The sequence below is a fragment of the Labrus mixtus genome, chromosome 15, assembly GCF_963584025.1.
Source record: "Labrus mixtus chromosome 15, fLabMix1.1, whole genome shotgun sequence".
Lineage (NCBI taxonomy): Eukaryota > Metazoa > Chordata > Actinopteri > Labriformes > Labridae > Labrus > Labrus mixtus.
The window spans coordinates 12,037,768-12,149,363 of NC_083626.1; the positions used below are offsets into that span (position 1 = coordinate 12,037,768).

Here is a 111,596-nt window from a genome sequence, read left to right on the forward strand (position 1 = left end):
CCATCACCATTAACACTGAGCAAGAATGAAAAGTGTTGTGCCTTTCACCAGCCCAGAGTAAAAACATTCTGTCACTTGAAGTATAGTTCAAGCAGGTGAAGAAATGACTGCCACCTTTAACAAAACATTCACATTTGTAAATAAGGCCCTTTAAAGGGCAGGCTTACATCCAGAAGAAAACGTTTTCTAACTTGTAATGTATGGATATCTTTAAGTCTGTTTTCTTCTATGATTGAAACGTACAGAGAAAAAAACAAGCAAGATTGTCAATCACTTGTGATTATTTAAATGTACATATCTTACAATGTTTTGACATTCAAAGGAAACTAGAAATAAGAATAATATGTGTGCATTTATTTACAGAGGTTGTTGTTGAATATATTATTGTTTCATGATAGTGATATTGCAAACCATAAGTGTACAGTGCTGTGGTGAAATAAATTCAAGACCTCAAATTGAACTTATTCAGGGACAGTAAAACATGCATTGCTTCTGACTGAGAGTCAGCTCCGCACAGCGGACTAAGAATTTCATTTGTATGTTTTACTCACCGGCACTGTGTCATCAGAGGATTGAATTGAAATTGATGAGCTTCCTTCTCATGTAAACTCCTGCATAAAGATCGACTTGAGTTGACTAACACTTTTAGTATGACTGTAAATTTGAGATTTTAATTTCCATATACACTTTGGCATGAAGGTTAAGCCTTTGGAAACATGCAGTGGTAAGGCCCTTTATATACTGGTGCTTACTTTGCAGCACAATTGCTACAAAACATGAATGTGCAATATATTGTGAACATGATCTCCAAAGAAATGATCTCAAACTCTGGGTGTAAATTAGAAAAAAATCCCTCACAACAATCCAAATCTTAATATTCTACTTCAGAGTTGATTAGAGACTATTTATGAGGTATGAATCTTGTTTATATAGTCTTGTCAACATATGATGTGAATTTGAGGCTTTGGGGATTTGCAAATACACACTAACAATAAAGCCGTCCATCATCATGTATGGACCATAGCTAAAGCTCAGGTTGTCCATGCCAAGCTCTGTTCCCACAAGGTTCTCACTTAATTGTAAGGCTATAGAGAAGAAGCTTACATTCCAATTACCACTTGAACCAGCAGTGAACACTGTGTCCTGAACCTTGACATTACCCTCTATATAGAGGGAGACACAACACCAAAGCTTGAAGACCTCACATCTTCACCCTTCATAAGGCCATTGTGCTGTGCTGACCTGTAATCTTGACCTCAAGTTGTGTATTTCTTTAGCTTGAAGTACTTCACTGCTGAGAAGTAAGCTCTATAGATTCATATTGATGTTTCAGTCTCAGTATGTATTAATAGAAGTAGCTCTATCATAACGGGTGAAACAGCATTTTGCCCAAATTGAACACTCTGTATTCCACTGTTGGGCCTGACAACTCATCGCAATTTATTTCTATCAATATGTACAGCTCTAATCTAGTTCACATTGACCTCTGCCCTATGTATTTGATCTACAGAGAGACGTTGCAAAAAAAACCACAGAGGAGGGAGTGAAGAGAATCTAGTTGCCATAGTAATAGATGTATGTTTTATAGGTGGCAGGTCTTTCCTGCTGTGGTATAACAATGCCCCCTAGTGACATCTTAAGTGGCCTTGCACACCAGGTAGGCAGCAGCACTATCCAGAAATAGTTTTTCACAGACATCCTCTAGCAAGCTCAGAAACTGTGAAGGGATTACACCATACATTATATAGTTTTGAGCAACAGAAAATAATAGGTGCACCTATGCTGTATGTTTATTTCCTTATCAATCTCATGCAGTACGGACATTGCCTTAGTTTTCAAGGTGCATTTGAGCTTGAGACAAACTGTCTGCAAGCTGCACTACAACCGATTCTCTAAGCATTTCATACTATATTGAATGTGGAATATCTGAGAGGATTTTTTTAGTTGCTACGTTAGGCAAGAAATATTCTTCTGATGTCTCTACTGCAGGGACTGCTGCTGACAGGGAATATTTTATTTATTGGAGTTAAACACCAGAGGGAGCTTCTGAGTAAGTTCGCCTTTCCACTGTGCTGTCTGTGTAGTTAATTCAGTAATCTAGGCAGAGTGTTTTTGCATAATATATTGATTTAGTGACCTTGCAGTTAAGGGAAATAGTGCATTGTTCATACAAAAAATACATTCACCCTGATCTTGCAATGTTGCAAGTGGCGGCCAATTTTTTTAGTTGAAAAGAACTGAACGTTGATGAACAATTTGTTTGCTAAGTGATGTTTCAACCTGAATGTAAAACATCAAATTTTGAAATCTTGACCAAAATGTTACCTTAACAAATGCGGACTGATCATTCTACCAGAAGGAGAATGAGGCTGAATTCAAATCAGAAACGACAAAGGGAAAAAACTAAAAAAAGAGCAATACTACTAGACCACTTTTCGTATTTGAAAAGGATAAAGGGCGCATTTTCGTTGATACAAAAGTGGACAAAGTGAGTGTGAGGTTTGATTGATGTGGGTGCCTGCTGTTTGAATGCACTTTTTTTTGGATATATGTGAAGCCCTCTGAATAGTGCCTGTGATTGAAGTGAGTTATTAATACAAAAGAGTCTTGTCCAGGCTCTAGATTACAAAAATCTGTGAAGAATGCAAAATAAATGTACCTGGTAAAAATTGTTAGGATGGAATTAGAATTCTATGGTTCGCACCTCGTGAGGTTTCTAAAGCCACGTAGGGACCATTTCAAAGGAATTCTGCACTGCTATCTACTTTTGACAGTCTGTCATTTTGCCATTGCAAGGCTATCATCAGACTGTGAATATTAGCGGCACTTCAAGGATTATCCATAATAAAAAGGTGAACTACTACTTACTGTATGAAATCATCCAGTTATGAGCTGCTTTGTATTGAGGCTCAGCATGTGGGCATATTGACCTGAAGATGTCAGATCTTTCTCTGTATCCATTGGCAAAAGAATGTGTGGGGTTTTTTGTGTGTATTCTTTTTTCTTTTTTTTTGCATCTGATTTGACCAGCCTTTCTTTACAGTGTCAAAAGAGTGGCACAGTGGAAGAAAAGGTTTTGGAAAGAAAGGAGGCGAAGCTGTGCTGAGCAATGCTCTCTTGAGGGAAGAGTGCTGCAAAGAACACATAGCATGATTCACATAGTGGAGGAGAATGCTTACACTGCATGCATGTTATACCAACTGATCGTTTTGAATAGAATATACTGGGAACATGCAAAATTTCAGTTGTACTAGCAATCGATTATCTCAAAATTGTTGCCCAACATAGTAACATGATTGTTGCTAAATAGATATGGACTGGCAATAAATGTTGAACGATAAGCGCGTTCAAAGCCAGCTGCCTTCATTTATTGACTAAAGACAGGGGTGGGGGGGCAGTGTGTCTGAGAATGTGTGTGATATCAGCATTGCAGTGGAATAAGAGATGTTACATCATCACTACTTAGCAGTGTTAAAGGCAGCTCGCTAGACTATTGGTGCCCGAGGGAAATATTTAAATTGAAATGTTAAATGACTTTAATACACGTGCACACTGGGAATATGTGACTAAGGGCTGCATTTATGCGTTGTTGTGCTCTCCTTTGGGCATCCTGTAAATGTGAGGGTACAAACGTGCATTTTTGTGTTGTACTTTCCCCACTATACTGTACTGAGAAAATACATTTTTGTTAACCTTCCATGTAAGTACGGACAGTTTGTCATAAAATAAGAGTAAGGTCTTTTACCTGCTCTTTTGTTAGGAGATACCATTTGTTATGAATGGGCGCTACACAAATAAAGATTTGTAGATTTAGTAATGCCAAATAATATACCTCTGTCATCGCATACGTATATGTAGTCTACTAGTTTTGTAATGCTTATCAGTAAAGTTTAGTATTTTTATGTCACTTCATACTCTCGTAAAAAAAACATAAATTTATCAGCATCTAAAAATATCAACATTGAAAAAAATTGGGGGGAGATGATCCAAAGACTTCATTTTTGATCAACCACTTCAAACCATCCAACATATAATCAGAGGACGCCACAACCAAAATCCTATTGAATAACTCTTATGGCTCAAATAATAAGCATACATTAATAAAATATTTGCATATTGAGTTTTGTTTGTTGTTTAAGAATTCATTTTGTAAGCCCAGATGTTTAATAAAACAGTATTATCTGTAAAATTGTTAAAAAGTTATATACGCTGTTTTCACACAATAACTTCTGGAACTATCAAGAGATTTCAGGCAGACAGCCCCTGAAATCTTCCTGAGTAGGTTGTTCCCACATGCTCTTCACAGCAGGAGGCTGTCCCTGTCAGATTGGTGGGTGGAGGGCCCGGGGGTGAGGACATGACATAAAAAGAACAACGTAGAAATGGTGAACGGAGAACGGAGTCCGACACTTTTAGTGCTCCTGAAAAAAACACCTGAAGAACTCCTGAAGTTCTCAGGGTGAGCTGCATGTGTGACACAAACAGCTGGATTTTTGACATGGAGTATATGAGGAATTTCTCCTGCCAGCTCCCTAGTATTTTTCTGTAGAGGGTCCGAGGCAGCTGATGCGAGAACACAACAGGATATAATCAGGAGAATTCACCTTGAGCACATAGGAGGGGGTGATGATGTTTATTCCCTTTGATCGGTGCACAACCATAGAATGTATGCTCGCGACTACAATCTCCATCAATGGAACGGAGGCGAGCATACTGGCAAACAAAGTTTCATTGCGTGTATGGAAATTGTACTGATATAATGCCTGTCGTGAGATATTGACGTCATCATCCCATTACACTCGCTCCAAGTGATTTTTCTTGAATACTCTCTGCAGCATTCCCATATCAGCTCATTCTGACTTCAGGCAGAACAATTGACTTCGGGGGCTAGCAGGAAGAATTACAGATAAAGTTGGAATGAAAAAAATGGCTGTTTTTGTTCACATATGCAGCTCTTTCCAAATATTTCAGGAATTTTTCAGGAGTTTGTTCATGTGTGAAAACACCAATAGTGAAATTATTATTATTATTTTTTTTTTTTTTTTGTTTTTACAAACAGAAGTGGTCTTATCTTGGGCCCTGAATAAGCTAGGTCAAGCCCTGAAAACACTTGTGATATAGACTTTCTATTTCATGTACACTTATAAGTCAGCATGCTGACCATTAAGGGATCCTTAATGTTAATCAAGCTGTTTGAATAATTCATGTGTTTGATATCCTGAATGCTACACGAGGGAAAGGCTGTGGGAAACAGATGTGTTCACCCTTAACCAGCTAATGATCTTCCATGAAAATTTGAGACCCAAGCAGATCTACTGCTGTTCACGGGGGCCATAATGAGAAAACATTGCCTTTACACACTATTTCTGCATCATTTGTCACCAACAAATGTGCAAGTTAACACTTTGGAAGTGCAGAGTCGCTTGTTACCAGCTGTTGATGTCAATTGTCTGTGTGCATTTTCTTGAGTGTGCTGATGGGTCCTTTATGTGTTCTGCATGTTGTGTTAATGTTGGAGTCTAATTAAAACTAAAGTGCATCTGTAAATCTATATTTAAAACAGTTTTTACACAAGCTAATATTTTTGTAGTTTTTAATATATTCCAAGTGTGAGGGATCATCGGGTCATTCATTGACAAGAAAAGACTGAAAACATTCATTAGGAGGAGACTATTGAAAATCCATACAGTGGTCTGCACCTTGGACCTTGATATATCCAGAGCCCCATCACCTAAAATAGATCTTTTCATTGAACACTTGAGAACAATGTGTAAAAACAAATGCCAGAAGCAACCAGGCTGAACATCCATGATGTGCATTTATGTGCAGAAGCCCTCTCTGGAGAGAGAAAGTAAGGGAGAGAACACCACTAGGGTGACATCTCTGTTGTTTGTTCCATTATACTGCAGGGTTCACTCACGTATAAGCCTCTAATACTCTCAAAATGAAAGCAAACACAACTCCCAACTGCCTCGTTTTCTCATGAAGGAGGCAAACATTTCATTTAAGGAGGCACACTACAGGGTCAGGCATCACCTGTTGGGCTGTACAAGTTGGCTGATGCTGTGGAATTTTTCAAACCCTTTTATTCTGCCTGTAATCGATTATTTGAAGGGGTCCTTGTAATATGGTTACAAGGACCCCTTTTTCAAGATAAATAACTGTTGGCCGACAGCAAGTTGTTTGATTGATTTATTCTTATACCCAAGTAAATAATATTATTGGAAACTGCATTGTGATAAATATGCATATAGGCCTACATATTTGTACCGTTTATTTCTTATGAGAAATAAAGTGCAGCAAATACTGAATCTTTCTTCTGCATTTACATCTGGTCTCCAGGAAGAGAACATACCACCCAAAGTCCATTGAGTGTAGATACATGCCGGTTCTTATAAGAGAAAATTCATGTGCATCAGGCTGACCTTGTAGGGAATGTAGCTTTATTGATCACAGATGTCGGACAAGTTAATACCAGAACCTGAACTCTGAAAACAACATACAATACTCACATGTACAGTTTACACACACACACACACACACACACACACACACACACACGCACACACACACACACACACACACACACACACACACACACACACACACACAATCAAAATAAATAAAATTGAAGGCTAAAATATTTAGAAGTAATGAATATTAAGCTAAAAGGACCTTTGTATTGTTCCCCAACAATTGTTTTATAGTTAAAATATTTATTGATAGAAAAATTAAAATAGAAACAGCTACACAGCCTAAACATTCAGGATGTCTAGGTGAGTATATGCGGGACATTACAGTAAGAATTGTTATAAAGCGCATTAGTGAAATCTGCAAATTTCCCTCATTTTGTGAAATATAGTAGCTGTGAATATTAGCACAGGACAGACTCCCTGTATGAAAATTCATGACACATGGCAAGTTGTTCCATTTAAAAAATCTCCTCTCCCCCATCTTTCACCACACTTAACACCTCCCCTCCCCCTGTCCTGACTGAAACGAATGCATTAAAATAATTTTAACTATTTTAACACTTTATGTGTAGCCATTGGCTGAATTCATAAACAACTGAGCGGCACAGGAAATGTCTGCTCAGATTGGCATGAGGACGTGGGCAGTAATGTGTGTGCTGCCACCTGCTCCTGCTTTTTTTTTTTTCTTCTTTTTTTTTTTGCAATGTTTTCTGCTCAGCAATGCAAGGCTGTAGGCAGCAAGGCTAATACTCTGTGTGAGTTTGGATTTAGGGTCTCTTTACCGTGGCTGTAAAGGCATCCGCTCTAGATGACGTCAGTGCAATTTTTTAATCTTGTCAAAACTTCAAGGTTGGCCTTGAGGAAGTGATACAGGCTGTCAGCACAGTACTGTAAGATACTCTATCAGGTTGACTCCTGGTATCAGGTGAGGCCAGTTTATTTGCCATCAAGTGCAAGGCGGTTGTTATTACAGACCACAAACACTGCTTAGGAGCCCTTGAGTAAGTCACTAAACCCCAAATTACTGCAAGGTCTAGTACTGCTGCTGAGATTAAGATACATTCAAGCCTTGTGGTGCCCCTTAAAGTTCCCTTATGTTGACTTTAAAACTCATTGTAAAAACTGTGACTATAAGATCTCTGACACAAATTGACTCACTTGTGTGGAGCTGCTTTTCTGTTGTCATGTTGCTGGTACATTGGTCACAAAAACAGAGTAATTATCAAACCAAGCAAAGGGAACTTCTTAATAATCCTTTGCCACATTCAGGAAAACCCCTTCATGGAAAATTAAACACTTGTAACAAGTAGACCCTCATAAACACTGACAATAAAACGCTTAACCTGGCATTTGCTAAATAACACTACAGACTAAAGCCTCTGAATTGGTTCATCGAGTTGAATCTAACAGTCTGTAGCCAAACTGACCATTATGAGCTCCACAAAACATGTCTTTATGTCCCCAAATGTGTCTAAAAAGGAAGGGAAATATCATCTAGAGGCGCTACCGTGGCATTTTATAGCGATCAATACTGTATATAATCATTGTTACAATTAATTACTTGAGTAACCTTGATATAATTAATGGAGCTGTGGCAAAATAATCAGTAGTAGCCTCTGCTGCACAGCAAGGTATTGTAAATGGGAGTTAATTATGATCCAGATTATGACCATGTTTTCAATAAACCATAGTGCTTCCTTCAACAAAGGCTACTGTAGGAGCCCCACAGCATCACTCTGCATGAGCTTGTATGAAAGAGCTGATAATGAATAGTCAGACTTCCACTCACACCAACATCTGTCGCTGAAAAAAGCTTTAATTCACTGAATACTGTCCGGATATTGTACTACCCATGCTTTCATAAGATAATTCTTAATGGCATAAATGCAGTTTGACTAACGACGTATGTCAGGTCTTCGCTCGTACAGGTTATGTGTAATACATGTCTCAAAAGATCTGCTACAAGCAGCTCCTTTTCTGTAATTCCAAGTGTCCTTGGCTTAGTTACTGAACTCTTCATTGCTTGTTAATGCACTGAATGCTATGTTTTGGAAAGCACATATGTATTGGAAAACACAAGCAGAACATTTACCCTTTATATGCATGCATGCGAGGATTGTTACATTTTTTAAATAAAATACAGCCTAAACATGACATTCCATCGACATAAACAGACCCGTTTCCCTGCTGATATTTCCCTGACTCACTCCATGTCAGACCTCACAAGCAGCTTTCTGCTTTCTGCTTTCTGCTTTCGCCAAGTGAAATTTTTATTGACCTACAGGAGGATTTATCTCAAAGTGGATCTATCCCTTCATTAGCCCCTAGCAAGGCCTCCCTATCAGCAGCAAGAGAGAGTAAATTCTTGATCCTCTAAAGTAATGGACCTCCACAGCCATAGAACTGCAGTATGCAATAAAAGGTATGCTGGCCCATTAGTCTTCTATGCGAGTCTGTTGAAAACAGTCTGGCTAATGAACTAAGGATACCAGAAATGTTTCTGGGGTAAGAAACATGGGAAACTGACTTAGTATAATAAGAGAGACAGAAAGAGAGAGCATCATTAAGAGCATCTGGTGTGATATATATAAGTGAACTGCAGACTATTGACAAGCTAGTAGGTGAGAGATGTTTTTTTATGTTCAGATGTATTATACAACGGTGCAAAGGGCTATGAAAAAAAGGAAGATTTATGGTTGTGTAAAAAATTATTACAATGAAATTGAAAGTGATGTCATATATATTTAAAGCAGTAGCTGTTCCTTTTTTATGAAATAGTAAAGAGGCTTTGTAGCGTTTTCTCCTTTACGGACAAATTGACAAATTACACTCCATTTAAAAAGAGGCAAATTTCCTCAAATGTCTACCTTTGTTTGTGTGTCAGTGTGTGTGTTCTTTTTTTATATAAAAGCCTCCACTTCCCATTCTTGAAACGCACATAATCCCCCCCCCCCCCCCCCCCCCCCACACACACACACACACACACAGCCTGCAGAGTTCTGTCAGGTGTGCAGTCAGGAGTTGAGCAATACAGTGTGCTCAAGAAACATCATAATTAACATCTTAAATCCCGTTTGAAGAGCATGCATTTTAGATTTCCTTCGCCACTTTCGGGGGAATTGCTGTGTTTCACTCTCTGTTAACGACCTGCAGAGTGAGCAAATTAAGCGGCGATGTTTTCCTCTGCAAAACTGGGTTAAACATGGGGGTCGCTGCATTGTGCGATAAGCGCAGATCTTGCAACCATTTGCACTTTCCTTTGTGCTCTCCCAAAATTACACAAGCTGGTAATACAGGAGAATTTACGTTGAGTCGTCTGAATGGTTGAGAAATAAGACCTAATGACTTTTGCAGCTTAACACACAAGTTCAAGGCACAATGCTCACTGTCATCATACACACACACACACACACGTATCCCTCGTGCGCGCACACATGCACAGAGTCCCACACACACACAGTAATGCAGACACACTCACAGACAGACAGTAAAGGAAGTAATACCTTCAGGGGTTTGCTATTAAGATGGGTAATCCGTTGGCCCTGAGAGGAGCGGGATAAAATATTCCTGGAGGAAGCTTTTCACAACAAGCTCCTAGGATCAAGTGCATGAATAAATTACAGGCATAATTAAAGGAAATGTCAAATGGCTGCTGTATGGAGCATTATTAATGATGCCCCGGCCATGTTAAAGGAACCTAAGCCTGAAATGAGGATGATCAATGTAGGTTTAATGGGGTTACTAGTAGACCGAGGGACTACGGGACCTACCATAATGCAGTTAGGCTTCACTGAGGCACAGCACAGATATTGAGCTGCTGGTGATGTACACAAGGGTAACGTGACTGTAGTAGTAAAGAAAAGGAATTCAGTGTTTGTGTCTGAGAGAGAGAAAAAACAAAGAGCGCGAGCAACGGAGGCTAATGAAGGCTAGTTGAGTGAGAGTGTGAACGAGGGAAAAAGAGGGGGAAAGAGTGTTGGAAGAGAAGGCAGTTACTTTCCAGTCTTGTCATGGGAGATTCATCTTTTCAACATGAACCAAAGCTGTCAGCCGATGCTTATCAAAAAACAGTGAAGCGTCAGCCTTTTCAACTACAGCCAATTTCTTTCCGTTGGAGAATCCAGTTTTGAATTATAGTCAAGTCAAGTGAAGTAAATTTTCCCTTATATAGCCCATCACAAATTTGTCTCTCAGGGATTTACAGTCTGTACATCATACAACGCCCTTTGTTTATCCTCAGACCCTCAGTTCAGAAAAATGGAGGAAAAACAATCTTGCCAAAGAGAAAAAAAGATAAACCTCAAAAAGAACAAGAGAGGAAGGATCCTTCTTGTAGGCTGGACTGATGTGTGATGACAGACAAGCCGGTGTATATAAGTAGAAAGCTGTTTTAGGATAACGTAAATAATGTAAATCATTTACTTAACTGTAACATGAATACTAATTTCAGCTAAAACATCCTGTTCCTGTAGCCTAATGTCAGGTAATGACAGTAATAATCCATTGTCTTTGCAGTTATTATAGTTTGTTTTTAAAATAAAAAACACTGCAGTGAAGCTGTTCTATTCAATACTGGAATCTGAAACGAAAGCAGCCAAATTAAATTGAACCCTCATTAAGCTTAATTATAAAGCCCAGTATTTTTGCCTAATGTGACATTTCCAGTAAATACAAAATGAATAAAAAAAACAACAACTGGAATGTCACTTATATCAGAATCATCAACAGCACTCATTTTGAATGTGTGCATTTTAACCACAAGTACCTGCTCCATTAGCTTCCCACAAAGAAATCCCCCCAAAAATCTGAGCAGTCAGCTACAAAGAAAAACAGGTTCTGTTGTCCCCGCAACACTTCAGTCTCCTTTCAATCAGAAGCTAGTTTGATTGATGTCATTCAGCCCCCATGCATGCCCCACTTGCACACAAAGCAGCAACACTCACCCATGTTGGAGTAATTTTAACACCCCACTCTGCAGCTCTGTGTTTTCAGCCACTTGTGAGGCTCATTATAGCCTATTTTGGTTTTCTGGTACATATGCACTTCAGTCACTGTGGGCTCTCAGTGACCCCACATAACCAGCAGCTGCTACTATATAAACTCACTCTGATTTTAAGCTGTCTGCTTAGAAATGACAGCTTAAATAAATGAGTTGAGGAAAGTATGACCTCAGAAGTAAGACTTAGGGACCTTTAACATAACAAAAGAAAGCTAACCCAAATGATTATGGAAATTGTTTTACTTTTCATACTTAAAAAAAATTAGTTAAATCAAATGACAAGCGCATGTGGAGTTGGAACTTTTTGAAATACTATGTCTAATCACTTCCTGCTAACACTAGTTAACGACTGTATGCCGCTTTCTGCACAGTCCCAAGAAGTTAGCAAGTCAGGGGGACGCTGACAGGTAAGATGTAAGTTACCTGTTCATGAATTTCATATGGGCCAAGTGAAGATTAACAAGTTTCCAGAAATATGATGCCAAAAAAATTGCGGTGTTACTCTTCAACAGGTCAAAATGTGTGCTATGTCCTTTTTTGAGAAGCACTTGGTTGCCCTCCTTTTAGCCCGGATGTGTGTTTCTATAGCTAGAATGAGTTTTTCTTCCATAGAGTTTCTTTTTTCTGTCTTTCTAAAGAAAAACACTATTTTAACCAAAATAAAATCAGTACTGAATGCAACAGTATTTAAAAATGTGGACTGGCACCCAGTGAGATTTAGCTTTAGTGGGTTCAAAGGTTAATTCATTAAGTGTGTTTATTTAGCTTTTAATGTTTTTAATTAATATGAACTACCAAATTAGTCAAAAAAAAAGTTAGGGAAAGTAAGACAGTATCGGTTTACCCATAATAAATTCAGCTCTGCTGACGCTTCTAACCATTGTCATTTGATTTGGTTCAATAATGCTGAATCCTGATTGGTGCATCATGCATGGAAGAATGAGATGTCACCTTTTTTCTCCTCTGCCCCAGCCTCTTTAAATTCACACTCTTCACCATTGCAACTCACACCGTATCACACCACCATTGCTACAGAAATAATTAACAATTAGTTTAAATCCAAGATTAAACTGATTTAAACTGCTTATACCGTCATATCTGATTCCTGTAAAGCTCATCCAGCTTCCACCTAGTCTGACTTAATTGAAATTTCCTTTCTGAGACCTATTGATTTCCATCGGTTCCATGTGCAATAGCTTTGTCAAATTTCCTGCTGATATTTCAATTCATCCATGCCATGGGAACCCTGCCAAATTAACAGGACTTCTTGGTCTAATTAAGGAACCCTGGATGCCTAATACAACTCTACTGCAGTAACTTTTGTCTGGAAAATAGCCTCTAGTGGTCAAATATTGCTTATTGCAGCTTTAATATTCTGTGTCTATGAATGAATATGTTCAAGCCAAGGATACATTTGGAGGGTTGCATGAAATTCAACACTATTTTCCTATGATACTGTATCAGTTTTTGTCATTTTTTTGTCAAGATTTTGGTAACACTTCTAGATATAAGTACTGCTACAACCAAGTCTCTGAAGATAATGTAATGTATTTTATTACAAACTGCATAGGGCATTTGGTGCTGGTGTTTGTGAATTGGACATTATTTGCAATGTGGCTCATTTGCCTATAAAGGGGAAACAACAGCTCAGAAACGCCAGATTTTAATAGTGTAATTACTGCAATACTGAGACGCTATGCGCAATTTTGAGTGTTCTTAAAGGAGGAGTCAGTAGCATTTTTACGTTGCAGTTTAGCAGCTAAACTCAACTATTGAACTGCAGCCCTCCTTCTGGGCTCATCGCTCCCAAAAGTGCACACTCACTGCAGGACACTACATCCCACTACGTGTACGTTTAGCCTACTGCTTGTACCTTCATTGCAAGCTACCACACGCTAGCAACATTGTTGTTTGGCATCTGTCTGTCCAACAGATAGCAGGCCAACTCGAGTCAGCGAGTGAAAGCCAACACGATTTTCACTCTCATTTTGGAACAAGCTTTATCCACTTGGCGTTTCACCTCACTATGATTAGATTTTCTCTTCTTTGCCGCTACGTCCACTTCCGTCATATTCACCTGTTTGAAATTGCATCCAATCACTGAGCTGTTTGCGACTCCTAAACTCACCTGTCATTGGCTCTGGGAAACACACCAGCTCCCAGAAACGTCCCGAGTCAACCAAAACTAACCAAAGTATCAAAATCCAGTCAGAGGACAGGCTCTCTGCAGACACAGTCACCACTACACATAAGTGATGATTGAGTGGCATAACTTTTTATAAGTCTAAATGTTATTTTTTGAGGAAAAAGCTTTAATCCCTTGAATGTGCTTTTCATCTCATTTGCATCAGTTTTTTAGCGACAAAAGCATCGCAGTCCTTTTGTTTATAATTGATTCATTATTGCCAGCAAAATGCCAGCATCATGCGCCACTCTTTAAGTGACACTTACACACAAGCTGACTCGTCTATCACACTGTCAATCACCCTAACTATCGGTCCCAATGGGAGAAACGAGTTTATCGCTTTGTTATTGAATACTCTTTGGGCACTGTTTAAGTGCTCCAGGCACCATGAGGATTTTTAAAGTGTGTTTGTATTCCCATTCCACTTATGAGATATGAGCATACAGATATTTTACTATAAATATGTTTTTGGAGAAATAACATGTATTTACACAATTCACTTAGCAGACACTTTTCTGTGTATACATGTAGCCTACAATACATCCATATTTTAGACTAGAAGAACTTTGAGCGACTGATGAATTAAAAAAAAAAAAAAAAAAACTGAAATTTAAACCTAAACAACAGAATGGTGTGTTTAAGGTTCCATTCTATTCTATTGTGACATCAGAGTGATGGAACACTCATCTGTCACAGTGGACAGAGTTTTCTTAAGACTTCAGCCTCATCCTTTTTGTCATTTCAACTCTGCTTGCTGGCTTGATAACCTCAAAAACAATCTGAAAGCATTTAGTCTTGAAAAAAAGAAAGAAAGTTATTTAACGAAAGTGAAAACTTGACCAAAACATCGACATCGCTGTTGCTTTGAACTTCTGGTAAGTTGGATACATTCTCCAAACCCATCTGTTCACACACACACAAAAAAAAAAGTTTTCATGAAAATATTGTTGAAATGTAGATATAAAACCACATTATCTCTCTCTATTTATTACACTTGTTTGTAGGAATGATATTGTATGATACAGATACAAAATATGAATATGTTTTGCAGACACTTCCAGAAATGGGTTGTAACTTATCTCTCATTAGTTTATTTTCAAGCTTATTCATAAACAAGTTTCCATTAGTATTTCAAGCCTGCTAACAATTAAATATTGTGTTTTTACACATACAGTATAATACAGTGTTTCACACATATAATACAGTCATCTTTGAGGTGCTAGTGATGAGCAGGATTTAAATGTTAATAAGCCCAATCAGGAAAAAATCCAATTTGTCCATTAATATAAGGGCCATTGCACTTTTATTTTCCTCTATTTTTAAGATTCTCATTTTTTTTTTTTATTCTTTATTGTAGTTTTTGGACAGCAGACAATATGACATAGCAGACAGGAAATTAAGGGTAGAGGGAAGAGTTTGGTTCCTTTTTTAATCATGTTTACATTAAATATTAACTCTTTTAAGAAATAGAGCTAAGAGTAAGTCATTTATTTTTTATTTTCAGCTTCAGGTCAACGTTTAGGTCAAATGTATTATAGTTCTTTAAATATCAATACCATCAGGCCCTGAGATGTGAGATATGACTTTGGATGTCTAAATTCTTTCTTTTCTGTCTCTCGTCTCAGGTGTGAGAAATCATTCGCAGATATAATACAGCACCATGGCTGGTAACAGCTTCTTCAAGGTAGTTGCAGGAGTCCAGCTCTCCTCCGCCTCCTCAATCTATGAGGTGCAGGCTCTCCTTGGGAGTGGCTCCTTTGGAGAAGTCGCCCAATGCATTAAACTAGACACTGGTGAAACAGTGGCTTTAAAAATCATCAAGAGGGGCAACTGCATCGCCGATGCAAAAGATGAGGTGCAACTCAAATTCCATGAATCCTTCATTTGTTTTACTTCACATTGAATTCACCCCAAATCTCTCTCTAACATATTATATATTTAACAGATGGTGACTCTTCAAAAAATGAAAGCCCTCGGCTCTGACGATTTCAACATTGTCAGATGGAATGAGTCCTTCACTTTCCATGGACGTTTTTGTCTGGATTTTGAAAAACTTGATATAAGTCTCTGGGAATACTTGCAAAAGACTCCCTTTCAGTCTTTTGGTTTGGTCAATATCCGCCCTATCATCCAACAGGTTTGTTTATCTAGAAGGAAAATTGAGAATTGACATTTTGGGGGTTAAGGGAAGTGCTTAAGGGTGCACTTACACTATGTAAATCTGCAGAGTAATATAAATAGTAACATTAGAAACATGGATATCACTTAAGAGTATAGAGGCAGTTCACATCTATTTTATGTTCTTTCAAGTTGAGGCTTAATTTGCACTTTTACTTAATTCAAAACTATCTCAGGAAAAAAGCTTGGATGATGATTTCATACTTTGTAGTCACTGATTTCAGAGCACTATAACACTGGTAGATGCATATAGGCGATTACTTACCTTTAATCGCTCATCACGTCAAAGAAAACCACAACAAGTGAAACACACTAAAGCACACGAGAAAAAAATAATTAAGGATATTTTTAATGGATTTGCTGTTTTTTTTGCTTAAATTTCTAATCACTTAAGATAATTTTGATCTTTTATTAATATATTTGTCCAGTATATTTTGTATTCTAAAGGCTTATTTTCTATACATGTCATATTTCTTGTTACGCTCTAATTGGCATAAATGTTCCTTTTTCTAACTCTGTAAAGCTCTTTGAATTGATGTGTGAATGATGCTTTATAAATAAACTTGCCTTGCCTTGCCTATTCTGCTGTACTTCTTACAATTATTTATTTTTTTAAATGTTTGTTTAAGTTGTGAATTATAAACTTTTATTCTCTTTTTTTGCAAGAACATCCATCTTTTTACATGTGCTTTTATTTATAATTTTTTTCTTTGAATGATTTTAACTTTTATTTGTGACTTCAGCTTGCTACAGCGTTGGCGTTTTTGAAGAGGGCAGGGATTGTGCACGCAGATCTCAAGCCTGAAAACATAATGATGGTTGACCATGTACGGAAGCCCCTAAGAGTCAAGGTCATCGACTTCGGCCTGGCATGTGACAATCCTGCTCATTGGACAGGTGCAGAAGTTCAGACTCTGTTGTACAGGTAAGTGACTTATCTGTTTGTGGGACAGCTTCGTCCGATGTCTAATCAATAAAAACTCTGCAAACTGGCTTCTCAAGTTTTCAGTCAGGCTAAAAACTTATATAAGAACAGGCAAAAATAAGTGTACACAGTAAACAATAGTTCAATGTTTTTTTCTGTTTCCCTCACTTGTCTCAGATCTCCAGAGATCCTGCTGGGAGCTCCTTTCAACCAGGCGATTGATGTTTGGTCTTTGGGCTGCATTGCTGCTGAACTGTTAATGGGCATCCCATTGTTCCCTGGGGACAATGAATATGATATGGTCAGTGTTACTTGGTAACAATGTTCCACTTAAAACATACACACAAACTAGAATGTGTTTTTTTTACTTTGTAAAGTCCCCACATTGGGTGACGGTAACAAAAGATAGGCCATATGACTGCATTATCACTTGTTTTTAGCCTTTTCCTTCTTATAAAAAGTGTCACCTTCACTCTTTTTTTAAGATAAAAACTTTATTCTTGAACTAGAAGTGAAATGTTACACATTTTGCCTTAAGAAAATGGACTATATAACTACCCTGCCCTGGAGTGATTCTCAAAAGAAACTCTGAAAAAAATCTAATGAAGTGTAACATGAAGTTGTGTTGTGTCCACAGATGAGACTTATCACAGACACAATTGGAAAGCCTTCAGATCACATGCTGAACAGTGGAGCATACACAAAAGAGTTTTTCTCTGCAAGATTCACTGAAGAAGGATACCAAACCTGGAGATTTACGGTAACATTTTGATTCACATATTCCCAGCACAAAGTTGTGTTTATATCTGTCAACATATTTTGTGTTTTTGTGCATTTGGAATTCACTCAAAAAGGAATATTTTCTCTCTACAGTCAGCGTTTGAGGCAAACAGATTTCCTTTCACTGGCCCAATAAACAACCTGAGTGATTTGTTGGAGGTAGGATGACTCTTTTGGAAAACATGTTTTTATACCCCAAACATTAAGACTTGTGACAAAATGTAAAATCAAAAGCTAAACCTTTAATTATCTGATTTATTTATTTTTTTAATCCAGTACAAGGTGTCTCCAGATCTCTCAGGAGAAGATTCAAGAGCTGATGAGAGAGACCGGGCAAGCTTTGTAGACTTGCTGACAAAGACTCTAATGATAGAAGCTGCGGAAAGGATAACACCAAGTGAAATTCTTCAGCATTCTTTTATATCTATGAGCCACCTTAGCCAATTCAGCAACAGCTCCCAGTACGTGTAGATTTAGTGTCTTTGTTAATTTTCTCTCATTTATATAAAAATTGTGTTAGTTGATGTTTGACTGGGGGATTTGTTATGTTTCAGTGTAAAGTCCAGCATGGAGCTGATGCAAAATTGTCAGGATGTGAGCTATGGTGAAGGGGAGGGTGTGGATCAGGAGATTGAGAAAATCTCCGACAGCCCTGACATCCCTGCCAGCGCGGACTACCTATGTTTTTCTGATGAGGGTCACTATGCTGGGTGGGGTGACGGCAGGGAGCCGCAGAGCAGCATCACAAGCGAAGAAAATAGCCCATCAAAAAAGAGAGAAAGGGATAGTAATTGTTCAGAGTCCAGCAACAGGTGAGTGTATGAAATACTTTATGTCATCTATATGAGAAAAAGTAGTTGACTTTTTTGCAACAAGCTGGCAGTGCCTGTTGTTAGTAGCTTCGTTTTGGAACATTTTCTTTGATCAAACTGTGACTATGGACCTACATGAGTCCTTAAGTTGCCATTCTGTTGTCATTTTTAAGTTAAAAATGCACAAAAATATCAGATTTGTAAAAGCATAATGCCAATATGTAGTTTGATAGATGGAGACAGAAATTATAAATAAATGATATTAAGACATGTTATGTTATGTCAACGCCCCAGTTTGGCCACCCCAGCCAAAAAGTAGGCTCCTTGCTAACCACAAGCCCTAAACACATAAATCATTTCATGTAAGTGTTGGCTAGTAGAACATGTCCACAAATGATCATTCTTTCTATTTCAAATTCATCAGATTCAGACGATATTTCCAAAGAAGCACAGACTCCCCTGCTTTGAAAAGGACAAAGAAATGCCTGGGCCCCGTGCTAGCTGAGACAAGTGAGCGAGAAAGCCCACCAGAGGTGATGCTGCAGAAAAGAAAGAGGGATGAAGCTGATGAATGCTTGACCTCAGATTGCATCTCCCCGGCAAAGAAAGCGAGGAGTGTCAATCTCAACCAAGAGCTGATGGACAGTGTCAACAGTAAGTTCACCTATATATGGCAACACAAACACACCCTATGGCTCACCTTGTGGTCGGTCATTTCATGTCTGATTGTTTTGTTCTTTCAAATGTTACAGTGTTTAGTAATGACAAAAAATAACTGACCAATTCCCAGATTTTGTCATCCATATGTAAATATTTTTTATACATGGGATCAGATTTTTGAGATTCTGCTTGGTGTACAATAAAAACTTTCTTTTTAATAGAATTTTTCAGCAGCACAGAGGTAGCCTGTCCAACCGTGACTCTGGTCAATCATCCTACGAAGAGGAAAAGGAATGATGACTCTTCAGACTCTGAAGAAGACAGAACCTCTCAAGTAAAGATGAGGAGAGCGAGTTTGGATGAGAACCTGCAGACTGATAATTAGTTTAAACTAGTTGTGTTGTAACTGCAGTGAAAGCTGGTTGTCTGTACACCATTGTGTCTTTGTTCATGTTTTTCTTTGTGCAAGCTGCTCCAAACCAATTGTCCCAAGAGGGATAATAAAGTTTGAATTGAGGATGCAATGAAAAGTGTGATCAGTAAACTTCTTTTGTGATTTAGTGCATTCAAAATAAAAATGGATTGTTTTAGAGATAGGTTGGAAGATTTTTTTATTTGCTGTGCAATAAGATGTGTAAGATGGGCGAGTGCAAAAGCTCAAAATATAATTTTACTGCTTTCCAAAAAGATAAGGCAATTGTTGTGGATCAAGAATATATATTTAAAAATATATAAATATGGGGTTAGGGGTCTCAGTGTGCCTTTATTGCCTTGAGCCCCTCAGGTGTAGGATCTCCACTGCTGTTGTGGCTCACAGTTTGGTTGCAACATTGCTGTCTGCCGCAGGGGGGCGCGGTTCCCCGCCAGGTGCGCTTTCCTCCCTCCCGCACCTTCCCATCTCAGCGCTGCTGCTGCTGCTGCTGCTGCTGGCTCTGGTTGCTCCGTCGCCTCCTAGCCGTCGTACAGCCCTCCTCCTCCTCCTCTTCTTCTTCTTCTTCTTCTTCTTCTTCGTTTTTCTTCGCAGGAGGAGCTGACTTAATGCGCATAATAAATCATCTCTGCATGATTCCGTCTCAACCCCAATTTGAGCCTCGCGCGCGTTGGATAAGAGAGCGTAAACATAGGCGATAGTCGAGCCTCTTTAACTGGGGTGGGTTTCAAATGTGATTCAGCGCAGCAAACAACGTGGGTGTTGTGTGTGTGTGTGTGTGTGTGTGTGTGAGTGAGTGTGTGTGTGTGTGTGTGTATGTGTTTTTTTTTTTTTTTTTGGTGGGGAGTGGAGTAAAGGGAAGAGCAGCGATATGAGACGCGTGTGTTTATGCCTCCTGCGCTCCCCGTTATCTCTCACCGACCGGCTCATTTTTTCACCTGTATGAACGACCTTGCGATTGTGACCGAAATTTTCCTAACAAGGTTTCCATGGAGGATCGATCTGTCGCTTTTTCCGCGAGGGCTGAATTTGGTTGCTGCCGGTCGCAAGATATCTCAAGATAAGAGGTAAGACAATCAAATAATGATGAGACAAATATTCAGCGATTGAGCGCGTGCACAAATACAGAAATCTACATTTTACACGCAGTGTTTAAAAAACAATACATATATTTTTCACTTGTGCCACCCTCACATGTCGGCCTGTCTTGCTACTATTCCGAATTGGCAGTTCTAAGTACAATGAATTTGATAATTTTTTTCTGTGTAAGGCTGGAGCAACGTGACGTGCCCTCCCAACTGCAGCCAATTCCTACACACCGAGTAGTCTCATTCTGGAGGGGTATGCACTCAGACACAGGCACACTTGATATATATTTTTTTTTTTAATGAAGGCTTGTTATGTAGCTCTTTATTTGTCAAACTGCTGCAGACCTGCTGTTACATTACTCACATGGTGGTGTTATAGCCTCTAAAAGCTCCTGCGGTTCCTACCTGGTGTGATGCACAACACCGCAACCTGGATTCACTTCACCTCACCCTCTAAAATGTGTTGCTACATGCACACACCAACACGTTTTACAGGGCCAAATCAGCCTTGGGTGCAGATTAAAACAAATATAGATATATTCAAGTGTTCCTAATGACCCTACATCAAAGGTATCAGACTGTAAAAAACACTTTCCACAATCCTTGAGAAGTCTAGTGTCAATAATGGCTTCATGGCCACTGAGATACAGTTGGTGTAAAAGGTGCACACACACATATACACACACACCTTTTCTATCCTGCAACATTCACCAAGTAATTGCATACTGCTATGCCACGATGTCAGCTGGAATATCTGTGATGAATGCAGCTCAGGCCTTCAAAGTAAGTACACTCCCACTCTGCCAGCTGGGCTATTTGTTCAACCAGCGTGTTACTTGGATGCAGGCAGGGTGTGATGGAGGTGGAAGATACCATGATTGTTATATATATATATATATTTTTTTTTTTTGTTGGGGTTGTCAGTGAAGCTAGTGGTGTGTTGTTACAGGCAGGGACCCTCTTTGATTGAGAATGATTCACCCTGTAAAGCTTCCTCACCGTCTTTTATCACCGTCGTGGTAAGCACCGTTATCCATGGGAACGTGTGTGATGTGTGTGTCTGTGCATGTGGGTGGATACCTACGTGCTTGTGTGCAAGTGTGAGTGCATACGTGTGAATAACTGAGTGATCTGCTCTCTGTAATACCACTGACACATTTGTGTAATTCACTATTTTTCATTTGTAAATTATTTATTAAATGTGCCCACAAAAAAGTGCCACATTGCATCAGCTGTTACAAATTCCCATCCCTGACACGAAAAAAAAAAAAAAACCATTACAAATGCAAACCATAACATGCAAAGTCGACAGTAGTGTAATACCCTCTGTACCTTCCAAAACACCAATCCTCAGTCCTGAGGTGCCAGCAGTTTGCATCACTTGGGGCCTATCACTGAGGTATGGCATGCAGGACGCTTCCAGAGAGGAAGCATACCAATCCAATTTTGTCGACTTTGGGAAAAGAAAAAAGGACCTAGCAAACATGAAAGGCAGAAAAGAACATTCCTGGCAGAGACCCCACATGTGTGATTTGACATCCAGGCAGCTGACAAACAATTAGACCCTCAATAAGTAGCGCTCTGAACCTGGCTCGCCCAGGGATTAGGCCACAAATGAGCTGCTCGTCGTGGCTTATGTCTTCTAAATGGAAAGTGTGTGTTTGTGTGTGTGTGTGTGTTTGTGTGTGTGTGTGTGTGTGTGTGTGTGTGTGTGTGTGTGTGTGTGTGTGTGTGTGTGTGTGTGTGTGTGTGTGTGGAGGCAGGGTATTATATGTGTTGTACACAGTGTGAAAGTGAGTTTTGGTGTGTAGGTGTGTGTGGGTTGTGTGACATTTAGCAGATTTGTGTTATTATCTGTGTCTGCCCTTACTATATCTTAAACACCTCTTGAAGAAATCTGTGTTTTGAGGGGGTTTGGCTGTTTGCAGATCTGCTTATTTTATGCATGCAGGTTCACACTGATCCACACAATTCTGCATACGCTCTAAACACTTGTATATGTGTCAGTGTGTGTGTGTGTGTGTGTGTGTGTGTGTGTGTGTGTGTGTGTGTGTGTGTCAGTGTGTGTGTGTGTCAGTGTGTGTGTGTGTGTGTGTGTGTGTGTGTGTGTGTGTGTTCGTGTGCGAGACTGCTCGCTTGACTGTTGTGTTATTGCTGGTTCTCTGTTGTGTGTATGTTTGACATTTCATAATTTCATCATTACTCGCTCGGTATCCTCCTGCACGAAGTGGGTGCATCGCAATTTGCAACACATGCTAGGAGCAGACAGACACTTGCCCTTGATTATGGACCTGGGTGAAATGGCTGCCTCATCAGGCTGTCTTGATTCACCCCAGCATGTGGGGAGACACATGCTGCTGTGGGTGAATCTAATTGATTGGATGGCACCCAATTCCCAGGTCCAAGTCTTCTTCAGGCAGCCAGAGTGAATCCGTCCAAGTGAAGGATGAGCTTAGGCGTTAGTTGCTCCCTTAATAGATTGGCATGGGCTGCCTCCCATATGCCTCTGGTATCACCCTCAGACATCTCCGGGTGCAAGTTGGCCAAACAATAGGGCACAAAGTGACACTGTCTGGATCCTCTGATTAGATTTGTGATAATGGACGGAAGGAACTAGACTCCCCATTTCACTTAGTTGTAATCATACTTCCACTACTAGTTTTGTATGACTTCCTGTTAAATGATTAAAAGGCTTAATGTGGAAAGCTGGAAAAAGCAATGTTTTGAGTGTGCTGAGTTAGGTGTTTGACAACAAAAGTCTCTCTCCAATAGGTCAAGACCCCCTCTCTTGGAGAACACCAGTGCCATTTTAAAGCTTATTGGATGAAACTCTCATTTGCCCTTGGCTGCCAAAGATGACGTTGCCATGGAAACAGCTTCTACTGTTATCAATCATCGACTGTCTGGCAGGTAAACCACCTTTTTTTTATATGAGTAATGATTCTTTCGCATTTGGACATTTACAGTTGCGGGGATGATGGCTGAAGAGAAGAAAATCCTGTCAGTGTCAGCGATGATAGGATGGCTCTGGTTTAAAGAAACACTCCTCAGTATTGACTTCCATTCGCATCACAGAAACAATACTCTCAATCTTCCTCTTCACTGCTCTGTCATTATAGCCTGATGGAGAAACATTGGCTTTTGTTTTCTTGTTGTGGACACAATTGTTCTGGTCAATTAGTAGAAAATCAACACAAATGCAGAGCAAAGACTGTTACTTCTTTTACATTAAGAAAATGTACTTGTACATTTTGACCATCCTAGGAATTATGCAAACAAAGAACTTAGAGCAAGGATAACACCTTTGAAGTCACCGTGAAACAGGACAGTACCTCACTGCCGTGGCGTGACATATTTCCAACTGATGCGGGATAGAACTTATCACAAGAAAGAAGAAGCTGGCACATAATGTTTGGATGGATTTGATTGGATTTCTAGCTTCGAGAAAGCTTTTTAATTGGTCCAAAAACGAGTAAACGCCCCAGAGTGCAGGATGAGTCATCAGATATTTGAAACGTTTTAACTGAAGATGTGCTTATTTCAATGTATGAAAAAAAAAAAACTCAGATAACGCTTTCCTGAAATATATATGGCAGATAATGGCAGATTAATGAACATTTAGCTAGGCCCTTCCCTGACTTAACATAGCCGAACATGACTGGTCAGACTTTGCCTTTCATCGACTTATCCTTGAATGTTTTGCAGTTGTTTTTTTGCGCTCATTAATGCATACTCTCGTTTGAGTTTCACCACATTGTTTAACTATTTGTCTTCTCGACATGGAAAAACAATTTATTCTATGATAGGACTTGACACTGACAACCACAACAGCAGCCACAATCTATGAATCTGTCAGACCACCGACAAAGAAACAACATCTATTCACTTACCATTTGAAGATATATTGTATTTTCAATATATCATATTGAAGATACAATACAATATGTCATGTCTCCTGATCATGAAAGGGTCCCCATGATTTAAATACAGTGAAAGATTTAATCCAAACACATGACATCCAGAGGCATTTACCTCTGCTGTTTGTCTGTCTGTTGACGTCTCATAACAGCCAATGAGAGGCTTTGTTGAAAAGAGGTGCCTCCCCCTGTTTTGACGGTCAATTTCACAAGACAGTGCGGCTGACTGACATTTCTTGGAATGAAATTCTCAAAACATGGATAGTGTGCTTCTATCAATACTTCGGGGTGATTTCTTCATGCACACACTAAGGAGATTGGATTCAAAGCTATTTTCAGAACTGCATTCAGTAAGGTGGAATAAGGTGATATTAATACCAGGATAGGCTATGAGCCATGAATTATTTGGAGAAAATGAAGATGATACTTGTGCTCAACTGTGAGACTGGCAGTCGCCTGTGGTTCTGCTTAACGAATCATTGAATATTTGACTATGGGGTCACCCATTTTTCATATCATTGGGACTCAAAACTTTGCCAAAAATGTAAACTTAAACATCATATAACGATCAACAGTTTACCAATTATTCATTAAGAATTCTTGTGTTTTATAAAAATGCTCCTGTTGGTAACTGCTGCAATTTGAACTCTCACTGTGCCAGGATCGGCTTTCTGGCATAGTTGTACATTCTCAGCTGTCCATTTTCTCCACTTTATTCTTGCAGATGGATCAGCACTTCTCATCACCTCCACATAATATGAAACATATTGAGTCCCTCCTCATGCTTAGTAATGTCCCACCTCCCATTTTTGAAAGAGCCCTCCCCATTAGACCCAAATATCCCATTTCCTCCAGAAGAATGTGGAATTATGGAGGCCAGACTCTCTATCAAAAAATGGCACTTTTTTTCCCTCCGTTTCTACACTCAGGCTGTTACTGTTTTTCTCTGACAGATTGCCTGGACAGTGGATCGTATCATGGTCCAAGATGGAGAATGGAGCCAGGTGACTTGTTTATTCCCGTCGACTCTATAGAAGAGGAAGCTACTTTGACTTGTGATGCTAAGGGAATACCCCCACCTCAGTACAGGTAAGAGCACATTGAAAAGAGAGATGCATGAAAGATGTGTCTGAAAATGGATGATTAAAGCTTATCATGATTTTATGTAGTCTGGTAATTAGCAGTTATTGCAATTTATTCCTTTTTTGGTTTGTTTTACTTTCTTTTCCAAAGGGCCCATATTCAGCATATCTCCATAAACGTACCTTACTATTATCCCCTGTAAGCATTTTCTGAGATGTCATGAGGGTCATAAGTTAGCTATCTTTAATGTAAAGGGCAATGATCAGTGCAAGACATAACTTTTAGGGCCTGGGGACATTAAACCATTCTTTTTAGCTAGCATTGAAGCTTCCCATTATATAAAGCCTATATTAGACAATTACACCTTATTATATAAATAAGGTGTTACAAGGAATACAGAACAAGGAGGTGCTTGTTCTCTTTTTGATATCCTCTGAATTCAATTATAATGCAAACAAACACTCACATCACATGGCTTTTTTTTCATGCCAGGATTGAACAGCAAACTAACCTGCGTCTAGTCTTACCAGATATTACCTCGGTCCAACACACGGGCACAGTTAATCAAAAATGTAACTCTGTTAACCGTTAATCCTTTTATAAAGACCCATACCTCTATATCAATTCATCTGTTGATTCCGTTAATATTTAACTGAAGTTAAAATGAACGCTAATCATCAAAAACAACATCAACTTTTTGCTATGTCAATAGATTTGAGTTTTTAAGAGGCCTTTATGACTTAGAAAACTCTCCCCTGACTTGTATGCATGTTTTCAGAATATCACTGTTATTTAAACAACTGCTGTTCTGTGTATATCACTCACGCAACGTCACCAGAAAGCGCTTCTTGTGACTTCGACCATATAATCAAGGCTTTTCCAAGCTCCAGGCGTCCCGACCCTACCTGGAATCGCCTGGAATTCAAATAGGGTCGCCTGAAATTTGTATTTATTGAACAATAAAAAATATATTGTATATTAAAATATATATTCATATATGAATTATATATAGAACACAGCCTACTGTGTGTCATATCCAATGCCAAAACAAGAAACTTGAAGAGTCTCTGTCTGTATGTCATCCATTGTGGAGAAGTGTTATCCCCGCCTTTCTTCCTCTGTCCCCAAAAAATGACATGAAAAAGCCTATATGAGGTCTAAAATGGATGTTCACTTGCAACACAGTACAAAAACTAATACATATTTAAAAACAAATTAATTTGAAAGGCTGTGTGTGTTTTGGATGTCTGGGGTCGCCAAAGTTTTGTGAAGTCAAAGATGGGTCACTACCTAGAAAAGGATGGGGTTCACTAACGGAAATCCTTTCAAGATCCAAACATCATAGCAGCCACAATCTACACATCTGTCAGACCACTGACAAACAAGCAAGTCGTTCTGATTCATTTTTCTTACCATCTGTCTACTGTTCTCTTCCGGTCATAACATTCCAACAAAAACGTCTCTGCTGCATATACAGGGCTCCTCAAACAATCATATCCAGTGAAAGATTTATTCCAAACACTTCACATCCATAAAGATCCACCGATTGATTTGAAATATCAGCCACTGTTCATCTGTTTTCTACTTACTCGTGACCTCTGAACTTTTGAGTGACATCTCATTTGACTAATCAGCACCTTCCGTTCTCTGTTCCTAGGCTACTTTAACCAATAAGAGCCTGAGTAGAAACGGGACTTTCTCTCCCCTCTGTGGCTGCATTACACATTAACAGACGTGTCAATTAATAAAGAGGATAACAACAGGGTCAGTGGTCTAGTCTCTACGCAGAGTCTGGAACAAGTGAGGTCCTGTAAACTGACTCAAAATGGTGAAAGTGAATACAAATAACGAAAATGACGTTAATGGAAACCAACTTTAACGGAAGTTTAGTGATCCAATAATCATTTTCTCAAATTAACGTCTACGTTCAAAATGAATTAGGGGCGCTAGTGGCGCAGTGGTTAGTGCGCGCCCCATGTTTGGAGGCTATGGTCCTCCAAGCAGGCGGCCCAGGTTCAAATCCAACTTGTGGCTCCCTTCCCGCATGTCATTCCCTTACTCTCTCTCCCTGGTTTCCATCTCTATCCACTGTCCTATCTCTACATTAAAGACACAAAAAGCCCAAAAATATATCTTAAAAAAAAAAAAGAATTAAAAAGATGAACAGACAAAATTAACGTTTAACAGATTAACAGATGTGTGCCCAACTCTGCACATGTATCTTAATGTTTCTTCTGTCTTAAAGAATACTGCGAAACCATGCAGGTTGCCAGTCAGCAGTCGGCATCAGCTAGCATTGATTACACGAGTATTTTGAGTTCAACAGTGGAATTAGTGTGGCACAGACGCGCTGAATGAAAGCGGTGTAGAGAACGTACGCTCATTATTTCAGGCTTTTCACGTTCCCCGCCTGAGACCAGGTATTTCCATGTACTGATTAAAGGTGAGATGAGCATGTTTAAGGTGGTGTCTTGTCAAGCGGGCTGTGCTTGGCTCTGCATGCCCTCAGCACCTCTCTAGCTCCTCTCTTGAAGTGTAAATGGGCTCACACTGCTCCCTCCTCCTCTTTTTTTCCCCCCTCTTCTTCTTTCCCCTGCCAGTCACTCACAAAGAGATGAGACGGTCATTGTATAGCAGCATAAAAAAGCCAGGAAAGGAAGCCATCTCTCCTTCACAGCCGGTTATAAAAGTGATGCAGTGGGATTTTTCCCTTAACTCAAAACACAGGGTGACTTGGCCAACCTTTACTTGACCTGCTTGTTGAAACGTGTGGCTCTCCACTGAAGAATCATCTGAAATACTCGAGATTCTCTGTGGTCAGGTTGGACAACATGTCTTCACAAGATGAGACTCAAGCAGAAAAATTCAGCTTTGGAGTTGGAATTCAATCACCCGCACAATGTTGAGGGCATCACTGAACAGCAGAGGCTCTTGAGAGTAGGTCAAAGAGGGGTGAAAGCTTGTGACGTGGGGATAAAAAGCTGAATTCATACAAGTGGACACACGCCAGCATGTCGCAAAGGTTAACCTTAGTACATATGAGAACACTAGTATCAAGAAAAAATGTGTAGAATATGACAGCAGGGATTCGGTGCCTGGATTGGAAAGAACAGATTTTCTTTGAGAGGCTGATCTTGAAAGCTTTTGCAAAGTTGCTCAATATGGCCTCCATGTCTTTCATTTACTCATGAGCATACAGAAAAATAAAAATTGTCTTTGAATGAAAAAAAAAAAAAAGTTTATTTTCTATGCTTTGAGAAAAATTATGGAACCTATTTGAAAAGTGTCCTTGAACCCATCAATGCTCCGTTTTTCAATGGCACATAAAAGAGACGGAGTGTTGCAGTGCCAGGAAAAATTAGTCTCTTCTTGCTAAAAACAGAACTTGTTTGAATCAATGAATCAGCCTTGTGTTTTTAAGAGTTCTTTCAGGTGCTGTATTCATCTGATTCTTAATCTGAGCCTTCAGCGAAAAAGTTTTTTTTTTTGTCTTATAATTCCCACGCCTGGTAGGTGTGGGAAGATGAAACAGGAGGGTAAAATGTATCATTTGTTGCATCAGCCCATTGTTACTTCTTGCAAAGTGGTAATATTTTCTAATAAGAAGTCAAAGGTGGAATAATATCACATTATGAGAATACAGTTTGACTGAGAAGATATTTTTATATAGCCTAGTTGAATACATGATAATATCTAGGATGGCATCTTTTCTTTGGAACAGGACATGAGCTGTAGAAGAGACAAAACACACTAACAATTACTTGAAAAGCATATATGAGCATTGCAGAATTATGGATTATATTCCCCACCAAAAAAAAATAAAAAAAATAACAAGGGGAAACCATTTTTAAACAAAAATTGATTTTAAGGTAGGAAGTTTCTAATAACTTGCAGTTTATAAAATGTTAGATAACAAGAAGTGAAAGCAACAAAAATACTTGGGTATAAACTTTATTTGTTTGTCAGGAAAGTTGAAGCTCAGCAGGAAAGAGTTAATGGTAAACTTCCTGCTGTTGGCGCTTCAAGCTGCAGTCCTGTGAAATCCTGAATACACCAGCACAAACACACAGTATATTATTCTTACTTCAAGTTGAGTTACTGCAGTGAGTTGTGTTCTCCGCTCACCTCCTGTCAGACCACCTTGGTTGGTAGAAAGAAATGGACGCTGCTTTTTGCCAGGGACTGATGGTGTCTTTGCCCTCACAGATGGTCATTGAATGGGACTCTCATAAATCTGGGCCTGGATCGCCGGCGGCGTCTGTCTGGGGGCAACCTCATTATAAGCAGTCTGGACCGCTACCAGGATGTAGGGATGTACCAGTGTATGGCGTTCAACGCTGTGGGAGCCATCCTCAGCAGGAGAGCCAGTCTGCAGTTTGCCTGTAAGTTGAAATCAGTGTTTCTTACTTTTTACTGAGAAATGGAACGGAAGTGAAACTGCACTTAGCAAATAGTGCAGACGCACACCAAACTGAGTGGACATTATTTGCAATATTTATCAGTGTTGTGCGGTTGTTTTGAAGCTACATTCAATGTTGAAGTAAAATGGGAGCAGTCTGAGCGTGACAACTGTTCCTTACTTATGATCGCACATGCAAACTAAGAATAACTGCTTAGCTTGATCTAAAGCCATCTTGTGTTTTATTGGATGATCTCAGGGGAGCGGTAGTCAGCCATATTGCTTAAGCAGTGTATAAAGAGTATGTGAATAAGGCCTGATGCCTGAGGAAAGCTGTGTTTACTTTAATATGCTACAACTGTCGTACAAAAAGAACTTGGAATCAGTGGAAACATTGCTTTGTATTACATCTGCAGTGAGGTTGTGTTTTTTCCCATCACATAATCCTTGTTGGTGAAACCAGCAAACATCTAAAATGAATAAATAAATGAGTGTTTTCCTGTTGTGTGCTATTCATTAAGGCTTCTTTCATGTATGTCACAACAAAACATCTTTTCACACCTTCTCCTGGTGGCATCTGGCCATGCAGATATGTTTGGTTTTATTTGTCAAGCTTTTGAGATATGCTCAGCGCTGAGAAAATGACATTTAAATAAAAAATACCTCAACAGCAATGAGCGTTTGCAGGAATAATGTTACACTGCACACTTTGCTGATAAGAGATTTAGCTATTTTTCACCTTTAAATAAAAGAAGTACCAATAGAAAAGTGGTTGTAGGAAAGTGTGTGAATTGTACTGGAGAGACCTTTCCAGACTTATATGGCTATAGTATGAGGGTAAAACGATTGCCTTGTTTTCAATTTAACGTTATAGAATAATAATAGGTACTAGTTTAATATATTATAGTTTAAGTTAGACCCACCAATCAAACACATCTATTTGTCCTCATCAATGGAAGACGTATGTGCTTCAAACACTGATGAACACACTGTTTTATGTTTTATACATATTCTTGTAGTGGTATGGTTTTGGGTTGCAGCCTGTCCCACCATGCATTGCTCAAAAGAAACGCAAGGCTTTTCATGATACTAGCATTTAAACTGATATACAGTGTAGCCCATGCAAATAAAACAGCATACTGCTGGTGAAGAAAAAAGCCACTGTAGCCACCTACGAACGTATTTGCAATAATAGTTACAAATAAGATGTAATAAATAAAGTTTTACAAATTGGCTGCTATTCAGCAGTACATCTTCTACTGTGGTTGTTCAGTGTAAGTTGATGAATGATTTTGATAGTGGATGCAGAATGTCCCTGAAGTTCATCCATCAGATTTAAGTTCTACAATAGAGCAGCAGAATGTATTGCCAGCTGATACGTCTATTGAGTTGGCCTCAATAGACATATCAGCTGGCAATACCTTCACAACATTGAGAGCAAGGTTAGGTAGGTAGCGAGGTCTGTTGTGACTCACCTTTCAGCAAAATGTTATAATGATATGTTTTTCAGATAGCATGGCTTTTGAATCTTCCTGATTCTGACTCAAAAGACTTAGACATAGAGTTTAGTGAGTAATAACGCCGACGCCGACTGTTACATGTCCCATTGTGTGTGAAACAACAACAAGGGGATCACATTTTATCAACAGCAAAGTTAGCTGTTTTAAACTGAGTTTTCTACTAGCGCTCAACGTTTTCTAACTTAAAAAATATCATGGATTGGTAATGAGCCTCTTCACGTTTATTTTATTTATTCATTTGTATTATTTTAATGAATATTTACAAAAGCTTTAAAGTACTTATAGTAATTTCACAAAGCTAGCTTACACATATTTTGTAGCCTTGCATTTAGGGCCTGGATTTACATTTCTGCTTTGTATTTTCACAGTAAGAAAACCCCTTCCTATGTGTGAGCTCTTTTCTCTCTCCCCGTCTCTTTTGCTCTCTCAGGCGTAGCAGAAGTGTAATTCTCATGGCAGCTTCCTTATAGGCTCGTGTCAGTGTCTTGCTCAAAGCTTTTACTCAGCGCTGCTACGCTGTGATATGTGAGATCCTGTGGTGATCTTTCTTTTCATTTCTTTTACCCTTCATCAGACTTAGATCATTTCAAAGTCCACACCAGAAGCGCAGTGTCTGTGAGAGAGGGACAGGGAGTGGTGTTACTTTGTGGAACGCCCACTTCCTCAGGAGGTAAACTCTCTAGCCTTCATCTTCGGTGTTGTTACAGGATTAAAGTATAATCTTGACACGGCTGATTAGCCTTTTTTAATCACATTTAATACTCTTAATCGCATTAAGCATCTCTTTATATGGTGTCCACGATTAGCTCATATTCGTCCTTGTTTGTCTTCCAGATCTCACATATGCATGGGTCTTCAATGAGTACCCATACTTTGTTCAACAAGACAATCGCCGCTTCGTCTCTCAGCAGACGGGAAACCTTTATATTGCCAAGGTGGAGCCCTCTGATGTGGGTAACTACACCTGTGTGGTGATGAACAGCATCACAAAGGGCAAAGTCCAAAGCTCTCCCACGTCTCTGATCCTCCGGACAGATGGTAAGACGCAGCTTACGTCCGCAATGTGACAAGTATGCCTTTCAGGCATATATTAAAGACCTTTCCTTTCAAGGTTGCTTTAATCATCATACTAGTGTGAGTGCTCTTTGTCGTGTCGTGCCTCGCTGTAGTTGAGTCACCGAGTGCTAATGCCTGTAAGTAAATAAATGCTCCTCAATGTAGGCCAGCAAACAAAGCACCCAAATCTCTCCTTTGCTGACTTAGCTGTCTTATAATTCACATTCCCTTTTAAAAGCTCTCCCTTTGCGCCTCACACATGAAGTCCCAGGCCCGGGTCCCTGGCAGTCTGTTGTTCTTTTCTCTGTTATGCTTTCATAGAAAGAGTGAATAAAGATTGCCTCTGGAATGAATAAAACATCAGCCATACGTCATTGGACCATTACATTGAGTGTTCCGGTGGCTCAACCAGTTAGTTTCCACTCAGTGTACTGTACATGTAGCTGCATAAATTTAAATCCTATCGCATCGCTTTCTGATCTCGGTCTCGACTGTCTCCCCTGAATACTGATATTAACAACAGAACCGTTGAGTTTGGGTGCTGCCCAGTCAAGCTTTGAAATAATAGATAAACAACCAGACTAGCTTTAAAAACAGGATTTTGAATATACAGTATTCATTCCACCAAGAAGAGGTTTAAATTATTCCTCGCTGGTTTTCCACTGCACTCTGGTGACTGCACACTTAAGTGATGTACTACTATGAGGTTTCCCCATGAGAGAATGTTTGCTCACATTTCTTTTATTTCTCCCATGTTAGTTTTGCAGTGCTATTGTTTGGAGCATAATGCAAACCTTATTGCGTGTAAGTCATGAATAATGGAGGACTGAACAAGTTTCCTTGTGCTTGCTCTTCATAGGAGTGATGGGTGAATACGAGCCGAAAATAGAAGTTAATTTCCCAGACAATGTACCCGCTGCAAAAGGATCAACAGTTACGCTGGAATGTTTCGCCCTTGGGAAGTAAGCTGGATTCAGTCAAGCATGTTTTCAATCTTCTGTCTTTCACTGCACATGAGGAACCTATGGATATCTGTGTGGTGAAGTTAATGGGCCAATTATATTTCTCAAAGTGTATCATGCTGTGATTTGTATGAAAAGTATTGGAGATAGCTTTTTTTGTTGCTGGATCGACTTAACTTGAAAACCTTTCATTCACTAAAAAAAAAAAAAAAAAAAAAAAATACACTGAATAGGCTTAAGCTCCATTGCTCACTCTATTGCAGGATTATTACAGACAACCTGTGCAACAATCTCAAAAACTTCAAAGCCCCGTGGATGGGAATCTCTGCTGAGGCTTACCTCTCCTGTGTCTTTCAGCCCCGTCCCAGAAATCACCTGGAAGAGAGCTAACGGCGTTCCCTTCCCCAGCAAAGTGAAAATGAAGTACTCCAATGCTGTTCTGGAGATCCCTAGTTTCCAGCAGGATGACACTGGAGGATATGAGTGTGTGGCTGAGAACAAGATGGGCAAGAACACAGCCACGGGGAGACTGGCCTTCTATGGTAATAACAGGTTTTGTTTGGCTTTCTAAGACAACACAAAAAATGTATTCATTGTAAAATAATTGCGAGGAGTTATGAAGATCTTTGCCATGTTGAATAAGGCCCGGGTTTATTTAACAGGTCTTTTTCATTGTATTTATTTACATAAACACTGTCAGAGGAGAAATCCGGTGGAGGCTCATAGATGGTAACAATGCTTGGCCCAGATTATCTAATTATGCGTGGGTTCAAGGATCCACTCTAAACCTTTGGAAAGGCTCAGGTTCCATTGGGGGCCTGTTTTTAAAGGTTTGCGTGTGTTAAAACGTGTTTAAACTTGATATCGCCGGCAAACAAATGTGCAAGCTGATCTTCTAACGGGTCATTATTGAGGATTGGGTCTTTTAAATGTGCAACACAACATACATTGTACATTTAGTACTAAATGAAAATGCAATATGGGGCGTTTCTACCGGAGTGAGCAAACTACTCGGAGGAGAATTAAGAGTTAATTTAGTACACACATTTTACGATTTACCACGCCTGGTATTAAGTGAGTTGTAATTAACACCTTAGTAAGGAAGGTGTTAATCCAGTAGCCCAGTGTTACACACAACAGGCTGCTGTTATGTTGTTAGGAGGAGACATAGGCACAATAAAAGAAGGCGTAAAGAACGCCCTTTCCATACATGTGAACGTGTTTTGAATGATACAAAAATACATCGCATCAATTTTTCACCATTTAACACCATGATTAAAATGTTAGCCTTTTTGTAGCCAAACGAATCTGAACATTCACAGCCACTGTACGCTAAAGAAGAATATCAAGATTGACATCCATGTCTTCCTTTTTTCTTATTTTTTGCCAACATTACATTTTTAACTGGGATTTCCTCTTTCGAGGGATGGGCGTCTCTGCCCCAGCCCGTCTCGTCCAGTGCGCTCCTCTCCCTAGTGCGCTCGTCTCCCTCCTCAACAGTCCCCGGCCGCTACGCTGTGGGCTGTTTGGATTGGCAGACCTCACCACTGCTTGTAACCTATCTTCAGTCCCTCTTGCCAGCAGGGCATTTACGGCTATTGTCAGAACAAACACAGTGCTGACCGGCTGACTGACGTGCGCAACAGTGGCGCGAGTGTCGCGCCTGAGCGCCCGTGCCGTGGAGGTTACAGCACGCACCTCCTGGGCAATGTACGCCAAACAATGTTCAAAAGATGAAAGGAAGAGAAGACAGGCGCTGTTCTTCTGTTCATCGCCTTATATCTCCACCTTCTCTTAATTTCATCTGCTTTCTTTTTGTTTTACCAACACCATTGACGTTCTACTCTCCCATATTGCGTTTCTTTGTGTAATATTCAGATTTCTTTGCTGTAACTTGAACATTTGTTTATTCGTCTCTTCCACTAATACCTCTAATTACTGAGTTTAATTTTGCTCTTTCAGTCATTCAGCTTTCTGTCCAAACTCTCCATGTTGTAAACCAGTAAAACAAGGGAAAGCCTCATTTCAGTACTACCGCCTCCACACGGTTTGCACCTGTTAACATTCATGCTATTTTGCTGTTGAGCACCTGCAAAACACACACCTACCAAATGTGCAATTTGTCGGCGTGAGCACACAATGAAGTACTATTATGGGATCTTAGTAAATAAGGCCTGTTATGAATTTTTTGAGTATTATAAATCTGGATGGTCATTAAGGATGAATGATATTAGAAAAATATCCAATGTGTGATTACATTTTCAATATTGCATGAGAATATAAAGTGGATTACATCAACAAATATTATCAATCAATCAATTGAAATGTATTTTGAGCAAAATGATCATACAAACAGCAGACTAAAGAGAATGCATATAAGCTATAACTCTGTTTTACACTCTACAGTACCAGCGTTTGCAACATGTCCCTGCTGAATCCCAAATACCCAACAGCCTTTTTTTTACTATTCAATTAGCATCAGTTAATCTGAAAGTATTTGATAGCTAGCTGAGGCTTCGTCTGATTGCATCAAAAAGTTGTGAAAGCATTGCCGTTATACTCCATCCAACAGTTGAAATACACTCATGCTGAGTAAGAAAGCTTTGCTGTTTACATAAAGCATTTATGGCCATGTTTTCGGAGATGTAGTCCCTAAACCTTTTCCTGGCTTGTTGAGCCTTCTACTTTAATTTTTTTGCTCACAGTGATGCAACACTAAAGCTGGTTGTAGTCAGTTGTTTTTTTATCTACTTCCTCAAGAGATAATATGAGACCACCTTAGGCGGAAGGTTGCACTTTCTGGCACAAGCGGTAGACCTAAAAGTATCCTGCAGTGATCAGTTATTTTCACATCATAGTGTATTCATTATTGAGATAAAGAAAAAAAATTTCTTTGAAGTTTCTCCCTATGTGCATGAGGCAGCGTGCTATTTTAATGGGTTCAGATTTAAGTAATCTGAGCTCAGAATTGGATGTATATTCCATTTAATGCTTCTTCAAATGTGGCATCAATAATTGTTGTAAGTTTATAAGGGAGGATTTTTTGATGAAACGATCACTGTATGCACAGCCAGAGAAAAAGTCATTACATTTTCCCTGGATAATAAGCGCTGTTGGTTTTAATCTTACTGCAGTTATTACATTTTTAGGCTCTTGGCTTACCTCAGCTGCGAATGTTTGTGAGAGAGAGGCAAAATGACACCTGTGAAATCAGATGTGACAGTATGTACAGTGCCTGTGAAGTGAGCTATGCTTAGAATAACACTCTCTAGCCATTGAAATTCCTGAAAGTCTTTAAATATGGAAGAGTTAAGATGCAGGGAGTTGTAGGGTACAGGCAGGATTGATGTTTATTATACACAGAATTAAGGTGACAGGTTTGGAGTGAGTGGTGGAGACTGGTGCACTTCACCCCCCCATCCTGAGAGCTTCCTGCTTTGTGGTGCATCATTTGTGCTAATCTTAAGTTGCTACAGGGTGCTGACACATAAAGTGATGAAACTGAGTGATACCCTACAACCTCTTTTCTCCCCCCTCTGAAGACAAACCCATTCTCAAAGTGATCCCACTTATTTGAGCTGTCAATCTGCGCCTGTTTCCCTTTGAACTACTCTGGATGCAGCATATTTAATGTGGTAACTCAGCTCCGTCTTCCTGCTTCCGTCTGATTTTTCACTGGAGTGTATTTCTGTTCCCTCAGCCAAGCCTCAGTGGATCCAGGCCATGAAGGACACGGCACTGGCCATAGAGGAGCGACTGTACTGGGAGTGCCGGGCCAATGGGAAGCCCAAACCCTCCTACACGTGGCTGAAGAACGGCCAACAGCTACTCTCAGAGGTAAATTACTGCCCGTCTTCTGCCACTTCCCGATGTTTCATTTTAAAGACTTAATCTTCAGCTCCAGCTCATCCTTTCATTTCAGAGAGCCGGGTGCCAGGCGCACGGCTGTTTTTTTTTTTCCAAGAGTAATTCAGAGTGAGATGAGAGGAGAGTGTAAACATCTTGCTGAGGTGTGCCAGTGATGAGCCATGGATGTAACTGTCTCTTCTTCTGCTCTACCTTGGCAGATTACACAGTCTTAGAGAGTGGATCAGTGTAGTCCCTGGGAGATTGCTCCATTTAATCTGAATGGAGTCAGTGGTTGTTTTTCATTATTCATGGTGCATGTTTAAGCTGCTCCAGATTTAGGGACAATGGGCTTAATCTCCTGTGAAATATACTGTATATAGCAGCACACCTCACTCCAGACCACCAGAGAATTTCATGCAGTCTCCTGTATTTCAAGATCCACAGCTTTAAAATCGACTTGACTTTAACTTGCGGCTGAGATTTTTTTTTCTCTCAGTAACATTTAATAATTCTCAGGGTGCAGCTTCTTCTTTAGAATTCAACTTCAAATGTGTGATTTTAATATTAGAAAGACATTTTTTAAAAGTCAGTCTTTGATTTAATGGAATATATTTTATATTAGTTATTAGCAATGTTCACCCATAACGGGGATTTATAATCTCAGTATGATAGTTTCAGTTCAGTTACACCACATACGGTTCAGATAACCAGACTGTTTGTCAATGAATGTTTGAGTTTAATCCTCTTAAGGCAAAACAGAGACATTATAAGACTGGACTTAGTGTTATGTAAGGTTGTTGAAGGCAAAACACTTTCATGTTAAATATCAAATAAAAATCTCTTGCGGATAAACCATTTTCTGTAAATGTTTGATGCTGCTTATTAATGCAGAATAAAAAAAAAAACTTTTACATCAGAATAAAGATAAGCATATTGTGCGAGCTTAGTTTTTCACTGCAGGATACTTGTGTTGAAAAAGGAGGATACAGTATCTTCCTATATTGTGTTTCAGTGTCTTGTTTTTGACAAAACACCAGGCTAACCTAAATAAATTATTTAACCAAAAAAGGCACAAAGGAAAAAATAAAAGCTTACACACTTCAGTTGGCAACAAAAATATCCCAAAAAATCACATATAGGAAAAACAACTCTCAGGCAAAACAGATGACACAGGAACACGGGCAGGAGGACGTAAGAACTGAATACAAGAGGGAAGGTCCACTGAGACTAAAAAGACACAGTTGAGAAACAGGTGAGACTAACGACACAGGGGAAGACAATCAGGCCAATCGAAATGGAGGGAGGCCAAGACAAGAATCACTGGGGACAAGATTTACAAACTAAAACAGGAAACACTAAAGACACACATAGAGCTCCAGAATGTAACATTACCAATACGCACAGGGCAAAGAGAAACATGAGGATAAGAAATGACAAAATAAAACAGGAAGCACTAAAGACAAAACTAGGAAACATTGAAATAAATAAACGCACAAGGGGAACAAGCAACACCAGGGAAGAAAGAGACAAACTAAAACAAGAAAGGAAATCCTGATAATTTTACTAAATATCATATTTTTTTATTTTTTGATGCTACACATGTACTTCATTATTTCTGCTTAATGTCATATTTCGTTTAATGTTCTGTCTTACGCTCTTGTAAAGCACTTTGAATTGCTGTGTATGAGTGGTAAATAAATAAACTTACCTTGCATTAAAGCATTTATTGGAATACGGTTTTCAGTTAGCAGGTCCACATGGCAAAGCTATGAAGACTTTTTAACAAGATCACAAGGACAAGAATGTATTTAAAATAAAAAATGGGGTTTCTCCTCTGACTGATTCATCCTCTTCAACGTAACCCTGATTTCATCTGCACCCATTGACAATGCCTCCAACCCAATCCAATGCTTATTGAGTTGTGCTGGAGCGTGCTGAGCAAAGCAGAAGCAACCTTTAAGTCTTAAGCAATAATTGCTTTCTTTCATCCTTTTCTTCACAGGACAGAATCCATGTGGAGGATGGAGTCCTGACGGTGTCAGTGCTGACACTCGCTGACGCCGGCATGTACCAGTGTGTGGCCGAGAATAAACACGGCGTTATATATTTCGCTGCCGAACTAATGGTTTTAGGTAGGCTGGCATTTATCTGTCCCTTAAATCCTCCAATCATTGTTGGCAAAGAATCTTAAAGGTCAACCTACTGTCATCCTTAAAGGTTGTCTGGATTTGCGGATAATGGGGTCAGGGAGGAGGTTATTGTAGGGTCATACATATTTAAAAAATATTTTTTCCCATTTGTGATATACAAATCACTTTGATCTTATCCTGTGCATGATGCGATTGTTGAATTTAAAAAGATAGAATATTTTTCGTTCATAAATCTATACTTAAAAACATGTAATACAAATGTACAGAAGTGAATACATGTGATCTTATTTGATTTGGTTCCCATTACAAACATTTGTCCTGTCTGCCTCTGTTTTGTGCTCCGTTTTATGGTTTTAACGGATCAAACTGAAGCACGCTGCAAAAAAAAAACCCTGTGAAATATGATGCAGTCGTCTTCTAAAGTCAGTTTACTGTTTCCCATCAGCCTCTCCTCCAGACTTCACAGGGAACGTCCTCAGAGCTTTGCTCAAAGCCAAGGCAGGAACTACAGTGACTTTAGAGTGTAAACCCCAGGCCTATCCTATCGCCAGCATCCTATGGAAGAAAGGAAACCTGCCTATCCACACCAATGACAGGTGAGGACTGACATGAACTTTTTCTGTGTCATTTGAAACCACTGTGGTGATGCACATAGCAAAAGATTGATGGTTGGTCAAAGTTGAGCTACGCACACATAAGCCAATCAGTGTATCTTTGTGTAAAGATATCAGAGCAGGTGTATTTTTCATCATTTTTTAAGCTTTGTTTGGTCTAACTGATTAAAGCTTAGCACATATACACAAACTGCTTGATGTCTACAATCATGCTGCACATAAACACAAACAAATCTAGAATTGGACTTTGTCTAACAACAAATGATTCCTTGTTTTTGCAAAGTAGGTTGTAAACTGTTGTTTTCTGAACTCTGCCACAGGATCTCACTTTCCCCCGATGGAACACTGAGGCTTGCCAACGTGAGCAAGTCTGATGCAGGCAGCTATACGTGCTTCGCCCGGAATAGATTTGGCATGTCTAGTACAACTGGAAGGCTCCTAGTAACTGGTGAGCCCTGCTGTTAAATAGCAGTATGTTTGTGCTTTTCCACTTAGTAAGCAGAATTCACTGCTCAGTATGGATTAAAAGAGGAGAGAGAGGTGCTGTACCAAGAGACCTTGAGTCAATAACTGTGGGTAGAGAACATAAACAAACTTTAGGCTTAGTTCTGAGGAGGTTGTGCAAACTTGGGGAAGTTGTTTTCCTTGAGGCTCGCAACATACAAGACTTTGCCTGATTAAGTAACATACAGAATTGTTCATGTGTATCTGTAAGATTCATTTCCAACAGTAGTTTAATATTTTATGTTGTTTTTTCGGGCTGAAATTGTTAAACAAAAAAAAACTGCACCTGCAAAGTAAAAGAATTTGAGTCTTTTTGTTTCATTTCATTGAGTTGTTTTGTCGGGCTGCATTTCCCAGCAGCTGCAATAATGCACTTGGAAGGTGATTGAGAAAATACTTCATCATTATTTTCCTCAAAGCAGTCGAAAACAACCAATTTAGTGCAACAAATGAAAGTCCATTATGTGGAAGCAATGTAAGTGCTAGTGGGGAGGTGTTACAGATGCTGTCATCCTCAAGTGTGGGTTTTTTTTTAGTGGTGGGCTTGTGCATGTTCTCTTTTATATTGATGTGCTGAACCATGTACAATGCACCAAGCAGCCCATAACATGAAGTCTGATCTGATCTGCAGTGCATTGTAATTGTTATCAGGACTTCAGAAGATTATTCGAAATACAGCTGTGTCAGCCTGTAGTATAAGACCATTGAAGTAGTGGCAAGCTTCATGCCACATCATTCGACTTAGACGATTAAAGCCTGGCCAACATGGGATTTTTGGGGGAGATACTGATATCCATAATTGGGAGAAAAAACATCAGATACCGATATATCAGCTGATATCTTTCTTAGATCTCTGTTCGGTCTGTAGAGATAAATAGATGTAGATATATAGATATACACGTTTGTTGTGTTGATCCCTTAAATGCAGTTATCCAACACAAGCGATATACAGTATAACAAAGACAAGATGGTCACTCAGCTGGAAAGTAACTGCGCATGTACAGTAGATGTGTCACTGCTTGGTCAATTTTTACGTATCAATTAATTGGAAACATGAAGAAAACATGACAAAATCTGAAGGTTGTGGCCGTAACTGGGAGATAAAAATCTAACTGCAAATGAACTGAAGTGATTTGTTCTTTTAGAAAGGAGCATCGGTGGTGGTCTTGACGGGTCTTAATTTAAAATCAGTAGTAGTTATGTATTCCTTCCTTTGGTTGAATAATAATAATAAGTCCACCTAAGAGTATCCTACAATTTGGCCCTCTGGCAGTGGAAATGAAATGAAATGTGGCCCTTGCTGTTACCAAAGTTGCCCATCCCTGCTCTGGAGAGTGTTAATGCTTGTTGTAATCCATAAAGTACACGCTGCTGGTGAAAGGGAACTGCTAGTGTAATACAGTTCAACTCAAATAAAATGCTATTTGATTTGTGAATAAATGTATTAATATCAGCCAATATCATCGGCTGGTCAATTAATCGGCCTGGCTCTACTCTAGATAATACTGCTTTGCATGTGACTTGGTGTTTTACAGAGCTGCTATTTAAAAAAAATCAACAAAACACTGATCATACTTTTGCATGAAATGTGTCATGTTCTGTGTGAGACTGGCAGCCCTCCCACCGAAAATGACTCCATCTTTCAAATACAATTTCTGGGGCAGATCCAACCAGAATCATCCAGGGGCCAGTGGACATGGAGATCATTGTGGGCGAGAGCATCGTGTTACCCTGTCAGGTCACCAGTGACCCCGTCCTTGACGTTTCATTCTCCTGGGCCTTCAACGGACAGCTCATTGCCAAGGGAGACGGTCACTTTGAGCTGGTGGGCGGGGTGAGTGACCCGCAGTCGTACTTCTTCAGAACGTGTGAATGGGCAGTTGGCACCTCTTCCCCATCTTGCTTCACTTCATCCGAGCCGTTCGTTAAAAGAGACAGCTTGTGGTTTGACATCATGGGATTTCTTGGAGAGATTTACTGTGGCTTGTGTCACTGCAATGGGTGTGATAGCATCCTTATTTTGCAATTGTAAAAAATCTCCTTGAAGGCAAGAAATGCTTTGGGAATGTGAATGTCTCTTGAAGGAAACACTTTTAGGTCATTCTGCCCAGCTAAGAGTGCCAATTCTACTTTTGTGAATGGAAACGTGGTTGCTTCTATGTCAAAATGCCCTTCCTACATAAAAATCACCATGTAGGTAATGCGTTAGCTGCTCAGCCATTGTGACAGGTTGTCATCTTCTTGAGCACACTTCTCCTTCTAGAGCTCAGCCCTCTGAGGTAATCTATTTTTTAATACTTTGCCTGGTCCTGCCTTCTTTTCAAATCCTACTTTGACATAGCCTGCTGCACAGCTCCTTGTAACAGAAAGGGGATACACATCATTAGAGGTGTCTTTTAAAGGAATGAAAGCATGGCAGAGCCCCAGATGACAAAACACTTTCCGAACACCCTCACCCCCCTTTGGAGATTAACCATTCTTCATCTGTGTGTTTGACTGACAATGTTCTTATCTGAAGAGACTCCTTCCCCAGAAATCCTCGAATGTCCCCAGTCCAAAGAGATTATCAACTTAACTTTGCTGCTTCAAGGAATTTAATTTCCATAATTAAACCATGTTGGCTCTACTGCCACATTTCCCTGCCAATGCCAAGGGAAGATTTCCCCACTAATTTACCATTTGCTGCTTACGGGTGTCCTCTCGATGAGAATCTAATGCGTCTTTTTTTCCATCTCCAATTGAGCAAAAACCAGCTGAACTCAGTAGTAATAGCTTATTTGTTAGTTTCTTGACACAGGTGTTGAAGGTCATTTTGAGGAGCCCTGCAAAAAGCATGTGAAACAGCAGAGGCCTTGTTGGACACAAAAACTCATATTGCTGCACGCAATTTCAGAAAATTCTGGCCTTGATCTTCCTCATAGACAGAAAAGTGTGACTCAGAGGTTCTTGTTATTTTCTGATTTTTTTTTAAGTGTGTTTGCCTTCATGGCGTTGACTGCAAAAAACTGTCAAAAGATCTTTGTAATAACTCTCCCTTGAAACAGGCTTGATTTTCCCCCGCATAGTCCCAGCTAAATAACTGCAGGATCTGCAAAGGTTTCTTGGCACAGCTATTTACTGCACCTTATATATGCTTGACTACATCCTTTAATAAGCTGTCACAAGGTCTGTTATCTTTCATGCTACATAAAGCTTTCTCTCCTCCTTGGTAGAGAACAGCAGGAGATCTGATGATCAGGAACATTCAGCTTTACCATGCCGGCAAATATATCTGTGTGGTGGACACGGACGTGGAGAGCCTGTCGGCCGTGGCTGTACTGATCGTTAAAGGTAAGGAAACCTCCTTATGGCTCTGCAGTCACTCATTAAAACAGCCTGATTGTTTTAGGGTTCCTGTTTTTTTTAAAGGAGAATAAAGTGCACTTTAAGGACTGATGTGTGCTATTTAAATTGACCTATCCGTAGAAAGGTAGTGGTGTAATAATAAGTTTGTGTTTGTTGTTTTTTTCCCCCTGAAAGTAATATTGGTTTGTTTTTTTGGTACAGTAGAATGAGCTATTTCTATGTATAAAGTTTACTCTTTCATGGATTCCATCATGTTGCAGACCCATATTTCTACAGATGTAGGAGCTAATTTTCTTTAGACAGAGCTTTTTTTTAATTTTGTGAGTTGCTTGACGACTGTTGGTTCTCTCATACACTTGATAAAAGAGTAGCACGAAGCTTCAAAAGTGAAGCCAAAACAGAAGAGCCTTAAGTCTGCCTTCTTCATCACAGCCAGTAGGGATTGATTGCACATGCTGCAAAAAGAAGCCCAATGTCATATTTATAGATGAGGAAATGACACTGCTGTACTTTTCATTTGGTTTCATGAGTTTAGAGTCGGAACCGCTAGATTCAGCTCCTCTGCAAACCCCACGTTACACTCACTTTAAAAGTGATGGTTCCATCTTAAATGAAAATGGACGATAAAGCAGGGTGTGCTTTAGGGAGTGGCTACCTGTGATTGACATGTCTCTGCTCGGGCTGCTGTGAACCAGGAAGAAAACATAGCAATGCCTTTCGAGCATGACATCGATAAAAAGGTAACTTCTGGTTTCAAATAGCATAGAGGATGTCAATCAAAATGCCAAACAGAAAGAGGAGTTAACTTATCAATGTGTGACATCATGGTTGCTAAGTCCACTTCTATACACAGTGTATAGATATTCGATAGTATGTGCTTGACAGGGAGGGTTACGTTACCTTCCACTTTATCCTACACACTAATCTTTTGTAAATTGTAAATGGATGGACAACTCTTACATAGCTCTTTTATACCTTCACCCTACAAAGCACTATTCAGTTTGCCTTTCTTGAAGTTTGGTATCTTGCTCAAGGACACTTCGACATACAATAGCTTTAAAGTGAGTGATAAATATAGATGCAAAATGACCCAGAGTGAAAAAGATGTCTGTACTGTGTGAGGGGTAGCAAAAAAAAAAGCTGTGGTGCAAAACATGAAAGAAAAATACATGATTGATGATAACGTAGGGATATGCATTACTGAAATATAAAGAATGCAAAGGGATTTTATTCACAAAGCTCTTTTAGTCAAAAGGGTTTGCTTGCGCTTGTGATTGAAGTGCAGCAAAAATTGCTCATATCCACAATAAAATCATGCTGCAAGTCATCAGAAACCACAAAGTTTTTCATGTTCTGCTTATTTTTTAGTAGCAGTCACTTGATTACATCGTTTAAGAGAGGCTGGCTGTTCTTTTAAATTGCATGCAGTGATGTTTGTGGAAGTAGAGAACTTGACAAAACTGTGTAAAATTACAGAAATATCAGCTATTTTCTTTGTCTCTCTTTCTGTCTGGGTGGGTAATGGCCAATTTTCAATATTGTAGCAATGTACTTGACAGTGGAATGTTTGAATGCCTTTCTGTGCTCACTCATGCAGTATGTATAGCTCCAGAGAGACACAATTGTCAGGAGCTGCGTTGGGCAGAACAAAACAGAACAACGTTTGTTGTGTTTCTGTGAGTAGCAGGTTTATGTTGTGTGCAGGGCGAGAGGAGGGGGGTTTCTGGCTTTGATCCATACGACAAATAGCCAAGCATATTGACACTAAGTAAATATGTTCAACGTCAGATGAGGTGACTGGTGATTTTGGTGTCTGATACTAAGATGGTTTGATCCATGTCTTTATCTTGTAAAAAAAAAAAAAACATGAGTGCTTCAGCTTGGCGTGTTGAAGATTTGCTAGGCTAATTCCCTTAACAAGCACTCCTTTCCAAATGACTGACAACTAAGTGGAAATAAGGCAGTTTCTCCTGCAGAAGCAATATCAAGGCCATGGAAATTGATTGGCCCAGTATTGACTGGAGAGAAACTTGTCTATGACTCAGATTGTGCATTATTTACACTTCCTGCTCACGGCAGCTGTCATGGATGTCTCATTGCTTGGATCAAATGGCTTCAAACATAGGGGGTAAAGAATGATGCTGGAGGGAAAAACAGTCATGGAGGGAAAACAATGGCTTTATACAATAATATAGACCTGCTGTAACATGCTGTTTCAAATATTATTTTCCAGTACAGCAACTAGCCAGTCCAGGTAGGGTCATTAATGATGGCCTGAGGCCACACAGAGTTACTTTATTTCAACCTGTAATCACAGGTTGCCTGTTGCAGCTTAAAAACTTTAATAATCGTACTTGGCCTATTGCTCAGTTACTGTTCCGCTAACATCCCTATTTCTTCTTTTTGCCCCGTTGAGACCTTTGAATCTCCCAACAAAATCTGATGACTGACGATGGGAAAAATCTCTTATCGCATTAGTATTAAAGAAAGCAGATGCTATGGCTCTTGAGCTTCTCCAGCAGCGAATGAGCTTGATCAGATTCAGCAGACACAAATGTTCAGTAACTTGATAATTCACCGCATCCTCATGTTTAAGTTCTTATGTTGTATTCTTTTTTTGCTATTTGAATTGAGAAAAAAAAACAACAATAGTATCTCCATTGACTGGCTCCCGCAATTGCAACACCTGACCTCAACCCACGCACACATTTTCTCATTTACCTCTCTTGGTATCTAAATGTGCATGCAGATTTGAATTTATTTACGCAGGCCGGTGAGTCAATACAATGAATCTCCTCCTCAGATCCTCAGTTCAAAAGTAAAAGTATTAGTTCTAGAGAAGAGTTGCCCCTGTGAGAAATGCTGCTGCTGGTTGAAATATAGCCAAATGACTATATTAGCAATTTTTGTCCCATGGTTTTCAACCTAGGAGTAACAACATAAAACTAAAGGGGTCTTATAATGTTCCTTCTAGTAAAAGAAAAAAGGTCTACATTTTTGTTTTGTTGTAGATATATCAAGCAGAAAATCACATGTTAAGCTATTGTACTGGATTTTCTGAGCTATTTTGTGTTTTGTTTTTGTCTTGTACATAAAGTATAAACCACTGCTTTATTCAATTCAATTCAATAAGCTTCATCTGCATGAATGTGTAAATATGTTGCCAAAGCATATAATATCAAATAATACAATAATACTAATAGTAATGAGTAGTAATAATTAATGTTAACATACAAGTTTGTTAAATGTAGTGGAGTTAAAAGTATCCTTTTTAATTATTGTGGAATTGAAATAAAAGTCATTTTAAAGGGAACCACTGGAGTAAAATAAAAAGTGTCTTAAAATGATGCTCAAATACAAAACTTTACAATACTTTATGGAATCAGTGACTTTCCATTTTTGACAATAAGATTTTTTTTCTGAAAACAAGCTCTCATCCTGTCTGTATTATCCAAAGCACAAGCTGTATTGATCAGAACTACTTTCTATCAGTTGTCCTGTGATGTGTGTATAACCCAAAGCAATAGGGAATCTGGAAAGAGATTTTGCTGCTGATTGTTTTGTTTTTTAAAAATGTTTTTCTGAAGCTGGGGTCACAACAAAACAAATCAATTCTATTAACATTTAGTTTGGGATGGAAGCAGAAATCTCAAAAACTGTGTACAAAGCTTTATACTTGGATAGATAGTGGATATAAAAAAAAAAACACAATCAGAGAATCTTCAGTCAGTGGCTGCACCACATGTTCAAATATCAAAATTGTAATGTTAAAACAACAGTTTTAATGATGCATGACTCATTTAACAGTGGTGATGTAGAGTCAGAGTGATAAGGTTGAAATGAGTGTGATCATTGCTTCACACATAGACATTTAGAATACTGGCACTGATACCAATAATTGGTGTTAAATGTGTTAAACACATTATTGCAATCGTGTAATATAAGCCATTAGTAGCAGCTGAAAATCATTTACAGGGTGCTGTTTCTGATCCTGTCTCATTCCTCTCCCCTCCCATAACTGAAGGTCAATGATGATCGCTGCTGACACAAAGATCACTTGCACTCTTTTTTTTTTTTTTTTTTTTTTACAGTGACAATAGAAAATCAGATGCCACTCCACAAAGCCACACACCAACACACACACACACTCCACTGGGTGGTTGTGGTTATGTAGAAGGTCATGTTATAAGGATTACATCATGGTCATTAGCATTTAAACCACTTGTTCAGCACTCAGGCTTATTTGACACTTGCATCATCATCGTCATTATTATTATTATTATCATCATCATCTTCATCATCATCATCCTGGGAGCCAGTGTGTAGGGAAAAGCACAGGCACTACGACTACTTCAAGTACTAAACAGTGTATTCCTGTAGTTCCTGAAATATAAGCGTTTATTACAAATGTAGAAAATATTACATTTAAATCAAAATGATGTGTGTTGTAATGGCCGTGTCTGTAAGTACTTATTACCAGATATTAGTTTGCCCTTTGCCAGCTTCACAATAAAAGCCCAGACAGTCTGTCCATATTAATAACAGATTATTTGAACACCCTCAAGTCACTGACAGCACCCTCTTCCCTCAGCCAATGAAATATAATTAAGAGGATAAGGAATTGATCCTTGATTGTCTGCTCCATTAATATGTATTAATGAGGCCAGTGTATTAAAGTTGGGTTTTTTTTATCAAGAGCTGCTAATGAGTTTTACAAAGATCGATTCCTCTAACGCCAGGGTCTTAAGGCCAAATGTACGTGGGCAGCTCATTTACAGCTTCTGAGAATTCAGCTACTTATAGCATGCATGTTAAGCAGAGTCTGATACATATATATATGCATTTGCACATATAGTATGATAATACTGCATTAGCTGTAATTAAATAATCATGGGTTTGGGTTTCCAAAGCATTGATTGTTTTTTAAAATGATCGCTCAATATTTGAATAATTAGAAAATGTTGCCTCAGATGAGAAAGCACTTCAGAGCCAGTCAGGAGTGTGAAGCAGAGCTCGAGGCGTCATTATTCTGCGGTGTGTCTCTTAGCTCTCCAGTGGTCTATTATTTCTGATGAGCTGACACATTCATTAGAAACAGGAAGCAGCAGATGAGGGTAAAGTAAAACATCACACAGCTTAATTGGCGGGATAATGAAAATAAATGATAAAACTCAGCTTCTTCAGGGCTGTGAGGCTCTTTTTCATCTTTTACCTTTTAATTCGAACCTCTGCACCTACTTACGTCTGCTGTTTCCACGATCAATTACCGGGAGGAGCATGAAAGGGAAGGATTACAGGTTGGGTGAATATTGGAGTATAAATCTTGAATTAACTTTTAATTCCTTGTGAAGGGCATAACTTCTCCTCAAAGCTTACACTCAAAGCTCTTTAAAAAAAACGTTGATTTCAAATATAGAGGATCTTAAGTTAGCATAATGTCTTGTGGCAGTATATCGGTGCTGGATGTTTTTTTTATGCAAATGTATTTGACTCTCATGTTTTCCTCTCAGTTTCTGTGACTGCACACATTCTGTAGTCCTGTCTGTGGCTCTGCATGTGGAATTACCTCACAGTGTTCTGTGTTCCTGTGATGGTAACAGGCCCCCCCAGCCCCCCAGACTCTGTGACAGTTGAGGAGGTGACAGACAGTACAGCCCAGCTCGCGTGGAGCCCCGGCAGAGACAACGGCAGCCCCATCACCAATTACCTCATCCAGACCAGGACTCCCTTCACTGTGGGCTGGCAGAGGGTTAACACAGGTAGGCAGCACTTAGAGATGAATTTTCATCCAATACCACGTGTGATGTTAGTCAGATAATTTGTGGATCCCCTCAGGGAAATTGTCTCACTGCTGGGAGGTCAGATTGTGGGGTCAGCTACAGAAAAAAGGCTCTAGAAATGGTAAGGATTCAGGGTTTTACTCGAGAGAACTAGAGGGTGCTGCTTTTATATGATCGCATTTAAAACCACTTCTATGACCTTTACACTCACAGCCGAAATCCTTTTCTTCCTCTCAGGTCAGGTCAGTTTGGATGATATTTACCTCCTGTTCCTTTTGAGAGTGATTGAATGTGTTGCAAGTTGCTTTGGGCAACAGGAAAATGGGGGACAAAATGAATTTATATATTATTTTGAATGTATTATTTGACAGGGACTGTGCTCATTTGTGATCAAATTAATAATATATACAGAGAGCAGACTCCACCTGTGCAGAGGCCACAGTCCTTGCCGCACTCATCACTGGTTCGACTCCTAATAAGCAGCCGTTGGGTGCATGTCATCCCCCACTCCCCTGTCTAAAAAGAACAGTATAGTTCTTTTCACAAAAATGCTCCTGAAAATATCTAGAAAATTTCAGAAGGACTGCACCGGATATTCTCCTGACCTGGCTGTTCACATGCACACCTCACATCAGGAGACTATCCCTGTCAGACGGGAGGGAGGGCAGGGGGGTTCTCCTGAGGTAAGATGTGACATAAAAAAAGACGCTGAAGTAGCGGAAGAAGGGATTCCGCTATAAAATGCTATAATGGGAATATTTGCCATTATATCAATGCTACGGAATCACATTATTAACAAAAGAGCGGAGGAGAACATACTGTGGAAACGCAATGCGGCCGTTTAATAACGTGCACTGAGATCTTAGCCGTCGCATGCATACAGTCTATGCAATGACTCCAGTCAAAGGATATAAACGTCACCACCCACTCTCACTCGCTCGTGGTGAATTCTCCGGAGAATATCCTGCTGCGTTCTCACAACAGCCTACTTGGACTTGCTGTGGAAAAAATACTAGGGGGCTGGCAGGATAAACTCTGGGTGAAGTCAGTGTGAAAAATGTGTCTGTTTGAGTTCACACACAGCTCCTCCGGCAAATATCAGGAGTTTTTCTGCAAGTGTGAAAGCACTATATGTCACACAGCAGTTTGCTATAACTACTACTGAGCAAGAAAGTAAGAGAGAGAAGTAGAAGAAAAAGTTAGGTCCAGTTAAAGCGCCTACAATCAATATTTTTCATTAACAAGGGATCAAATGACTGTGTGTAATGTGAAAGAGGTCACTTGTAATGATGAACCCAAAGATAATTATCAGCCAACTCAGCAGTTGCCCCCCGCTCTCCCAAGCTTTTCTCATCGTTAGTTATATGGTTTAAGGTCTCCATTTATCACTTTCACACATTATTGCCAAAAACGTTTTGGCTACAGCAACAAAAGGCAGAAAAAAATATCATACTTGGGGTGTGGCCTTGAAACTAAAAGCCACTGGTTGGTTATCTTTGAAGAGCTTTTTGCAGCTAAATAGTCAGATTTTGCCTTAGGAGGTAGTTTAGACCGAAAGCGGAGATAATAAAGAAGAGAAAGTTATAGACTTAAATTCATGATAGCTGACAATATGGCTCCAAACGACTTATTTTGCTGCTCCAAGTTGTTTATGTGTGAAAATAGTCTAACTGTTCAGCTCAGATTTAAAGGATAAAACAAATAATCATCTGTAAATGTTGCTTATTTGTTGCGTGTGTCTTTTTCCCCAGTGTGGCTCCCACTGTCAAAAAAGTCAATGTTGCAGACAGCAGTGCTCACAGCTAGGCCACTTAACCTACCTTTTGTCCTCTGCATGTCACCCATACTTAGCACAAGTAGCATTTACAGCAAGTGCCCTCTTCTGAGGTCTTACAGCTTGAAGCGTCTCCTCACATGCACTTTTGTCTAAGAGTTTATTTTGCAAATTTATGTCACAACACAAGGTAAGGAAGGCAGTGTTTATGGCAAACATTTCAGTCAAATGCAAAAAAAAGCTAAAGCTATGTTTCAGCTTTGTGGTAGCTGCTTAAAGGTATATGCATTAGGAAGGTCAAGGTGATATCAGGTTAAGAAACTAAAAGTTATTACAACTTTACAATTGTAAATGGTCTTTAAAGGTCACATATTATCCTCCTTTTCAACGAGTTTAAATTAGTCTCAGAGCTCCCCAAAACATGTCTGTGAAGTTTCTTGCTAAAAGTCCACTCTGACTGTATTTTATCATGCATATAAAACCCTCTTTTTCAGCCCTGCTTAGAACAGACTGTTTCTGTGTCTATAGCTTTAAATGTAAATGAGCTGTGTCTGACAAGTCCCTCTCTAGAAGGGTTTGGGTGGCTTGGACTTTTTTGCACCATGTCCTATTGTTTACTGTGGAAAGGCATACTCAGAAGGCAGAACAAACACCTAGCCAATGGGAGTGTCATCCACCTGGGGGAGGGGTTACTGCCCTTTGTGATGTCATGAAGGGAAAATCTCCAAACGGACTGTTTGAGCACACATTTTCTGAGAGGATGAACTTTTCTCATAATTGGGGGCTTGTAGACAGGCACACATATCAGTGTTAGAAAAACATGGTAAAGTGTATTGTGCATCATATGTGACCTTTAATGACTGACTTTCTAGTTCTAGTCTTCATGATTGGTTTGAATTTTTCAGAAATGTGTACACGTTTGCTTTTCCTGTTAACTTTATTACATGCACGCAGTTGCTCCATGTGTCCTTTATATGCTTTTACAAGTACATACTGCATATTTTCTCTTTTTCTATCCAGTCCCTGAGATAATCGATGGAAACACAGTCACAGCCACTATAGTGGACCTTAATGCCTGGGTGGAGTATGAGTTTCGGGTGTTGGCCAGAAACAGTGTGGGTGTTGGAGAACCCAGCCCTGTGTCAGTCAAGACGAGGACAGAGGACGCAGGTATACAATGTACCACCATTCAGCCGTTTTAATCCTTCATTCTCTATAGAAAATATCAACTATGATCTGCAAAAATACCACCACCATCACTCCTTCTACATCTCTCTGAGGCCTTCAGGGGTTTTTGTTCATGGAGGTCTGAACAAGGTCTGTGTTTTGTAGTTCCTGATGCAGCGCCAGGTGACGTGGGTGGAGGAGGTGGAAGCAGATCTGAGCTGGTCATCACATGGGAGGTAAGTCATCAGTCTTATGTTCTAGTATGTTATTCAAAGTACCCGTAGTTCATCTTTTTTCTCTACTCGAGCGAGAGCACTAAACTTAGACCCCAGTTCTGTTTGCGTGAAGTTGTCATAAATTTGGGGTTAATTGAAGTCTGGAGCTGAAGTCACTGTCATTTCTTAGTTAAAGTGTCTCCATGTAGCACACACAAGCACAACACTAAATCCGACAGTTATTGTCATTAATAAGGCTTTGATCTGCGGTTGAATTTCTTTTTTTCAGCCAAATCCACTGTGCTCATATCTAGCACTGAAGTAAACCAGTCAGGTAGCAGAAAATAATGTAGATATTCAAGAAGTCATTAGTTTGCTACTGCTCTCTCATTATTTGAGTTCTCTCATTTCATTAAAATTAGAAATAACTTTTCATCCTAAAAGCTGCTCAGACGTTCTGTAATGAGCTTAGTTTTTTTTAATGGCATTTTACTGCTCATTTCATTTCGTCAGGTGGGTCACAGAAGCAATTTGTGGGTCACACATGTTTTTTTTTGTGGTTCCTTTTAGAGCAGGATGGTGGTTGATGTCTGCCCAGACGGGGGGTGAATGCGAGTGGTTTGTATATGTTTTAATATCACTATAGTTTTGTGTTTCACTCTCAGCCTGTCCCCGAAGAACTACAGAATGGTGAGAGCTTTGGTTACATCATTGCTTTCCGCGCCTTTGGAGATGTAAGCTGGACTCACGTGGCCACCTCTGCGCCCGGTGCGGCTCGCTACGTGTACCGCAACGACAGCATTGCGCCCTTCTCTCCGTTTCATGTGAAGGTTGGGACTTACAACAGCAAAGGACAGGGTCCCTTTAGCCCCGTGGTCACCATCTACTCTGCAGAGATAGGTAAGGGAGTGAATATGCGTGGGATTTCTTTTGCAAAGGCTACAAAGCTTTTTCTGTTTCTGAAAGGGACAAAGATCATGAAAGAGTTTTTTATTGCATCCTGTAGACTCAGAGCCCAGTATTTTATCTCTTTGAATCACAAAAAGAAGATACATGCAGGAAAATAAATCTGTGGAAATCATTCATATGTTAAAAAAGGGTAGAAAAAATGGGGAGTAAAAGAGTGACAAATTTATCCAAGGGGAGGCAGATTGCCTCCAAATATCAGTACTCTTGAACGGCTGCTCCAAAGTGAAAATCGCTTGGCATTTAGATCTATGCTACCTCTCGGCATGCTGAGAGGGGGTCAGTGTTTAGTGTAGTGCTGGTCTATTTACCAGCAGCACCTGTGTGTGATGATTCATCCATGTAGAGATCAACAAGAATGCCGCACTGTTACAAATGTAAAATGTGAGGAGATTTGTTCTGCTTGCCTCTGTGCCGTTGAAGGAAAAGCAGCACTGCTCAGTTTCCTGTTGTCTGTTTTCAGAGCCAAGTGGGATGCCAGCGGGAGTTTGGGCCAGAAGTGTCTCAGCCTCAGAGATTGAGGTGAATTGGCAGGCTCTCTCCTTCACCCCTGAAAGGGTTCTGGGCTATGAGGTACATTTTTACCCTTTTAAATGGAAATTGAAATCACACACACACAACAGGTTTCAAATGCTAGTCATCACCCCTGTCGTACCTCAAAGCTGACACTTCCAAACTCGCCGTCGCTATGGTAATGGCTGTTTCAGTTGGGCGACTGTTATGGGCAAAATTATACAGTTCTTTGTCCCAACACGACAGGAAAACATGTCATAGCGTTTTCAAGAGAACAAAAGAAAATTGCCCGTCCACATGCCTTTTCAGGTTGCTGTCAGTTACAGGATATCATGATACAGAGCTCCGTGATAGTCTGTGCTGCAAAATAAACCAGACCTCTTGAAACTAAAAACTGTGATTATACCAAAAAACGGTCTAATGTTGTTTGTTTTTACAGTCTTACATTGCAGCATCATGGGAATCGATCTTCAGCCTTGTAATTGTTCCCTAAATAGAATATGAATATTAAAATATTACATTTCAAACCCCTTAAAGCTGATTTTATTCTATATTTCCCTCAAAAACTGGGACAGCCTGATTGCCTTACCTGCATGCTTTCCACTGAGTAATGAGGGTGATCAAAGGGCTTTAAAGTACGATGCTGTTGTTGTTCCTTTGATCAATAAAAGCAAAGTTGCTTCAATATATCCATCTGGGAATGGATATGTAAAATATCCAAGTAGCATTAGGGATCCCGACACCAGCTGATCTTTTATAATGTTGACAGAAGGGTGCATGGGAGGGGGATAGATGTCATTTTGAGGTTTTATGTTTGCAGTTTGACAGTCATGAGGAGCGATAACAAAATAGTCCCTTATGTTATGAATGCTATGTTTAGTCGCTGTTTGAACTGTAACGTCATTTTTTTTTTTTTAAAGTGCATTTTAATAAGCTAGATTTGAATCAGCAAACAATAGATATTACAGGCTTTATGAGGCGACATAGATTTATGCATGTAAGTCCTGAAACGATCAGACAAGAAATCCATTAGTCCAGCAGGAAAAAAAAAGGTCTTGACTTTTAATTTTGATAATTGACGAAATGTTTCAGTAATCAAGCAAAAATTCAAAGAAAACTGGTGCTGACTGCAAACATGTGAGCCTCTTCTGCTTTCCCTTTTATATGATTGTAAACGGATACATGTGTTTTCACCGCTGGTTCGACAAATGTTGATGGCTTTTGGAAATTGTAACATCCATTTATTTCAACTATTGGCATTTTAATGACGTTGTTTTAAGATGGCTGAAAAGAAAACTGTTAATCATGTTGGCAGTAGATAATTCATGACTTCCTTTTTGTATTGGCTTTAAAGTAAAAGTATCCTGAGTTGTAAAAGCATGTTAACAAAAGGCTTTGTGATATCAGATCAAACATCGTCCTACAAAGATAAAAGAAAACTGTGATCTGACTTAAGAGGATATACCCAGAGGCGATCATTTATCAACAGCACGTTTCTCTCAAGACATCAAACACAGCTACAAATACCCTGTTGTGTTGAATTTGATTTAAAAAAAACAAAAAAAAAACAGAATGTGTTCTTGTCTTCCTTTTTGTGTTGCCTTCAAGAGAATGCATCCTACTGACGTTGACATTTTGCTCAAATCCAATTCGACATGCTATGCTGTCTGTCTCAAACAGGTGGTGTACTGGGAAGACGACACTAAACCTGAGACCATGGGGAAGGTTAGGGTGCCCTGGAACCAGACGTCGGTCACAGTGAGCGGCTTGGCGGGAACCACGCAGTACTTTCTGACAGTCAGTGCCTTCAACACAGCTGGCACCGGCCCCTTCCTCCCCGCAATCAATGTCACCACCAAAAAGCCACGTAGGTTTTTGCGTCCAGATGATCTGCTGCCCCAGTGTTTGATTTAGACTCAAACGATGAAACTTCAGATTGATGCAAACCCAAATGCTTAATAAATGAAGCAGTAGGACACAAAAGGGAGTGCTGTTGTCCTGAATATCAGCACAGATGGGAAATAAGAGGGGTGCTAAGTACTCAGTATTACAGCTCTACCTCACATGTGATGTTGCCTTTATTCAACAGTCCTTCAATATAAATTAGTATACAGTAATCACGTTATTTTGTTTATTTAAACAATTATCTCATGTATCTTTAAAGCGTCTTTCCTTTACTATATAAACGCATCTGTATAATGTACTCTATATATCAGCAATAATGGAATGCCTCGTGTCCAATCACATAGATCAGGCACTAAGTGTTGTATATTTATCTTACAGCCCCAGCGCAGCCCCCACTGAATGTAGAATGGACCCTTGTTGGTTCTCAGCTTTCTCTCTTCTGGGAGCCTGTGGTGGCGATGGAATCTGAGTCAGAAGTTACAGGATACCAAGTGAGTTCTCCATCCTCACTATGATTCACAGCAGCAGGTTTCAGTCTGAGTGAAAGCTTAGACCTTACCTGTTTTTGGGTCCGCTGTAAGCTGTCAGAATGTAACATTAAGTGTTTCCAATTTGTCACCCAACCATTCAGTTGTCATACAGGAGACAGAGACACAATGAGGTGAACACTCTCAAAACAGCCAACTCAACAGCGGAGCTGACTCTCCCTGAGGAAGATGACGAGTACATCATCCACATTCGGACGCTGAGTGAAGGAGGGCTCGGCCCGGCCTCTGATCCTATACGAATCCACCAACTAAGTAAGCTTGCTGACAGTTTTACGAGTATTTGTGGCTAATAAAGGAAGCTATTATGGAAGAAATGCAAGAAAAAAACATAGTTCACAATTTACAGTCTTTAGCCGTTGAAAAATGCTGATTCAAGAAACACAGAAAAACAGGACCTCAGCCTCTCAGAACTTCTTAATTATTTACTCACCCTGTAAATGAAGTCACTTAGCACACTTAAACCTGACAGGGGCATTTTGTCCTCAGTTGACTCACCATTACCCATGTCCCCAGCCATCCCTGTTTGGCTTTTCCTCGACATATATTTTGCTGAAATATGCAGCACGCTCCGTCTCTGTCACAGAGGTTGACTTCCACTTTTACTAGATGCTGTTACTGTCCTGTGGGACTCCAGCGGGGGGCTCTTCTACTGCTCTAAATGCTAATTTGCATTGTTGATATTCTGTGTTGAAACCCTGAAAACAGCACTTCAGAGAGATAGAATTCCGCGCTGGCACTTCTTTTAAATATCGTTTGAAAAAGAATGCTGCTATATTTTTTTTAGAGATAGCGCTAAGAAAAGATTTGGGCAAAACACATTAGCAGGCACAACATAGTGCTGTGTTTATAGAAGCTAGTAGCTGCAAAACATTAAAGGTGGTGCAGTTTTGTTCCCCTCATCAATTATAAATATAAATGTATTTTCCAGGAAAGGGTTTATAATTGGATATTGTCAAACTGGAAAATATGAAGTGATCTATAAGAGCTATTTTTACTCTCTTAAATCATACATGAGAAACTTGTTCATCCGGCTTCTTGCCCCTTCACAACTGGCTCCCTTCATACCTCTTTCACTGACAGTTGCAGATATAAGGAGTTTATGTTGGAAATTTGAGTAACTTTTATTATTATTTAACAGGAGAAGCTTGTTAAGACTGGAACTCTCTTTTTTAAGAGTGTCTTGGTCAAGACTGGCAGCAGCAAAGTTGACACATTTTCCAACAAACACAGATCAGCCATTCATACAAACAGAATTCAAGATGGGCAGGGGCGCTGGTAGCCTAGTGTTTAGAGTGTGTGCCACATGTATGGAAGTTATAGTTCTCAAAGCGGGTGGCCCTGGTTCAAATCCAATCTGTGGCGCCTTTCAAGCAAGTCATTCCCCACTCTCTCTCTCTCTCTCTCTCTCTCTCTCTCTCAATTTTTGACTCTACCTACATTCCTGTCTCTAAATAAAGCTGTAAAATGCCCCAAAATAAACCTTAAAAAAATCATTATTCAGGATGCATAACTACAACACAACAAAAGGCATGATATACCAGGTGAAAACCAGAAAATGTGTGTCGGCATCGGCCGCAATCAAAAACACATCACAATATCTACAGCCATATGTGCCTAACTGCTAGCCATTTAAAATGATGTCAAAGCATCCAGTGAGACCAGTTCATTAAGTTATTACAAGTCTTTTTGTCAGTCGTTCCTCGAAAAAGGAGCAGCAGTAAGTATAGGTCTTTTTGTCTGATGTTGGTTTAGAGATACGAAAGACCTGGAATAGACGTATAATTGAGAACATGTCAGGGTTTTAGTCTACTTGTGAAAAACGCAGACCATCCAACATGTGCATAGAAGGGAATAAAAAATGACAAGGGATGCAGCAACATTCTCTTGTGGGCGTAAAAGAATGGCAGGAATTCATTTAAAATAAAAACCCAGTTTAATATCTATTCTAACACTCATTATGTTCGTCTTAATGTCTTTCTGAATTTTGACAACTTGTTTTCAGTGTTTAAATGCAGATAACTGCTGCCATGAGTCTGCTCCTCCAAGCAGGTTTAAGGTTGACGTGTTATTTATTTTGTTCCAGGTATGAGTGCCCGTGGATCAAGAGCCTGGAGCGTGGACATCTGCCCCCTCTCCATTTTCCTTGCCGTCGCAATATCAGCATTCAGGTCAACGTCGTGACACAATGAGAAACTGTTTTTCAACCTTCTTATTGGTATTTTTTCTTGAATTGGTGAAAGTTGCTGATTTGTTTTCTTTCCAGTTTTCTTTTGGGAGGCGATAATATAGTATTTGAAGGTGTAAGTTTGCGGGTATGAGGCAGCACAAGTGTGGAGCGTGCTGTCAGACCTTATTATTAACGGTAAACGCTTGAGCTTTTTTTTTTTTTCTTTTTTTAATAGTTCTGTTTTGACATATCTGCCGGTTGGGAACGATGCTCCATTTCAGCCCTTTTTTTTCGAATGATACAGATGCCTTACTTCCATTCATGTGCCAAAGTAGTTTCAGCCTTCTTGTTGTAATTGCAAATAGCTACATGCTTTCTTCATCATTTTATTCCTCACAGTTTCTTATCAGTGAATGTCTCAGAGAATCTTGCAGAGGGTGAAGTTAAGAAGTTGTATTTTGGAATATTTCTCCTTTTTTTCCTCTCCACGTCTGATTTGGCGAGTCGGAACATGTTCATTCACCCGTGCCTGTGCCTTTGAAGATGCTTGTAACGCCATCACTTATAGACACTAGTCCATGATACTTGGTGTTTCAGAAAATACTGCAGCCAACTTTCTTCTTTATGTGTTTCTTTAATAGTTGGTTGTATCCAAGTAGAGACTCGTAACAAAAAAAAAAAAAAAGCTCACAGTGCCAGTGTTTGCCACTTTTATCTTTTGATAGTGGAGAGCTGAATGTACCATGAGGGCTCCTACAGCTTTTTAGGCCTCAGACTGGTTATTGTGATAGGCTGTTGATTGATAGATCTGACTTTACACTGCATTCACACTGCTGGCATCTGTCTGCACACAGCAGTAGTGGGAGAGTAATACAACTGAGAGTATTTCTTTCAACACAATATTCTTGAACCATCAATCGACAGAAAATAATACAACAACAAATTAAGTCAATAATCAAGGGGCAAAAACATTCTCAACAAGGTGGATGTTTTGCATGTTATTGTCACTAATCAATTTGCCTCCAAAGAATCCCATTCATACATCTTACCACTGCCACATCCCCACAGACTAACGATATCAGTTATTCAGTTTCCTCTGTTACTTGTTTTATCTCGCCTTTCCTATGGCATGAAATATAAAGTACAGTTTGATAATAAGGTCGCAAACCACTTTCATATCTGTGCATTCATCCTGGAGCAGGTTTCAGGAGTCAGTGCTTTGCATTAAAAGACCGGAAGCAGGTAATCTAGCTAGTCTGACTCTGTCTAGAAGTTCACAAATGGATCAACAGTCATCTTTAAAATCAATATTCAATACTCGCATCTTGTTTCTTTGATCTGTAAGTCGCCATTATACTTCATCAGAAGTGTGTGTTGGGTGGTCAAACTGCTTCGGTTTAACTATTTTTGTAACTTTCCTAAAAAAGACAATCAGACCATCACAGCCAGTTTAAGCCATGATTGTTGGACAGGTGTGTTGATGTGAGAGAGTTAACAGGGTTTTAACCACCTCCTTATGCTCACTCATTTATTTCTTACATAAGCATAGTTTAATAATACCTTTCATTGATAACCTTCTGTTGTGGCCTCTGGAATCGTCTAAAAATCTCACCGTCCAATATCATCTTAGTCTACAAACTGCTTATTTTTACCTTAACCTGGTCCTAATTCTTCTCGGTTGATGCACAGACATGAGACAAGTCAGATCCTAGTGGAAAATAAAGTGGAAAATAGCAGTTTAATCTTTGATTTCAGTCATTTTTAGCCGTTGGAAACGATAGTCTGACAACATAAAGTGGGCTCAAGGTTCATTTACTAGCTGAAGTCTGAGCTTTCAACCTCATCAGCATCAGTAAATTGAGTTTGTAATGGATATCAATGTTTCATACTTTACTCTCAACAACTCCAACACAACTGTGTGTGCAAACATCATAACCCGATGAAAAATGGAAAGATAATCAGAATCAGAATGTTGAATTCAGATTGTGTCGAGATTTCTTTTGGCCAAGCAATTTATAAGTGTGTGCATATTTTTTATAATAGCAAATAAAGAGGAGTGTGACAAATGTCATGTTATCTGTCCGATTACCAAACAACAACATGCCATCCAATAAGAATCAAGAATTCTCTTTGACATCGTATATTATCTTTTGTTTGTTTTTTAGCAGTTGTTGGTTAGATTGAAAAAAGACACTCTAATAGAAAAAAATCGAAATTTTCTCCATTTGAATTGCTAGATCGACTTGTAATGATTATTGGCAGTTTCAGCCTACATCCATCTGAGCAACACCCGAGTTAATGTGCATCATCAGCCATTGCAGTCGAGACAAGAGGCTTAAAGCGTTGCCAATTGTGCCAGTCGGATAATTGAAATTTAGCCACCAGCTTAGACATTATTTGGCAAAATGTTGGGTCAGCTGTGTTTTAATACTTTGTGAATCTGTCCTTTCTTGTCAGTTGTATTGGCTTTTCTTATGTGCTATGTGTTGTCATTGTTCATTGTTTATTTATGTATTTCAGTGAAACCCCACTGCTCAGGTATTCAGACCTGCTTCACTCTACTGTTCGATAGCCCTACAGAGGTCGGAGCAGATAGACCACAAATCTGTCGGTGCACGCCCTAAAGGTCTATTTAACCGTCTGACTTGACGAATAGAAAGCCTGAAATGTGCCATGATTAAGCAGACATTAAAATATCTTAGTAAATTAGAGGTAGCCTGAGGGGCTTCTATGGGAAAGGGCATAGGAGTAATGGTACTAATGACGCCCACCCAAGACTAATACATCAGGATTTAGGAAAGACTAAATCAGGACAATGTCATCGAGATGAAACCAGGCAGATTTAAGGATGTGTGTGTGTGCACACGTGTGGTGTGTCATAGAAAACTGTCTTCAACGGGATGATTCTGCTATTTAGGGGGGAAAAAAAGCTTAAATGCATTTTTTGTAATTGAACATGTTCAGGGCTTTGAGTTTCTAACCATGTTCAGACATTGAAAGGAGTTACACAAGGTTAATATTGCTGGTAGATAAAAGAAGTTTGGGTTAAAATGCCTTTTTTCTAGGAAATTATCATAGATTGCAAGTGCAAAGGAAACAGAGGACAAAAGCTCCAGAATCCAAGGCCAGGTCAGGTGCACTTTGCAGGGTACAGTTTGCATCAGATAAAAGGTTGTCCTTCACGAAATGTTAATAACTGTCTGAAAGCAGTCTTTGAATCTTGTTTTTGTGGCTTTACTTGTGGTTAATCTGTATTCATTCTTTCATCACAGAATGTCATTGTTAAGCTAACAAATGTTTACACGGGAAACGCATCTTTCTGGCTGATTTATCTATTTCATGAACGGAAAAAAGACTACATTACAACAGGCTTTTTGTGTCTTTGGTACATAGAAGCATTGCCAACCTCTTTGTTTTGTAATGTATCAGTACTGTGGAGAATTTGAATTGATTTTTTTCCTTTTTTTAATGTTTGATATGAATCCTGATTGTTTATTTTAATTTTTCTCTGCTGCACAAAGGTCAAGTGTTGCTTTAAAATAATGCTCAAGAGCCAGTGTTGGCCAATCAAAAAGCCAGTACAGTGAGATCTATCATGCCTTCATACAGTATTCTGTACATACTGTGTGTATTTTGTTGTGATTTGAAGCAACACCTGCGACTGGGAGACCGAACTGTGGTGTCCTACTTCCCAATTGTAATTCTCAGTCAAACCCAGAATCTGAAAAATACATGAGCAGAGAGCAACATTTCTTAGCAGCTGCTATCACACACAGCCTTTTGGTGCAGTGACACAAACACTACCTGTTACAAGGTAGTCAGCCAATGCACAGTAGATTATACAAGTGCTACTATCTACTAGTACTCTTTGTCTTTTTTACCAATTCAACTTTACAATTTTCTTGCTACTTTCAAGCTAAGAAAAGGCAGAATCAATCAGAAATGAATACAAAAATTTAAAGATTCTATTACGATTGATAAAGAAATACAATTGGGCTCTGGGTGACAACGCTTGGCCTTTCTGTTGTGACTCCTCAGTATTTTGATGTCCGGGTGATCTCTGTGAGATCGTGGCAGTAATGTTTTCACATTGAAAAGTCATCAGCTGATCTTGAAATGCTGAAGCTGTGCATGTATGATATTGTTTGGTGCATTTGTGTTTTCTAAATGAGGGACTTAATAAAAACAATTCACTGAGGATGTAATCTCCTTTGGATTTTTTTGAATTATGTGTGCCACTGTGTCATTTTCAGCATCAGCAGTTTTAGTGTCTTTTACCGCAGAAAGAATTTGAGTGGCGCCTCGGGGCACCATCAAAGCTATAAAATGCATAACATTATGAAATTGCATAAATGAGAGCAAAATGAGGCATAAATGTCCTATCTAGTGGATAAAGAACACATTCACAGAGGGTTTTTGCTGCATGAACTAATTGGTTTATTAGGCTATATAATAAGTAGGCTATCATTACAAAGATTTAAGCAGTTTGCTTTAAAAAAAAAAGAAAACTTAACGCAAATGTTCCAAAACAAGCATAAAGGAAATTTGCACTGTACCTTATGCAATAGAACCACTGTATTTCTTTGGATTATTATTAGAGCATGCATCTGCCGAAGTTCAGATACCTTCCTCTAAAACAACGGAATGACATGGAAAGCTACAGTGAAATATTGATTGAGGCAGTGTTGCAGAGATGCTTTTAAGATAATAAGAGGGAGAGGACCCTGTGAAGAGATCAATAGGAAGGGGAAGTGAAGAAAAGAGAGGTTTCTCCCTACACACCACAGATCATCCATAATGAGCTGCTGTGTCAATACTTCAGCAATGGCTCTTCACATGCTATTGACCACGGAATCAACCACACCAGGATACTGTAACTTCTTTTAACACCACACTCTAAATGAAGGGTATTTATGTATAAAAAAAAGTGTCTCTATTGCTGATAACTGTTCAATTCTGTGGATAAAGATGATTCCTACAGCGATATAGCCTCAGACATGATTGGTGTAGATCACCTCTGAACATTTCTCCGCAACACAGTGCAGAGGCTGTAGCTTAAATGATGCAGGTTGCAAATGTCAATACTGACCCCTCCTGGTCTCAGCATACTGTTGCAACCCCCTGGTCAGGTTGCACGGGTGAGCCAACCAATGGTTATAAGGTGGTGTCTGCAGTGACACTGCATTGAATGGGCACATTGATATTCAGAGCCATGTTTTTGGAAAACTTGCAACATTCTTGACATATCTGGGTATCAATCGACATCTGATTTCACACCAAATAAAAAAACAGAATTAAACAAAGACAATATTAAATGTCTCAGGTTTCTAGAATTGAAGTTGACATTTTGGGAATTAGTTATGATGTGCATTTTTGGTATTTTAAACCTGCAGTAATATCTTAATAAAATCTCAACATGGTGAAAATGTAGTCCGCCCTACGCTCCCTGATACGACCTGTTTCCTCCTCACCGTTGGGTGGCGCTGTCGTGCTCTCAGCTTCTATCGCAGGAGAAGAAGAGAGGGGGGGGGGGGCGCTTCCTGCGTCTCACATGTACACAACCAGATGATGGCTGCTGTAAAGAAAAGTGATTCCACTAACAGGAGCCTTAAAGAGACAAATTCAGACACCAACGACGAGGAGAACAACGAGCTGTGTCCCGGTTTCAAAGACGTAGACGCCTTTGTTAAAGTAAGTGAACTAACCCGAAACTGGACGCAGTTTTTAGTTCAAGCTAGCAGTCACTTCATCGGGCAACGTGGACGTGCGTGTTTATTACAAGCAGCAGACACACTTTCAATTTGGTATTCGACAGAAAACATGCGAATATATCTGTTTCTTACGGACTTGCTTATTGTTTGTCATAGTAATTGGTAAGGTTATGGTCACAACTTGAGCTTCTATGGAGCGCTTATTTGACTTGAACGCATGTCACGGTAAATGTGTGTGTTGGTAGTTCATGAAGGGTTGTAAGATAAGAAGATAACAAGGTACATAGATCGAAATATTGTATATTATGTCAGTGATATTTAAAATTGCTCCTTCCTCCAATCTATGCTAGTTAGATTGCAAATGAAGAAGAGCAAGCAAACTTCTGTATTTAAAAGGCTCTCTTAAGATATCCAGCTAACTATATATTTATTTATTTAGTTGTTAAAGATGAAGACCTATCAAAAATGTTATATTTGTCAAATATTTTGCTAGTGAAACTTGTAAAAAGAAGTCTTTAAACACCAAGTGGATAGTAGTTTGACAAGTTAAACTATATAACCACAATGTATCACTTAAAACAGGGTTTTCTATTTTTAAACCTGGTGATATTCACATTTAATTTTAAAGAGTAGTTACTGGCATTTATATATTTTTTTATTTGTTTAAATCCTAATGACATAAATTGGATTATGATTAAGAAGTATGACTAACACATCAGCCTGGGTCTTCTCTGCAGTATGGATTGGGTGCTGTGTTATCTGCCACTAAGGCGTCCGCCGCCTTGCCACAAGCTGGAGATGAATATGATTTCTATCGGAGCTTCCCAGGCTTCCAGGAGTTCTGTGAAAGTCAAGGGGATAAGCTTTTACTCTGGTAAGTCTCACACCTGTCTCTGCTGATGTCTCACTTTTTTACCTGTCACAATCTAGACAAATGTGTTTGGATGCCGAGTGCGAGGCAGGTTTGTGATATTGAAAGCGAGCCTCACAGAGCTGATTGTGTTTGCTGAATAATCTGTCACTGTGATACAATAACTGAATGCCTCTCACTGTTTCTCTGTGTTAGCATGAGTCAGATAATGCAGCACCACGGCTGCAGATCCCACATGAGAGACCGGAACAAGCTGACAGGGGTGGAGGAGCGGTTTGACTTGGTTGTGGACTCAAATGATGTCATTCTCGAAAGAGCGGTATGGCCAACAGCTGTGATGATATACCAGTTTATAATGAAAAGGCCTTTGCAAACCAATCAAACTTCTTTTTTTTTTTGAACTGGTTCTAGGGGATTCTTCTTGATGAAGCTGATGGGGTGAACAGGAGCCAGCAGCCTGTCATGCCTGCAGGGTTTCAGCCTCCAAAAATTGTTGTTTCCAGCTGGAATCGCAAGGTTGGCTAATTAACCTGTCAGCTCATATACTGAAGATGCCAGTTTTATGGCCTGAGTTCAAGCTTTATTTATTCCAAACAGTTGATAAATAGTTTAACTGGTATTTCATGCCTTTTGCTTTATTGATCAGGGTTTAGGCTCTGGCAGTCGTTCAGAGATGTTCCGACTGCTCCACGCCAAGAATGTTGCGAGGCCTCAGCTTAAATTCAAGGAAAAAATCGACAACAGCAACACACCATTTATTCCAAAAATCTTTATCAAGCCCAATGCGCTGAAGCCTCTTCCTTCTTGTAAGACATCCTTTTTCTACTCATGTTCTTTTTCTTTTTTTTTTTTTTTTACAGCTGTTGTTTTCATAACCTTACTACCAAACCACCTGTTGACATTTGTAAAACTTAGCTTTTTTTGTTTTTCCTAATGTAGATTTCACCAACAAACAAATCCGAAAGCAGAGACCTGAGGACCTTGATGTTCCAGCTGCCCTGGCTGATTTGATTCACCAGCAAAGGACTCAGGAGCACGTTGAAGACATGTAAGACTTTTCCTGTATTTATGTTTAAAAGTGTGTCTTTATCTTTGTCTCATTGTCCATTTAAAACTTCTGTTATTTATTCATGTAGGTTTGCACACCCATACCAATATGAACTGAATCACCTTACAGTTCCAGAGAGCCTTCTGACTAAGCCAGAGCCCCAGGTATGTAATGGTGATTATATAAATATGACCTGCTAACTGTTGGTTGAGCCAATAGACTGTAAAAAAAAAAAAAAGAAGAAGAAGAAAAAAGAAGCCACAACATTTAGAGCACCCCTTTCTGTCTTGCTGCAGTATTGGTCTTTACTCTACCTCCTCTATGTTAATAGATGGAACATAGTTCAGACTATAATATCAGGGTTCAGGTCATGTGATTTTTCTCCAACGTGGTTTCCATCATTAAAGATAGTTCATATCTTGCTGATTTTATTCCAATTGTCACTTCTCTGAGAAGAAGAATGGGGATGTGACATCATGATAGACAGCTGTGCTGGCTTCACCTCTGTGTAATAGGAAGAGTTTGAGACGCATTCAGGTCCCTACTAAATGTGTCATTCGGGATTATTTTTAGATGTACAAACCAATGGCTGATACCAAGTGCTCCTTCATCGACTCACTGGAGGATTTGGTCGCTCTGAATGAGAAGCTGTGCAAGTTGTCTGAATTTGCAGTGGACCTCGAGGTAAGGGAATAGAAAAAGTTCCTATGATTCCAATAATTTTGTATCAGAAAGGCATTGACATATTTCTGTGGAAAAATGATGATGTTGTTGTTAAGACCGGTATGTTCTTGCGAATGAGCAAATTAAGTGATTTTCACTCTGTTTTCCATCTCAGCACCATTCCTACAGGAGTTTCCTCGGCCTCACTTCTCTGATGCAGATCTCCACCAGAGAGGATGACTTCATCATCGACACCTTGGAGCTCCGCAGCGAGCTGTACATCCTGAACGAGGCGTTCACTGACCCAGCTATCGTCAAGGTAACAGGACCACTCCTCAAAGCTTTTTTTTCTCATTTCCTTTCTATTACTTTTACTGTCTAAAAGGGAGGATGAGTAAGTGTGTCTGATCAGACTTGTTTTCTCTCGTGGCTGTTTTTTTCTTTTCTTACCTTTGTCCAACTTTAGTTTTGTGTCGCAGTCTCCGCCATTGTCGAATTCACAAAGCAAATACACCACAGCCCATATCAACTTAACTACTTGTTTCAAAACTAAGACGAAGTTCAAGTACGTCAGTTGTAAAAGCTCATTAGCAGCCGAAAATGTGGTAGTTGTGTGCATACGGGTGTTTTTCAGATCTTGACGATCCCCTTGGCTTTTGCCTCCAAATGAGAAGTTATGGAAATAAAAGTGAGCATATCTTAAAGAAAAACCGGTCGGATTGTGTGATCACATGTTCCTCACGCTGGATTGGTTTGAGTTGTAAAGCCGTGTCGTCATATCAACATATTTCACAATTAAACTGACCTCAAGGAGATCTATATTTAATCAAGCAGATGATATTGAAGATGGCTAAAGCTTTCTAATAAACATATTACATCCAAACCTTCTTATCACCCTCTGTTGAAATTAGTAACTACAAGAATACAAGAACATCTTCATAAACTTAACCATAAGTTGGTAAGGATCTAAAACTCTGAGCCAGACCGTCTTTGAGGTGTCTCGGAGCCCCAGAGTTTTCAAACATGTTTAATAAAGTCAGCGGTATCCTGTGCTGTGTGGGAGCCACTATGACTCACACACTGTAGGATTCCTGTGAAAATGTGTGGTGTGTGGGATTGAACCACTGAGAGATCTGTGAAAATAAGCCAAATTGAGAAATGTCACATGGTGTGTCCCCAGCTTTTCATATTTTTGGTTCCAATATTATCCGAATCCAAGCAAATTACTTTTTATAATAAGTTGGGTCTTCACTGGAGGGGCTCTCAGCTGTATGCTCTTTCTTTCCTGTATTCAGGTATTTCACGGCGCCGACTCTGACATCGAGTGGCTCCAGAGAGACTTCGGCTTGTACGTCGTCAACCTTTTTGACACGCATCAGGCCAGCAGAGCTCTGAACATGGCCAGACATTCCCTCGACCACCTGCTCAAACACTTCTGCAGTGTGGACTCAGACAAGCGTTATCAGCTGGCCGACTGGAGGATTCGGTACGGACATGATCAGGCTTCTTGGTGCTCGATCAGAAGTGAATTTGTTTGGTTCGACTGTGGGAGTTCCATTATTCAATACAGATTGTTTGCAAAAGTCCTCTTTAAATATTCTGAACTCAGGGCAGTTGAATTTAAATATGTTCTTGTCCTGACTCTGTAGCCCCTTGCCAGAAGAGATGGTGCAGTATGCTCGGACAGACACCCACTATCTCCTGTACATATATGACTCTATGCGGGCACAGCTGTTAGACTTCAACCACGGCCTGCCTGGCCTTCTGCAAAGTGTCTGGAGCAAGAGTAAGGACATCTCCCTGAAGGTGAGGTTCCCTTTCATATTTTTCAAATTTCACACCATAATCCCCTGCATTTTCCAACATTTTTTATGATTCACCATGCACTCCCCTCTCTCATACAGAAATATATGAAGCCCATATACACGGAGGAGTCGTATTTGGAGCTGCAGAGGAAGCAGAAAAGGTCTTTTAACACCCAGCAGCTCGCTGCCTTCAGACTGCTGTTTGCCTGGAGGGACAAGCTGGCCAGGCAGGAAGATGAAAGCACCGGGTAGGCTGTTTGGAAATGGACAGAGAAATCTGCTCTAGCTGTTTTTTTTTTCACTTTTTTTTCTTAATTGGTGATGAGCCAGAATTTGTAACCAACATGTTTTTGTGTCAGTATCCCCACTTTTAGAATCAGTCATACTCTTCTTGTCATCTGCCTTAACATGTTATCCTATTTGTGTGTTTAGATATGTGCTGCCTACTCATATGATGAGCAAGGTATCTGAGGAGCTGCCAAAGTAAGTGGATTAGACTTCGCACTGATTCATTTGTGTGTTCCTACTTCAGTATCCAGTATCATTGAGCCTCCATTTCACAGTTGTTTCTTTCTCCACTCAGAGAACCTCAGGGCATCATTGCCTGCTGTAACCCTGTACCCCCCCTAGTGAGGCAGCAGGTCAATGAGCTCCATTTGTTGGTGCAGCAAGCCAGAGAAATGCCTCTCCTTAAGGTGAGAAAAGACAGGTGTCATCAGATTTTAATTTGTTTTGGTCACAGATGTAATTCCAATGTTTTTGTTGTTAAGTTTAGTTTATTGGTTTATTCAACAACACAACTGCTCGGCCAGAGTTGGCTCTAAAGCTTATTAACATCTGTTGTCTTTGGGCAGGAAGATCTAAAAAAAAAAAACACAACATTACAAACAATTAAAATCAATAAATAGATAAGAACAATACAACTTTACAAATAGTATATCACATAGAGGCACAGAACTCAGTCATTATTTCAATGTTTTCTTCTTTACAGGCGGAGATTGCAGCTCAAAAGAAGAAAGGACTCACACCCATTAAAAAGGTTGGTTCAACACTTACAATACCAGATGGATTATTTTCTTTCTTTTTTTTGCTTCAGTAGTTTTTGAAGAAGCCTGGAGTAAAATAAATATGGTCCTCTGTAATTTTTCAGCCAGAAGTCACTTTGTTTGGTCCTCACGATACATCCAGGGTCTCTGAGAGTGACCTCCCCGCCTTTCCCACTGATGGTAAGCCTGATGCTCGTTCATGCTTCTCACCATCATGATTCTCAATCTATCAATGTTTGTTTGTACAGTGCCAATTCAAAACAAATGTTATCTCAAGACACTTTACAGAAAGCAGGTAAAAGACTGTACTCTTAATTATAAAATCTACAAAGACCCAACATTAATCAATCATGAGCACTAAACAACATTTAGAAAAGTTGCAGTGTCAATTTACCCGAAATGACCGTGATCCAGAAAACCTGTATGACATTCAGTTCAGCAGTGAGTACAGTATGTTATTCTTCTTTTTTCTAGCCCCTCCATTAAACAACTTTTATATGTGAGAGGATGAGCCGGCTGGCCGTCCAGGCGATGTAAACAAAGTGTAGCTACGGCTCGGAAAGCTTGGAAAACATCACAGACAGTGGGACTCTGGTGTTACACCCATTGTAGACAGTCATGACTCAGAGTTATTTTCAGAGGATATACTTGATTTCTATTATATTTAAGTATGAAAAATCACATATTCTTCCTTTAAGAGGCAGAACCAGACTCATGTTGAACAGACATCTGCCCCATCTGTGTTGGAGTTTTAAAGTGAGATAGAGGGAGATGAAGGAAGAAGAATTGGGACAAACAGAGCAACAACAATGAATAAGATAACTACAGAAGATAAGATAGATTACTAGCTACAATGTAATAATGGTTAAAGTATGTGTAGTATTAGCAGTAACAACTGAGTATGTTAATTAGAGGTTGAAGATGAGCAGCTCCAAGATTCACTGTAATGTGTCTATTAATGATAATAGATGTAAGGCTGATATTAATGGTTGTATAGTGGAGGCCTTAAACCCTGTTTTTTTGTTTTCAGAACCACCTGTGAAACAAGGGGTGCTCTTTTCAGACGATGAGCACAGGATGGATGTTGATGTACAGAAAACAAACGGTCTCATGGCATTGGCTAAAATCACACTGTTTGAGGTAGGGATGGAATGTTTTTTTATTTGCCTGTCAGTTTCTATTCACTTGAGATACCTTTGTAAGATTGTTCTTTCTTTTTTTAGGAGATGGAATCACACATTGATGAGGAGGCCCTCCCTGTGCCTCAAATGAAAGCCAGACGTATCATCGAGTCATTTGAAAACCCATTCAGAATGGTACGAGCTGACCACTTATGTATGAGATTACATTTTATGTAACCAGACAAATAGTATTCAACCACTTTTTTGTGATTTCAGTATTTACCCTCCAGTGATGTGCACATCAGCAAGAACGCCAAGTTTGACCCATCCTCCAAAATTTTCGAGGTTACCAAAACGCTCCACACAATCATGTTTTTAAAAGCTTTTTTGTTTTGTTTTGTCCGCTTGACTGTTTGTTTCAATATTCACATCGGAAAATGGTCAAATTTACAGATCAGTAAAAGATGGAAGCTGCAGAGTATAGAACAGCAACAGAAGGAGATGGAGGAGAAGAAGAAAGCCAAGCAAGAAGCAAAAGAACGAGCCAAGAAAGTGTCAGGTAAAATAGTCTGTCTTGACAAAACCATGTTCCACTTTTAATAGTCATGTTACTTATTGAATTTAAATGTTGATTTGTACAGAGGAAAGAAAGAAGGCTAAACAGAGCTACCAGGAGTCTCTTCAGAACGTTGCTACAGTTCGCCAGCAAGCAGTGGTGAGTCATTTTGCCCTCTTGTTCTGCTGTTTCCCTCCCTGCTGCTTCATGTTCAACAGTCTATCAACCTCGCTGCTGACGCACCTGTTAGGGAAAGTAAAAATCCATGAAAATCATGAGTCTTACTCACCCAAGAGCCTGGTACTGAATATTGAAGACCGTGCTTTAATAGCTATGTTAACCCTCTGCAATGCCCCCCATTTTCTCAAGACATGGCAGATATTTCTCTTTATAAATACAGTGACTCACACACAAGTGAACCACTGCTGCCAGTCTGCAGGAGCAGCATGTAAGTGCTCTTTTTAATATTTTTATCCGTCTTGCGGTGTGTCTGGGGAAGGAGGATGCACCGCGTGGGATTGAAGCATCAGAGACATGTCCTCCTCTCATCAAACACTTCTCTTTCCTCCGAGGGAAGAATAAAAGCTTCTGTCTGCCCAACAGCCCACTTCTTCTCACTCCATCTCTCTGGGGTATCACTTGGCACCCTCCTGCTCCATTTCTTATGTACGCTTTTGCCTCCATATGGTGCTTCCTCATTTTTTTTTTTGTTGTAATGCTCAGTTACACAAAAGTCTCAGTGCTTCATCTTCTATTAACTTGAAAGAGAACATGCAAAATGGTCATTGTGGTGTGACTGTCCCTGCAGGTGGCACCATTTCCCCTCTTGACTCTTTCTTTGTGAGACTTCAGCCATCAATCGGCAGTGCACACAGTAATGGTTTGCACCACAGTAATCCATTGTATGATGAAGGCTTAAGTGAAATTTGGTTTTTGAGGCGCTCCCTGCTTAAATGACGCACGTTGGCAGCGTCTGATTAGTGGCATGCATTACAGTCAGAAGTGTTGGCAGCAGCACTTGAAAGTAACACTCATCAACCTCAGCTGCCAACTGTAGCAAATATCGGCTCTGTTGGCTAGCTGTCACTTTCAGCCGGCACTTTGGCAGTCACATTTTATCGTCTTGTTTCAGTTTGAAAGACAGATTTGTGATTTTCAAAAGCTTTCACTCCACTAACATGAATTCATATCAAAAAAGATGTTGACTTTGATCGGGCTCTATCCTCATCAGGTTTTTCTATTTTGCCTGCTTCATGTTCACCAAGATGCACACAAAAAAAAAGTAATTGACTACAGTTCTAATTATGTTAGTTAAGTTAGATAAATAATTCAAAAAGGTGAAATCGCAAGAAAACATGATTTTAAAGTGAGGAGTGTGCAATGATAAAGATTCTTTGGCACATTAAAACTGCTAATGAGAACGTGTGTATATTAAGAATCATTCATTTCTTCTAATCAAACGAACATAGGAGTATAAACTACAACAGAAGGAAATGTGTTTTGACCATTAAATGTCATTTTGAATCCTAGTTACAATTATGAAGGTGACACCTCTGTGGGAGTGACGAAGACACCGTCACTAACACCTTTACATCGGGATTCTAAAGCTATATGTGAAAGCATTTTGACTCAACACGCCTTCAGTAAACCCTGTCTCTGGTGTTAATTAATAGTCACATAATATCAGTAGATAGAGTAGAATAAGTACAATAATGAGACCCTTTAAATAGGTATTTGATAAAACATTGGTTAAGATGTTTGATCAATGCTGTCATGAAGCTGCAGCATAAACCACTCATCTGCTGGCCTGATAACTACAACCCTCTTTTTAATGACTGATAATAGAATGTTGACTTGAGGCGATCATACAGTATATTTTTAATTCAATCGAAGGGTCTGTATGTAGGTGAGTGAGGCAAAAAGAAACATTTCTTCTTAAATCCATACATCCTTCATCCATACCGCTTATCTCATTTTGGGTCACAGGGGGCTGACGCTGATCCCAGCTGTCCAGATCGCCTGCCAATAACGGGGCTTTAAAGGCAGCAAACAAAAAAAAAACTTTTTCATGAATTAATGTTAATATCTCTATAATTCTCTTAAGTCCTTTTCTTTTATGCAATTTAATGGTGCACCATATGTATGGTTAAGGAACTAAAGTATGAACCATATCTGTATGCTTATTTGTAAAACAAAACTGCACACACATACCGGTACTTATTATCCCCATTGATTCCGACACCTTTTATTATTATTGCTTGATCAGAATCAGAAATACTTTCTTGACCCCAGAGGGAAATTCGGTATCATTAACAAAGTTCAAGTAAATGTATTCATGTGTTGCACAGAAATACATGTCACTGACTTTCTTTAGGAATCTGCAAAAGGAGTGGGACAGAAAAGAGAGAGAGTTGATGGTGAGGTTGGAGAGTTAACTCCCAAACCGAGTAAGAAGCTGATGAAATCTGCCGAGAAGCCCCAGAAAACAGAATCACCTCCCAAAGACAGCTTCAAGCCCTTCGACTACAGTCAGTCAGACCTCAAAGTCTTTGCTGGTATGCATATACAATTTCTGTTCTCATCTTCCTTTGCAGATCATTCATTTATAATCCTATTTGTGTTCACATTTAAAATCAATATTTGCATATTGTTTGTTTGTACAGGTAACAAAGCAAAGGACAACACACAGTTTGATCCAAACCGGCAATCCCAAGATTTTAAGAAAAAGGTATTAAAGAGTTGATTCATTTGACAATCAAACAAAGTATATTTCATGTGTGCTTGGTTAAAATCAATCTTTTATCAAACAGAAAATCAACAAGGGACAAAAATCCAATTTTGCAGCTGGAAACAGAAGTATGTCATACATGGCTGGAAAATCTGACAGGTAAACATATTTAGTGAAGAATAAAAAATGTGTTTGCCTCTTCAAAGTCAAACGTCTTATTCTTTGTTTTTCTTTCTTACAGAGGATTCCGGCATAACTGGCCCAAAAGATAAACTCTCTTTGATCCCCTTTTCCTTTCTTGTTTTACTTTTGTTTTTCATCCTACAGAAACAGTATTCCCCTTCTTCATTTTCAATTGAAATGAATTATTTCAAGATTTAATGTTTTGTTTTTTTTCATCTGTGGGACCATTTGCCTGTAAATATATGGACACACTGGCCTCTTCATTAAAGATGATTTTAGAGGAAAACGCTCTTGCCTATTTTGTTTGAATCAAACCAAAAAGGGTTTTAATGAGTGATGGTCACTTTACATAGAAACCTCTGCCATCAGTGTGTGAATGTGTAGGTGTGACCTGTGGTGTAAAAGCACTTTGAGTAGTCAGAAGATGAGAAAAGAATTATACAAGCTCAAGTCCATTTACCATTTATCACCACTGATCTTCAGGTCATATCTTAAACACAGAGTAATAAGTAGGGATAACAAATGTGGAGTGCTAACTTTCAAACTTCTAAATATCACCATGTACAGATGTCAGAACGTCTTGATGAGATGTTTTCAGGTTTGTGAAAGAGTGAGTTTGTATTTACTACTAGATTAGATTCTCTTTGAGATATGTGAAGTACGATGAATATGTGCTATAAAGTGAAAATATTCTCAGAAGTGAATGAACACTGTTCACAGAACAAATGTGTGTGTGGACATAAGACTATTACATAGATGCAAATGTGATTGCCAAATGTCACATTCCAAAAGCATGCATATTTATTGGCTAAATTCTCACTTCATGTTTGACTTCATAGTTTGATGTCATGCTACCATGTACTTTTACACTTAACATTTGTGAAATGTTAAGTATATTTGTGAAACTTTTTACATTTTTTCGATAATATATCATGCTTTAGATTTAATGTTTATAAAAATTAAACTACAATAGGCTAAACTTTAGTTGAATTGTTTCTCTCTAGAAATAGAATGACTTGTTATACAGCTTATTAATAGAGGGCTTAACTGCCTTGTTCTCGTTGAAATGGGTTCTTGACTCCTATTTTTCATGCACAGCAGCATTGAAGAACCATGTCTGCTAGAGATAGAGTCATCATGTGCATCTTAAATTGATGTGTACTGCAGACATCCAGCAGTGTTATAACTGTCTGAACCCTGAAGGTTGATGAACCCATCTATTTATTTAATGTTGTAGAGAATGTCAGGGAGGTGTTCCCTTTAAAGTACTTGTTGTTTTACCCTGAAGAGTTTGACTAGTTTAATTACATCTTTGCTTACATTGTCCCCCCTAGATACAACGGTTTCTGTTAGCATTGAGCCCAGCCTTGTGTAAACAGACAAACAAAAAAAGAACAAACATTCACATTTTAAGCCAAACTTTTCTCCTTCACGCGATGTATGTATACAGTATAATGGGGTGTTATAACCAAAAATGATTTGTCCATAGTGAGAGAGCATTTAGAGTTTGTTAAAGCTCAATTGATGTGTATTAAATAGCACAAATCACTATTCAGCTGATACTGGTTGCTGTAATAAACCATGTAACAGTTGTTATTTGTTTATTCTTTCCCAACACAGCAGACCAGGGGACTCCAGTTTGGATTTAATGTTATCTCTTATGTGATTTGATATTGATGGGGATAACAGCCAGATAACTATTTTCAAAGATATACTGCCACTGGCATTTTTTTTACAACTGCACCTGAATCAGTTATTATTGTACAAAAAACAGTCTTCCTAATAGTACACCTGTGGCTGTATGAAAGCAGGATTTGTCTGACTGTTACATTCTACTGCAAAGATGTGCTCCATAGTGAGCATTCATCCAACGTTTCTCTTACCACTTTGTCCAATTTACTTACCTTATTGCTTACTTTACCCCCGGACATAACAGCCTCTTTGTAAATAAGAAAACAAATAATGTAAACAAACCTGTAAATGTGCAATACAGAATAGAACCACCTTAAAGGAAATGGAGTGGCATTCCTTTAATTTGTCAAGTGTGTTTGTTAAAAACTATACTAGTAATAAAGTCTACAAGTCAACACTTACCAACTTCCACAAAATACACAAACAAATTTAAAAGTCTTGTTTTGCTTTTTCAATCACCTTTTAGTTTTCAATAAAGGAAATTATCATTTTCAACTCTGGGTTTTTCAAGTTGTCATTGAAATATAAATGTCAGGGCCTTTTTGTCCAAATCATCTTAAAACTTAAGATATAAAATAAGATAAATGTTGCCATGATAAGTAGGCTACACAAAATTAAGTTGTCAGTCATCTTTAGGCTATGTGGAATTTTAAATTAGGCTTTCACTGCATTCATGTTTTTATAGTCTCTTTTGATTTGACATCACGTTTGTCCTCGTGGATCTATACAATATTTTGAGTTCTGATCATTTAAAAAGTTGTTTGCGAAACTCGTTCTAGCTGGGAACATATGTCATTTTATTACTTAAACAATACAAGGCCTAAATTCAAATTTCAAGTCAAACAACACAAACAGGTATTCTTACATCCTGCCATCCCATTGGCTCGCATAAATATGAGTAACTCACGTCAGCAGCTTTCTGTTGATTATAAATTGAAGCTTCGGGTCAAGTTGTTCGTCGGCCAATTGTTGCATCTTCGTTGTTACTTGGAAGCGAACATGGATCTCATTAAAGACGGGTGGTTTACGGAACTATCCCCGTTATGGCCGGGGCAAGCGGCCAGCCTGGAAGTGGAAGAGCTCCTCTACCACAAGAAATCCAAATATCAAGATGTCCTGGTCTTCAAGAGGTGAGTATGTAGCAACTTTATAACTCTGATGACACCTGACGATTTCTGTTTTTAGACTTTTTAATGACTAAGAAAGATACCATTCCATTAAAATTAGATATCTGCGTCAAAAAGCAACAAATTGGCCAATTAAGTCACTTAGATAAATTTCCAAAACGATTTAAAATCCAAGGTGGTTATTTTGAGCATAGCTTTATGAAGACTAACTATATCCGGCAATTTCTCATTGTCTGTTTTGTAACATTTGTGGCACACTTGTCTGGCTTCTGATGTGGCATCCTCTTAAGATATGAATTATAAGGTATATTGAGTTTATTTAGCCCAAGGTTGCAAATGCTTTCAATTGAACCTCTCATACTTCACTTTAATGTCTTTATTCCAGTAAACAATATGGCAATGTCTTGGTGCTGGATGGAGTGATCCAGTGCTCTGAGAGGGATGAGTTTGCATATCAAGAGATGATTGCCAACCTTCCCTTGTACAGCCACCCATGCCCCAAGAAGGTATCAAACACAAATCGATATTTTTCTACATTTATGGATCTGCAGAATTACAACACTCTCAGCGAGTCATGTTTTCTGTCCTGACTGCCAGAACCTTTCCCTTTACACAGGTGCTGATCATTGGCGGAGGAGATGGCGGTGTAGCAAGGGAGGTTGCGAGACATCCGATGGTGGAATCGGTGGTTCAGTGTGAGATAGATGAGGTGCGAGAAACACAACTGATTAGATTTATCTTTCTCCAGAGAGCTACAAACATGATTTATTTTAATGCTTGCTCGTATTAATGTACATTTTGTTTGTTGATCAAGGATGTTATCAATGTAGCAAAGGACTTCCTCCCAGGGATGGCCCAAGGGTTTTACAGTCCCAAGCTCACCCTGCATGTTGGAGACGGCTTTGAATTCATGATGGCGAACCAGGATTCTTTTGACGTCATTATCACGGACTCCTCAGACCCTATCGGTAAGTGCTTTTGTGTTATAACATTTTTATTTGCAAACTGAAATGTAAAACGGACCGATTCTGAGGTCTCTTTTTTGTTGTAGGACCTGCTGAGTGTTTGTTCCAGGAGCCTTACTATGAGCTTCTGAAGTCATCACTGAAAAGTGATGGGATTCTTTGTTCACAGGGTAAGATATTTAGATATATACACATCATGTTGTTTTTTGTATTCCAACACAGTTTTGAATAAATAGTGGTGATTTGAATAACTGATTAACCAAAACTTACCAGGGCCAAAAAGACTGACAGGGAATTAATATGCCTTCACCTCTTCTCTTGAATCAATCTCTCAGGAGAGTGTCAATGGCTCCATTTGGATCTGATTAAGGAGATGCAAACCTTCTGCAAGAAGCTATTCCCGGTGGTGGACTATGCCTACACATGTGTCCCCAGTTACTCCAGTGGCCAAATTGGATTCATGCTCTGCAGTAAAGATCCTGTAAGTGTGTCAGTCATTCTCTATTGCACCTGATTGTGGTCAGAGTTCCTTTAAATGCCCCTGGTTTATTCTAAAAGACATGTAGTGCATTAACTTGTTCAGTGTTTCTTGGTGCTCGGTCACATCCGTTAAATGAATATTGTGCCTTCTCTATTTTTAATATAGGAGACAAATTTCAGGGAACCAGAGGAATTCCTGTCAAAAGAAGAAGTGGAAGACATGGCATTTAGATATTACAACTCTAATATCCACAAAGCCTCTTTTGTGCTCCCTGAGTTTGCAAGAAAGGTAAATGTTGTTTGAGTCATTTAAGACATTTGATTTGTATGAACTAAGTTCCTTTAAGAGGCTAGAAATGTTAACACTCCTACTTTTCCCTCAATCTCTTCTTGAACATTGACAGGCACTCAGTGACGAATGAGCAGCATCAACAGCCCAGCATGTTCATGATCTACCCGAGCCCCCAGACCACAGATTTGTCCTCTAGCACCACTGAGGACAGCAGACTCCCTCCTTCCAGTCTTATGTACTCTGGATGTTAAAAGTATTTTTGGGATGTTTTTGGTCTAAATAAAAACTGATTCAGAAAAGCATTGCCTTTAAATCTGAATGGGTTCACTGCATCTACACATCATGCAATGTATAAGATACTAAATAAAGTATTGTTATGTTAACAATCCATCAGATCTCTGTACTGGGTAGTCTATCAGTCTAGTCTATCTAGACTATCAGTAGTAATCTTGTGCTGTAGTAAGCATGTACAGTGAATCATTGCATTGAATGTCATACTTGAGTCCTCGTTTTTTTATGAGAACTGTAATACATTGGTAATACATTTATGGTTATTTGTTTCTTTTTATTAATCCGCCAACTGTTTTTAAAGGTCATGTGCTTTAAATGCATTTTTTCCAGTTCTGGTTTTAAATTTTAATATATTTAAAAGTTGGTGATGTTAAAAAAGGAAAATCCGAGGTGACGGGAGGAATTGTCAAGAATGGTTCCAACAGCTCAGAAAGACAGGGGGGAAAACAGATGATGACAGTGATAAATACTAAATATAAAAACTGCAAAATAATTCATTGTGATGTGAAAATATTGATCACTAGTATAGATAAGAATAAACATACCTTTCAGTTATTTATGTAGAAATGACTTGTAAAGGATATGACTGTTTATGTAGATGTGCTGATATGGCTGGGAGGAATGCACAATAAATTGCATTTGTCTTTTTTATCTTACAAAAGAGCCATAAAAGACCTTCCTCTTTGTTATGTTATGTTACAAAAGAGCAGGTACTGTAAAAGACCTTGGTGTCTTGTCTAACTGTTTCAGTGCTAGATCCTCCTTATCCAACATTAAAATGTTAAGAGGCCGCTGTTTTGTTGAATGCTTTTGCTCAGTTTTACAAGAGCGTGACTGGAGGCAGTTGGCCTGTCAGTCAACAGGGCTGATGAGCTGGGGGCTGATTGTCCTTTCAGGTTTTACATCATTAAGAGCTTCCTTCTTGCATTTAGCTTTCCCAGCCTTTTCAGTATTTCCATTTGTGAATACACTACTCATGCTCTGTACGTACTTAGTGTACGGCACTTTAGTGTGTTTACTGAATTTTTTACATTGATTAAAGTCATACTTGTTAAAGCAGCATAAGTAGGAACTGTTACCAGGTAAAGGCCTAGTAAAATGTTATCCTTGAGTTAAAAAGCCAAAAGGGCCAACATAACACTTGACTTATAACAAAATGACCATTCAGCAATCCTCCTTTTTTGTGATTAAAATAACTTTGAAGTTAATAAAGTGAGATGAACAAAAACTACAACTAAATAGTTGTACTAACCAGGTCAGCACTAACCAGGGCAAGCCAAGAAAGATATTGTGTACATATATTCTTAATGATAGCCATTCGGTCTTTAGCTTAATGTGGTTCACTGCTCTTACTTGTTTATTTTAACAAAGTTACAGACAATCAAACTTAAAGGCCTAATGTAAGTTTAAACACCAATTGAGAATGACCAAGCAGCATCCCTACACGGAGACTAAACCTCTGTTCAAGCTTTAGAAGGAACTTGCAACAGGCTACTTTGCAAGGGCAACAGTGGTACTCAAACAAAAACAAAACCACTGCATCAGGAAAATGATTCTTGTTGTTCCACTCAGGTTATGTGGAAAACGTTAGCAGTGATGATTTGTTCAATTGGTGCTTGACTCTCTCTCTCTCTGTTGTGAAAACGTGTTTTACAGTTGTCCAGTTACACACTAACAACCAAATACATGTTAGTATCTGATGTGATTCAAGAGTTACATTTGCTGCTATTTCACACAAAGTCAACCCTTCTCATGGTTCTGCAGGTGTTAGTTTGAGCATTGATGTTATTATACCAGCAATGTGCAAGTGCAACTTCTGTATTCAGCCACAAGATGTCACCAAATAAACTGCTATAGTTGGATCAACATTACACAGTAGACAGATCTGAAGGGAATGCGTTTTAATTATACTTTTCCAATCAACCAAATGATCACTTAAGGAATAGCATTTAGTATTTTGAAGATGTAGTCAATTAGAATAAACAGCTCATTTGCTCTGCCAAAAAATATCAGTACGTTTTTGCAATGTGCAGTCACTGTCGACCACATTTGTATCAACATTACTTTTACTTCGGTCCTCAAAGGTTAATTAATACAATGTTACTAACTTGCAAAAAAAATGTAGTCGGCTTTACTGTACATTCATTTCACAACATGGTACTACTTTCAAAGGAAATATACGAAATTAATTAAATAAAGAATCAGCATACTTATTTATGATGTGGTTATTCTGGTGCATGGTGAGTTGCACTGGCTGTGGTGCATACTACACAAACTGAAATTGAAATGTCTCTGTATTACAGTAATTCAAATAGAAGTTTATCTTTAAAAAATGGCAAAAAAAAAATGACTGGCTGAATCTCGATGTCCTCCCTAAACCCTAAACCCTAAACCCTGAGCCCTTACTGACTTTATTGACGTCACCTGGAAAGTGATTGAGTGCATGAGGCTGCGAGGGCTTCAATGGTTAAATACAAATGGGACAGCACTGTGCAACTTCTCTGTAACCATGACTGCATGATTTCATGTAGCAAAAGCTTATTTTACTTTATTCACTCACAGCCATGGCGCTTATAAAAAAGTTCTACTCAATATAGGCCTATATATAAATGTCTTCGTTGTGGGAAACATAAAGGATAAGCGTATCTTGTAAATACAACGGGACTCTACGCTCGCTGTTTCTCTTGCTTTTGTTTATAGACTTGCATAGACTTGCAAAGTGTCTGGTCCGTCACCACGCAGCGCCACTCATGCCGTACCCCAGCGCTTCTTGTTTCCTAGTTTGCGCATGCGCATCGTTACGTTAACGTGGTCTAGCTAAAGTTTCACGTGGGCTACAGCCAGCTACAGGGCTCGTTCAGAGGCGGGGCGATGCTCTTACGCTAGGAGTGTAAAGTCAAACAAACTATACACGAGGCGGGAGGTCCTGCCACCCCATTGGCTCTAACAACAGTCAGTCACTGACGTCAGCAGCCTCCCATTTGTCACCATATGAGACATCATGTTTCGCTGTTAGAAAAACGGTGAAGTGTCAGATCTTTGTCGTAACTTGCCCTCAGCGCCACACTTTGTACACACACTTACTGGTTCTCTTGGCTGCTAGTAGCCAACATGGACCACATTAAAGATGGATGGTTTACAGAAACGTGCACGTTATGGCCAGGGCAAGCAATGAGCCTCCAAGTCGAAGAGGTCCTCTACCATAAGAAGTCCAAATTTCAAGATGTTATGGTTTTCAAGAGGTGAGTAATTCTAGCTGCACAACTTTGCTAACGTAGCTAGCTATCATGGTTGTAGAGTTACAAAAAAAAAATGAATGAGCAATCCGAATCTCGTGGGGTCATGGGAAGTTTCTGCAGCTGACTTGAGTTGTTGCCTCAAGTTTGAGCTAACAACCAAACTAGCTAGGTAGCAAATGAACGACATGGATGATGAGGTTTTGGGAGGATAAACGCCATCTCTGGGATGAATTACACATTTACTCTTCACCGACAAAGTTAAAAACGAATCATGGTAACATTTATCAACTCAGCTCAGTTGACATGGCTCGATGTAGCTTGCAGGGCGTTTAAAGCTCGCCAATGCGCCTCTTCTTCACAGCAAAACCTATGGCAATGTGTTGGTGCTGGATGGAGTGATCCAGTGCACAGAGCGAGACGAGTTTGCATATCAAGAGATGATTGCCAACCTGCCCTTATTCAGCCACCCATGTCCCAAGAAGGTAGGTTCCATTGTAGGGTTTGTTCATAGCTCTGCAGTATTGCCACACGCTGAACGACTCATGTTTCTCTATCTTGACAGTCTGCACATTTCCTGATTCACAGGTCCTGATTATTGGAGGAGGAGACGGTGGTGTGCTCAGGGAAGTTGTGAAGAATTCTCTGGTGGAATCTGTGGTTATGTGTGAAATAGACGAGGTACAAAACACACACAGATGTAACTTCTTATTAGAGTCCCACTCCTTTTTTTTTTTTTTCTTTCTCCCCCCCTCAATACTGGCTTTGAGTAATGTCAAATTGTATTGATGTTGTTGTTGTTGTTGTGTAGGATGTCATCAACGTATCAAAGAAGTACCTCCCAGGGATGGCCAAAGGGTTTTTCAGCCCCAAGCTCACCCTCCACGTTGGAGACGGTTTTGAATTCATGAAGCAGAACCAGGATGCCTTTGACATCATTATTACGGATTCCTCAGACCCTGTTGGCAAGTGCAACTCAACAGCTTACTTTTTGCATGCTTTAACTTGAGGCAATCTCATTCTGACTTTGGTTTTTTGTTTTTTTGTTGTTTTTTTTGCGGCAGGACCTGCTGAGAGTTTGTTCAAGGAGTCTTACTATCAACTGATGAAAGCAGCACTGAGAAGCGATGGAATACTTTGTTCCCAGGGTAACTTCTTTTGACATCACATCATTGTGTTAGCAGCTGAATTAACGACCCTGTAACTATTTAACAAGTCACCTGCTGTTTTCAAGTCTACAAAAAAAGAGAAATAGGCATGGATTTTTTTTGAGGAGTAATGTTTTCATTTTTACAGTACGTCTCCCGGCCTATTGCAGATAGAACAAATCAGAAAGGAAATGAACGTACCCGTTTCTCTGCTCTTGTGTAAATCTCTCAGGAGAGTGTCAGTGGCTCCATTTGGAGCTGATAAAGGAGATGCAAACCTTCTGCAAGACCCTATTCCCTGTGGTGGATTATGCCTATGGCACAATCCCAACCTATCCCAGTGGCCAAATTGGATTCATGCTGTGCAGTAAAAATCCTGTAAGTGTGCCGGTCGTTCTCTATTTGCCACCCATTACATACCTGATTGCTGTTAGATTGCCTCTGGCTTATTGTAAAACTACTCTGTAGCACAATAACCTTTACCATTTTCCCCATTGATTGGTAATGCCCATCAAATGACTGATGTGCCTCTTCTGTTTTTTGAACAGGAGACAAATTTCAAGGAGCCAGTGAACGTCTTGTCAAAAGCAGAAATGGAGAATATGAGCCTTAAATATTACAACCCTGAAATTCACAAAGCATCGTTCGTTCTCCCTGAGTTTGCAAGAAAGGTAAAAGCTGTTTGAATCTTTCAGATTTACACTTCTGAAGTTAGTACGACAGTGCAAATTAAAACTGCTTTGCCTCTATTTACGCTGCTGCATCTTCTTTACCATGACAGGTACTGAATGATGCATGACCATGCACAGCCCTCGATGTTCACAGATACCACAGACAAACCCCCCCCCCCCCCCCCCTGTCCTGAGGCGTCGGCACCTCCTTAACATGTTCAGCACCACTGACGAGAGAAGCCTCTTGAAGATTTTCTAATGAGGGCAAACAATAATCAGTGAGTTTGAGCTTGGTGATGTATTAAGAGAAAGTGTCCGTTCATTCAGATGTTTTCTTCCTTCAGTCTGACATGCTCTGGGTGTTAATTTATTTACAGGATGTATTTGGTTTGTCATTTTTACTCTGTAAATGTCTTATCAGCATTTTGTGGAGAGCAGTTTAATGAGCTGGGCTGAGTGAGAAGAACATTGCCGTCAAACCTGACCTCACACTGAAACTGTGTACTGTCTATTAGATTCACTGCATCTACGTATTATGCAATATATTACATACTATATAGGGATTGTATATGTAATCTATTGCCGTACTTTTATTTGTAACGTTTAATATCAACCTTTAGTCACAGGAAAACACACACATGCCATCTGTTATGACTGTATATCCAGATAAATAATGTGTCCTCTACAAATGAACCCTATAGTGCCTAAAATTGGTTGTTCCTTGATAAAAGAAAAAGAAAAGTTGCTCTGTGTCTTATCAGCGTGTTCGGAAAACGAGTTGATTAAATAACCTCTCTGAGCTGTCACCAACTGAACATGAAAGAATTCTGAATAATGATTCTGTTGAGGCTCTTCTCTTGGCCATCACTTTGATTCAGAAGAGTTCAATGTAATGATATTAAAAATGAAATGAAGTATGGCATTGGAGCTTTGCGATGCAAGGAATTGTATTTAAAATGTGAATTCATTATGCAACCAGAACTTGCAGTATTGTCTGTTGACTACCAGTAGTGAGCTTGTACTGTCGGAAGCATGTAATGCCTGAAATCATTACATGGTCAAACATCTTTAAGTTACCTCTTTCGTTGTCAATCCACATTGAATGTTTGTTGAGAAATTGTGTCGTACCCGATGATTTGTGTTTTTATAAGAACTGTAATAAATTGGTAACATAAGACGGTTCATTTGAGATCGGTGTCTAATCTATTACTCACAGGCTTTTTCTTCTTTATAACAGACAAGGTACAGAACTGTCATTGTTAGTAAGTCAAATTTAAATATCTCCACTATCTTATTAAAGGGCTGTGAAAGAGTCATATATTTACCATTTTGTAAGGTCTTTCTCCCCTTTTCCAAAACATGTCTTTTTTTTTGTTTTATCTGTACTAAGTGCACGCAAACAAAGGTTAATATGTGATATATTTCAGTAGATGTTTTAGCTGCTGTTCCCTGCACATGGTTAACCATATGAACACTTCCATGTGCAGTTTTTGTATTCAGGCACAAGGTGGCACCCTTTAAACTCATACACACATGAAAGCCAGTTTCTTAGATTGTACAAGTGTGAAGGCATGCCTTTAAACTCCACTGTTCACTACAGTATTTGAGGTTTCCTTTTAAATTGAATGAAAAGCCCCTCGGCTCTATTACATTGTTCAGGTCGGTCGATGTTTCAGCTGTTTGAAGTGTCCTTGTTGCCCTCAGTTGCATCAACTTTCTTGTTGTGAAGACCTCAGTCGTCACTGGTTTTACATTAGAATGTGTACAGGCAGCACAATGCAGCACATTATTCCTGTACCGCCTACACAGTGTGTGACGTTAGCAGACCTTGCACTACAAGGTTGTAAGTATTCATTGTTTTTCACAGTTTGGTGCAACGAAAAGCACAGATATTGAATGTTTTACAATGATCCCATAGAAGGAGTTCCCATAAATATTTAATTTATATTTTTGCTATGACGTGTACGCTACAACAGCTTTTAGGGCAGTGTATCACCTATCTCTATTTAATATATATTCAAGTTCAAGTGAAATGCATGGAGGTAAATATACAGATATACCTCAGTACTACACACTAAGTCACCAGTTGATTTTAAACTCTGTTCCCTTTTACAAAGTTGTAAAGGCTGTGCTAGAGGTCATACTTAAAGAAGGTTTTGCCAAAATGTAGACTTCCATTCCCATTTATATTAAATCTGGAAAAATCTACAAGTCTTCTGTAGGCTGGACTGCATGATGCCTTTTTAAGGAGGCCTGTTATTGTACATTCTTTAAACACACTTAATCCCCAAGTGTGCCGTTTCTACAGTCAGCTTATTTTTGGATTGGCTCGAGGCCTTCTTCAGATCAGCAGTGTATGAAGAAAATGACTCAAACATTGTATTGATGGCACGACAAATCCATTAGAATCAACCAAACCAACTGGGGTAAAAGAACTGTATGTTCCCTGCCAGTGGCACCATCTAAAAGACATCACAACAACAAGTAACTCTGTATAACTTCAGCTTTTTCAGTGAGATTGTCCTGGAGGTTGATTGCAACTTTGCAAACTTTAGAAACAATTTTCTTCTGAAAGTTTGTTTGTAATCAGTGCTCTATAATGAGTTTTTCTAAGGAGTTTACCTCTTAAGAACATTTTAATTTGGTTCTGTAGTACTCGAGGAGAAGCTCAATAACACCTCTCTGTTTTAAGCTGTGGGCTACATTGAGTGATATTTTTATCCATGTAAAAAGGCCTCAATATCTAGAAGTTGAACAAGTCATGAATAAGTCTTGAATAAGAATGCTCCAAGAATTTGTTTGAATAAGCTTCATTTTATATCAGACTGTTACATTCTACATCTGTATAAACAGGGTAATTATGATGTTGTGTAGACTTCATTAATACAAAATAGGCAATTCACTAATTATAAAATGTGCTCTTCTAACTTCTAACTAGCTGAATGTAATCAGCTTAGCCCAAATCTGATATCATGTCTAACTGGAGCAGGTTTTACTTGCATACTGATTATTCCCTACAGAACATTATGAGTCTCGTTTCTTTGTGAACTGAGTTGGGATAAAGTGTTTTTGTGATTCCTTTAGGGGCTTTTGCTCTTTATTTGATTGGACAGCTGAAGATAGACAGGACATGTGGGAAGAGAGAATTGGGGATGACATGCACCAAATAGTGTCAGGATCTGGAGTTAAACCTGGGACCAGTGAGAGGAGGGCTATAGCCTCCAATCACGGGGCTCCCGCTCAGCCAACTGAACTTTATTCAGCACCCTGAGTCGGGATATAGTTTAACAACTTTGACAAAAAATATTTGTTTGACAAGCAGCATGCTTTTTGACCTCTGGGTGAAATCCCACATTTTGTCACATCTGTCCTGTATCAAGGGCCACAGTACGTAAAAGGTATTTTGTAGCACACGTTCCACAGAACAATAGCACAAAGTGCTTCACGAGACTTCAACTTTGAAAGTTGAGTCAAATACTGTGTATGTGTTATTAGTGGGTCTCTTCCTTTTGGAAGGGTGGCCACCAAGCTCAGTGTTACAGGGGCACTGGCCCCTGTTGGCCCCTGCCTAGAACCGCCCCTGCATGGGGGTTCTGTGCAGCGTGAGGGCAGCATCCGTGCTTCCTGTGGACGATAGGAGCCCCATCCACGTGAACAGGGTATGAAGGATGATTTTTGTAGTTCATATGTAGTTTCAGGATCATTTTTATTGTAGATGTTATTATTGTAAAATTTTAATGTTGACTTGAAAGTTGGAATAATATAATTTTCAAAAGAATGCTTGTGAAATAAGATAAGAGAATTTGATACATTGCACCTAAAATATTTGTTTTCATCCATTGTGTAAACGTCATGCTGTTTACAATAAGAACGATAGTTCTTTATATTGAGCTTGCTATTAATATGTTAAATCTGTATTATTTTATCATACAGTACTTATATTTTCAAAAATAGTTGCTATTCTTGTGAGGGGGAAGAGAGTGAATTTCATTGAATTTGCAATTATTTTATACCCAAAATAGATTTCCATTCATTTTTTAAATTTATACTTATATATATATATACAGTATATACCCTGAGTTGGGATATAGTTTAACAACTTTGAAAAAAAATATTTGTTTGACAAGCAGCATGCTTTTGACCTCTGGGTGAAATCCCACATTTGTCTTTTCCTGCTCATAACAGCTGTCCACAATCAAATGCCACAATAGGTAAAATGTATTTTGTAGCACATGTTCCACAGAACATTAGCACAAAGTGCTTCACGAGACTTCAACTTTGAAAGTTGTCAACAAAATCAATGGAAACAATATAAAGTCAAACATAAACAATCCCAAACAGTAATCAATCAAGTCAAATTTAACAAAAGAAATCAAACCACGTTTGCTGATGTACCTCAAAATCACAGCAAAAGTTAAGCCTGTCTCATGAAACACGGCAGAAAGAGCAGATCATAGCCAGACTTATTGTAATTATGTTGATGAACCCAACATAATCCACCAATAAACAAACACAACAGTGAAAAGGAGAAACTTATTTTGAACAGGATGGAACCTCGAGCAGGAAAGGACTCTGTACACCAATGTACTGTGCAGAGAAAGTTCCAGGGAGTTGAGGGAGAGGTAGAAAGAAAGAGATGAAGAACACTAAAGCAACAAATAGAACAGATAATATCATCCCAGCAATAAATCAATTATAGTGCTAAATTGGAAAAAAAAACCTATCACATAACACCGACATCTACACTGTACTCTTGGTTATATTATTTACAAAGACCCATTAATTCACCATGATCGAAGCACTCAGGGCAAGGAAGACCTTTTTCAAAATCCTCGAGCAGAGACAGACTGATGGTTGATAGCGATCTGCATCAATGGAGAGGGCTGAAAAGTGTGATAGAGGGAGAGAATAGATCAAAACTTCAAATACACACGTAGCTTTTATTGCACATAATCTAGAGCAAAGCTCTCTGTCGCACACTGAATAGCTGGGGAAGAATAGCTTCTTCTGTTTTAACGACTATGTTTACCTCACTCGATTGGTGCAGTGCATTTCCTAAAGACACTGCCTCAAGTCATGGTGAGTGTCAGACTGTTCAATTCTAATCTGCAGGTGTCGGAGCTGCATTAAAGTATAGTGACAGGAATCAGATGCTGATAAAAGTACTCTGCCAAACAATGGGATGTTAAATGAATGATAAGTCATCTTGTGATAAGTTGGTTTGTTATCCATCGTTTTTGATAGCTACCACAGGAGTGTTAAGTTGACAGGTGATGAGTTGAGGAATTGCTTGTCAACCTGCATCAGGGGGTCTAGTTCCACATCATCCATCCTAACAGTCAATGCATTAGTGCCATGTTGATGTCAGAACCTGATTTTAGCCCTGTGACGTCTTGTCTGCTGCAGATGTTCCCTCTGGTGAATCGCATGAATTCAACCACCTCCCAATTTGTCAAAAAGGTTAAGTGTTGAACGCTTCCATTTGTTCTGTCCTGAACCCTTCATCTCCCCTCCTCTTCCATACTCACGTAGACACACACACACCCTGAACACGCACACATACACCCACCTCAGTCCGTCATACATACACCCACCACCCTCTACGTCAGTGGTGGAGGAGTAAGGGGGAGAGGCGTATAAAAGAGTGAGGGACTTTGGAGGTAGAGCAGAAGAAACATCAGTGGTTTCCAGCATCAAACATCAGTTGTGACCAGCAGACTCCAAACAAGTGCACTGCACTTTCTCCACCACTCTCCTGCCTCTCTCTCTCACACACACACACACACACTCACACTCCTGTGTCTGTGAGTCTCCTGCTCTTGTGACTGTAGCTCCGGTCTGTCTGTCACCTGCTCTCCTGTCACAGCATGCAGCTCCTGGTGGTGTTAGCAGCTCTCATGGGGGTTCTGTGCAGCGTGAGGGCAGCATCCGTGCTTCCTGTGGACGATAGGAGCCCCATCCACGTGAACAGGGTATGAAGGATGATTTTTATAGTTCATGTGTAGTTTCGGGATCATTTTTATTGTAGATGTTATTATTGTAAAATTTGAATGTTGACTTTGGTAAAAAGAGATTTTGATACATTGCACCTAAAATAATGTATTTTTTTAAAACGTAAACGTCATGCTGTTTACAATAATAACAATGGTTCTTCATATTTAGCTTGCTATTAATATGTTAAATCTGTATTACTTTATCATAGCGTAATTATATTTTCAAAAATAGTGGCTATTCTTGTGAGGGGGAAGAGAGTGAATTTCATTGAATTTGCATTTATTTTATACCCAAAAATCATTTCAATTCATCTTTTTAATTTATACTTATATAGAAAAGAAGGAAACTCAATATTTAAGCTTAAGATGTTGAAGTGTCACATTTTCCAATGATCTCATCTTTTTAATATGTTTTCTGTCTTATCTTTTTTTTTTCTTCAGGAGCTGAGCAAAGAGCGCAAAGAGCTGATCCTGAAGCTGGTGTCGGGCTTGTTGGACGGCGCTCTTGACACCAACATGCTGCCGGATGAGGTGAACCACATGGATCTGGAGGAGCCGCTGGAGTCTCGTCTGGAGGAGAGGGCTGTCTACAACCGGTTATCGCTGCCTCAGCGTGACCGCAAAGCCCCCTGTAAAAACTTCTTCTGGAAAACGTTCACCTCCTGCTAACAGAGCACGACGCAAATAAAAGCAACGGGACCTGCGTGTCGACTGTACGCCTCCTCTCCCAGCTCCTCATGAACTGTAGTAGACCTCAGCTGTACATACCTCATCTACAACTGTCAAACTCAGCATCCATGGACTTCACTGAGACAGTGTGGCTGTTTAAATATTCATTATATATGTATCTATTTATCTATACAATGTATGTATTTATGTATGTTTCTTTAAGGGTCAATAATAAAGCATGGATATAATGTTTGACATTGTTATCACTCTTAATCGCTTTTGTAAAATGGAGAAACCTGCTTTCTCACTATCAATGCAAAGGCACCAAAATTGATGCATCCATTGCAAATGTGTATTACAACTTTTATTTGAATTAAACTGAAAAATATTTTATCATTTTTTTACTCAAATATCTTTAGATATACAATAAATAAATGGATTGCACTTGTGAAAGGCACCATGAAAATACAGACACATTTCACTTTTTCAAAAGCCAATCAAGCAGCATTCCTGCCTCTTTCCCCCGAATGCTGCCTTTAAAAAGAAATGCATCAGTTTTTAGATTGAGTATGTGACTTATTATTTTGCACTTGATTCCATATGATCGTGTTTCGAGTTAACAGGCAAAGAACAATACTAAGTATGATACAAATTGGACATAAATATTTTCTCTTGTGTAGGGAAACATTTTCAATCTTCAGTGGCGACAAAGTAAGAATAAATGTGCTGCAATAAGAATTAGAAATAAATAGTTTAGCATTCATTTATGAACCAAAAATATACAACTGAAAATAATAAAAATAAAACAATATAATATAATATTGTTTTGTCCTAAAGCCTTGCAATTATATAAAAAAGATATATTATTTAGAAAACTTGGTGGCAGTTTGTGGTCCTTATTCATTCCTAGTCACAAGTTGAGGCATATGCCTCAGTGACTCACAGGCTGTTAAACATGTCAGTCGTATAGGAAACTCAATCATTTACACGCTTCCTCCAAAATCCTTCAATGCTGTGATATGAAGGTAGCATACGGTACTTACTGAAAGTTGGAAAGGTGAAAACAATCATAAGTCTATAAGGTTAAGTGTTGGTTAGTAGTGGGTAAAAGTCTGACCTCAGTGTTTGATAGTGAAAACACAACAGGGCTACTCAAATTATGAAGTATTCCCCGGTATGACCCTCTCAACGTAGTTTTTCGATTCTCGCAGCAACCGAGACTCAATCAGTGACACTGTAATTACCACATGCTCTCGTAGCCTATGCCGATATGACATGTGTTTTATAACCACTTATAACCACTGAGATGCAGCATGAAGGGCTGGATGACGAAAATCTAATCTCTATTTTCAAGTGGGGCTCACAGTCCTTTGTAGTGACCTTATGTATCGTGTATTTGGTACATGACATGAAGGTGAAGTATCCTGTTTGAGCAAAGGCAGTTGTGGTGTTTTTGTGGTTTTCAACAAAGGGAACATCATACTGTTAAAAAAAGATCCAAAAATTAAACAACACACTTCATTAAGGACTGCAGAGTAATCATAAGAGCATATAGAATCACATGCACATACATATATCAATACATACACTGTATGTATACCTAGAAGATAAACACAATATTTGATACTTTACCGTATTGCTATATGTTTTAGTAGGCTATATTCCTTATACAATTGACTGTTTTTTAATCTCATTGCAAAAGCCAGCTAATATTCATCACAGCTCCCTCGGTACTGTCCCTCCTTGTGCTGAGGAATTGTGGAGAGGTATTGTGGTATTTGCCCTCCTCACACCGCACAGCACAGCATAGTGTAGCACAGAAATTACCTTCCTTCTTCAGACAACATTTTTGTTTTTGTTAACCACTGTCAGTGACAGAACACTAGGTCCACAAAACAGAAATCATTTCAACCACCCCCTGGTAAATGCTCTGTTTGGAGTTTCCTGCCGGTAAAGTAGCCTCATTAGGCTTGTTGCTCAGAAGAGCTTTTGCCCAGCACAATAATCCAATGAAAGACTAACTGTGTGAAATGTTAGAATTCTTACCTACTTTAACTTCAATCAAACTGACTTGGATACCCACAGACCCCACAAATACTTTTTGACATATCTGTAAGGTGCTTAAATGTATCGTTATATTCTTGATTTTTAGTATTAATAGTTTGTCCCAAATTATTTCACACACTTCTTTGGTTTCAACCAATTCAGTTTTTCGCAATTTGAATAGATGGTGATTATTTAGGTCATGGTTGGGTCCTAATCCCAAAATATAAGGTCAGGGCCAATCAGTTAGTAGATTTGCAGGAGAAGACAACAGTAAAGCAGACAAAACACAAATAGCAGCAACTTTCTTATTCTATTAAAAAAATAAAAAAGTTTTCCCCCCCACCCCATACCCACTCCTCCAAAAAATAATAGAAAAAGAAACTGACTGTACAATGAATACTGTTTTGAGAAGAGTTACTATAGAGAGAGGGATGGTTGTCTCTTAGGGATCATTAGGGAGTCTTTGTCTGTTATATATGTCTGTAGGATACCATCAGCCCATGGTAATCCTGCACAGCCAGTGTAGGAGCCATAAATGTAAGTTGATTGTGTAGTTGGTCTCATGGATTGTTTACTGATTTGTTGATTTGGCTTAGATGGAGAGAGGGAGTGAGCGTGGGAGCAGAACATTTATGTTGACCGCCACACTTCACTGCGATTGCAAGTTGATTTTACGTCCCGGTAACTGAGGTTGTAGTTTGTTGTGTTTTTGGAAGAATAAATGATTAAAGCATCTTGGATCTGGAAGTCATTCATAACGTCAGCGTGTCACAGTTTCACTCCTGTGTTTAGTCCCTCGCGGCACTCTTTTTTTGACGACCTGGAAGGCAGATATAGCCGCAATACAGAGTAAAGGGAAAGCACTGAGTAGTCCATATACCCTCCTCTTAAATGGGCTCCTGTTTTATTGTACTCCCCAACGGCATGAATAGAAGATAATGACACGTAAATGTGCCTGTTTCACAGGTGCAAAGATGCTAGTTAACATTAGTTCACAGTGCTGATTCAGTTGAAGATGGAACTTTAAATGCCATGGTTATGATATCAATTTATTCTACTTTCGTTATCATTCTGTACCTGTTAAAGGCAGACAAAGCGAATAGCTTGTCTTTTTCTGAAAAAACAGCACTTGAAGGTGAGTTATAATTCTGTGAATTTCAAAGCTATGTAATTACATGCTTTTCACAACCACTGGGAACTGTGCTCTGTCTCCCTTTAGTGATCTTAAACAGACAAAGGCGCATGTGGGCTCTCTTGATTACCATTCAACCAGCTTCATGATTCATTTTTCTTACATACAGTAAAAAAACAAAACAAAGTAACACCTTTACAAGTTCACAACCTGTTGAATAACTACAGTGTTTATGTGAGAACAATTGAAACTATCATTTTAAAGAATAAGAACAAATGCAGAACAAAAAGATTTAAAAAAAAATGTGACCAATGCCAATCAGGATCTCTGACGCTGAGATTCCAAACACAAAATCATTTGCTGTCTGTAGAGTTTGTGTCCACTCTGTACTTCATTGCCCTGGGCTCAAATGAGCATGTAGAAGAGCAACATCAAAGCTGCTGCCTGCAAGCAAAGCATTTTATTTTCCTTTCCTTTTGATCTGAAGTCGAAGGCTAAGTAGTGCTCCGGCCTAACTGTGTAATTCAAATTCATACGTGCCGGTGTTTAAAAATAACAAATACTTCGGTTCTGTTGGCATTCTTGGTAGAAGGGAGAGACAACTTCAAAGTGAATGGCACCACACTTAAATTAATGCAGGGGCTAGTTGGAGACTTTAGGGGATGAAACCTTACATTTGGAGATTTTTCAGGGAGTAAATCATGACGTAATGTTTTTATCTGGTTAATGATTTATTGCAACAAGAAAAAAATAAACGTCTTTAAGCCATATGGGTGATAACTTCTAATGATCACAATAATATTTGAAAGGAGACTTACAATTCAAAAAGCATAACAATAATTCAGATTCAGATTTAGACAATTTCAGTAATCCCAGAAGGCAATTCATCTTCACAGCCTACCGAGTCATTGAAAGAAGCCAAGACAATATAAAGGAAACAAACACAGTCAGACAATTACATTCACATGTCAGCAACAACATTTCAACAGACGAACAGGTCACCCAAATGAGATGAGAAATCTAGAAATTCATAAATACAATGTTATAAATGTATCTAATAAATAAATACATACCTGAATTGACCTGACTTACCTAAAAGTATAGTAGCAGTCCATACAATTGTTCAGCATTCAACAGCCTGATGGCTGAAGGGATAAAAGTGTTTGAGTATCAGTTCTCCTTGGAGATGGTGGACATCTCGCAAAAAATATATTTTCTCAAAGCTTTTAGTTCCTTCTTTAGTCTACTGTTAAAGTTTTCTACTGTTTTCTTTATTAACCAATCATTTCATGTTAAATGTAGTAAAATCACCTTAAATGAAACTTAAATGAAAGGGTCATTTGAAGAGAAAACCCACAGAGAATTCTAATCCAGCACTGCAGTGTCACAAAGCCTTCAGGGCTGCATTTTCTGGTCATTCTTGTTTTGTGGCATTTTTCTAACACTCATTCCCTTCATTTCAACAACCCCCTCTCCCCTACAAGCAAGCAGCTGTTTTCAGTTAACAAGTACAAATCCCACTATTAACGACCCGTCCAGGACTAAACATAATAGGGGACATGAAAGGAAACAAAGGGGACTACCTAGGAAGAACCTAGGAAGTGTGATCACCAGGAAAAAATGAAATAAAATCAGTACAGCATTCACATCAACCATTTTGAATTCATTCTTATCATTTTAGAGTTTTATATATATATATATATATATATATATTCATGTAATAATATGAAGGGTTTGTATATAAAGGTTAATGCTGGGTAAGTTCTTGTGATGTTTTTAATTGAGGGAGCAGTACACCGTAGTGGGTATTAGCTGAAAGTTAGTTCCAGGGTGGATGAGGGCATCGGGGCTGGTTCACGCCAGACTGAGGGACGGAGGGCATTTTCTCAAACAGAGTTTAGTCAGACAGTCAGCAGGCTAGCCACCCTGTTTTGTTGTGGTACCAGTGAGACCTCAACCTTGGGTTAGCTGTTGCTTTGGCAAGGGAAAAAAACTGGGGTCAGTTGAGCTAGCTCATGTACCACGCCTCTTCTCTGTGCTTCCATGTCTGGCTACCCTGAAACGTTACATTATGTGTAAAAATAATAAACTGACAGGATGATTTGTGATTAATGGAGAAGGGTTGGGAATAAATAAGTTAACACTTCCTCCCACTTTTCAGACATGTTTCACAGTATTAAGAATTGAAAGCTTTTTTTGTATGATGCCTTTCATTGTTTGTACATAAGCTATGACTTTTTTCTGTTTGCTTAGTTGTACGTTTCCTTTTCTTATCTTATTTTACATGTTCGAAATATAAACTTCAATTCAAATTCAATTCAATTTAGGGTTGTTATGATTCATGTACCAATATCCATATTGGCGTCCGATACAGCCTGAAATACGTTATCGGGTTTCAGTGAGAGAGAATGCATAGAGAATTAGGTAAGTGGTGTACACTAAACCACTAGATTAATTTGTGTTTGACGTATCGATTTCATCAGAGAATTATTTGCCTGGGTCTTGTGTCTGTCAACTTCTGTTATTTCCTTGTTATTTCCTTCATGTCCCCTAGTGGACAAAAAAATATCAATGCTGCTTTAAAGGGATACTTCATCCATTTGCATTTAGCTTTGTATCATTAGAAACCTGGTAGTATTTTTGAATGGTCGTGCATCCAGCCCTCATTTTCCCCTGAGATGGGAAATCTTTGTATTTTTAATTCCGACAAGGAGCCGCAGATGACACAAAAATCGTCATTTTGCATCATCGGCGGCTGTTGCGGTTAGCAGGGGTGAAACCACAGTACATCGCTAGTTCCTCAAATTTTTGACCACTGAAGCTACAGACCTATCACAGATCAGTGGGTGGGACCTGACTCCCAGAAACGAAACTTAACGTCCGCCATATTGCTTGGAAGCTATGCTAACAGGCTCTATGGAGAAAGTTGATAAGAGCCGACAATGGGGAAAAAAGTATGTTTCAACTTCAAACTGATATGGATGAAGGGGATTTTGAAGGTCTTGTGGTCGAATCGGATGTTAGTGGCTATCTCTATGAACCACAATACAGCGGGCTCGGCTGCTGCGGCTGCTGTCTTTCATGTTTCAACAGGTGAAGTATCCCTTTAAGTACCAAGCACAGCAGAGGAAAGTTCATAGAACATATCTCATTAATCAACAAATGATTCACTACATTCTTTTTATGAAAGCTGTGTCATTCTTATAGGCTTTTTTTTTTTCACATACACCCTAGTAATAATTTTAATCCTGCATCAGTGAACATTTAGAATCTGTTAACATCAAACTGTTCTTTAATCCGTCATGACAGGTCAAATTAACACTGAGCGCTCGGATAATGCTTCTAAAGTAAGTTGTGAACAGGCAGGTAAGATGATTTGCAATTTCATGCTGAGAAAATAGGCTTGTTCCTCTTTAGGGTGACAGCAACAACATAAAGCCATATTCTAGAAAAAAAAGCAGATTTTTTTACAAGAGGGACTTGGATGATCATTACTGTTTTACAGGTTCAAATTACTGCAGCTGATTTTAAAAGACAAAACAAATATTGTCTGTTAAAGGCATGTACTGTTTATAAGTGTATGAGAGTAACTATGAAATATAATTTATAATATAATTGTACTTGTCTATCACAGCAAGAGAAACGTATTATTAAAGCATTTCTGATTTGTTATTGGATCCATTACACAGTGGGTGTACATGTTTGGTTTGAAAAGCAGACATGATTTTTTGTGCAGTTGGTAGACATGTACTTGTACTTTATTAACCCAGTGTCTCTGAACACAGCGCCTGCGGCAGCCTTATTCATCTCTGTCAGCCCGGCTCAATTTGTTTAGTGGTGACATTTTGGATAGGTTGTATCCAGAGCACTGCACAAATGCAGTGTGGTTGAATAGCTGAGGCATTTTGAAAATAACATTTTTTTTAAAGAAATATTTCGAGGCAAAGTACCATCCCACAAGCAGTAATTGACCTGTCTCTTTGAGTATGCAGCAGCAGGCTGGCAGGCAGCGCTCTGTCAAGAGATCATCAGTGCTTTCCAACAGTGGCTCTCCTCCGTCCAGTTAGAATTCATGAGTCCATGTCTCCCTGTTCTTAATCAGTCCTTTTTTTTGAAGTTTTGAAGTTGGTGCCTTCTTGGCCGAGAAAAGGCAGAAAGTGTCTTTTTGCCTCATGTGGATGAGAGACACCAAATCCCAGAATGCACAGCACTGCAGGCCACTCCCACTAAGGTTAGGTCTACAGACATATTTACTTCAACACATAAGGTCGTTTACACAACTGATTCAGAGATTTCTTCCAGAATTGATCTTGGAAATTCCTGTCAGAAAACAGACTCTATGTCTGTGTCCATAGACAAACAGTGAGAGCACCGACACAACCAGTCCACCCCAGCTCGAGCCGGCCCGGGCTCCTCGTCCTTACAGCCGTGGACAGGCAGGCCTTATGTCTCGGCTGCTGAGCTGGCAGTGGCCAGTGGCGGCCAGCAATATAGCAATAAAGCCCAGAGACGCTTGCTGCCGACAAGCCGGTTCTGTTTCTCGGCTGCTGCGGACAGTGGTGGCCCCGGAGGCCAGCGGCCGAAGCAGCCAAAGCACAAGACCGGCCTGTCGCAGCAGCCGTCTCGCCGCTATATTTATATTTTTTTCGCCATTATCAGCTTTCTCCATTGAAAGCAGAAATCGTCATTTTGCATCTCTGGAAGCTCCTTTTCAGACTTATACTTAAAGATTTCCCATCTCAGGGGAAAATGAGGGCTGGATGCACGACCATTCAAAAATACTACCAGGTTTCTAATGATACAAAGCTAAATGCAAATGGATGAAGTATCCATTTAAGAAAGGATATGTTGTTGTCCAATCAACAACAAGATTTTTCTGTCATTCTTTATACTTTTAATAGTTTTCAGAGAAGTCTTTCAGTGATACATAATAGGTAACGGGTTGTTTGACTGCTTAATGATGCCCATTGTGACTGAGCAAAGCCTTCTAGTCAACACAAAACAGGCTAAACTGCTTTGTGTATTTCTATCAAAGAGTTCTCCTGTATGGGAGCACCGCTGGGAATGGAAAGATTGTTTCCCTCAGCAGGGCCTAATGATGCCTGATGGCGTATTCAGCCGCCCAGTGCCACTGCTAAAAGCTGATCATTATGGGCCCTCTGCTCTCTATGTGCTAAAGCCGTGGTTCCAAAAATGAGCTGTCACCAGCATGAGGAAGGTACGCAGCACGCTGGTCACTATAGTGACACTGTTTATTGCGTACATCACTTATTAAGGAGGCCAGGCAGGTCTGTGGTGAGGAAGCAGAACACAGGCTTTCGACTGATTTGGTTTAAGATGACCTTTAAGTGTTTTAGGAAGCAAACCGCAGGTTGTATTTCCCATAGCAAAAAGCAAAAAATGTATCAGTTTAATATGAGATGTCTCAAAGTAGGGCTCATTAGTGTGCTTATTCAGTGACAACTACCTCGTGAGATCTGTTGCCTTCACAGTGTAATTAGGGCTTCCACTAAAAGAAATGAACAAATACAAAAAAAGTTTTGACTGCATAAGCCCTAATGACTTTGTGTGACTGGACTGTCTGCAGCCCTGAATGCAGCTACGAGGTTGTTGTTCTGCTATAAGTGATGTTTTAAGGTCATGCTTACATAATATGCTAAAATACTCACATGCCAATGTTCAGCAGGTACAATGTATTCAGAGTTTACAATGTTCATCTTATGTGGAATCTTAGCATGCACAACATTTTTGGCACTTATTCCAAAGTTTTTGTTGGTATTTTGACAGAACCAATCCACAATCCAGATATTTGACTCGATGATGCCAAAATACTGTAAGAGCTAAGAGCTGACTTCGGTCAATAAATATGCATCTTGATAGGGACACCATTACATTTGTTTCACTGCAAATCCTAGCAACATCAACTTATCAACTGAATATGTTGTGGCATATTCCAGGTTAAAATATCCGCCCTGTTAAAACAGACCTGCTGTACTTATTGGCTGTAAACTCTACCCCTTTTTTGCATATATATATTTGCTAAGGAAAGCCAATAACCAGTAGGTCAGAAACTGTTGGTAGAGACATGCATAAGAAAGAAGTAGGCTAATACTGCAGTGATTTTAAGACCTCCTATTACAGTTCTTACATTCGGTGTCAGACTTATGACCAGGAGCACCTTATAATGATATTTTCACCCCAACATGATATTGACTGCCTTGTTTAAGTACTGCCCGGTCCTTTAAGATGTGTATAATATAGGTCTGTAATCACAATGTTGACACTCTTGTGATTTACTCCCACAGCAGGGTCCTTGCTTAGTTCTGCCTTTTGCACCTGTAATAGATTTGTTGCCACAGCAGCAGATGAGGAGCTCAAGTAATGTTATCTTCTCTCAGTGTGTAGTGCAGCTTATGACTATTTTCAGAACAATTGGGCCCTTGTGGTACGGCAATACACCTGATTGCAGTTACTCTAACAATAGAAAATCACCCTCATGTCAAATGATCTGGCCGCAATGCAGAGACAAAAAAAAAAAGAAAAGAAAGAAATGCGGTGCAGGCAATTGAGATCCTAAATGTTACCACGGTATCAAGGCTGACAGTGATGGCTTTCGTTTATTAATGGCGTCGTGAGTCCTTGCTGTTGCCTGGGATGGCATCGTGCCATTACTCATATTGGAAATTAATGTTTCGGCTGACCATCAATTTTCTCAAGCCTAACAGACCTGAAAATGTTTAATCAATTATACAAGAAATAGCTCCACCATTAATATCCCTACTGAGTTATTGAGTCATGACCTGTCAGCACTATTACATCATTTTAAACCAGTGATATGTGCATGATGGGCCCATTTTTTGTTCTTAAATATAAGTATTTCTTTGTCTACAGAGGAGTGTCTCTCTTTCTTTGATGCATATTAAGTGACAGCTTTATTTATCTATTTTTAAGCTAAAACTCTGTCAAAAACTTAAATTGTAATTCAGTTGTGAACCAAGGCTGTATAAGACATAATGAAGGGAATGTGCAGCGGTGTTGGGTTCAATAATGAAGGCAAGGATTCAGGGACAAGAGCAGCACCTGTGTGCCATTTCTCATCATTGTTCATTTGCACCAACGTCACTGAATGCGTTACCGCCTTATGGCAATCCACAGAAATTCTAAAGCTGGGCCTTTTTGAATTAGCAAGGAAATGGCCGTATTTGTTATCTGTGAAAAGAGCAATGCTGGGCAAAATTGAAAGAGTAATGGCCCTGACGTCAGGAGTGAATTCCAGCACGGAAACGCTCAACATTAATTCATCAGGAGCCATTCTTGATCATTAGCATCAGGGGATGCTGGGAAACAGGCCGAGCAATGAATTGTACTCAGCATTAGGGTTTTGGGACACTCTGTGGTAATGCACCCATGGCTCTTACACAATACAGTCTTTCAAGTGATTATTAAGTAAAACAATACAACATCGGGTTTTTAACATACTTTATAAAACATTTTAAAAGGCTATAATCTTTCTACCCTACATGGTATATGTGTTTATTCATAAATGTAAGTGTATATGGCAGTGGTTCACAAGTTTCCCTGGGCCCCCATACTTAGATAGATATAAGAAAAGCTGTGCTCCCCCAAGACCCACAAGAAAAAAAACACATTTCTATCAAAAAACAACAGAAATCAAGATTCCATTAGAACCTCAATTACAGGTGAAGCTGATGAGGGAAAATGTATTTGCAAATCTAGTTTTGACAACCTCAGAGCAGACAACGCCTGGCTTCTTTGCCTGAGAGCTTTGCCTGATCATAACCTCAACAAAAGGAACCCTATTACAAGGGTAGACTTATTTTATTTTAAAAAGTAATATACAAGTAATTAAATGGTGTAGCATTCACTAGCACATACCGACTTGAGTTAACAGATCTGATTGTCTTGTTACTTTGTTAGAACAGGGGCAGCTGTGGCTCTGTAGAGTCTGTCTTCTCTCAACCGGAAGGTTGGGGGTTCGATCCCCAGCTCCTGCAGCAGTTACTTCTGATGGTCACTTTACATAGCAGTCTCTACCATCAGTGTGTGAATGGGTAGGTGTGACCTGTGGTGTAAAAGCGCTCTGAGTAGTCAGAAGACTAGAAAAGCCCTATACAAGCTAAAGTCTATTTACCATTTACAACAAAAATAATACTTAATACTTAATAATCATTTCATAAATACAATTTTCATAAATTGTGCTGCCAATAAAAAAAATCAGTTAATAACAATTCAGTTCATATAACTACAGTTGTAAACACAACATAATATAAGATTAGATGATCCTTTATTCATCTCCAGTGCAGAATTGCAGAAGTGTTGCAGCAGTAAAAAGACAAGAAGAAGAGCATGCAAATAAGAGCTAATCAAAAAGGAATAGATAGGAATAGAATAAAAAGTACAATATATTGACAACTATTGATTAGTTAGTATATATCACAACAAAGAACATTTAGAATATTTAATCTTTAAAATGAGGTGCTTTCAATCATTTTGAAACATTCCTTGATACAAGCAGAAAAAACCTCTGACTTAATAAAAGGTTCAGATTTGTGAATGTTTTAAATATTCCCTATTCTAAAACTCTAATGTTTTAATACTGGATATATGTTTTCTGTCATCTAGCCTCATCTCTGTTTCTTCCTGTCTTATTGCTTTTCTTCCAATCATTAATGGTTTTCTTTCAAAAGCCTCCTGTGGACAGGTGTTGAGGACTAACATGTATGCTAAAACACTTGAACATAGCATCTGGTTCTGTGACTGTGATGTCCATGTCAAATAATGTCTAATCGAATTTAATTTCTCTTTTGTAATCTCTTCTCAAAACTAGATTTTAAACCTGCATGACAGCACCAATAGGATTGATTCTTTGCATTAGTTTACATGTTCACAAGAACATGTAAACCCACCCTAGAGAAACTACTTTGTTGCTCAAGTCTTGAGCAAGAAATCCATGTGAGACATTTTCAGGTGTGTTTTTGTTTGCTGGCATTTAATGTGTTCTCTGCACCCACGCATGATGAGCAACAATGGCAATGTTAATCGCAACATTAAAGTGAATCGGCCGCTCTCTGCAGAACAAAGAAAAATGCTAATATATATTATATATGTATATGTACAGCATTCTATCTGTCTTTTGTTTATGAACATCTGGCCTGGAGGCTCAAGTCAACGCAACAAAAAAGCGTGTCCCTGAAAAAGCCAGAAGCTATAACGTTAACCAATTCTCTTTATTCTGTGAATCAAAAGTGGATGCTCGTCTATAACCGGTTACATGTTCACTTAAAGCTGATGATGTGTGCCTTTGTACGGTCTGTTATTTGCAGCAGGTAGCGTGCTGTGGAAGCATAAATGCTGCCTTTTCTTCAAAACTACAGTGGACGAGCAAATTACAGTGTTTTAACTCCTCATTGTTCCTCTGTGTTCAGCTCAAAAAGACACATCCCCACTTATTCAAGTCTTTAATTACAGTTTATGGCTGAGACTACTGCGGTTACAGCCAAGGGAATGGAGAAAGATGATAAGAGGCTCAGGGAGATGGCATATGGATGTTAGTTCGAGGGTAAACACACTCACAAAATGTACTTACATGTTTCGGAGTATGATTTGTTTCTTTTACGAGACGTTCAGAGTGATCCAGTTGAGGGATGTTTAAATTGTTCAAAGGTAAAAAAAAAAACTTTTCCCTCTCCGCTTCCGTCCAGCATCTAATGTGCATTGATTTGAAGATGACTCTCTTCCTGCGTCTCCATCACTGCCTTTTGTTGACTCTCAAACAGTCCCTGTCCTTTTGTCTTTATGATTGATCTCAGATGGCCTATTCTTTATTTAATGACTGGCTGACTTCCTATAAGGAAGCACTTCATTACACCACGGAACAGCAAGCAGGTCAAACAGTGCTGTGAAGACGGCGCCTGTCTTGGTCACATGGACATTCAAGATTTGATCATGCTGAAATCAAAACGGCCTGTGCCTTGTGTCTCTGCACGTTTTGAGTGCATGCGCAGCTCTGTGTAATGAGCAAATTATCCATGGTACATGCACAAACACACCACAGAGTTAGGCCATGTCTAGCAAATGTGCAAATGACGCACATGTACACTTTCCATATGTTTCCTGGACCTTAATAATGAATATTTGTACTATGCCATGTTCAAGCTTTTCAAATAACTCTAGACATATTTACACCAAGTTTGTCATATTCAGATTCTTGACTATTCAAGTTCAAAACGCGTAAGCTTATTTGCTACACTTAAAAAAAAATTTAGATACACATCTAAAATAAACAGATAAACAAATGAAACAAAAAATAATGCAGTTTAGGCTAATTTAATTAATGTTAGTTTGAAAAAAATATTCTCCCATCTCCGTACCGTTTGAGACAATGGCTGAGGCTAAGAGGAAGATAACAGTGACAAATGAAGCTAAGGGCGCCCTCACACTAGGCAATTTGTAACGTGCCCAAGCACATTTGACATTTGAGTGCTCCGAAACGTGCTCAAGCACAACACACTTCTTCGTCCTGGTTAGGTAGGTGTGCTTCTGCATGGTATGGTTTCTAATGCACGAGCACAAGCATGGGTGTGCAATGTGGACATGGCGTAAAATCAATCGCTACGTTGTATTATAAAGAAATCCAGAAGTTTTAGAGGTGGCTGTGGCTCAGTTAGTAGAGTCGTCGCCTCTCAACCGAAAGGCCGAGAGTTCGATCCCCAGCTGGGCAACATTTCAGATGTGTGTTCTGTGTGCTGACTGAGCTGGTCTGGAGGCAAAGGTGGGGACCTGGCCATGCTAATCCTTGATGGCAATGACTGGTTCTGGGAACATGCAATGTCACTTTTCTGATGAGTCATAGTTGCTGTGGGAGGTGGAGCGTTACCAGCTAGATATAGTTCGGCTCACCTTCACACACAGCAATTGCCCTGGAACCACACTCCTGGATAGTAACTGGACTCCTATTGCCCAGTAGTTGCCCAGGTTCAGAGGCTGCAGGCATGCTCAGTGTGAACCTGCTCTCATTTATCTGTGATGAGATTGGGCCCCGATAGCGGACCTGCCAATTCTGGTGTTCTCTCGCGAATGAGCTGCAAGGTGCTGGGCTGTAACCACAGGTCCAACAAGAGGATGTCGGACCATCATTACCATCCTCATGGAGTGTCTTTCTGTGTAGTAACTCTGGCAGTGCTCATCCTGTTCCTCCTCACACAAAGGAGCCAATAGTGGTCCTGCTGTTGGGTTGATGCCCCTCTATGGCCCTGTCCAGCTCTCCCTGAGTAACTGCCGATCTCCTGGCATTTCCTCCATGCTCTTGAGGTTGTGCTGGCAGACACAGCAAACCTTCTTGCAAACGAAAGTATGGATGTGCCATCCTGGAGGAGCAGGACTACCTGGGCAACCTGATTTGGCTTAAATTTGAATACAATATGGGCTTATGCATACTTAGATTCTACAGCTTTAAATATCATAAAACTGTGAATGTTATAGCTTACAGTCCTATAGAAAAGTCTTGGTTCTTAAAGTCTTGGTTCACCAGTCAACATTACCGGTACTTAATGCTCCTCCAAGCAAAGCAGTCTTTAAGCGGACCTGCTCCCCCAGGTTTGCAGACCCATGTTGAGCACCAAAGTGGCTTGCTGACAGTTAAGTGCTAAGATTTTTTTCATTATTGTGTACATTTACCCAAGTTTATTTAGCTCGGTTTTCTTGCAAATAGCTAATTGACGTGGTGCAAATCACCCCGTCCACATAGCGTCTAGCTTCTGTGTAGGTACTCCAGCGGGTCTCTCCTTAAAGACTGAGATCTCCTGTGGCTAAATTCTCTTTAAATTTATGGATTTGTTTGATCTACCTTCAATTCTGAGTTCTCCCTTCCCCTGATTTCGAGCCACTTTGTAACTGTTTTAATTGATCTCAGTGGTTTTTGTCACTGATTCTGAGTGTTAGTTGTGTTTTTGCTTGTTGTACTGTGCTTGTAATCTTGACAACATTGGAAATGAGGGAAACCTCACTGTCCTTTTGAGAATAAATAAAGGCCTCCGACGAGGGCGCAGGAGTCAGCAGGGCCTCTGACGAGGAAACAGGAGTGGGCAGGACCTCCCACAGAGACACAGGAGTGGGTGGGGCCTCCCACGCAGACACGGGAGTCAGACGGCGCTCGGCCGGAAAGGGGGGCAGACGGCGCTCTGCTGTAATTGGTGGTAGACGGCGCTCTGCTGGAACAGGAACAGGGGGTCAGACAGCGCGCCGCCGGAACTGGTGGCAGACGGCGCTCTGCTGGAACAGGAACAGGGAGCAGACAACGTCCTGCCGGAACTGGTGGCAGACAGCGCTCTGCTGGTACAGGAACAGGGAGCAGACAACGTCCTGCCGGAACTGGTGGCAGACAGCGCTCTGCTGGAACAGGAACAGGGAGCAGGCAATGTCCTGCCAGAACTGGTGGCAGACGGCGCTCTGCGGGAACAGGAACACAGGGCAGACGGCGCTCCGCCGGAACTGGTGGCAGACAGCGCTCTGCAGGAACACAAGGAGGCTGTGGCTCTGAGGCACAGGGAGGCTGTGGCTCTGAGGCACAGGGAGGCTGTGGCTCTGAGGCACAGGGAGGTTGTGGCTCGAGCTGAGGCTAGAGCTGGGTTGAGGCCTGGCATCGAAGACCCTGACTGCGTCTCCTCCTACCTCGAGTGCCAGAGAAAAAAGCAAGACGAGTCCCCTCCCAGGGAGAAGGCTTGTTGAAACTAAAAATCTGCTGGGTCCATTGTTCTGGTCAGTTCATTCTGTCACAGATTGTTGGAAAACGAGTAGAGGTGGACCCAAGTGCAGAATGAACTAAAAGTCTTTAATAAACAGAAAGGCACACAAAAACTTACTTCCAAGATTCAACAAAAAAACACAGGGATCAAAAACAGGGAGCCACAGAGCAGCCAAGCAAAAACAAACATACCAACAAACGACATAGAAACAACAATGAACTGACACAAAAGGGAAGAAACACAGAGACTAAATAGACAAGGGAGTAATCAAACACAGGTGAGACTAATAACACAGGTGAAGACAATCAGGGCAATCAAGGCAAGGAGAAACACTGAGGACAATACAAAATAAAACAGAAAACACTGAAGACAAAACTAGGAAACCATGAACACTAGGAAACATTAACACACAAGGAAAACAAGCAACACTGGGATAAAACAGGGAAACTCAAATTCAAAACCAAATCACGACAGGTTCCAATATGGCCCTAATCTCATGGGGTTCTTTGTGACCCCTATACAGGCTTGTATTTATGACCTAAAGGTAATGTGGAGAAGGAGTGATTGGACAAACATCTCAGATTTGTAATGGCTAAATCATGTTCCATTTAAAATATGTAAACTGTGTGTGCTATTGTCTATGCTATTTGTGAAACATTATTTGTAGTTGCGTTATGTGTTAATTGGACTGTACTCTTGTTAGATTTTCATCTGTATGATTAAATATTGCCTCCAGTTCACAATCAGCAACAGAAAAGGAAGGGTTTCTGACACCATCAAGTATGACCTCAAGTTGTGAAAGCATTAACAAGAGGTGTGAAAAGATCACTAAGCTGAGGGACAACAAAGAGCATGTGATGGGGAAGGTGCTTGTGTCATTAGCAGAAGGCATTTACAAGGGACTTTTTTTCAGATTTCCATGCAGACAGCAGCTGTAAGAGCCATTTTGTGTTTATCGTTGGCATGATTTATCTGGACATATTATTTTCCACTAGGGACACTGAATGCACAGGGGTGTATATATAGTGGCACAGGTGACAGGAAAGGGAAGGCACAGGTAGGGGGAGCACAGGCAGTTCTCACCAGACCGGCATTCATGTTTCAGACCAGCACTCAGACCACCTACAATTCATTCATTCTACTGGCTACGTTTCACAGGAAATGGTATGTGTTATGTTCCCATATCTCCATTAAGTCACTACCATAAACCTTCAACTCAACTTTAATAACGGCTGGAAAATCTCATTGTTTGCATCTGCGTAAGACTTCACCCCTACCTGTGTGTTAATGGCAAAAACTGGACCAAAGGAAAAATTGGAAAATTGCCATTACAGCAGCCCTTTAACAACCAAAATCTCTCTTCAGTCCACCCAATAAGACAAAAAAAAAGCAGAACATTATGATGGATTAGCTTTCCTTGGTCTTCAAATGAGCAATTATGGTGCCAATCACTTCAATGACATTTAGAAAGTAGAGTTACCTTCAGCAGGTGCAAACACTCATTTCAGGTAGGGAAATTCATCAACATTTGTGGAGACTGCTTTCAATGGACTTTTCCCTCTTTTAACTATATTCTATGTAATTATAAGCTTTCAGTTTCTGATTGGAAAAAAGGGCACATTTATGACCAATTATCAACTCTTAATAAAAATCTGTTATACAAAAAAATAATATATATAGCTTATAAAATATGCAAAGGTTAGGATGTGATTTAATTGATCTGCTTTGATTAAAAATGACGGCAAACAAAGTTGGCTTTCACTTGAGCTGCAGGTACAGATCTGTTGTTATTTGTAATATATTATCCTCTAACAAAGTCTGATAAGAGTCCAAAATGTTGGGTTGTGAGTTGCCTTTTCAAAGGGAGCAGCAGGGTCAGGTCGTGGTATTACATGAAATGGTCTCATGTCTTAACTGGAATGAGAGTCTTCAAAACAGAATCAAATCGACACATGCTCCCTATACTGTGGGCGGCTGTGGCTCAGTTGGTAGATTCGGTCGCCTCTCAACCGGAAGGTTGGGGGTTTGTCCCCAGCTCCTGCAGCCACATTTCTGATGGGTCCTTGGGCAGGACACCGAACTCCAAGTTGCTCCCGTTGCTTCGTCTGTGGTGTATGATTTTGTACGAATGGGATTAGTTACTTCTGATGGCCACTTTACATAGCAACCTTTGCCATCAGTGTGTGAATGGGTAGGTGTGACATGCAGTGTAAAAATGCTTTGAATAGTCAGAAGACTAGAAAAGCGCTATACAAGCTCTAGTCCATTTACCATAACATTAAGAAGTTATTGCTGCCCTTGAGACTGCAATCTTCATAATGCCCTTGCACAGACTTATTGATAGTTTTTCTTTCAGTTTTGGATTATGGTGATGTGGTCTATAGGCATGCCTGTACCACTACGCTAATAAAGAGATAAAGATAAAGATAAACTTAATGATCCCCCGTGGGGGAAATTTGTGCATTACAGCAGCTCCAGAAAACAATTATTAAAAATAAAAATAGAAGTTAAAATCAAACCAAACATATTTACATTCAGTTAAATAAAAAAATATAATAATGTAAAGTTACACAGTAACTACAAAAAAACTACAAAAAAGGGTTTTGTTCTTAAAAAAAACACACAGTGTGTAGCATGAGGTGGTGATGCTGTTACAGAGTCGGATTAAACAGTCTGACTGCAGATGGGATGAACGACCTGCGGTAGCGCTCTGTCTTGCAGGGTGGGTGTCTAAAGCCCTTACTGGAAAGCTTCCATCATATATCACCTCCTTTGTTATGATCTTAAAAGGTTTCTTTGAGTGGACCCAAAAGCAAGACCAGAAAACAGGGTGGTGGGTAAAAGGGGTATTTATTGAAGTGAAGCTGGTGAGGCTTGAATGAGAGGCTGGGTGGTGAGGCGCTGGAGCTCGTTGGTTGGAGGCACTGGGGAAAAAAGAAGACAAGGGATAATTAGTGACAGGTAATTCCAAAGCACAAAAATTCTTCTGAATTTTTCTGAAAAGCCGATCTACCACGGTGTAGGCGGAAATAATCTGGCAGCTTGGGAGAGGTGAATCAGGGTCTAAATGCTGCAGCCGGTGATTAGATGACGATCAGGTGAGTGATTGCAGAGAGCTCCAGCAGCCAATAAGCCACGCCCAGCCTCTGAAAGAAAAAACACAAGCACCAAACCAAAAGCAGACCAGGAAAAATAACCAAAAAATGTCCAATCACCACATCCTTGTTACATCCGAACCCTGGTCCATTTTTAACCCGCTCGAGTGAGAGGCTGGTTCTCCAGGTTCCTCATGCCAGGACAGACCTGGTCAAAACTGCTTTCAGTATTACTGCTGCAAACTCCTGGACTATTTTACAACAGCACCTGAATTTGAGCACTTTTATCCCTTATGGAAACTTTAGAAATATTCTTTTTAACCGCCCAATACCTGACTGCAACTGTTTTATTTGATTTTAATTGCTGACTTATTGCAGTCATTTCAAGTTTTTAAAATTATTTTAGTGTAGAGATTTTATTGATTTTATTTTCTGTGTTAGCTTTATCTGATTCTGTTTAACTTTCTCAGCATCGTTATAAATGAGGGTCACCCTCAATGATCTCTCGGAGAACGTCAATGAGGGTTGATGATGATGATGATGATGATGATGATGATGAAATGTATATGCAGGTGTTTTTTCAGTCAAAGAGTCTAGATCCTTAACAATGAACGTTCTCAAGTCTCAAGCTGCAGTATGTAAAAAAAATTGGTCAAAAGGTTAGGACAGAATGTTATTTTCTCTGTAAACCAGCGTATAGTATTTCACGAGGGACTCTGAAGATCTCTCTGTACCAACAAATGGTTTGTCATCTTTAAAGCATTTGTGCAAAATAGCCTTGAGGCCAAATAGAAAGGAGTTTTTCAGGAGGCTTAAAGTGTTGAAAGTTGTGATGCAGCTCCTTTGAGGTTAATCCTAAATGGAAAAAGCTGACGATATTTCTCTATTTGAACATTTGAGATTCCACTGAGCTTTCAACAATGGCAACAGAAATACAAGCCTGCATGATTCCGAATGATGCATTGCACATATACACCACAATCATTAATGATTTTTTTTTTCATGAAAATTTTCCAGGAATGCTTTGTTTGGTGTCAATATGTGTCATTTCTGTCAACGCATCAAAGCCTAAGTGGCAGCTGGATGATGTCCAAGAGCAGAACATCTGCACAAACATCAATATTCCGTCAGCTTACACAGTGCAGTGAAAATAACAAGGTTATGGCACCATTTAAAAAGAGTACCATCAGAAAGATCCTTTGCAAAGGGAAATTAACATTGATGCTTATGTGGATAATTATTGTTATTCAATTTAAATACTTGCCATTAGTGCTTTAGTGTTAGGAGAAATGGGGGTTG

At 39.5% G+C, this 111,596-nt stretch overlaps 5 protein-coding genes across 6 annotated transcripts; all 5 read left to right on the forward strand.

Annotated features, from left to right (window-relative positions):
• Window positions 1-19,950: 19,950 nt before the first annotated feature.
• cntn3a.2 (contactin 3a, tandem duplicate 2) lies at window positions 19,951-63,162 on the forward strand. 2 transcript variants are annotated; one of them, XM_061057493.1, is made up of 23 exons: window positions 19,951-20,509; window positions 23,303-23,440; window positions 25,401-25,536; window positions 29,737-29,912; window positions 32,024-32,119; window positions 32,284-32,487; window positions 33,365-33,467; window positions 33,825-34,009; window positions 37,168-37,304; window positions 39,319-39,448; window positions 39,912-40,062; window positions 40,401-40,528; window positions 42,249-42,418; window positions 43,797-43,914; window positions 49,530-49,688; window positions 52,504-52,653; window positions 52,816-52,886; window positions 53,531-53,765; window positions 54,295-54,404; window positions 56,025-56,211; window positions 56,628-56,740; window positions 56,881-57,049; window positions 58,881-63,162. In XM_061057493.1, exons 2-23 carry the CDS (start codon window positions 23,386-23,388, stop codon window positions 58,976-58,978), a joined length of 3,081 nt encoding a protein of 1,026 aa, XP_060913476.1. In that variant the 5' UTR covers window positions 19,951-20,509; window positions 23,303-23,385; the 3' UTR covers window positions 58,979-63,162. The 2 variants fall into 2 exon arrangements, with proteins under 2 accessions (XP_060913476.1, XP_060913475.1); XM_061057492.1 differs by having other exon boundaries at window positions 19,951-23,440.
• A 1,330-nt stretch (window positions 63,163-64,492) lies between these two features.
• exosc10 (exosome component 10) lies at window positions 64,493-74,982 on the forward strand. The gene is made up of 25 exons (XM_061057126.1): window positions 64,493-64,655; window positions 65,413-65,549; window positions 65,742-65,865; window positions 65,958-66,062; window positions 66,193-66,352; window positions 66,486-66,594; window positions 66,683-66,758; window positions 67,168-67,278; window positions 67,433-67,576; window positions 68,553-68,743; window positions 68,907-69,063; window positions 69,162-69,310; window positions 69,495-69,545; window positions 69,646-69,757; window positions 70,054-70,101; window positions 70,213-70,288; window positions 71,139-71,248; window positions 71,332-71,424; window positions 71,506-71,574; window positions 71,683-71,788; window positions 71,871-71,944; window positions 74,160-74,340; window positions 74,449-74,513; window positions 74,596-74,672; window positions 74,755-74,982. The coding sequence occupies exons 1-25, from the start codon at window positions 64,530-64,532 to the stop codon at window positions 74,783-74,785; spliced, it is 2,682 nt and encodes an 893-aa protein (XP_060913109.1). The 5' UTR covers window positions 64,493-64,529; the 3' UTR covers window positions 74,786-74,982.
• Window positions 74,983-77,330: 2,348 nt separating this feature from the next.
• On the forward strand, window positions 77,331-79,505 carry LOC132990109 (spermidine synthase-like). Its single transcript, XM_061058178.1, has 8 exons — window positions 77,331-77,518; window positions 77,901-78,021; window positions 78,132-78,224; window positions 78,330-78,483; window positions 78,567-78,650; window positions 78,816-78,961; window positions 79,127-79,249; window positions 79,365-79,505. Exons 1-8 carry the CDS (start codon window positions 77,388-77,390, stop codon window positions 79,380-79,382), a joined length of 870 nt encoding a protein of 289 aa, XP_060914161.1. The 5' UTR covers window positions 77,331-77,387; the 3' UTR covers window positions 79,383-79,505.
• Window positions 79,506-82,518: 3,013 nt separating this feature from the next.
• srm (spermidine synthase) lies at window positions 82,519-85,780 on the forward strand. The gene is made up of 8 exons (XM_061057409.1): window positions 82,519-82,785; window positions 83,144-83,264; window positions 83,368-83,460; window positions 83,591-83,744; window positions 83,844-83,927; window positions 84,160-84,305; window positions 84,476-84,598; window positions 84,709-85,780. Exons 1-8 carry the CDS (start codon window positions 82,655-82,657, stop codon window positions 84,724-84,726), a joined length of 870 nt encoding a protein of 289 aa, XP_060913392.1. The 5' UTR covers window positions 82,519-82,654; the 3' UTR covers window positions 84,727-85,780.
• A 4,476-nt stretch (window positions 85,781-90,256) lies between these two features.
• LOC132989438 (somatostatin-1B-like) lies at window positions 90,257-91,515 on the forward strand. The gene is made up of 2 exons (XM_061057082.1): window positions 90,257-90,570; window positions 91,033-91,515. Exons 1-2 carry the CDS (start codon window positions 90,466-90,468, stop codon window positions 91,258-91,260), a joined length of 333 nt encoding a protein of 110 aa, XP_060913065.1. The 5' UTR covers window positions 90,257-90,465; the 3' UTR covers window positions 91,261-91,515.
• Window positions 91,516-111,596: the final 20,081 nt, after the last annotated feature.

Excerpts from the sequence above, each read along its gene's own strand:
- cntn3a.2 (XM_061057492.1), top strand. The coding sequence starts at position 23,386 with ATGACGTTGCCATGGAAACAGCTTCTACTGTTATCAATCATCGACTGT. Across the intron at positions 23,441-25,400 it reads AATCATCGACTGTCTGGCAG|ATTGCCTGGACAGTGGATCG; the intron begins GTAAACCACCTT and ends TTTCTCTGACAG. Across the intron at positions 37,305-39,318 it reads GCCAACAGCTACTCTCAGAG|GACAGAATCCATGTGGAGGA; the intron begins GTAAATTACTGC and ends TTTTCTTCACAG.
- exosc10 (XM_061057126.1), top strand. The coding sequence starts at position 64,530 with ATGATGGCTGCTGTAAAGAAAAGTGATTCCACTAACAGGAGCCTTAAA. Across the intron at positions 65,866-65,957 it reads ATGTCATTCTCGAAAGAGCG|GGGATTCTTCTTGATGAAGC; the intron begins GTATGGCCAACA and ends AACTGGTTCTAG. Across the intron at positions 74,514-74,595 it reads CCCAAGATTTTAAGAAAAAG|AAAATCAACAAGGGACAAAA; the intron begins GTATTAAAGAGT and ends TTTATCAAACAG.
- LOC132990109 (XM_061058178.1), top strand. The coding sequence starts at position 77,388 with ATGGATCTCATTAAAGACGGGTGGTTTACGGAACTATCCCCGTTATGG. Across the intron at positions 78,484-78,566 it reads GGACTCCTCAGACCCTATCG|GACCTGCTGAGTGTTTGTTC; the intron begins GTAAGTGCTTTT and ends TTTTTGTTGTAG. Across the intron at positions 78,962-79,126 it reads TGCTCTGCAGTAAAGATCCT|GAGACAAATTTCAGGGAACC; the intron begins GTAAGTGTGTCA and ends TTTTTAATATAG.
- srm (XM_061057409.1), top strand. The coding sequence starts at position 82,655 with ATGGACCACATTAAAGATGGATGGTTTACAGAAACGTGCACGTTATGG. Across the intron at positions 83,745-83,843 it reads GGATTCCTCAGACCCTGTTG|GACCTGCTGAGAGTTTGTTC; the intron begins GCAAGTGCAACT and ends TTTTTGCGGCAG. Across the intron at positions 83,928-84,159 it reads TGGAATACTTTGTTCCCAGG|GAGAGTGTCAGTGGCTCCAT; the intron begins GTAACTTCTTTT and ends TAAATCTCTCAG.
- LOC132989438 (XM_061057082.1), top strand. The coding sequence starts at position 90,466 with ATGCAGCTCCTGGTGGTGTTAGCAGCTCTCATGGGGGTTCTGTGCAGC. Across the intron at positions 90,571-91,032 it reads GCCCCATCCACGTGAACAGG|GAGCTGAGCAAAGAGCGCAA; the intron begins GTATGAAGGATG and ends TTTTTTCTTCAG.